This window comes from Vulpes vulpes, chromosome 2 (assembly GCF_048418805.1).
Source record: "Vulpes vulpes isolate BD-2025 chromosome 2, VulVul3, whole genome shotgun sequence".
NCBI classification, from domain to species: Eukaryota; Metazoa; Chordata; class Mammalia; order Carnivora; family Canidae; genus Vulpes; species Vulpes vulpes.
In genome coordinates, this window is record NC_132781.1 from 106,363,472 (window position 1) to 106,473,178 (window position 109,707).

General features: G+C 41.8%; 3 protein-coding genes across 14 annotated transcripts; 1 reads left to right on the forward strand and 2 right to left on the reverse strand.

Annotated features, from left to right (window-relative positions):
- Positions 1–33,201: 33,201 nt before the first annotated feature.
- On the reverse strand, positions 33,202–42,652 carry MEIG1 (meiosis/spermiogenesis associated 1). 2 transcript variants are annotated; one of them, XM_026016278.2, is made up of 4 exons: positions 42,399–42,481; positions 37,730–37,931; positions 37,229–37,395; positions 33,202–33,543 (listed from the first exon to the last, which is right to left on the reverse strand). In XM_026016278.2, the coding sequence occupies exons 3-4, from the start codon at positions 37,364–37,366 to the stop codon at positions 33,415–33,417; spliced, it is 267 nt and encodes an 88-aa protein (XP_025872063.1). In that variant the 5' UTR covers positions 37,367–37,395; positions 37,730–37,931; positions 42,399–42,481; the 3' UTR covers positions 33,202–33,414. The 2 variants fall into 2 exon arrangements, with proteins under 2 accessions (XP_025872063.1, XP_025872070.1); XM_026016285.2 differs by lacking the exon at positions 37,730–37,931 and having other exon boundaries at positions 42,399–42,652.
- A 4,771-nt stretch (positions 42,653–47,423) lies between these two features.
- DCLRE1C (DNA cross-link repair 1C) lies at positions 47,424–84,149 on the forward strand. Of its 5 annotated transcripts, XM_072749456.1 has the most exons (16): positions 47,436–47,636; positions 52,362–52,413; positions 53,569–53,653; positions 53,755–53,948; positions 54,804–54,888; positions 58,293–58,352; positions 60,281–60,336; positions 60,877–60,978; positions 62,015–62,087; positions 62,277–62,417; positions 66,174–66,275; positions 68,226–68,362; positions 68,892–68,946; positions 72,671–72,759; positions 73,443–73,537; positions 82,463–84,149. In XM_072749456.1, exons 4-16 carry the CDS (start codon positions 53,821–53,823, stop codon positions 83,383–83,385), a joined length of 2,046 nt encoding a protein of 681 aa, XP_072605557.1. In that variant the 5' UTR covers positions 47,436–47,636; positions 52,362–52,413; positions 53,569–53,653; positions 53,755–53,820; the 3' UTR covers positions 83,386–84,149. The 5 variants fall into 5 exon arrangements, with proteins under 5 accessions (XP_072605554.1, XP_072605557.1, XP_072605555.1 ...); XM_072749453.1 differs by lacking the exon at positions 53,569–53,653 and having other exon boundaries at positions 47,424–47,636; XM_072749455.1 differs by lacking the exon at positions 52,362–52,413 and having other exon boundaries at positions 47,467–47,636.
- Positions 84,150–85,569: 1,420 nt separating this feature from the next.
- On the reverse strand, positions 85,570–109,398 carry SUV39H2 (SUV39H2 histone lysine methyltransferase). Of its 7 annotated transcripts, none has more exons than XM_072749458.1 (6): positions 108,806–109,345; positions 106,482–106,627; positions 92,757–93,428; positions 90,785–90,931; positions 89,274–89,403; positions 85,570–88,504 (listed from the first exon to the last, which is right to left on the reverse strand). In XM_072749458.1, the coding sequence occupies exons 1-6, from the start codon at positions 109,248–109,250 to the stop codon at positions 88,398–88,400; spliced, it is 1,647 nt and encodes a 548-aa protein (XP_072605559.1). In that variant the 5' UTR covers positions 109,251–109,345; the 3' UTR covers positions 85,570–88,397. The 7 variants fall into 7 exon arrangements, with proteins under 7 accessions (XP_072605559.1, XP_072605560.1, XP_072605562.1 ...); XM_072749459.1 differs by having other exon boundaries at positions 109,220–109,325; XM_072749461.1 differs by lacking the exon at positions 108,806–109,345 and adding an exon at positions 108,514–108,763.
- Positions 109,399–109,707: the final 309 nt, after the last annotated feature.

Below are 109,707 nucleotides of genomic sequence, written 5' to 3' on the forward strand. Positions count from 1 at the left end.
TCCTCCCTGCAAAGGAAACAAAATTAACTCCCACAAGGAGTTGTCCCTGAGTTGAAGGAACACCTTGGTTCTAGCTTACATTTTTCTCTTAGGGATCGTGCCATCAAAGAAGCAAGATGGGCTCCATGCCACATTTGGGGAAGAAAAACATGATTGCAACTGTTCAACAAAACTTGTGATAATCCTTTGAAAGTGGATAGAACAAATATCACATAGCAGTGACCGTGAAATAGTCAAAAGAGGGGCGCCTGGGTAGCTCAGTTGGTTAAGCATCTGCCTTTGGCTTAGGTCATGATCTGGGGTCCTGGGATGGAGCCCCACGTTGGGCTCCCTGCTCAGCAAACAGCCTGCTTCTCTACCCCCCTCCCTTTCTGCTGCTCCCCCTGCTTGTGCTCTCTCTCTCTGTCAAATAAATAAAATCTTAAAAAAAAAAAAGAAATAGTCAAAAGACATTATCAGTTGAATAATAACTAATTTGTAAAGGTGTCTTTTTAATGACTTATATCATCATTAAAAAGTGCTTTAAGGGATCCCTGGGTGGCGCAGCGGTTTGGCGCCTGCCTTTGGCCCAGGGCGCGATCCTGGAGACCCGGGATCGAATCCCACATCGGGCTCCCGGTGCATGGAGCCTGTTTCTCCCTCTGCCTGTGTCTCTGCCTCTCTCTCTCTCTGTGACTATCATAAATAAAAATTTTAAAAAAAAGATTATTTAAAAAAAAAAAAAAGTGCTTTAAAACCTCCTAAATAATTCTGATGAAGATTTGATACTGACTTCCATAATATCTCAAAACTAATTCTTGTTTCTCCCTTAAAGATATAACATCTTTGATAGTATACTTATTAACAGTTCTCAAAGTATGGTCTGGGGAACCCACAGGAATTCCTGAGACCTTTTCAGGTGGTTGAAGCTATTTTCAGGAAAAGACTAAAATGTTTGCCTTTTTAACTCTCATTCACCCACATGGGCACAGTTGAGCTTGCCTTGAGGCTCCGTGGCCTGGAGCATTGTGACAGCTTGAATGCAGAAGCAGGAATGAGAACCGAGCTGCCTTCTGTTAAGACAGGCATTAGGCAGATTTGTAAAACTGTAAAACAATGCCATTCTTCTCACTATTTATTTTTTGGGAGGGAAATATAGTATTTTTTTAAAAAAAGGATTTTATTTATTCAACAGAGACAGAGAGAAAAAATATAGTCTTTTATATATAACAATTTACCGTGAGTTAAGTATCTTTATTTTTTTAAAAAGAGTTTATTTATTTATTCATGAGAGACAGAGACAGAGAGAGAAAGAGGCAGAAACACAGGCAGGGGAAGAAGGAGGCTCCATGCAGGGAGCCCAACGTGGGCCTCGATCCCGGGTCTCCAGGACCACGCCCTGACTGTGAAGGCAGATACTCAACTGCTGAGCCACCCAGGCGTCCACAGTTAAGTATCTTTAAAATGTCTTAGTTTTAATATCTGTATTGGCAATATATCACATATAAACAGAAGCTCTTGGGCAGCCCGGGTGGCTCAGTGGTTTAGCGCCGCCTTCAGCCCAGGGCCTAATCCTGGGGATCTAGGATAGAGTCCCACGTCCGGCTCCCTGCATGGAGCCTGCTTCTCTCTCTGCCTGTGTCTCTCTGCCTCTCTCTGTCTCATGAATAAATAAAAAGAATTTTTTTTAAAAAAAAGCTCTTGAGGTACTCAGTGCTTTTCAAAAGTATTAAACACTTCTGTGGCCACAAAGTTTGTGACCTGCAGAAGGCATTATATAGATGTATTTTATAGGTGATAGGTTATATTTTATAAATATCTCAGGGGAAGGAAAGGGAAACTCCGTGCCATGTTCATTGCTAATGAGGTATAAATTGCAGCCAATTTGGAAATATATATCAAGAATTTTAACAATGTGTTAAGCCTAAATTCTGGAAATTTATCCTGAGAACCTTGGAGAGAGATATACTAAATTTTCTACAAAATGTTCATTAAGGGGTTTTTATAGCAAAAAAATATAGGGGCAACTTTTAAGTCCACAAAAGGAAGTTGCCAAGTCATGAAGCAACATATTCTTAGAGCCATAAAAAAAAATAGTAAATGACAAAAAAAAAAACAAAACAAAACAGGAAAACATAAAACAGCACCCCATTATGTAAAAAATAATGTGGAATCAAAATTTTAAGATATTATCTAGGATAATGGACACTTTCTATTTTTCATTTTTTACTTGACCATATCTATAAATATTATATAACATAGTAGCCAAAATTTACTGAGTCCTTACTGTATATCAAGCAATTTATGAATCATTATCCATTTAATTCTCACCAGTAGAAACTATTACTAGTCTGACTTTACAGAGGAGAAAATGAACTCAGAAACCTAAGAAATTTGTCCAAGGTGAAAATGAGTAAGAGGCTGTCAAAAGTCTAGGGTTCATGACCTAACCTCAAAATTATACCACATAGCTTAAGAAACATAGACTATTGGGGCACCTGGGTGGCTCAGTCTGTGAAGCATCTGCCTTCAGCTCGGGTCATGATCCCGGGGTCCTTGGATGGAGCCCGCATCCGGCTCCCTGCTCAGTGGGGAGCCTGCTTCTCCCTCTCTCACTGCTGCTTCCTATCTCGTGCTTGCTCTCTCTCTCTCTCAAATAAATAAATAAATAAATAAATAAATAAATAAATAAATAAATAAACAAACAAATAAATAAAGTTTAAAAAAAGAAAAATATACTATTTATGTAATTTTTAATTTAAAAAATAGAATACAAATTGCTGTTAAGAGTCTTGGTTTCACAAGTCTTGATTTTTTTTTTAGCCTAAAAGGAAAAAAGTTATAATTGCTGTACAATTGAAACAGTTGAAAGAGTTGTGAGGGTCATAGTTGCCCAACACGCTGGGACTGTTTTCTAAAAGAAAATGCCCAGAAGAGGCCTGGATTGATACACTCCTTAAAGAAAGAATCCCGTTAACCCCACCACCTGGCATTTCCGTCGTTATGGTCCCTCTCTGCACCATTTCTTGAGTCTGACTTGCTTGTCTGTGGACATGGTCACTCACCCCCTCCTGCAAGCACTGAGAAGTGGTGTAAGCAATAAAAAAAGGTAAGCACTGGACAGGACACGAAGAACAGCATTCTGCTTGGACTTGTGATTGACGTCACTTCCCCAAATGTCTTTTCCAAGAGATTTTAAATACCTGTGGCCAAAAATAGAAATGGTTCATCCTGGAGCACCGGCAGCAGAGCATGAGCTATTTCTCCAACCAGGTGGTGGAAGGCAGGTGCAGGGGCTCGTGGAGTGGACCTCCTGTCTCAGCAAGCCCTTATGGAGTGCTGGGGGTGCGGAGAAACCCGGTTAAATCCTGCAGGCAGTGCGTGAGACCCGGTGATGCTGGGGAAGGGCTTATACTGACACGATGTGGATGATCTCAAAGAAATGAGTAAGAATGGTGAAATCCAGTCAGATAAGATACTTAGAATTTGCTGATTAAAAAAAGCAATGGCCTAGGGGCACCCGGGTGGCTCAGTGGGTTAAGCATCTGCTTTCAACTCAGGTCATGATCTCAGGGTCCTGGGATGAGTCCTGCATAGGACTCCTTGCTTAGCAGGGAGCTTGCTTCTCCCTCTGCCTCTCTCTCCTGCCCCCGCTCATGCTTTTTCTCTCTCTCAAATAAATAAAATCTTTTTTTAAAAAAAGAGGTAGCATAAAATATAGCAGACTGAATATCTGAGGATGATAGAGGCATTGCTTCTTGCTGCTGGTCACAAAAAGCCAATACACTTCATCATAAACAGAAATAAACATAAGAAGAGGGACACAAAGAGTATAAATCTAACTTTTTCAGCTGGCAAAAATGCTTTTTAAAAAACACCAAGCATGATTGGGTGTTGTACTTTGTCAAATGCTTTTTCTGTATCTACTGAAAGGATCATATGGTTCTTAACCTTTCTTTTATTAATGTAGTGTAGTGTCATGTTAATCGGTTTGTAAATATTGAACCACACTGTCAGCCCAGGAGTAAGTCCCACTTGATTGTGATGAATGATTATTTTAATATACTGTCGGATTCGGTTTGCTAGTATTTTATTTTATTTTATTTTATTTTATTTTATTTTATTTTATTTTATTTTATTTTATTTTTTAAAAATATTTTATTTATTTATTCATGAGAGACACAGAGAAAGGCAGAGACACAGGCAGAGGGGGAAGCAGGCTCCATGCAGGGAGCCCAATGCAGGACTCCATCCTGTGATTCCAGGATCACACCCTGGGCTGAAAGTGGCGCTAAACTGCTGAGCCACCCAGGCGTCCCTATTTTATTTTATTTTATTTTATTCTAAAGATTTTATTTATTTATTCATGAGAGACACACACAGAGAGAGAGGCAGAGACATAGGCAGAGGGAGAAGCAGGCTCCATGCAGGGAGTCCGATGTGGGACTCAATCCCAGGTCTCCAGGATCACACCCTGAGCTGAAGGCAGGAGCTAAACTGCTGAGCCACCCAAGGATCCCCGCTAGTATTTAATGAGAATTTTTCCATTCAGGTTCATCAGAGATACTGGCCTGAAGTTCTCTTTTTCAGTGGAGACTTTGGGTTAAAGGGAACATATCTCAACATAATAAAGGCCATATATGAAAAACCCACAGCTAATATCATCCTTAATGGGGAAGAACTGAGAGCTTTCCCCCTAAGGTCAGGAACAAGACAGGAATGTCCACTCTCACCACTTTTATTCAACACAGCACTGGCAGTCCTAGCCTCAGCAGTCAGACAACAAGAAGAAAATGCATCCAAATTTGCAAGGAAGAAGTCAAACTTTCACTATTTGCAGATGACACTCTATATAGAAAACCGAAAAGACTCCACCCAAAAACTGCTAGAACTGATAAACGAATTCAGTAGGGTCACAGGGTACAAAACCAACGTACAGAAATCTTTTGCTTTTCTACACCAATTATGAAGTAGCAGAAAGAGAATTAAGAAAACATTCCTTTTTACAATTACAAAAATAAAATACCTAGGAATGAACTTAACCAAGGAGGTGAAAGGTTTGTGGTCAGAAAACTATAGAACACTTAAGAAAGAAATTCAAGATGACACTTAAGAAATGGAAAAATATCCCATATTCAAGGAATGGAAGAACAAATGTTATTAAAGTGTCTAAACTACCCAAGGCAATCTACACATTTAGTTTAATCCCTATCAAAATAGCACCAGCATTTTTCACGAGCTAGAACAAAAAGTCCTAAAATTTGTATGGAATCACGAAAGACTCTCAATAGCCAAAGCAATCTCGAAAAGAGAAAAACAAAGCTGGAAGCATCAGGATTCCAGACCTTAAGTTATATTACAAAACTGTAGTCATCAAGACAGTATGGTATTGGCACCAAAACAGACATATAGATCAATAGAATAGAATAGAAAACTCAGAAATGAACCCACAGCTATATAGTCAATCTTCAACAAAGAAGCTAAGAATATCTAATGGAAAAAAGACAGTCTCTTCAATAAATGGTGTTGGGAAGACTGGACCACTTTCTTATACCATACCCCAAAATAAATTCAAAATTAAAGACCTAAATGTGAGACCTGAAACCATTAAAATCCTAGAGGCAGTAACTTCTGACATCAGCCATAACAACTTCTCACTAGGTATGTCTCCTGAGGCAAGGGGAAGGAAAAGCAAAAATAAACTTTTGGGACTTCATCAAAATAAAAAAACTTCTGCACAGCCAAGGGAACAATCAACAAAACTAAAAGGCAGCCTATGGAATGCAAAAAGATATTTGCAAATGACATATCAGATAAAGGATTAGTATCCACAATCTAGAAAGAACTTATAAAACTCAACACCCAAAAAACAATCCAGTTAAAAAAATGGCTAGAAGGGGTGCCTGGGTGAAGGCAGACACACTTAAGTGTCTACCTTCAGTCGAGGTCACGATCCTGGAGCCCCAGGGGTAAAAAAATAAAATGTAAAACAAAATCCCACAAAGCAGAGGAAACTTAATACAACACTCAAACATGAATTAAGTTTAATCAAATCAGAAATGCAAGAACACTGTAACTCGCAAATTTAAAATTCTGAATAAAAATAGATTAAGTGGTTAGTTGAAAAAAGAAAAGCCAAGAGAATTCTGGAAATAGATTGAATAAAAAGGGTCCCCTTTTTTCCACATCCTCACCAACACTTGTTATTTCTTGTCTTTTAGTAATAACCATTCCGACCGATATAAGGTGATATCTTATTGTGGTTCTGATTTGCATTTCCTTGATGAGTGATGCTGAGCATCTTTTCATGTGTCTTTGGAAAAATGTCAGTTTAGGTCCTCCACCCATGTTTAAATTGGATTTGTTTGCTTTTGCTTTTGCCTATTTTTTGAGATTTTTAAAATGTTCTTTGTTTTGCTTTTTTGCTACTTAGTTGGGAGTTCCTTATACAGTTTGGATATTAACCTCCATTGGATGTGTGGTTTGCAAATATTTTATCCCATTTGATAGGTTGCCTTTTCATTTTGTTGATTGTTTCCTTTGTTGGGCAGAAGCTTTTTTCTTTGAAGTTCCATTTCTTTATTTTGCTTCTGTTGTTTGTGCTTTAGGTGTCATATAAAAAAAGTCATCACCAATAACAATGTCAGAGAGCTTTTTCTCTTTTCTTTTTTTTTTTTTTCCTCTTCTAGGATATTTATGGTTGCAAGTCTTATATTTAAGTCCTTATTTTGAGTTAATTTTTGTGAGTGGTATAAAATAGGAGATCTATTTTGATTCTTTTGAATATGGATGTCCAATTTTCCCAGCACCATTTTTTTAAACTTTTAAGTTTAAAAAATTTTTTAATTTATTTAAATTCAATTTGCCAACATATAGTATAACACACAGGGCTCATCTCATCACGTGCTCTCCTTAATGCCTCAATGCCTTATGTTCTCTTGTGTAATATGTCTATTCTTATGCCAATACCATACTGTTTTGATGTTTTGATTACTATAAATAATGTCTAGGGATGTAAGGTACAGCAAGGTAAAAAGAGTTAAGAATACTTTATGTATATTTGAAAGTTGCTAAGAGAATAGATCTTAGAAAATGTCACAGAAAAAATTATAACTATGTGAGGTGATGGATAACTAAATTCATGTGGTAATCATTTTGCAACATATACATAAACCATTATGTTGTTCGCTTTAAACTTACAATGTTACATGTCAATTACATCTCAGTAAAACTATAAAATAATAAAATCAGAATAACTTCACGCACAGATTGGCAAAAAACCCATAAAAATTTGATAATATTGTCAAAAATATAGAGCAGTAAGAATTTTCATATATTGCTTTGGCAGTATAAATCTTTCCATTCCTTTGGAGAACAACTGGCAATATTCTATATAGTTGAAGACATTCACACCCTACCATCCAGAAGTTTCACTCTTAGATATATACTTTCTTGCACACGTATATAAGAAGACATATATATGACTGCTCATAGACGCATTATTAATTGTAGCAAAAACAACAAAAGATACCTAAATGCCTATAAAAAGACAAATGGACACAAAAATTGTATGATAGTCACACAATGGAATACTCTATCATAGTTAAAAATCAATGAAGTAGAGACATGTATATCCACATGATGAATCTCAGAAAAGTAAATTGAGAAAAACAAGTTTTAGAGAAATGTTTACAATATGATACACATTTATAAAATTAGAAATATGTGAAATGATACTGCATCTTGCTTAGGTCAGTATTTGAGGAGGTCAAAAGAGTAGATACTGTTGAAGAAGGAGTGCCTGCAGACCTCACTTATAATGGGAATTCCTCAAGGGAAGCAGTGGGCATGGTTAAGTTTGTGGTATTATTCTTTACACATTTGTATATATTAAATATTTAAAAATGTGTTTCAAAGGAGCAGCTTTTAATTATCTATACTGAACCATCAGCTGTTGATGAAAAAACCCATATGAGAGTACTTCCAATAATTAAAAAATATTTATACATTAATGACAGGGCTCTCTTCCAATAAATGGATTTTGTTGTTGTTGTTCTGGCGTCAGTCATAGCTGGTGAATAGAAAGAAGTGGTCTCAGAAAACGTGAGGGAGCAGAGTGGTGTAGTGTTGGGGAGGCAGCATTTCTGGGGGAGGGAAAGGCCTCTTAGAAAGGGAACGTGTCTCTTGGAAGTCTGATGGCAAAAATGAAGAAGGAAGGGGCTACAGATAAGCAACACGGTAAGAGCAAAGAGGCAGAAGAATAGACTCCCCAATTATTCAAACAAGATGCCAGTTAATTATTAAAACTGCCCAGAAGAGGGCATTCTTGAACCAAGAAACAGAGGAAGCAACTACGCGTTAGTTGTGATAGGACAATCTGTCATCGCTGGTCAGGAAAAGTCAACACACTGTCTCATAAACAGGAATAAACATAACAAACAGAACAAAGAAAGCATAAATCAAACTTTTCAGCAAATGTTATTTAAACTCACAAAGCAGGGGCGCTCGGGTGGCTCAAATCATGATCCTAGGGTCCAGGGATGGAATCCATCATTGGGCTCAACTGGGAGTACTCCCTCTGCCATTCCTACTTGTGCTCATACTCTCTCTTTCTCTCTTTCTCTGTCAAATAAATGAATAAAATCTTTTAAATAAATAGATAAGCTCACAGAGCAGAACTCACAAAACTCACAATAGTCCAACATGAATTAAGTTTAATCCAACAGATTATAGAAATGCAAGAACACAGTACCCCACCAATGTAAAATTCTGAATAGGAATAGACAGTTGCAAAAAGAGCTAGAGGAATACTGGAAAGAAATTGGATCAAAAGGCAAAATTATTTCAAAAACGACTAAAAGAAAGTTGTCTATGAGGGACCCTGGATGGCTCAGCGGTTGAGCCTCTGCCTTCAGCTTGGGGCCTGATCCGGGATCTGGTATCGATTCCTGCATCAGGCTCCCTGCAGGGAGCCTGCTTCTCCCCCTGCCTGTGTCTCTGCCTCTCTCTGTGTGTGTCTCATGAATAAATAAATAAAATCTTAAAAAAAAAAGAAAGTCGTCTATGAGATAATAAATGCAAAGTAGTTAATGGGTACAAAGGATAGAAATGCAAGAGCTAAGAAAAAGAAGATTCCTAAAGAAAGATCCCTTTCAAGAAAGCTAAACAAGATAAAACACTCCAAAAGAACTACTATTTGAAATTATTATCTTTGTAAATTTCATTGAGATAAAATAAGAAACTATTGAAAGAATCTATCATATGGCACATAATATTAGAATTTGAAGACTGAAAACAATTTAAAACCCTCTGGATCTGCAGACAAATTAACAAGTCATTTATATGGGAAAGTAAATCAGGATGGTATTAGACTTATTGATAGCAAAATACAAAGCAAGAAAACAGTGAAGTAAAATTTTCAAGCAACTGGAATATAGATACAATAATTTATTTCCTGTATCAAAGCAGTCATACAGAAGCAAGAAGTGACAAAATACTGTGATCATGAGGCTTGCCTAAGGAATATATTAATCAGGAGCAACAAACTATAGCCCACTGGTCAAACAGCTGCCACCTGTTCTTGTAAATAAAGTTTTATTGGAACACTGCCACCCTCAGTATTGTCTGCCACTGCTTGTGTGCAACTGCAGCAAAGTTGACTTGTTGCAGCAAGGACTATATGGCCCACAAAGCTGCAGGTGACCCTTCCAGGAGTTTGCCAGTTCCTGTACTAGAAGCTGAATTTCGTCCAATCAAGAGACAATTGGGGAACACTTGGAAAAAAGCCGGATAGGGAGCTTAGAATGCTTGCAATTGGGGTGCCTGGGTGGCTCAGTGGTGGAGTGTCTGCTTTTGGCCCAGGGTGTGATCCCAGGGCCCTGGCATGGAGTCCCACATTGGGCTCCCCACAGGGAGCCTGCTTCTCCCTCTGCCTATGTCTCTGCCTCTCTCAGTGTGTCTCTCATGAATAAATATTTTTTTTTTAAAAAGAATATTTGTAATTGTAGTTCTAAGACTATAAAATGGCAGGGAGGAGATGAGGGTGGAAGATCAATATCTAAATGAATGTTCTGATAAAGTAGAAATAATACTTTCTTGGTAGAAAAACACTACTGGGGGATCCCTGGGTGGCGCAGTGGTTTGGCGCTTGCCTTTGGCCTAGGGCGTGATCCTGGAGACCCGGGATCGAATCCCACATCAGGCTCCCGGTGCATGGAGCCTGCTTCTCCCTCTGCCTATGTCTCTGCCTCTCTCTCTCTCTCTCTCTCTCTCTCTCTCTCTCTGACTATCATAAATAAATAAAGAAAAAAAAAAAGAAAAACACTACTGTCATCTTTTAAGGAATGCAAGAAACTTCAGTAGAGTGTACCACAGCTATGTATATATGCATAACAGGACTCTGAAACTTTAGAGTTGAGATTGATCAGAGAAATTATTTAATGCTCTCTAACAACCTAGTGGCTAAGGCTATAGTAACAAAGAGACCTGGGGTCAACTCCTGGTGACACCCCTGTTGATGTGAGATTACATAAACAAATGCTTTAAAGTCTCCATGTCTTCTTCTGTAAAATGGAGGTAATAAGGGTGTCTTCTCTATACTTGGATTAAATGTATCAAACATACTAAGAATGGTTTTAGGCACACACTAAACAAAATGAATGTTACTTATTATTATTTGACCGTTGAAGAAACTGAAACTCATAGACATTAAGTCACTTGCTCAAGGTCATCCTGCTGGATCCTGTTAACGACAAATCAGGAATCCTATGAATCCTAAAGCTACTTCTCCACTTACCCCTTTTTTCCATATTCTCAGCATCAACAAACAAGTGAACCATGAAGCGGCAGGAAGTGGGAAACACATCTGAGAAGACTTGGGGCAGAGAGCAGAGGACAGAACCTCTTCTCCATTTGGGTGCGTAACTTGAACCTTACTCTCATCTCTTCTAATCCATATGAGTGCTTTAGCAAGTCATGGATTTACAATTTTATTTATTTATTTAGAAAGATTTTAATTTATTAGAGCAGGAGCAGGGGGAGGGGCAAAGAGAGAGGGAGAAGCAGACTCCCCACAGCTGTGGTACCTGGGAGGATTAAACATTTGTCCAATGTTCAGATTTATTCAACAGACATTTGCTGAGGGCCAGTGATCCAGGTCATGGGTCACTTTTCAACCTTATCCTTGGGTAAGAATGGTAGTGACTCTGGCCTCAAGAGAAAACCACTAGAAAATATCGCATTGATTGGAGTCCCAGGGGAGAAAAGACAGGGAAGCTGGTAGTAGAGGAAGTATTAAAGTATTCAAAAGGTAACGAGTTGGAGTTTCTCAGAACTGATGCATAACGCTGGTGCAAATTCCAAGCAGAATAAATTAAAGAGAAACCACATATAGATGCATTTTAATGAAATTGCAAAGCAGTTAAAACAAAGGACAAATATAAAGAGCAGCCAGGAAGGTGAAGAAGTGGGTGTGTACTATTGTCTTGGAAGGAACAGCACTCAGACCTAAGAAAGCTAGACCTCCTCAAGTGCCAGAAAAAAACCTGCCAGGTTAGAAACCTCAAGGCAGATTTTTTTTTTTTTTTAGTTTTGTGTTGTTTTTTAGATTTTTTAATATTTATTTAATTTTTTATTTTTTAAGTAAGTTCTCGATCCAGCATGGGGGCTTGAGCTCACGAACCCAAGATGACCAAGAGGGGGTCCTGCAGGACCTGCCAAGAGGGTCTTGGCTCCCTGCAGGATGGAAATCAAACATGAACCGAGAAGAAGTGAGAGCAGAGATTATTGAGGATACAGACAGAGCGTCTAGGAGATGCCGAAAGGAAAGGAGAGAGAAACCGATCTTTGCGCCGGGTCTGGGGTTTTTATTGACGGTTGCTGTGTGGTGCATGTGTCCCCTCAGGCATCCAGCAACTGGTCAGAATAAAGACAGGGGCCTGGTGTCCATCGTAAGTCACTTACTCCTTGGCACCTGGGGTCTTGGCATCAAGACCTCTAGCGCCAGTGTTCTGGAACATGCCTGTGATGGCTTCACTTGGACATTCCTTAGCTGTTGTCTGTTGTGCTGGAAGAGTCCACAGAAATCATTAACTCCTTGTCCCTTACGAGGAGGACAAGCATTGCATGCGTAAGATGGGGGCACAGGTCCCAGCAAGAATAAAAGCAGGAAAAAGAGAACAAAAAAACCCAACAGCAACAACAACAAAAAAACCCAAGCAACTTTTTCCCCACAGGGTCCCTTCAACTCCCCTAAGCAAAGAAGATCATGAGAATGCAGTGGCCAGAGGACAGGCAGAGAGGACAGTAGGCCCAGGGGTGGTCAAGGAGAAGAGGACGATTATGGCCAGCAGGTGTAGAGGGAAGAAGCAAGGATGTAAGTTGGAGGCAGATCATGAGTGGCTTGTCAGCCAGCATTTTTGGACTTGATCTTAAGAATGACGAGAGTTGGGGCACCCAGGTGGCTCAGCGTTTGAACATCTGCCTTCGGCCCAGGGCGTGATCCCAGGGTCCTGGGATCGAGTCCCACGTCAGGCTCCCTGCATGGAGCCTGCTTCTCCCTCTGCCTGTGTCTCTGCCTCTCTCTGTGTGCCTCTCTCTTATTTATAAATAATTATATTATTATATAATATAATTTTATATATTATAAATTAATATAAATATATTATATTTATATATTATATATAATATTATATAATATATATAATAATTATTATAATAATATATTATTATATTATTTAAATAAAATCTTAAAAAGAAAAAAAGGAATGACGAGAGTCCACTGAGAGATGTGATGACCAGAACTGCCTTTCGGAATGAGGGCCCAGCTTACGGGGTTGGGGCAGAGGAAGCTAGGAGGCTGATCTAGGAGAGACAGGATGGGGACCCGGCTTAATTGTCACATTAGCAAACACAGAGCCCCAGCTGCTCTGAGCAGTAATGTATCTGCTCTGAGCAGATTGCTCAGTATTGCTCTGAGCTTGTAATGTATCAAGTCTTCAAATTTTCAGTTATGTGGGCACAATTCACAAAAATGAGGAAAATATTACTATTACCTGCATTTTGGAGATGGAAAACATAAGGCACAGGGAAGTTAAATGTGTCTGCCAAGAAGACACATGTAGGTAGGGAGCAGACACACACAGTGTGGCTCCAGAAGCTGAGCTCTCAAGCCCTCTACTGGATCTAGAAAGGGGGGTTGGGGAGGAGGAAGCAGGATGACTCCCAGCTTTCTGGCTTGGGCAGCTGGGGATGAGGTGGTGTCTTTACTGAAATAGAAAACACAAGAGGAGGAGTGGATTTGGCGAATGGTGATGTGTTGAGTTTTGGATTGTTAAGTTTAGGGGTACCTGCGAGGCCTCCCAGGGGAGATTTCCAGCAAGTCTTTGGCCATCAGGATCTGGGTTTCAGGCGGGTGTCTGGGAGTAGTTGCGGGTGGTCTGAGTGGTGGGGTGGATGAAGCCAAGGGTGGAGTGAGGAGGGATTGCAGAGCAGAGAGCAGTGTTCTTCCCTGGGATGGAGGCAGAGTACGGGCTCAGAGGCTCCACCAGAATCATGTCTATTTTGGCCCTTCTTTCTAGAAGGAATGCCCAGGCCTATTTGTTATATTGGCACTCAATGCTGTTTTTTTTTTTTTTAATTTTTATTTATTTATTTGAGAGAGAGAGAGTGAGAGCACAAGCCAGGCAGAAGGGCAGAGGGAGGGGAAGAAGCAGACTCCCTGCTGAGCAAAGAGCCCGTGGGGCTCAATCCCAGGACCCCGAGATCATGACCAGAGCCAACGACAGATGCTTCACCAACTGAGCCACCCAGGTGCCCCCACCCCCTGTGCTATTTTAATGGGGTTATGGACCATCTCCCCTAAGCCTACCCAGGGACTCACTGAGAGTCAGTGGATCTCAGGTTCAAGGGCAGAAGGAAGTGGGCTAGGACCCAGCCCCGAGATCACTAGTATTTAAAGGGCAGGCAAGCAAAGAGACGCTGCAGAGGGGACTTGGACGTGGAGGTCAGGAAAGTAGGAGGGCGAGCAAGTGGGCCTCGAAGGAGGCAGTCCCCTCGCAGCAGCATGCACCCCACATCAAGATTTCCTGTCCCCTCAAAGGTCCTTCCAGCCTGGCTAAGAATCAAATTGACATGAGACAGATTAACAGGAGAAGATGGAAGTTAATAGGGGTACGTATGGGGAGTCCACACAGCCACGGGAGTTCCAAGCAGTCAGGCAAAACGAGGTCTACATGTCATTCCGAATAAGAAGGGGCACGGGGTCTGGCCTTCAGACGGAGGGAATGCACTACCCAGGGAGGTAGGAGGAGCCGGTGTTTGGTAGATGTTTGCTCTACCGTGCAGATGGGGCACTCAGGTATAATTTCTGTTGCTAATCCTTATTCTGGGAAAGACTCCCAGTTTCGATTCTTCTGTGTAATTAAGGGAGGAACAAAGTTTCTTGTGGGCCCACAAGGTCTCAAGTGCCTTTGGCTCAAAAGACTCCACATATCAAAGCAGCACATGCTGTCCCAAAAGCCTTCACTGGATCCCAAATGTAAACATAAGCACGGTAGGTAGGAGGGTGTTGAATGGGTGTCTCACAAGCACCTCCAAATGCACCTTGCTAGGGAGATTTTATAAACTCCAGCTTTTCTGAGATTCCTTAATCAAGGCGCTGACTATGTTTGCCAGAGCTGAGTGGTGATGCCACGGACGCCTGGGATGATGGGCCAACGCTCTCAGCACCCACACTGCCTCACTCCCTCTGCCCACCCTCCCCGAGACTTCTCTCACGCCCCCTTCTCCTGGCATCTCCCTAACACTGCTCAAATTGCCATGACTCCCATGTGCCTGCCACTGGCCCCGAGGGCTGGGGCACAGCCTCTCCTGATCATCCTGGCTGCACTCCAGGCTCCTGGCTTGTTGCTTGGGGGCACAGAAGGCAGCCCTCGGAAGTCTTGCTCTTTGCCAAAGTTGCTGCCAAGCACACAGAGCAGAGAACAGTGCTTATAACGACGAGGCCACCTACGCTGAAGGCCCCTCATAGGCAGAGCATCTGGGCCAAGGGGTAAGTAGGATGTAGGATTCCCCATACGGTCCCTTTGCCCTGCTCAGGCACACCGTGGCCTGTGGATGGCTCAGAGGGGGTGGGTTGTGTGTTGTCTAAGGGGCTCTCAGGCTATCAGTTCGGGCCCAAACGGTTACATTGACAGCTAGTAATGTGTAGCTCTCACTGTCAGATATTCCTATAGGGGCTTTGACAGGAAGTAGCAATAGCCATAATTAAGCATGAGGACAGGAACATGACTTGAGTGTACAGTTCCCAGCCTCTGGACCAGGGCTTCTTGAGAGGTTCCTCTGCCCCTGTTCCTCAGTGGGCTTGTTACAGGTAGACAGCATCGTGGTGTGCAGAAGGGGTCTGGGTTAAGCCTAGGATCTCAGCCACGGTGAAGCCTCCAGCACCCCTCACACCTTTGTGGGCCTGGATTTCTGAAAACTGTTGGGCCACAGGTCCTCTGAGGCTTGTTTTAGTTCTAACACCCTTTGATTTTGTGACTTTCCAAGTTGGAAAATGGTATACTCTGTGACTTTCTCCCCATTCCCACCACGGGGTCAGTTCTACTCTGCACTTTCTCCTGGGGTCCCCATGCAGTACGGCAAAAAGAAAGTGTGAAGTGCTTTTGATGGGAAGATGAGGTGGGACAAGGAAGGTGGTGGCGTTCTCATCATTCCCAGGATTTGGAATGTCCCAATGCCAGCAGGTCATCCTCTCCCTGGTCTGTGGCTTCCTTTTCTGGTTTGGCTTCTCCGTGTTTCTGGAAGAATCCTCCCCCACTGAATTCTCTCCTAGCTCCCACTCGACTCTAGAGGTTCAGTGAATGACCCCAGCCTGTCAACTCTTAGTGCTTCGCTTTGGAAAACTGACCACACAAACTGAGACACCCTATGATTTCAGCAACGGCTACAGTGGTGCCCAGCATGGGTTCCCAAGATGGTAGCACATTAGTCCTTCATTGAGCACACCTGCAGGACCAAGATGGCAGGGACACAGTCTCCTTCCTGCCCCTGCACACTCCACCACGGCTAATCTTGCTTCACCACCATTCAACAGACTCCTCCTTCCCTCATCACTGTATTTCCTTTTGAGGTTTCTCGGTGTCCTTTCTAGCCCATCAGAGAAGTTCTAATAGTGTTGAACTTCAGAAAGGTTGGAGTCTTCCGTTTCCTCCTAGCAGGTTCCTTGGATCCTATCGAACTTTCTCTACCTCTTTCTCTACTAGTAGTTTTACATGCTAAGATTATTGGGAGAGGCAGCCTTCCTTGGATTATGAAAGGTCTATATTCTCCTTAAGGCCAAGGGTGTCTATCTGCCTCTGATCGACTTACCTGAGCGGGAGAGGCCATTATTCATGTGTTTCTTCAACAGCCAGCAGACTCTCATCCCCAGCAGCTTTTCCTAGAGCCCTACAGAGCCCCTGTGTCTCTGTCTCTCCTTTCCTATCTATCCCTTCCCCGTCCCTTTCCCCCCATCCTTCTCTCCCCCACTTTTCTCTTTTCTTCCTCCTCCTCCTCTTCTTTCCCCTCCCTCCCTCTTTCTTTCTTTTCTTTTCTTTTAAATATTTCTCTCTTTTTTAAAAGATTTTATTTATTTATTCATGAGAGACACACAGAGAGGCAGAGTCACAGGCAGAGGGAGAAGCAGGCTCCATGCAGGGATCCTGATTCAGGACTCGATTCTGGGACTCTGGGATCACGCCCTGAGCCAAAGGTGGACGCTCAACTGCTGAGCCACCCAAGGTCCCTTTATTCCTTTATTTTAGAGAGAGAGCACACAGGGGAGTAGGGGCAGAGGGAGAGGGAGAGAGAGAATCTCAAGCAGACTCCCTGCTGAGTATAGAGCCTGATTTGGGGCTCGGTCTCAGGACCCTGAGATCATGACCTGAGCTAAAGTCAAGAGTTGTATGCTTAGCTGACAGAAGCACCCAGACCTCCCCTTCTTTCTTACTATATGCACCCTAATAATGGTAAAGAAAGGAGCAGTCATGCTAAGATGCCTAGATTTTAAATCATAAAAGGTTTTGATCTTTTCTGTCACCCATTATCTTGATGACATATGTTCAGAAATCTGAAATTGTGGACCAGAAAAGTTAGAGAACCAGTGATTTTTAGACATGATTCCTGATAAATATAAAATCCACAGTCAGTGAAATTGCTAAATGAGTTCAGTATGTTCCTGCCTTGATAAGCATCAGAATGAAGGAAGCTGTTTCTCATGAGAGAGAGGAATGTAGGGCTAGATTTGGTTCCCACTTCCCTGAATTTAAGAACAAGTTGACTTTGATGTCTTCTGAAAAGAATTTCAGAAATCACTTCCTGTGCCAGAAATAACAAGAGTGAGAAGTCCAATACTTTGGGCAGGTTAGAAAATTCTCTGTGGGATAGTTTTCGATTTGCATAGTTCTGGTCAAGAGGTCTCACATGAAGACACTTGCAAACTGCACGTTACCTGCTGGTCAATAAGGCCGTAGCTCAGACAAGCTAGGCAGTAGCCAGAAATGGGTATCCAGATGGCCCTGTTGGTGCCTTTCATTAGCGTAAACAGTTTTCATCATTGTTTTATAGATCACATGCAAAAGTGAGAGGCACTTAGGTCAACCACTGAAAATCATTCTGTAAAAGACTTACAATAGCAAAATAAATTGAGCATAACTAAAGTACCTTTTCTTTCAAAGCAGTGAGTCTAGGTAGCTATAGTTTAGGATGAACAAGAAAGGTGAGTGAGGGCTTTGAACCAAGATGCCTGGATCCAGATCCTGGCTCTCCTATTTAACCAGCTCTGTGACCTGGAGCCTGTTCCTGAATCTCTGTGCCATCCTGGGCTACTGTGAGGATTTGTGAGTCTGAGATATTAGCTATAGTCCTTTTGATCGAAAGAACACACCACGATTGAAATATATTTTGTGTGTAAACATGGATCCATAGGTGACTTTTGATTTTCCTACAGAAGGTAATTTCCTCAATGTTCTTTAATGAACATGCATTGCTTCCAAATGCAAAAAAAAAAAAAAAAAAATGTATCCAGTGTTTCCCAGTTCATTCTGGTAACAAACGACTCCTTCCTTTATATCACAGGGCTCTCCTGAAGATTTAATAGTTGAATTCTATTTTGTTAGTCGTTAGTAGAACGTATTATTCATTCATTTGTCCCTCCACCCATCCCTTCTAGAACTACAGTGCTAAGAAATGCTGAGAGAGAGAGAGACATTGTAGGTTTCTTCCTCTGTGAGTTCACAGTCTTGCCCCGGAAGGGGTTGGGCAGGCAGGATCAGAAAACAGATTCTATAACGGAGTGAGGGAAGTGCCTACACCAGAGGGCTGTGAGAACATGCCAGGGAAGGACACCTAACCCGGATCTGAGGGAGTTACAGAAGTGAGGAAGAGCTTCCTCTGAAGAGAGGCCATGGGCAGCAGAGCAAGGAGAGAGCGAGCGAGCTAACCAGGACGAGCTTTGGGGTGGTTTGTGGGGGAAGTGGCAGCCAGCCCAGGAGAAAGCTGGCTGGCGAGGGGAAGGCTGGCTGCTGTAAGAATCTGAAAGAAAAGGCTAGTCGGGTGCGGAGGCTGGCGCTTCTCAGAGAAGAGGCCCAAGGACATGGTCATGACAGGGTCATGACAAGGTCATGAAGGGCCCTGCGGGACATCGGGTGGCATTGAAACTTCATCTTTAGAATGACAGGGAACGTCAGAAGAGTTTTGTAAGCGAGTCAGAGTCAGTCTGGCACTTTAGGAGGCTCCCTGGGGCTGCCGAGGAGTGGAGGCTGGCAGTGGTGTGAGGACTGTGGTGTCTGGAAGGGAGGAGAAGCAGCCTGGCCGGGGTAGCAGCAGGGGTGGAGACTGTGGAAGGCTGGGAAGATGGCTGAGTCCAGATGGACCCTCAGACCCTCCGCTGAACGCTCCCCACAGGAAAGAGGAAACACACTCGAGGTAACACTCAAGTGGTGTATCCACTGGTCTCTGAGGAGCCACTCAGCCTAGAGCCAAAGAACGCAGCCTTGCTTTTGATTCCTTGGCACGTAAGGCAACACGAGGAGGCTTTTCTGTGACTAAACTATAGGAAGACTCTCTGGGCTGCCCAAAGATCCTTCCAGTTTGTTTTTAAGATTGTTCATGTGCCCCTGAGAGAGCTATGAGGTGATTTCATACCAGTGGCCCTGAGGGCTTCTTAGCAGGACACGGAAAGAGGCCGTAGGAGGAAGGGCGTGTGGTCTCCACACTGTTCAGCAGTAGCCTTGGGCGGGGCTGAGCTGCGTGGAAGTGCAAGACTCGGGGATGACACATGCACAGGTGGCCCGGGTGAGATGCTTGCCAGCACCATCTAAAAGCTATGGACAGGGATCCCTGGGTGGCGCAGCGGTTTAGCGCCTGCCTTTGGCCCAGGGCGCGATCCTGGAGACCTGGGATCAAGTTCCGCATCGGGCTCTCAGCATGGAGCCTGCTTCTCCCTCCTCCTGTGTCTCTGCCTCTCTCTCCCTCTCTATGTCTATCATGAATAAATAAATTAATAAATCTTTAAAAAAAATAAAAAAAAATAAAAGCTATGGACAGAGCTCCCGAACACTCTGGCTGGGGACAGAAGGAGGCAATAACACTTTCAGAAATTTGGTGGTGATCCTCTGTTCTCAAGTGCTACTATCCGCAGCTGGGAGCCCACTGGAGCCGCCTTTGACCCAGAGAGCTGTCTCTCCATCAGTCTTAGATAATATCTCTGACACCAAAAAAAAAAAAAAAAAAAGGGATCCCTGGGTGGCACAGCGGTTTAGCGCCTGCCTTTGGCCCAGGGCGCGATCCTGGAGACCTGGGATCGAATCCCACGTCGGGCTCCCGGTGCATGGAGCCTGCTTCTCCCTCTGCCTGTGTCTCTGCCTCTCTCTCTCTCTCTCTGTGACTATCATAAATAAATAAAAATTAAAAAAAAGACAACTATTTAAAAAAAAATATCTCTGACACCAAGATGGTAGGAAAAGTACCATCTTTGAATTACCTACACAGTCCTTTGTCACTAAATTTATCCGTGGCATTTCTCAATATGGCAACTGTGTCAATATCTTCATCCCTTAATTCATTCAACACACATTTCTTTTTTTTTTAAGATTTTAAAAATTTATTTATTTATGAGAAACACAGAGAGAGAGAGAGAGAGAGAGAGAGAGAAAGAGAGGGGCAGAGACACAGGCAGGCTCCATGCAGGGAGCCCCACATGGGACTCGATCCCGGATCTCCAGGATCACACCCCAGGCTGAAGATGGCACTAAACTGCTTAGCCACCGGGGCTGCCCTCAACATACATTTTCTGAGCCATGTGTCAGGCACTGTCCTAGGCACTGGACGCAAACATGAATTAGATGTTATTGTTGCTCTGCAAGGGGCCACCCAACCCAATTTGAGATTTACTTGGTGAGACCCAGGAAGTTCAATGCCTGTGACTAGTTTCTGTTCTGCTCAGATTTGTCATTTACCCAAACTTTCCAAAAGCCATTTGAAATGGTAGATTGAGTAAAACAGATTGCTCTTCCTAATGTGGGTGGTCCTAATTTCTCCAGTCTATAGAATTCATGTTTTTTCGATCCATGTTTTGACATCAAAGAACGGGCTGCTGGGCTATTATTACTCACTTCGTTGTGAGTTTGTTACCTTCTTAACTGCATTGTGGGTTCTGGGTGGGAAGGTTGTATTAGGCAGCATTCCCAGAGAAACAATCAGTGGGAGATAGGAGGAATTTGCTGTAAAGCATTGGCTCAGGTGTTTATGGAGGTTGACAGATCCCAAGATCTGCGGTCGGCAAGCTATATACCCAAGAGAACCGACTGTGTAGTTCCAGCTCAAAGATAAGAAGAGGCCCAGGTGCCTGATGGAGCAGTCAAGCAGAAGGACTTTCCCCTTACTCACAGGGCAAAGGGAGGCAGTGTCTTTTTGTCCTTTTCAGACCTTCAACTGATTGGATGAGGACCACCCACATTAGGGAGAGCAATCTGCTTTACTCAATCTACCATTTGAAATATTTGGGTTTTTAAAAAATTTTTAAACATCTATTTTTGTTAAGGAATGAGTTCAAGCCCAACATGGGGCTTGAACTCATGACCCCAGGATAAAGAGTTGCGTGATGAGCCAGCCAGGCACCATACCATTTCATCCAAAAACATCGTCACAGACACACCCAAAACAATGTTTGACCAACTAACTATCTGGGCACCTCATGGCCCAGGCAAGTTGACACATGAAATTAGCCATCACAAGGGTCTACCAGTGTTTCCTGTTGCTTTAGCAGCATCACCACCTCACATGCCAGTATCCAGTGTTGCTCTCATAAGCAGGCCTGTGCTCTGTCGTGGTGTCCTGGTAGCTGGAAATGTTCAGGAATTGGGCCAATCCCAGTCCTCAGAATGCAGTGCAGAGGAGCCGTGGGGCAATTAGAGAAGCAGTATCTTGGGAGGAAAGGATGCTTCAAGTTAAAGAACCAGACACACAGTCCAAAAAAGAGGAAGAATCTGTGTTCAATCCAGTACCACAAAACCCAGACAAGAGGGAGACAATTCAAAGCAAAAAGTGGGAGCTGGGGGATCCCTGGGTGGCGCAGTGGTTTAGTGCCACCTTCAGCCCAGGGTGTGATCCTGGAGACCCGGAATCGAGTCCCACATTGGCCTCTCAGTGTGGAGCCTGCTTCTCCCTTTGCCTGTGTCTCTGCCTGTCTCTCTCTCTCTCTGTGTCTCTCATAAATAAATAAGTAAAATCTTAAAAAAAAAAAAAAAAAGTGGGAGCTGGAATCAGGAGAAGCTCTTTGACCTGGGGAGTGTAGGAGACGTTTCACCGCCTGGCCTGAGTCAGGGTGGGAGGCCCTGAGAATGAGAAGCCTGAACCCAAGGCCTTCCTCCTCCCCTGGCTTCAAAATCTTCCCTGTGACGAAGAGGCCTGAGGATCCCCAGGGCCTGTGGGGAGGTGGCACCGATAGTGTCTGACATACTTTGGGAGGAAGGAGGAAGCTTCTCACAACTGCTCTTCTTGCTGAGAGTGTTTTGTGGGGACCGGGTCATGAAGAGGCCACAGCCCCCTTTCTGCCCTGTAGTCAGGCACTCCAGTGCAGGTTGATGGGGCTGTCTAGGGGCACCAGACAGGGCAGTGGGGGGCCTGAAGCAGTGAGGAGGATGTGTGTGGAGGGGGCCGTCAGTCCCCTCACTCGAGAAAAGTCTGTCGGGAGCCTGACCATGTTCATCTACCTAATTTTTTGATTCCAGCAGTGTGCAAAACAAAGGCCTTCACTCAGAGACCTTACATTCCGGTGGGCGGTGGGATCAGATGGTCAGCCAAAAGTGGGGTGAGGGAGCGAGAAGATGCGGCTCGTATCGTGGTCAGAGAAGGTGTCTCAGGAAAGCTGGCATTCACACAGCCGAGGCATGTGAGCATCTGGAGGGGACGCTGTAAGCCAGGAGGGAAAGCCTGGCGGGTCGGGAGACCAGCTGGAGGAGGCCGTGTGTCTGGAGCAGAGGGAGCCGGGAAGGACAGGGCCGCCAGGCCATGTGGTTCTCTTTCTGGAGAGCCCATTGCTTCGTCCTTGAATCTTTTCTCCTCTCTGCTGGCCTGTGAGCTCTCTGCAACCAGCTGCTCAGGGCACTGGGGACTTGTCAGGGATGGGGAGGGAGGGGTGGAGAAGGGCAGGGGGGAGAGGGTCTGGAGGTGGTGGTGTTGAGGGGGCCCAGCATTCCCTCCGATTGGCCTGGGGTGGGATGTATGAGAATCTGGGCAGAAAGAGGCAGCTCCCAGGCCCCAAATAAAAGCAGAGTGCAGACGGATGCCCTCAAGCAATGGCTTTCAACATTTTTTTTACTTGACACGTAGGTCAGGAAAACATTTCATATCAAGAGTCGGTCCATGCACGCATTCTTTAATACCTAAATAGTTTTTTTTTCCTAAATAGTTTTTAAAAGCTTTTTATTTATTTATTTTTATTTTTTTAATAAATTAATTTTTATTGGTGTTCAATTTACCAATATACAGAATAACACCCAGTGCTCATCCCGTCAAGTGTCCCCCTCAGTGCCCGTCACCCATTCACCCCCACCCCCCGCCCTCCTCCCCTTCCACCACCCCTAGTTCGTTTCCCAGAGTTAGGAGTCTTTATGTTCTGCCTCCCTTCCTGATATTTCCCACACATTTCTTCTCCCTCCCCTTATATTCCCTTTCACTATTACTTATATTCCCCAAATGAATGAGAACATACACTGTTTGTCCTTCTCCGATTGACTTACTTCACTCAGCATAATGCCCTCCAGTTCCATCCATGTTGAAGCAAATGGGTATTTGTCGTTTCTAATGGCTGAGGAATATTCCATTGTATACATAGGCCACATCTTCTTTATCCATTCATCTTTCGATGGACACCGAGGCTCCTTCCACAGGTTGGCTATTGTGGACATTGCTGCTAGAAACATTGGGGTGCAGGTGTCCCGGCGTTTCATTGCATCTGAATCTTTGAGGTAAATCCCCAACAGTGCAATTGCTGGGTCCTAGGGCAGGTCTATTTTTAACTCTTTGAGGAACCTCCACACAGTTTTCCAGAGTGGCTGCACCAGTTCACATTCCCACCAACAGTGTAAGAGGGTTCCCTTTTCTCCACATCCTTTCCAACATTTGTGGTTTCCTGCCTTGTTAATTTTCCCCATTCTCACTGGTGTGAGGTGGGATCTCATTGTGGTTTTGATTTGTATTTCCCTGATGGCAAGTGATGCAGAGCATTTTCTCATGTGCTTGTTGGCCATGTCCATGTCTTCCTCTGTGAGATTTCTGTTCATGTCTTTTGCCCATTTCATGATTGGATTGTTTGTTTCTTTGGTGTTGAGTTTAATAAGTTCTTTATAGATAATAAGTTCTTTTATAGATAGTTCTTTATAGCCCTTTATCTGATACGTCGTTTGCAAATATCTTCTCCCATTCTGTAGGTTGTCTTTTAGTTTTGTTGACTGTATCCTTTGCTGTTCAAAAGCTTCTTATCTTGATGAAGTCCCAATAGTTCATTTTTGCTTTTGTTTCTTTTGCCTTCCTGGATGTATCTTGCAAGAAGTTACTGTGGCCAAGTTCAAAAAGGGTGTTGCCTGTGTTCTCCTCTAGGATTTTGATGGACTCTTGTCTCACATTTAGATCTCTCATCCATTTTGAGTTTATCTTTGTGTATGGTGAAAGAGAGTGGTCCAGTTTCATTCTTCTGCATGTGGCTGTCCAATTTTCCCAGCACCATCTATTGAAGAGACTGTCTTTCTTCCAGTGAATAGTCTTTCCTCCTTTATCGAATATTAGTTGACCATAAAGTTCAGGGTCCACTTCTGGGTTCTCTATTCTGTTCCATTGATCTATGTGTCTGTTTTTGTGCTAGTACCACACTGTCTTGATGACCACAGCTTTGTAGTACAACCTGAAATCTGGCATTGTGATGCCCCCAGCTATGGTTTTCTTTTTTAAAATTCCCCTGGCTATTCGGGGTCTTTTCTGATTCCACACAAATCTTAAAATAATTTGTTCTAACTCTCTGAAGAAAGTCCATGGTATTTTGATAGGGATTGCATTAAACGTGTAAATTGTCCTGGGTAACATTGACATTCTCACAATCTTAATTCTGCCAATCCATGAGCATGGAATATTTTTCCATCTCTTTGTGTCTTCCTCAATTTCTTTCAGAAGTGTTCTATAGTTTTTAGGGTATAGATCCTTTACTTCTTTGGTTAGGTTTATTCCTAGGTATCTTATGCTTTTGGGTGCAATTGTAAATGGGATTGACTCCTTAATTTCTCTTTCTTCAGTCTCATTGTTAGTGTATAGAAATGCCATTGATTTCTGGGCATTGATTTTGTATCCTGCCACGCTACCAAATTGCTGTATGAGTTCTAGCAATCTTGGGGTGGAGGCTTTTGGATTTTCTATGTAGAGTATCATGTCATCGGCGAAGAAGGAGAGTTTGACTTCTTCTTTGCCAATTTGAATGCCTCTAATGTCTTTTTGCTGTCTGATTGCTGAGGCTAGGACTTCCAGTACTATGTTGAATAGCAGTGGTGAGAGTGGACATCCCTGTCTTGTTCCTGATCTTAGGGGAAAGGCTCCCAGTGCTTCCCCATTGAGAATGATATTTGCTGTGGGCTTTTCGTAGATGGCTTTTAAGATGTCGAGGAAAGTTCCCTCTATCCCTACACTCTGAAGGGTTTTGATCAGGAATGGATGCTGTATTTTGTCAAATGCTTTCTCTGCATCTAATGAGAGGATCATATGGTTCTTGGTTTTTTTCTTGCTGATATGATGAATCACATTGATTGTTTTACGAGTGTTGAACCAGCCTTGTGTCCCGGGGATAAATCCTACTTGGTCATGGTGAATAATTTTCTTAATGTGTTGTTGGATCCTATTGGCTAGTATCTTGTTGAGAATTTTTGCATCCATGTTCATCGGGGATATTGGTCTGTAATTCTCCTTTTTGGTGGGATCTTTGTCTGGTTTCAGAATTAAGGTGATGCTGGCCTCATAGAACGAATTTGGAAGTACTCCATCTCTTTCTATCTTTCCAAACAGCTTTAGTAGAATAGGTATGATTTCTTCTTTAAACGTTTGATAGATTCCCCTGGGAAGCCATCTGGCCCTGGACTCTTGTGCCTTGGGAGTATTTTGATGACTGCTTCAATTTCCTCCCTGGTTATTGGCCTGTTCAGGTTTTCTATTTCTTCCTGCTCCAGTTTTGGTAGTTTGTGGCTTTCCAGGAATGCGTCCATTTCTTCTAGGTTGCCTAATTTATTGGCATAGAGCTGTTCATAATATGTTTTTAAAATCGTTTGTATTTCCTTGGTGTTGGTAGTGATCTCTCCTTTCTCATTCATGATTTTATTAATTTGAGTCTTCTCTCTCTTCTTTTTAATAAGGTTGGCTAATGGTTTATCTATCTTATTAATTCTTTCAAAGAACCAACTCCTGGTTCTGTTGATCTGTTCCACAGTTCTTTTGGTCTCGATTTCATTGAGTTCTTCTTGAATTTTAATTAACTCTCTTCTTTTGCTGGGTGTGGGGTCCATTTGCTGTTTTTTCTTTAGCTCCTTTATGTGTAAGGTTAGCTTTTGTATTTGAGTTCTTTCCAGTTTTTGAATGGATGCTTGTATTGCGATGTATTTCCCCCGTAGGACTGCTTTTGCTGCATCCCAAAGATTTTGAATGGTTGTATCTTCATTCTCATTAGTTTCCATGAATCTTTTTAATTCTTCCTTAATTTCCTGATTGACCCTTTCATCTTTTAGCAGGATGGTCCTTAACCTCCACGCATTTGAGGTCCTTCCAAACTTCTTGTTGTGATTTAGTTCTAATTTCAAGGCATTATGGTCTGAGAATATGCAGGGGACGATCCCAATCTTTTGGTATCAGTTCAGACCCGATTTGTGACCCAGTATGTGGTCTATTCTGGAGAAAGTTCCATGTGCACTTGAGAAGAATGTGTATTCAGTTGAGTTTGGATGTAAAGTTCTGTAGATATCTGTGAAATCCATCTGGTCCAGTGTATCATTTAAAGCTCTCGTTTCTTTGGAGATGTTGTGCTTAGAAGACCTATCGAGGGTAGAAAGAGCTAGATTGAAGTCCCCAAGTATAAGTGTATTATTATCTAAGTATTTCTTCAGTTTGGTTATTAATTGGTTTAAATATTTGGCAGCTCCCACATTCGGGGCATATATATTGAGGATTGTTAAGTCCTCTTGTTGGATAGATCCTTTGAGTATGATATAGTGTCCCTCTTTATCTCTCACTATAGTCTTCGGGGTAAATTTTAGTTTATCTGATATTAAGGATGGCTACGCCTGCTTTCTTTTGAGGACCATTTGAATGGTAAATGGTTCTCCAACCTTTTATTTTCAGGCTGTAGGTGTCCTTCTGTCTAAAATGAGTCTCTTGTAGACAGCAAATAGATGGGTCCTGCTTTTTTATTCAGTCTGAAACCCTGTGCCTTTTGATGGGGTCATTAAGCCCATTCACGTTCAGAGTTACTATTGACAGATATGAGTTTAGTGTCATCATGGTATCTATTCAGTCCTTGTTTTTGTGGATTGTTCCACTGAACTTCTTCTTAAAGGGGAATTTTAAGAGTCCCCCTTAAAATTTCTTGCAGAGCTGGTTTGGAGGTCACATATTCCTTCAGTTCCTGCCTGTTTTGGAAGCTCTTTATCTCTCCTTCCATTTTGAATGAGAGCCTTGCTGGATAAAGTATTCTTGGTTGCATGTTCTTCTCATTTAGGACCCTGAATATATCCTGCCAGCCCTTTCTGGCCTGCCAGGTCTCTGTGGAGAGACCTGCTGTTACCCTAATACTCCTCCCCATAAAAGTCAGGGACTTTTTGTCTCTTGCTGCTTTAAGGATCTTGTCTTTATCTTTGGAATTTGCAAGCTTCACAATTAAATGTCGAGGTGTTGAACGGTTTTTATTGATGTTGGGGGGGGGGATCTCTCTATTTCCTGGATCTGAATGCCTGTTTCCCTTCCCAGATTAGGAAAGTTTTCAGCTAGGATTTGTTCAAATACATATTCTGGCCCTCTGTCCCTTTCGGCGCCCTCGGGAACCCCTATTAAACGTAGGTTTTTCTTCCTCAGGCTATTGTTTATTTCCCTTAATCTGTCTTCATGGTCTCTTAATTGTCTGTCTCTTTTTTCCTCAGTTTCCCTCTTTGCCATCAACTTGTCTTCTATGTCACTCACTCGTTCTTCCACCTCGCTAACCCTTGTCGTTAGGACTTCTAGTTTGGATTGCATCTCATTCAATTGATTTTTAATTTCTGCCTGATTGGATCTAAATTCTGCAGTCATGAAGTCTCTTGAGTCCTTTATGCTTTTTTCTAGAGCCACCAGTAGCTGTATAATAGCGCTTCTGAATTGGCTTTCTGACAGTGAATTGTAATCCAGATTTTGTAACTCTGTGGGAGAGAGGACTGTTTCTGATTCTTTCTTTTGAGGTGAGGTTTTCCTTCTAGTCATTTTGCTCAGTGCAGAGTGGCCAAAAACAAGTTGTATTGGGAAAAGGAGAAAAAGAGAGAGAGAGAAGGAAAGAAAAGAGAAAAAGAAAAAAGAGAAAGAAGAAAAAAAAGGAAAAAAGAGAAGAAAAAGAGAAAGAAAAAGATAGAAAGGTGAATAAAAAGGGGGTGGGCGAAGCAATCAGAAATCAAAAAGAAAGAAAAACAAAACAAAAAAACACGGGGGAGTATCTTCCGATTCTGTGTACTTTAAGTCCCTTGACTTCCCCTGGAACTTGTCTGTCAAGCTGGTCTTCTGGGGGAGGGGCCTGCTGTGCTGATTTTCAGGTGTTAGCACTTGAGGGAGCTGCTCTGCCCCCTGCCTGGTGCAGGGCTCAGTGGGGGGTGTTTACCCCGTGAGGCCCCGGTAGGAAGCCGCAGTGGCGGGGGCAGCTCTGGGACCCTGGAGTCAGCTCCCGCAGTAACTCCGGGGCTCTCCGTCTGCAGGGCCTGGGGGCTCCACGGCGGGGCCGCTGATCTGCTCAGCTCCGGGCAGGAGCGTCCTTGCTGTCCTGGGCCCTCCCGGCCTCTGCCTGTCCCGGGGGGAGGCCGGATCCTGGGCTGTGTCCCGGCGCCCTGTGCTCCGGGGCCTGCGCTGTTGGATTCTCGCTCCCGCCCCGCAGCCCCCTCCGCGGAGCCGCCGCCCGAGCCCCTCCGAGCTGCTCCGGGTCCGCCGTGCGCGCTGCAGCCCTTAGGGAGCTCGGCGCATCTCCCGGGGCGCAGGTGCCTGTTAGTGTCCCAGGGAGCCCGAGGGCATCCCCGCCCTCCTGGGTCCTGCTCTAACTCCTTGCGGGCGCCTTTCCCCGGGGAAGGTCGGTGCAGCTCCTGCTCCTCCGGGACGGGGCTCTCCTGTCCTGGGGACACTCGCCCCGGCCTCAGCCCGGCTCCTCGCGGGGCCCCTCCCCCTTGGAGGCCTTTTGTTTATTTCTTTCTTTTCCCCCCGTCTTCCTACCTTGATAGGAGCGGGAACTCCTCTCACTGTAGCATTCCAGCTGGTCTCTCTTTAAATCTCAGGCCGAATTCGTAGATTTTCAGGGTGATTTGAAGGTTATCTAGGTAATTTGTTGGGGACAGGTGATTTGGGGACCCTACTCTTCCGCCAACTTGCCCCTCCCCCCTAAGTTTTTTATTTAAGAGAGAGAGCACAGAGGGAGAGGGAAAAGCAGACTCTCCACTGAGCAGAGAACCTGACATGAGACTCGATCTGGAACCGTGGAATCATGACCTGAGCCAAAGGCAGATGCTTAACCAGTTGACCATTCAGGCACCCATCTACCTAATTTTCTGAAAAAGTGACAGTTGTGACTCAGCACATTGGGCCTATGAGCCACCGGCCGATGAACCATATGCCGTGGCCGCTGGTAAGAAACACCTGTCGTGCCCTGCATCACACCTATAGGGGTTCTCAGCTGGAAAGTCTGGAGCAAGGCGTAGCATCCACATTTTAAAAAGCTGCCAGATGATTCTCACGTGAAGCCTGGGATGAGACCCCTGGTGCTGATGGATGGTGACCCATGCTGTGAAAAACACTGCTGTGATGTGTCGAGATAATCTGCAACCATGAGGTGGGGAGGTTTTCCTATTCTCTGGCCCAGCATCCTACCTGGTGTGGAAGACATGGGGTGGGAAGAAAAGTCAGGCAGTTGTCCCAGCATCTGCTGGGGTCATTGGACAGAGAAATGCTGCCGAGTGTTGTATAAACAGTTTCGGTGAGGTAAACCACTCTTATCAGGAGTGGTGAGCATTCCAACTGCCCTTGCAGGCAGGCTTTTCTAAGAATTGTAGGCCCAGCCCCATGACACTAAGTCTTCTCTGCATACTCTTCCTTATCTTTGTCCTGTCACCTTTGACCACCTACATCTGCTACTGCCCTTTAGGGAGAAATACAACTTGGAGCCATATGACATCAAAATATATTCAAGTTTCCTTAGAACAGGCTTCCTGGGGAAACTCCCCAGAGAAGATGGTAGGGGGCCTCGTTCATAAAGCCTTGTACCCCCACCCCTGTATGTCCAGGTATTGCTGGAAGTAGTAGATGTTTCCAATAATAAATTTGTTGATCCTTTGGTGATCTTCATAAAAGAAGATCTTGCCATTTTGCTTTGCAGAGACTGGCCAGAGAGCCGAATGAGTCCTGTCTGCCTTAGCCAGAGGCACTAGAAGCACACAACTGGGGCAGTGTGATATTCTTGAAGATGAATTACACAACCACACAAGTGAGCAAAGCTTCTCCACAGCCATGCCTGAAAATATCTCTGTGTATGATAACAAGTATTGACTGGGATCCAGGCTCTATGATGGCAGTCAGGAGATGCTTGGACTTAGGGTCTGAATCTTAAAGCAAGAGCCAAGGGCAATGGTTTTTAACCTTGACTGCACAATAAAATCACCAGTGCAGTTTTTGGTTTTGCTTTAAAAAAAAAAAAAAAAAACCAAAACCAAAACCAAAACCAAACAAACAAAAAAAACAATGCCTGTGTCCTATCCCTAGAGACACAGTTTAACTAGAAGAGGGTGGGGCTCAGGCATCAGTATTATTTAAAGAGTGCCTCGTGATATTATAAAATGCAACCTGGTTGGAGAGTCACTGTCCAGGACAAGTACACAGCTTGTGAAAATTTGCCACCTTCTTGACAAGTGTCACCATGTGCATGCAATTCAATGGGAGCAATCTTATGGGTTTCAGAAACCCAGGCAATAGTGGTCCTTCTGCAGTGTACACTGATAGTAGGATGCTGTGACAAAGCTTGACAGCCTGGCCATATTGCTGCTTTGGTCTGTAGTCTGACTGGCCACTGTGTGCTCCTGTTAGAACACCTTTTCCTGAAGCTGAGCATCAGCGTTAAGCATGGAAGAGGATGGGCAGTTCTCTTGAAGGGGAGGCTGTTGCTATCATGGACAGAGGCCTGTTGGCCAAATCTCACCAGAAAAGCATACACCGTACAAAGAGCAGCTGGCAATGGCTGCAGACGCCTCTTAGCGGCGTCACAGTGGTCAGCAGACACAAGCATCTTACACAAGTGGCAAAAAGAGGAGCCATCAAGAAAGTGGCTGATCCATTTTCTAAGAAAGATTGGCACAGTGGGAAAGCACAAGCTATTCTCACTGTAAGAGCCATTGTGGAAACCCTAGTCACATGGACTCAAGGAACCAAATTTGCATCTGATTGTTGGTTCCAAGGGCCATATGTCTGAGAGAGTCTTGCTGCAGAAAGATGAAGCGACATTTAGAACATTTGAACTAATTAATGAGAACGTTCCAGGCAAAGTGTGCCTGGCCAACTTCCTTGAAATGGATATTATCTGTAACAAAATGTGTTCTCCGGTAAAAAATGGCAGACCATGATTGAAGTTCAGGTTGGCTCCAAGGCTATGGATGGGTATTTGCTTCATCTCTTCTATGTAGGGCTGTGTTTCCTCTTGCTGATGTAAAAATTATCACAAACCAAGGGGTATAAAACAATACTAGTTTATTTTCTTATAGTTCTGGAGGCCAGAAGTCTGCAATAGGTCTTATTTGGTAAAACCAAGACATTGGTTGTATTCCTTCTGTTCTGGAGACTCTAGAGAAGAAAATCAATTTCCTGGTTTTTTCCAGCTGCTAGAGACTTTATGCATTCATTGGCTTTTGACTCCTTTCTTGCATCCCTTAGACCTTCCATCACACCTCTTTAACTCTGACCAGCCTGCTGCCTTCTCTAAGGACCCTAGAGATTACATTGGGCCCACCCAGATATTCCAGGATAATTCCTGTCTCAAGATCTTTAATCACATCTGCAAAGTATCTTTTGCCATGTAAGGTACGGTATGTACAGTTTTTAGGGATAGGGGTGTATTTAGAGGCAACGTGGATGTCAGTGGATGTCTTTTATCAGAGTAGGTTAAAAAAAAAAAAAAAGATTCTGAAAACCTTGTATGCTCAGCCCTGAGGGATTGGCCAAATCTGGAAGAAAATGATAAAAAGCATGAGCAGAGAGGTACAGATAAATGGCTTCAAGGCAGTAAGATGCCCCCAAGCAATGTCAGGAAAGGCTTAAAAGAGGTTTGCCAATCTATTTATCCTTCCCGTGATGTGTTTGCTCAAAAAGAAAAAGAGCCGAAGAAGCACAACATTGATTTGGGGAAACTAATGGGGCTTCACAGTGCAGATAGTTCTGGAAAACGGGAGCTAGCTGAAGTTCAATGAATTGCTGGCTATGAGCCTCACATCCAAAAATCTATTAAAGGTCAGGGCTTACAAATGGTGACAAATAAAATAACCTTAGTGAAACCACAGTTAAAATAGAAAGGGTGTCTTTCATTTATTTAATCTCAAAGCAACCAACTCAGGAATTTGGGGGGTTTTCTACATCTCACAGGTTATTATTTTTTTAAGATTTTATTTATTCATGAGAGACAGAAAGAGAGAGAGGCTGAGTCATAGACAGAGGGAGAAGCAGGCTCCATGCAGGAAGCCCTATGTGGGACTCGATCCCAGGACTCCAGGATCACGCACTGAGCCAATGGCAGATGCTCAACCACTGAGCCACCCCAGGCGCCCCCATCTTACAGTTTAATTATTGCCTTGCTCTTTAGCACTCGGGCTGTTTCTGCAGTGATTCCAGTCAGCACTGGATCAGGAGTTGTGTAGATTGGGAACCCAGAAACCAACCCTGGGACAAGGCTCCATGTACAAAGAGCTGATTCAGGAGGAAAGGAACCCCTGGAGAGAGTGGGGGGAGTGGCCAGGAAGGGAGACAGCCAACAGACTATGAGATCCAGTCAGACGTGGCTGCAGATGACCGAAGCTTCATCCTGCTGGGAAACTGGGCGCCAGTGTAAAGCACACACCTCAGATGGATCTCTCAGAACCAGGCAGCTGGGTCTTTTATACACCCCCCTCCCCATCAGGCCCTGGGTCAGGGCTGCTGCCAGGGGCCAGCATTCCTTGGCATTTCCAGTCCACTCAGTAAAAGACAAGAGACTCCAGGGGCAAGAGGCAGCCCTCAGGCCATAAGAGACAGATCCAACAGTTCAAAACAATGGTCCTGGAAAGTGGTAAAGGCTGAGGGCTGGGGTAGGGGCTGTGGGTGCTAACCTAACATACCTAGCCTAACCACTGGTGTGTTTCAAACGGGGCTGTCTCGTTCTGTGCATAATGGTCACTCTACCCCAATTAAAATAGTCAGAAGAACAGGACCAAGATGGGTACGATTTTAATGCTTTTGCAATTATTTTTTTCGAACAGAACAGGATGATTGATACCAGGTTTCAAGGCTTTCATGTTTCATAACACTCAATTGAGGTCTGCATTTTGAATTAGTTTGTAAAATGACATTTACATGATGTAGAATGAAGCAATTGAATTCTTAAAAAGTAATGATAAGTAACACAAAGAACAAAGGCTAGTAAGCATAAATTTTTACTTTGTGGACTTCCTTGTCGTCACACTCTCTCTGTTTGTTGTAGTAATAGAAAGTATTGTCCCTTCTCTGGAGTTTCTTCACGTATCCTGTCTCTGGCCAACGATCTACCTGCATATCAGAAATCAGAATACAAAATTCAATCTAACAATGCTTGAGCTCTCAAGAGATTATTATACACCCCTCGAATGCATCCTAAGTTGTATCCTTATACTGCAAAACAGCTCATTTGGTGCTTCTCTCTAGATCCCAATTTCTAAATTTAAATTTTTACTCAGTTGCCGAGATAGAGGACATATTCAAAACACTCTAAACTTTATTTTTTCTCGCATTTACAAACTATTTCAAACATTACTACTTCCTAACTTCTGAAAGTAATGCCTTAGATGGAAGTTAGGCTCAGGCCTCACTCTGAAAGCACTTGGGTGGTAGTAACAAATGGAAGCACCTAGATTCAAGATACCTAAAGGTGCATATGCATTCCTCAAGTACATATCACAAGTTCATTTTGAAACCAAATTTTACAAAAGATTTTTATTTTTTAATAAATTGCTACACCCAACATGGGGGTCAAACTTACCAAGATCAAGAGTTGCATGATCCACCAATTGAGCCAGCCAGGCACCCCTTGAAATTGATTTTTTAATAGAAATTCGAGGTCATGAATTTTTTTTTTAAAGATTTTATTTATTTATTCATTCATGACAGAGAGAGGGAAAGAGGCAGAGACACAGGCAGAGGGAGAAGCAGGCTCCATGCAGGGAGCCCAACATGGGACTTGATCCCGGGTCCCCAGGATCACGCCCTGGGCCGAAGGCAGCGCTAAACCGCTGAGCCACCTGGCTGCCCTGCTATTCTTTCTCATACGTTGTATTGCTTACTTTAAATTTGGCTTGACCTAGTTTGAACATTTTTCTTTCCTTCCTCTCCAAATTCATGTTCTATTTTCTTGATCAGGTCAATATGTTTCTTCTGGATTCTGTGAGATCTACTCTATCATTGTCAAAACCTGATTATTCAGGTATCATGGTCTAGATAATTGAATGCTCTTCACCACTATCTCTATGGGCAGCTTGTCATTTCTCATATGCACCACCCATAAATCACAACTTTCCACTGGAATAGGAATACATCATGAATACAAAGCAATGCATTTTTTTTTTTCTTACAGCACATTTTCATTTTCTTATGTTCTCTTGTTTATTTAAGAATTAGTGAATGGGTAGCTCGGGTGGCTCAGTGGTTTAGCGCCGCCTTCAACCCAGGGTGTGATCCTGGAGACCTCGGATAGAGTCCCATGTTGGGCTCCCTGCATGGAACCTGCTTCTCCCTCTGCCAGTGTCTCTGCCTCTCTCTCTCTCTCTCTCTCTCTCTCTCTCTCTCTCTCTCTGTCTCTGTCTCTCATGAATAAATAAATAAAATCTTAAAAAATAAAGAATTAGTGAAAATAGGTAGCAGCATATCTGATAAACCTTGGAGGGCTGACATATACAGTATAGAAAACAATCAATGCTTCCTATCATATAGGTCAAGCTTGCCTTTCATAGCTTCCATTGCCCGCAGTAGAGAAAGAAGGGTGTTCTTAAGACACCATTATAACTCTCTTCCTCTTGGGGCCAGGAGCAGGCTCTCATTTAGTAGAGTCCTAAAAAAGCATCTCATTCGGTGAAGAAATAGATACTGTATATGGGATGAGTCTCCAAGCATCTGTATTGGTTCTGTGCTCATCAACCCCTATTCATTTTATTTTATTTTATTTTTTAAAGATTTTATTTATGTATTCATGAGAGACACACACAGAGAGAGGCAGAGACACAGGCAGAGGGAGAAGCAGGCTCCATGAAGGGAGCCCAATGTGGGACTCGATCTCAAGACTCCAGGATCATGCCCTGAGCCAAAAGCAGACGCTCAACCACTGAGCCACCCAGGCATCCCAACCCCTATTCACTTTAAATAACCTTTGTATTTTATAATTTTTCTTCCTGTCCTCTCACTTGATGACTCCCATTCAAATAAGGAAAGCTCCATTCCTTTAAGTAGAACAGAGTGGAGTGGTAAAGTCCTCAAGACCAGTTAGGGAGGTCAGCAAGCTTACATGTCCCAAAAGGAAAGAGAACTTAGTTCAAACCCTTCATACCTCTGTACACTGGTAGACACACTGATCAAGGTAAGCCTTCAGTTACTATCCTGGCCAATCTTTAAGGACCTCTACAAATGTCTCTGGGGGCATGAAGCCACTCTGGAGCATTGTCCCTCAAAGAAAGCAATTTTGTCTTCTTCTAAATTCCTGGGCTTCCTTTTTAAAGGCACACATATTTTGAGCTTGTATAAGGTTCTATTGTTTGTGTCATTATTAATCTTCTACTTCAAGATATTAAGAATAATAAAAGTTATCATTCATTAAACACTTATCCTTCATTCACTCAATAAATTATTAAGCGCTGCAATGTCAGGCACTTGAAATACATGATTTTGTTTAATTCCTGTAACTGTTTTCTAAAACAGATATTGCCATCACCATTCTACTGTTGAGCTCAGCCACGTTAAGAACCTTGTCGAGGATTGCTCAACTAATGCAGATCCTGGCTAGATTCCAAATCTGGTTCTCTTCTTGCTGGCCCACTCAATTTCTTGAGGCCAGGTCCTCCCTTATATTTTTATCTCCTAATGCACTTGGCACAGAAATTTGCACATGGTAGTGATGGAGTTGAGGGCATGCTGCCCCAGAATATGCCACTTTGGCATACTGATGGTTTAAAGTTACTTGAGAAACCAGTGCATGAAGGACTCTGATCCTTCCTCTGAAAGCAGAAAATAAATCTCCCATGTGAAAGGCACCTCTTCACATCTGTAGGTAGACAGACATCCGTATCATCAGGAACAGAGAATTCAGGACCAACAGGGGTGTGTAAATAAATTCTACTTATCTCCCTACTAATTAATACTCAAGCCTAAATTACTTTGTTAGTTCTTCACACATTTATCATTTCTTTTCTAAAAGGTATATAAATGGCTTACTTTGGTCACTTCTTGGGTCTTATATCTTTGGGGGCCCCATATTCATGAAATTAGGTGAAAATTGTTATCTGTCTTGGGTCAATTTAATTATTAGACTAGCCAAAAAAACAGAGAGAATCCAGGGGGAAATTTTCTCCTTCCTGACAGTTTATACCCAATTAGTATAAACTGAAGTGAAATGCAAGACCTTTTCAAAATTGCCAAGTCATACAGTGAATAGGCTTGCTCTTCCCTACATCACACACTCCTCTCACTTTGTGAGGCTTCCCCTTCAAGGGCGTTCTTTGTGTTCTCTTAAATCTAATTTTATCTCAATCACATTATTGGGCCTGGGGTGTAATGCATAACCAAAGTCAGGAGTTGCTCTCTAATAGTTTTCTGTCACTTACAATCTCCATAATAAACAGAATATAACCCCTTTATAATTTGTGATTTTTTAAAAAAGAAGAAACTGTAAAGACATAATAGTTATACAACAAACTGAATATCTGTTAATAGAATTACCTAAGGGGAAAAGACTCTGCTTTTGTGGTTATCATCAAAGATTTATCTGGTAGAGCATGGTTGTTCAATAAAAGCTAGAAAGTTCTTAATGTTTCCATGCTGAAGGACCACCTCTCCCTCCATTCTACCTGAAAACCACTTTGTGGGCCTGTCTCCTCATCAATAAAGGGAGAGAATTGGAGTAGAGCTTCCTTTTAGTTATTTTCTGGCTCTTTGTTTGAGTTTGGTACTTTTGACTGAATATTTTGAGTTCAGGTTTTTAGAGACATCTTACCATAGAAACTTGTTTCACTTGTTTATATTCAATTTCATCCCGATATCCTGCTTGCTGAAATCTGTACAGATTTTCTATCTCTTCTGACCATTTTTTGGCACGACTTATTGATTTTGGTTTCACGTCAGAATTAGCCATGGCTACAGAAGTCTTATTGCCAATTATTTCTGAAAGATGTTAAAACAACATTAAAAATAGCATAGTAGTGACAATTTTGAAAGTCCCTTTAAAAATGAACACAAGTGGATTTTTTTTAAATGAGAGTTGAGAATCCCATTACGTATATTAAAATTTAAACATTCAATTCCAAGATTGAGAAAGATTCAAGCTCTATGTTGAAAATAAAATAAACCCTGAAAGATGCACAGGGAACTGTTTATTTCTTAATCAAATAAAATTGCATTCAGAGCGTGATCTCCTAATTCTGGTGTTCTAGGTTTACACATTTCTGAAGTCACACTCTTATTTTTAACTACTCAGTAGATTGTCAAAATATCTCACCACCATTCCATTTGATTATATTCAAAACTGCATCCCCCACTTATTTTTTTTTCCTAAAAACGGAATGTAAGATCAGTCTTCTCACTGTCTTCTTATTCTTCTTGCTGAGGAGCAATAGTTTCCTCTTTTTCCATATCTGAACTACTTGGAGGTATCCAATCACTGTGGTCCATTCACTCAGGTGGTCACTGTGACCCTGCTCCTGTGACAGCCCAATGTGAAAAAATAGACGAACACAAAGTCCATGAAAGCCGTATGACTGTCTGATACTGGGATCATTTAATTAATTAATTTATTTATTAATTTTTAAGATTTTATTTATTTATTAATGATAGGCACAGAGAGAGAGAGAGCGGGGGGGGGGGGCAGAGACACAGGTAGAGGGAGAAGCAGGCTCCATGCAGGGAGCCTCATGTAGGACTTGATCCCAGGACCCTGGGATCACAACCTGAGCCAAAGGCAGGCACTAAAGTGCTGAGCCACTCAGGGATCCCCAGGATCATTGATTTTAAAACAATGTAAGCAGTCACCAGTAGCTTTTGAAGTTCAAAGATTCAACTCTTTGTACATGTACATGTAATTGTCTATTCACCAAACTTCTAGAGTCAGTTTTTCAAAGACCTATCTTGCAGTTGTTTTCTCTGTCATCTTATCTTGTTACTGAAATATATCAGTTAACTGAAATAAAGGGCCCAGAATTTTCACCATGATTCCTTGAATCTATTCTTCTCTTAAAATATGTTTCTATTGGCTGAAATACATTGGATTAAACCTCATAAAGTAGGTCCTATAAATGAATTCTTATTTATTGAATTTTTTTTATCACAACCACAAATTCTCATTATAGTAGTCTCTCCTTACTTGTGGTCTCACTTTCTGTGGTCAACCACAGTCTGGAAGCAGATGGATCCTCATTCTGACCTAGTGTCAGAAAGTCAGTGGTGGCCTAACGCTACATCCTAATGCCTATGTCATTCACCTCACTTCATCTCATCAGACAAGCATTTTATCTTACATTATCACAGAAAGGTGAGTACAGGAATACATATTTTGACAGGCCACATTCACATAACTTTTTCAAACATGTTGTTATAATTGTTCTATTTTATTATTGTTTACCTCTTACTGTGCCTAATTTATAAGTTAAACTTTATCATAGACATGTATGTATAGCAAAAAACATAGGATATATAGGGTTCCGCAGTTTCAGGCATCCACTGGGGAGTCTTAGAATGTATCTTCCATGGATAAGGGGAGGACTAGTATGTGTTGAAAAGACCAGGAAATACATTAAAGTACAAAAAAAGGAAAAGTCGAAATAATCCTCACATCAATTAGAAGTATCTGTCCTTAACATTGGGTGAACATCATCTTGAACATAAGATGAGTTAGAAGGACAGACTTTAAAAGTTTTATAAAATGGAGTCTTATAATAAATGCTTTCACAAGTATAACAAATTTAGCTCAGCCTGGATTTAATAGGGTAGGGAGTAGAGGGGGAGAGTAGGAAATGGAAATAAAATCGATGGAATTGCTGAATTCCAGATAAATATTTCTTCAATGTGAAAGATGTGGCCTAAAATTTCCCTCATAGTTAATAAAAATAGATTAATGGAGACTGTTAGGAGGTTAAGAGCCATTTGTTTGAACTTTATGTATCTATCAATCACACACAAGTACCAACTGGCTCTTCTATGAAAAATAAGGGAACTGGTCCTGTGCTTCCTCCTACCTCCTGTAGATTTTTGTCACATTCTGACTTAACATTCAATATTGCATTTACATTCCCTTCTGAAACCAAAATTCTCACAATTGTTTGGGCTTAGCTCCAGATTTAAATGAAATAAAATGAAATCATTTGAGTTACACAGTTCACTCTGATAAAAGTAGCAACTATCCAAATGTATTGTTTGCATTTTTTCCATCGTGCATACCAATATATATATTGACTAGACCAAAGAAAATTAAGCTATTATTAATAGTTGACTTTTAAAAACTTTTGATCCTTATTAATTTAGGTTTAGGCTCATGTTGTATTTTACTTTATTACTTTTTAAGATTTTATTTATTTGAGAGAGACAGACAGAGATAGTGAGAGAGCATGAGCAGGGAGGAGAAAGAGAAGCAGGCTCCCTGCGGAACAGGGAGCCCAACTCAGGGATGGATTCTAGAACCCTGAGATCACAACCTGAGCTGAAGGCATATGCTCAACTGACAGAGCCACCCAGGCAGGCACTCCCCTCATGTTGTAGTTTAAGGCAATATGTTGTCATGTTATTGTGTGAATGTGTGTAAATTTTGGAATACCCGACAAAACAATAAGTGAGTCATAATTCACCAAAACTTTTACCCTTCATTTCCATTCATTTTAATGCTTTGTTGCTGCACACTAAATAGAACCACCAGGGAGTTGGACACACATAGTACAGCCTGACAGGCCATTATCATCCATAACTATATATAAAACCTATTTTTTCATAGAAAAATGACACTAAGAAACATGAAAGGAAAAAAAGGTGGGAATTCACTGTATAAAGGTCCTTTCAGAATCATAGCCATGTTTGCTATGAGAATTTAGTGGCTGTATTATATTGCTTTTACAGATGAAGCACATTTCCTCAAAGTAGTGGCACAGTCATACTTTTTGTTTTACCCAAACCATTTTTGCTTTAGGCTTGGCTTTTTTTATACATAAAATACTTTAAAAAATTTTTTTTATTTATTTATGATAGTCACAGAGAGAGAGAGAGAGGGGCAGAGACACAGGCAGAGGGAGAAGCAGGCTCCATGCACCGGGAGCCCGATGTGGGATTCGATTCCGGGTCTCTAGGATTGCGCCCTGGGCCAAAGGCAGGCGCCAAACCGCTGCGCCACCCAGGGACTCCCCTGGTGGGGAATATATAAAATACTTTTATATACTCATATTCATTCAAAAAGTATTTTCCTGAATGTCATCCTTGTTATCTTTTGCCAGTTTCAAACAAAACAATCATGGCAACTATAAATATAAAAATGCTTTCATGGTGCCTGGGTGGCTCAGTCGTTTAAGCATCTGCCTTAGGCTCAGGTCATGATGGTGGGGGGGGGTCCTGGGATTGAGCGGCCTCTCCCACTGGATTCTTTGCTCAGCAAGGAGCCTGCTCCTCCTCCTTCCTCTGCCTGCCTCTCCCCTTGTTTGGGCTCTCTCTCTCTCTCTCTCTCAAATAAATAAAATCTTTTTAAAATTAAAAACAAAACAAAACAAACAAACAAAAAACCGCTTCAACAAGGGCGCCTGGGTGGCTCAGTTGGTTGTGTCTGCCTTCTGCTCAGATCATGATCTCCTGGGTCCTGGGATCCAGCCCTATATGGGGCTCCCTGCTTAGTTAGCAAGAAGTCTGCTTCACCCTCTCCCTTTGCCCCTTCCCCTGCTTTTGCTCTGTCTCTCTCAAATAAATGAGTGATGTCTTAAAAATTTTTTTTCTCGGGGATCACTGGGTGGCTCAGCGGTTTGGCGCCTGCCTTTGGCCCAGGGCGCGATCCTGGAGTCCCGGGATCGAGTCCCACGTCGGGCTCCCAGCATGGAGCCTGCTTCTCCCTCCTCCTGTGTCTCTGCCTCTCTCTCTATGTCTATCATAAATAAATAAATAAATCTTTAAAAAAATTTTTTTTCCTAAATGCTTTCAACAGATAAGTTCTACAGAAGAGTAGAACTACTGGAGGAAAAAAAATTTTTTTTCTTAGTAGAAATACATATCTTCTATACATATTAGGCATTTCAAAACTTTGTTGTTCCACAATAGCTAAAGGGAACATAAATGCATTTTCACCATAACAGGAGCCCCTGTGGTTACTGTAACTATTCTATGTAGTGGTGATGCAAATCCCACCACCCTTTATGTCTCTCTTACTGATATACTTTCTACTTCTTGAAAATAAAATGGAACTAAAATTGAGAAAGATCAACTTAATTTCTTGGTTAAATATTTCAGTAATTCTGGGAAATTCAGGGCCAATATTAATTGCGCTGGTAATATTCAGCACTTTGAAATTTAGTGCTTTACTTAGAGTAGTGGCAAAAGATAATTACTCTAAAAATATGTCTTTGTGGTCCATGGTTGAGGTGTGCAAATCCGCATCTGCGCAGTGTAAAGCCACTCCATGCTCTCTCCAGTCCCTCACACCTTTCTTCGCCAGAAATCCCCGATTTTGCACGTGAGGTAAAAGCTGCCATAGAAGGCTGAGAGAAGGGGATCCCTGGGTGGCGCAGCGGTTTGGCGCCTGCCTTTGGCCCAGGGCGCGATCCTGGAGACCCGGTATCGAATCCCACATCGGGCTCCCGGTGCATGGGGCCTGCTTCTCCCTCTGCCTGTGTCTCTGTCTCTCTCTCTGTGTGACTATCATAAATAAATGAAAATTAAAAAAAAAAAAAAAAGAAGGCTGAGAGAAGCAAAATGCTGGAGGAAGCATTTTTAAAGCTGGGGGTCATAGGACTGGTCTCCAGGAGAACTCTGAAAGGAGACCCTCGGAATACCTCAAGCCGCAGGGTGCACGGCTCGGCCTGGAAGCTACCAGAAAATCGGAGTCTGAAACTCAAGGAGTAGCAAACACAGGCCACAGCTAAGCCACACACACACACACAAAAAAACATACGCAAGCAACACCAATCTCAGAAATCATAAAGGCTCACCGGAGCGGAAGGGGCGGAGCCGAGGCTTCCGGGGCGGGGCCCGGGCGGGCGCAGGGGAGGGGGGCGGGCCGCTCGCGCCCCTCGGGGCGTGTCCACCCCCCCTCCCCCGCTCTCCCTGGGTCCTGCTCTCCGTTGTTACCCTCGTTGGCCGACCTGGGGAGGCCGAGGCACCCCGCCCGGGAGCTCGCAGAAGAGCGCGGCGGTGCTCGGGCTGCGAGAGGCCAACTGCCGCGCCGCGGCGACCCTCGCGTCTCCTAGCAACGCGTGACGCCCGGCCCCGGCCCCGCCCCCTGCGAGCGGGCCCTAGAACGCAGGTGCGAGGGTGGGCGGGGCGGTGAGCCCAGTGTGGAGTGTTGGAGTGGAAGCGGCGGTGGAGCCTCGTGGGGCGGTGAGCCCTAGGCGAGGGTAGCGAGCAGAATGTGTGATTTGCTTCCCCGGGACCAAGCGGAATTCCGTTGGTGATTTTGGTTCCTGATAGATACCTCCTGTCTGTCCCACCTCATTTTGTTGAAATGAAGTGGACCAAATCATGGGGTGGAGTTTAGAGCCTGACAATTAGTAAACCTACAGTAAACAACATCCCTAGCTTACAGGATTTTTCTCTATCATTACGTTTACGCGTGTATTTAAAATACTTACATTTAGGGGATCCCTGGGTGGCTCAGCGGTTTAGCGTTGCCTTCAGCCCAGGGCGTGATCCTGGAGTCCCGGGATCGAGTCCCACGTCGGGCTCCCTGCATGGGGCCTGCTTCTCCCTCTGCCTGTGTCTCTGCCTCTCTCTCTCATGAATAAATAAGTAAAGTCTTTAAAAATATATAATTCAGATTGTGTCACTTCTCTGCTCACAGTCTTGCAAGGGCTCCCCATCTTACAGAATAAAAACTAACAAAACCCTCCCTGAGTTGCAGACAATCTCGCTTCCCTTGCTCTGGAGCCCTGGATCACGCCACTCCTGGCTATTCCTGGCCCAGCTTCCACATTGAGGCCTGGGGTAGAGATTCTTCCCTCTGCCTGCCACGGTCTTGCTCCCTCCATTCCCATGACCCCCGGGGCTGACTTCCTCATCTTGGTCTTTGTTAATGTCTCAATTGCCCTGCTCCATCCCACTAGCTCACTCCTCCCACCATGCTCTCTATCCCCCTTCCTACCTTCTAGTGTTTCTTTTGTCCCACAGCACTTATCACCACCTATTATACTGTTTAAATCGCTTATTTCTTAATTTTATTATCTTCTGCGAGAATGTAATTTCCGTAAAGACAGTGATCTTGTTAACCAAATTTCTAGAATAGTACCTTGCGCACAGTAGGCACGAAAGCAATATATTTCGATGACTATCTTTCGCTACCAAGGCCACTACGATGCTGGGGCCATCATGTCTAAAGCATGACCTTGGATTTGGATCTGTTTTCTATCTAGTTGTCACATGACTTTGTACAAGCTACTGAACCTCAGTTTCCTTAACTGTAAAGTGAAGACAAAAAGTGTACCTATCTGATGGGGGTAGTTGTGAGGATGAAATAACAAATAAAGCATTTAGGGCAGTACCTAGCACTATATAAATGAGACATGATTTCCACTAGAATGTACACTCCATTGCCACATAGGTTTTTCTCTACTTACTTGTTGCTGTATCATTAATGTCTAGAATTGTGTGTGGCACATAGTAGATGGTCAGGGACTGTTTGTTGAGTGAATAAATGAACACGCATTATCACATTTTGGGGAATATTGGGGCAGCTTCCTATCTAGATGTCCTGCCCCAGGCTACCTGAGTGCTCTTTCAAACTTAAATCCAGTGGCTTGCAAACTTAAGCATCAATCAGAGTGCCCTGGAGAGTGTGTTAAAACAGGGGACTGCTGGACAGTTCTGATTCAGTAGGTCTGGGCTGCGGTAGGGATTTTGCATTTCTAACAGGGTCCCAAATACTGTTGGTGATGTTTTTCCAGGGCCCACACTTTGAGAAACACTGTTCTGATCTCACCTGTCACTGTCTTATTTCAAACCACCCAGCTTCTTGCTGTCACTCTGGTTAAAGTGTAAACTATTTGGGTTGGTGAATAAGCCATCATGGTCTGGTGCCTTAGCTGGGTTAGCCTTGACTTCCCCTATTAAGTCCCTATTATTTCATCCCTTTTGACTTTGGCTAAAAGGAGCTCTTTGCAGGGTGCAGACTGAAAAAAGAGCTCATTCCAGGGACTTCAGCCGTTCCTGGGCCTGGAAGTTGAACTCAAATTCACCTCTCTGCTATGTTTTGCCAATGGCCCCTTTCTCCTTGCAGAAGTGAGCTCTTCTGTTCGGTCTCTGCAATGCATTCTGAGCCCTGTGAAACTTCCTGCGTTTATTTATTTCCCTGAGCTCCTACTTCTGCCAGATAGTAAGGTCTTGTGCCAAGGCTGATTCCTTTATGTACCTCATGGTTCTAGCACGATGCCTGGCACTTAGTGGGTGCCCAGGAAATAATAATAAAAGCTAATCTTTATTGAACACTTGCCATTTTCCAGGACTTTGGGTTGACTTTAGTTTTCTTAGTTGTATAATACCATTTTTTCATCAGTCAGAGGGTTAAGGGTAGGAGGTATGAAGAAGAGATATTGGTGTTGGAGAGGTGTATGAAACTAATGGCAAAATAAACACTATGATTTTTCAAAGCCACCTTCTGTTATGGGAGTTAGCCATACAGTGTCTTCTTCACTCTTCCAGAGAAGGGATATCCTTGCCAATCTTGTTCACTTTGTCCACACTCTCCCATACACTCTCCAAACATTTTGAAAACAAACCCATTGAGCTATAATTGAAATGTAATAACTAGCACATATTTAACAGCCTATAATTTGATAAGTTTTGACATGTGCATACACCTGTGAAATCATCACCACAATCAAGATAATGAACTTGTTTCCTGGGTCCCCAACCAACTACTGATTTGCTTTTGTCACCTTAGACCAGTTTACACTTTCCATAATTTTATATAAGCGGAATCATACAATATGATCTCAGACTTCCAGCTTCCAGAATTATGAGACAACTAAATTTCTTTGTATAAGTCACCCAGTCTTGTTACAGCAGCCCTAGCACACAGATACATACTTCAGAAAACATATATTATCTCATCATATACTTTCTAGTAGACACTTTATGTCCTTTATTCTAAAGGAATATAATACAGTAAATTTGTAACACATGTTTATTTAGATTGACAACAGTTTATAAGTGAAGAAAAATATATAATTATTTCCCAACAGACTTATACCTACCTCAATAACGAATTTTTTTGGTATTTAGCATACACTTGGTAGTGGTTTTCAGTTCTGTGAGACAGAATATATCAGGGACTTAGAAGTCTGAAGAGGTTGGGGTTGCGGAAAGATTCCCAAATGCAGGATGAGGAAACAGCATAGTTGCTGTTGTTGGCTATATTTCAGTTTTCTTTACTAGCAGCCACAGGAGGAATTCTCTTGGGATTCAGTATCCAGAAAATTTGACTTCTGAAAAACCTGTTTTATTTGTGTCTGGAGGATGCATAAGGCTAGTAAGTCAATGTGACTTCCTCTAGAAGAGCCAAATGATCGGCTCATGTGTTCCAACAGTGCATGTCTGTCTGTGGGCTATGCCTACCCAGCTTCATATTTCCCGACCTGTCTTTCCCCCTTTATCTTATTTCCCTTTACTCTTTCATACTGTATCCATTGTGGAAGGAAAAGAGGATAAATAAGTGGGTAGATAAGCATATGAATATTACCTTTACCTGCCTTGCCAGGAGTTCAAAATCCTGTCAGAGGTTAACACACCAGATTCTCCAGATCCCAGGAGATATGCAGAATTTGTTGTTGATATAGACAGCTTAGCCCTCCTTTATTCTAAGACAAACCATTTTATACCAAATCAAAGGTGTTGGCAATCTGTTGTCTTCAAACGGATTGAAAATATACCTGAAGGTACATCTTGGTCATATATGTAACCACTGCAGGGTTTATTACAGTGTTATGCACAATGCAAGACCTCAAGAGTGTTTGAGTTATTTCTGATTATTAATATTGTGGTGTTTAAGGAGACTTATTGGGAAGATGTCCAATAAATACCACTTGGTGAATCTTAATACTTTAACAAACCTTTTCATAAAGTTACTTTGGTGGTTAAAAAACCCCAGCCCTTGGGCCAGGTGGCTGGCTCAGTCAGCGGAGCATGTGATTCTTGATCTCTGGGTTGTGAGTTCAATACCAATGTTGGGCGTGGAGTCTGCTTAAGAAAAAAAAAAATCCTCCACCTTTCCCCTAAAACGCTTTTTGCTTTTCACCTACCACTTTCTTTTTCTTTTATACATCCTTCCAAACTTCCACAAATATAGTTCAAAAGGGCGGTGCTGGGGGATGGGGGCAACGTGAGCAGCTAAGCCGTCCTTGGGATCTTTACGTATCGACCCTAAGTTCATGCATCTGAATTGTGATAATCAGGGATCGTTTATTTACTCAGCTTGTAGATCACAAATGGAAGCGGGGCCTGGCAGTTCCTTAACCTACCATGAGTCACGTACATTTTTTCCCCTCATACAATCCTCTTGGTTACCCCCTAAGGTAGAAACCGGGAAGAGGAGGGGAGAAGAGAAGCTGAGCTCGGCTTTCAGGCTCTCAGTAGACAAGCAGGAGGTGCAAGCGAAGGTTTGCATCGCCCTTCCTGGCGTCCTGGGGTGGAGCACCTGCTGCAGGTGTTCCGTGTCCCTTCGCCACGCGGCTCCTGCACAGAAACGGGCACTGCGCACCGGACGCCCCCCGCGGTTTCCAGGCGAGGCGTCGGGCAGGAGTCACGCCCGCCGCGCCCGAGGCCCCGCAGCCCCGCAGCCCCCGAGGCCCCGCAGCCCCGCAGCCCCCGAGGCCCCGCAGCCCCGCAGCCCGCCGCTCGCACCGCCGAGCCACGCGGGTCTCCAGCCGCGGAGTCGCCCGCCCGCTCCTCGGCCCCGCCCCTCGGCCCCGCCCCTCCGCTGCACGGCTCTTCTGATTGGACGTGGCTGCGCCCGGCCGGCCAATGGCGCGGCGGCGGCAGGTTCCCGGAAGTGGCGGCGCGGCGCGGCGCGGGGCAGACCCGAGCTTCCGCAGGCGGCGTGGGGAGCGAGCCGCGGCGGTCGGCCGGCGCTATGAGTTCCTTCAAGGGGCAGATGGCCGAGTACCCGGCCATCTCCATAGACCGCTTCGACAGGGAGAACCTGAAGGCCCGCGCCTACTTCCTGTCCCACTGCCACAAGGGTGAGTGGCCGCGGGGAAGCTGCGGGGGGCGGGGGGCGGGGGGCCGGGGCCCACACTAGCAGGTGCGCGTGTCCCGGCCTGGCTCTGCAGCCTCTTCGCCTGCGCGACGGCGCAGAACTGAACACTTGGGTTCTTCTGGTCGCTCTCCTAGCAGCGCAGGTCGGGGGCAGCGGGGACGCTCCCTTCCGCCTCCACGTCTTCGCTTCCCTGTTTCGGGGGCACCTGGGTGGCCCAGTGGTTGGGCGTCTGCCTTTGGCTCAGGCCGTGATCCCGGGGTCCTGGGGGCCTGCTTCTCCCTCTACCTACGTCTCTGCCCCTCTCTCAGTGCCTCTCATGAATAAATAAAATGCCTTTAAAAAAGGAGAAGAGGGCAGCCCAGGTCGCTCAGTGGTTTAGCGCCGCCGTCGGCCCAGGGCGTGACCCCAGGGTCCCGGGATCGAGTCCTGCGTCCGGCTCCCTGCATGGAGCCTGCTTCTCCCTCTGCCTGTGTCTCTGCCTCTCCGTCTCCGTCTCTGTCTCTCTCTCTCTGTGTCTCATGAATAAATAAATAAAATTTTAAAAAAAGAAAAAGACAGGTTTCAGGTGCAGTTAGGCTCTTACCTACCCCCCCCCCCCCCCCCCCCAGTATTTATTATCAAGCAAGTGCATGGACACTCATTCAAGCATCCTCTCTGAAAGTTCTATGAAGCGCAAGCTCCCCCTCCTTGTTGATGTTCTGCCCACATCCAATGTAAAAGTTTTGTTTAAGGCCAGGCAACCAGAAGACTAAGATTTAGCAGCTGCACACAGTTAGGGCTTAAGCCTGAGTGGCCCCCCACTGATGATAAGGGCTGGAGGGTCTCTAGGACATTATAGTCTGGGCAGCCCGGGTGGCTCAGCGGTTTAGCGCCACCTTCAGCCCAGGGTGTGATCCTGGGGACCCAGGCCTGCTTCTCCCTCTGCCTGCGTCTCTGCCTCTCTCTCTTCTCTCTCTCTCTCTCTCTCTCTCTCTGTGTCTCTCGTGAATAAAATCTTTAAAACAAAAAACATTGGGGATCCCTGGTGGCTCAGCGGTTTAGCACCTGCCTTTGGCCCAGCGTGTGATCCTGGAGACCCGGGATCTAGTCCCGCACCAGGCTCCCTGCGTGGAGCCTGCTTCTCCCTCTGCCTGTGTCCCTGCCTCTCTCTGTCTCTCTCATGAATAAATAAATAAATAAAATCTTAAAAAAAAAAATTCTAGCCCATCTCCAGAGCCAGAGGAGCCTCATGTTGCAACCGTTGTCCGTGTTTAACCTCTAGGATGCTGAAGTTACTGCTTTTAGGAAGTGCCTCTGCCTTCTTGCTCTGACCTACAAATTCTCTCTCATTAATGAGCAAAGTCTGTACTTCCTCTCGATTTGCTAACTAGCACCGTGAGCCTGTTTGAGAGTCCGTTTTATTCTTCAGAATATGGTTTTTGTTTTTGTTTTGTTTTTCATTGTGAGTCTCCTGCTGGGCAAGGATACCTCTGTTTGACCTTTTGTCTTGAGCCTCAACTCGAAATGTGCTAGCCATGACTGAAGTGTGGCTTAGGGGCTTGCCCTTCGTGTTTAGGAGTAGGGAGTTTGGAGAAAGAATCCGCCTGCAGGAATCTGAAATCATGATCATGAATTTATGCTTAAGCAAGAAACTGACTCCCTATCATTGAGCAATTTGTAACTGTTCCTCTTCTTTCATTACATGTGTGTTCACTCAAGGAAGATGTAAACTTATCAAGGCAAGAACTCAACTGCTTTCAGAAATTTCCCACATTGCTTACTGGGAGTGTTTAACCCTTTTGAGAAACAGATTTCTTTGGATGTGCTGTGGGCTGAATTGTGACCCCCCTACCCCCAATCACACTGAAGCTCTAAACTCCCTATGTGACTCTATTTGGTGATGGGGCTCTTAGGAAGTAATTACATGAGCTTATAAGGGCAAGGTCCTAATTTGTTAGGATTGGTGGCCTTGTAAAAAGAGGAATAGAGATTCCTCTCTCTCCACACACACAACCTGAAGAAGGACTGTGTGAGCATGCAGCAAGTGGCTGTCTGCAGGCCAGGAGGAGTCCCACCAGAAGCCAACCCTGGCACCTTGATCTTGGAAGTTAGCCTCCAGAACTGTGAGAAATTTCTGTTTTATAAGCCTCTCTGTCTATGATATTTTGTTACGTCAGGCTGAACAGACTAATACAGAATATCTGACAAAATCTGTGGACTCTTGGTAGAAAAAAAATTACATAAATGAGATAGAACATCTCATCCCATGGCCCACTCAGTCCTGTTTAGGAACCATCTGGAACCCAGTGCTATGCTCAGGGCAGGCTTTGCTAAACATCACAGCAAGGCCTGGAAGACAAGAGGGGACCTATGGCTTGAGGTAGCAGCCCAGGGGTGGAGAAGACCCCCTTAGAGGACAATTTACAGTGACTTAATCTGGTCTAGGGGGATCCCTGGGTGGCGCAGTGGTTTGGCGCCTGCCTTTGGCCCAGGGTGCGATCCTAGAGATGCGGGATCGAATCCCACATCAGGCTCCCGGTGCGTGGAGCCTGCTTCTCCCTCTGCCTGTGTCTCTGCCTCTCTCTCTCTCTCTCTCTCTCTCTCTCTGTGACTATCATAAATAAATAAAAATTTTAAAAAAATTAAAAAAAATACTGGTCTAGGAAAAGGAAAAAGCCCCTATAAAGGAGATGCTGGGTACAGTCCTCACAGCACCAGGTAAATTGGCTCAAGTTCTCTTGGCTGGCAGGGGAGGGGGCTGGGGTGGTCCTGGGCCATCTTGATTACAGCAGCTACAGAGTGCTATCTGCTGATTTAGTTTGGGACTTGAAGCCAAGTCCTGAATGAGCCTCTTTTTGCCATGGCACAAATTCTTTGGAAAGTCCTGCCCTGGGATACCCCCCATGGGCCCTGAAAGCCTGGACCAGGGGTGATCTGAGGAGATTGACGCTCTGAGGGGACAGGTGCAGGTCTGGTCAAGGTCTGTGGTGGGGGATGTGCCTTGTTTTCTCTGGAGTTAAGGATCACCAGAGGGAAGTTGAGGCTGTGTGTGTCCGTGTGTGTCTGTGTGTGTGCGCGCGTGTGCGTTCATGCATGTGTGTGGTGGTGGTGGTAATTAGAATAATTAGGATTGGTTTAATTCAACTCAACTGAGGAGGTGTGGCCATTGCTGTCTAGTCCTTCCCATGCTGGAGATTCAGAATGTATTAGAATTTACTGTGTTTTTAAAGGCCATCTCTGTACCTGTTCATTTGGAGGGCTGTGAAGTGGGCCTGTGTGGATGGAAATATCATACCTTCTCATGCTGGCCTAGGCCTGAACAAATTCTTAGAGTCTGTGGAAGCTAGCTCAAGTCTCCAGATGGACTGACTTAAGTGACTGGAACTGAATGGGTCACATGGAGTGGGGCATGACAGAGGGTTGGATAGAAATGAAAGAAGAACATAAAGGAAAGTGCTGGAAGTAGTTCTGAAATGAGGGTCTAGTCACTCATTCTTCTGTGGCTCCTCAGAGTGATTTAGACTCTCCTAAGATGGAGGGGATAATTGTCCTTCTATTTTTTTTATTTTATTTTATTTTATTTTATTTTATTTTATTTTATTTTATTTTATTTTATTTATTTTATTTTATTTTATTTTATTTTATTTTATTTTATTTTATTTTATTTTATTTTAATTTTTTTGATCATTGTCCTTTTAAATGATGGCCAGAGGTGGCCAGCTTTCAGTGGTTCCTGACCTGTTTTCAGATGCATCGTCACCTGCAGAAGAAAGAGCCAATAGTCCATAAGAATCTGTTCTCTTGGGGATCCCTGGGTGGCTCAGCAGTTTGGCGCCTGCCTTTGGCCCAGGGCACAATCCTGGAGTCCCGGGATCGAGTCCCACGTCAGGCTCCCGGCGTGGAGCCTGCTTCTCTCTCCTCCTGTGTCTCTGCCTCTCTCTCTCTCTCTATCATAAATAAATAAATAAATCTTAAAAAAAAAAAAAAAAAAAAAAGAATCTGTTCTCTTATAAAAGAGAACCTCTTGGGATCCCTGGGTGGCGCAGCAGTTTAGCGCCTGCCTTTGGCCCAGGGCGCGATCCTGGAGACCCGGGATCAAATCCCACATCGGGCTCCCGGTGCATGGAGCCTGCTTCTCCCTCTGTCTATGTCTCTGCCTCTCTCTCTCTCTCTCTCTCTCTGTGACTATCATAAATAAATAAAAATTAAAAAAAAAAAAGAGAGAGAACCTCTTGGGGCACCTGGGGGGGCTCAGTTGGTTCAGTGTCCGACTCTTGGTTTCAGCTCAGATTTTGATCTCAGGGTCATGGGGTCAAGCCCTGTGTTGGGCTCCCTGCTCAGTGGGGAGTCTGCTTCTCTCCTCCTCACCACCCTTGCACATGTGTGCACACACTCTCCTTCTCTCTAAAATAAATGCATTTTTAAAAAAGATTTTATTTATTTATTCATGAGAGACACACAGAGAGGCAGAGACACAGGCAGAGGGAGACGCAGGCTCCATGCATGGAGCTGGATGTGGGACTTGATCCTGGGGCTTTAGGACCACGCCATGGGCCGAAGTCAGGCTCCCAACCACTGAGCCACCCAGGTGTCCCTAAAATAAATAAATCTTTAAAAAAAATGAACCTCTCATCTGTTTTCTCATAAAAGAACAGACAATTGTTTGCTTGGCCTAAGGAATCCTCTCAAAAAAAAAAGTGCTTATGAATTTTTATTCTTTTGTTTTTAGATCACATGAAAGGATTAAGAGCTCCTGCCTTGAAAAGAAGGCTGGAATGCAGGTAATTTATTTTGCTACTTATTGGTGTGTGTGTTTTTAAGTAAACATTTTTATTGGGGTATAACTTCTACGCAGGAAAGTACATACAATGTATAAGGGTACAGTTGGATGAACTTTTACAGGTGAGCACATCTATAGAGCTTCCATGCAGATCAAGAAATAGAATAGGACCAGTGTCCCAGAGCAGAGCCCCGTCCCTCCCCCCAGTCAGTCCTCGTCTCCCAGAGGCAACCTGTACTTTAACTTGTTGTGGTTTAGCTTTGGCGGTTTGTGAACTTTGTGTACGTAGAATCATACAGTCTATTCAGTATGATTCTACTTCTCTTTCACTTAACATTATAATTGTGGGATTCCTCATGCTGTTGGGTGTAGCAATAGTGTGTTCATTTTCACGTGTATGTGTGGTTCTGTTGTGAAGAAAATCATGTTTTTGGATCTTAAAGCTAAACTGCAGTATTCTTTTCCCACAGCCGTCCTTTGCCTCAGTGTCAATTCCAAATTCTCAAGATATGTTGGATAGGGCCCTGCTCACTTCCTTTCCTTTCCTTTCCTTTCCTTTCCTTTCCTTTCCTTTCCTTTCCTTTCCTTTCCTTTCCTTTCCTTTCCTTTTCTTTTTTAAGATTTTATTTATTTGAGAGAGAAAAAGAGAATGAGCAGGGGGAGGGGCAGAGGGAGAGGGAGAAGCAGGCTCCCCACTGAGCAGGGAGCCTGATATGGGGCTCGATCCCAGGACCCTGTGAGCATGACTTGAGCTGAAGACAGATGCTTAACTGACTGTGCCACCTAGGCGCCCCAACTTTTTTTTCTTTTTAAAGATTTTATTTATTTGAGAGAGAGAAAGTTCACAGGTGGGGGTTGACTTTTTAACTTCTGAACCAATGGATGTCAGTCTTCTCTGCAAAGTGGTATCAGTAGTCCGTGTATCCTGGTAATACTAGCTGCGGTTAATCAAGTACTTATATATATGCCAGGCACTATGTATTTATCAGTTCTGCAGTTTTTCTGAGTGCCTGTGATGAGTCAGGCACTGTCTTGGATGTTGAGGATATAATAGTAACAACACAGATGAAAATCCCTGTCTTCTTGGAACCAACATCCTCATCAGAGCCTCTTGATAATTTTTTGAAAAGATACCATTATTATTTCTATTTTGCAGATGAGGAAACTGAGGAACCAGAGAGATTAAATTAGTTGCCCAAGGTCATGCAGCCAGTAAGTGGCAGGACCAGGATTTCAACCAGGTCTGTCTGATTTTCGAGCTGGGTATTAGTTATCTGTTGCGTAACAAATTACGCCAAAACTTAGTGACTTAAATCAACTAATCTTATGTTCTCTTTCTCAGTTTCTGTGGGTCAGGAACTCTGACAGGGCGCAGTGGGAGTGGCTGGTTTCTGCCTGGCCCCATGGCATGCTGGGGCTGCCATTATCTGGAGGCTCATTCACTCAGTGTTTGACACTGAGTCTGAGAAGAATCAGGCAGTTGGGGCTTTCGAGCATCTCTGTTGCTGGAAAACTCTTCAGCATGGTGATTTCAAGGTAGCTGAACTTTTTAAATGGAGACTCAGGGTTTAAAAAGTATACGTCCCAAGGGAGAGCTAGCAGATAGCCATGTTGCCAGGAGACCTGGCCTCCAAAGTCCTGTGACCTTCCTTCATCACATTCTGTTGGTGGAGGCAGTTACAAAGACAGGCTGAAGGGGAGGTTAAAACAAAACCCGAGGGATTTCCATATCCATTTTGTAAACAGAGCATGTATGGTCAGGATATATATGAGTGTGGCCATCTTTGGAAGATATGGTCCACCACAGACTATATTCTTAACCTCTAAGCTTTGCTTTTGAATTTTTAAAGTTTATCATGAAATAAATTTTTGCTCACTAAAAAATCGAATAGGTGTAGATGAAGTAAAACACAGAAGTCTTCTGTTCCCCGCCCCTTTCTGTTCTGGAGAGGCAGCTTCGTACCTAATCATGTGCAAACATTTATGTATAAAAACTAAGAGTGATGGGGGACACTCTTTTGAGGAGGTCAGAGGGCCCAGTAGTTTCTCTCATCTGTTTCTTCCCCATTGTCCCTTTGCAGTCTTTTTTTTTTTTTTTTAAGATTTTAAAGTAATCTCCCCACTGAATGTGGGGTTCAAACTTACAACCCCGAGATCCAGAGTTGCACACTCCACTGACTGAGCTGGCCAGGCGCCCCCCTCTTTGCGGTCTGATGGGACCTAGATAGTCACAGGTGGTGGCTTGTTGGGAACTGCTCTAACACTTTTTGGGCCTGCTGAGTGTCTGGATGACTTGAGATAACTGATAGATGATGAAACGTATTTTCTGGTCACCCAGATGGCTCCCCGTGGATTGTACTGACATAGCTTTTCTAAATTTCTTCCTTTCAGCTTGAAGGTTCACTTATACTGTTCACCTGTTACTAAAGAGTTGTTGTTAACCAGCCCGAGGTACAGATTTTGGGAGAAACGAATCGTAAGTTTTATTTTTTGAATGACACTAACTCTTCTTCTCAAGGGGGAATATTTTTCGAGGTCGATTAAGCAAAGCTTTTGAATTATTCAAAGCCCAGTTCCTCCTACACTACATTTATCCACATTAATTACAATATTGATGTTTAGTCTTTGTAATTCATCAGTTTAGAGGAGGCAGACATTTTATTGTTGCCGATTTGTTTTTCTTGTTCCTTAACAGTTTGATCTCAGGTCTTAGTTTTGCTGGTTTAATCTCATTCACTCTTGCTAAGTTGCTTTTTAATGCTTTATAGTGTAAAATATTTAACACCGTTGATAAATCCTTTTATTGAGGTCACAATGTAGCCTGGGAAGAATGAACACATCTTATGGGTTATGATAAAGGGATAACAACCGGAATAAAAATAGAGTGGACAACTTTGAACTTGACAGATTCAAAATTGTCCAATGGAAAGTACATAGTAAAGGGGAGAAACAAAAGAATGGTGTATGGAAAATGTAAAGATGCCAGGAAAGGTTCTGTTATAGCAGTAATTACTATATGGCTTTAATTTAACTTTTGCTCAAACTGTAATTTTTTCAGTTTAGGTTTAAAAAAAAAAGAAGAAAAGAAAGCTCCATCAGTCTTAGTCTACAAGAGGCTTAGATAAAACAGAAGGAGAAATGCAGGTTGAAATGGAAAGAATAATCCAAAAAGGGAAAAGATGTACTAAACAGTTAGAAGCCAGAAATGCCAGAGTGGCAATTTTTGTATCATACAAAATAGAATCGAAGGCAAAAAGAGATCTTTGTTTCACAGAGGATGTTATTTACTGTCAGAAGGAACAGTGGATGGGGAAGATAAGAATTTTAACGTCCAATTGACATACTGGCCTCAAACTGGATAAAACAGTAACTGATACCCGGTGCTTGATCAGAGAGAGAGGACGGCTGTGGGGGAAATACAGTTAGGGTTCACTATACAGATTAAACTTTAAGTAATTGTGGGAGCTGCCAGAGAAGTCTGAACAAGTGTCAGAGTCTGATGTTTGTCTACTGACAGCTTTCAACTCTCACATCCTCTTTCCACTAGTACCCCACATTTGGGCGGGCTAATAAAAAAAAGCCTACCCCTCCCTTGGCACTGACATGAAGTTCAAACCGCAAGCCCAGACATACCCCCTAACCACAATAAAAACCCAGGGCCACTTGCTCCTACTGTCTTCAGGCCATGAGAGCCACTTCCTCCCAGCTGGAGCACTGCTCTCCTGTCTCCGTAAAGTCCCACAGCATGAGAAATACGGGGTTTTCATAGCCTGTCAGTGTACGTGTGGCACGTTCAGCCTCGACCTCTGACAGTAACTTGGTGGGATCCATCCCCACTCCTCACAGTGACCCTACACACCAAGGGGTTAGTGTAACACGGCCCACTGTTAGGCCTGACATTGGCCGTGGATCAGCCCAGCCTGCAGTCGGGAAGTGGAGCTGAGAAATGAAGAGCAGAGAAGAGCTGGGCTGGAGTCTACAAGGACAGACTGGAGCCCCTGTCTGTCTCTCACTCCTTCCAGCCTTGGTAGGTTCTGCACTCCTTGCCCAGGCCTTCAAGAAGCCGAAGGAGGATATGCAGCACAGGTGGGATGGCTGCAGTCCTGCCCTGTGTCTGTGAGCTGAGCCAGCAGATCCACATCCATGAACTGGTGGAGTTTCTGGAGCTCTTCAGAGCATTAAGAAATGGCTGCTGGTTCACTTTGGCCGTCCGCATCTCACACAGATGTTTCTAGCGGCTAGCTCCAACCTGGAGGTGTATGCCGAAGGGACCTGTAGGACAGTTCCAGCTCGAGGAGTGGTGCAGTCCAAGGCCCCCTCACAGTCTCAGGGAGACTAGGCTGCTTGACAGGAGTAGCTGGAGTACTTCCCACACTGCTCAGAAGCTGAAAGAGGAAGGAGGCAGGAAGTAAGCACAGAGACTTGAAGGGCATGACTAATAAAGGCGAACTCATGGCAGTCCGAGGCACCCAAAGGGAAAACCAGATCTTTGGTATACACAGAACATTTACAACAATTGACCACATACTGTGTCGCAGAAGAAGCAGGAAATCCTAGTGATCTGTCCTCTGCAGTGCAGTGATGCTGGAAGTCACAAATAAAAGGAGAGCTCAGATCACCCCACACCTATTGGAACTGAGTGCATCTAATAAGCGACCATTAGGTCAAAGAGGAAATTATAAAGAAAACCATGTAATACTTAGGACTGATGGACAGTGAAGACACACCATGTCAAAATGTGTGTAACATGGCTAAATTAGCACTTGAAGGGAAGTTGCCAGAATTAAGTACATCTCTTAGGAAACAAAGACTAGAATTACATGGAAAGAGTCTTTGACTCAATAAGAAGCAGAAGGAGCAACAAATGTGAAAGAAGGAGATAATAAAGGTAAAAGGACAAGTTAGCGATGCAGAGACCAATAGCTACCGCAGAAAATAAAAGGGAAGGTTGACAAAAGTCAAAGCTCATCTTTAGAGGAGTAGAACTAGATTTCTACCAAGGTTTAAAAAAGAAGATGCATATAAAAATACAGAATTATAAAAAGGAAAAGAACTATTAATAGCAGCAGTACATTTTTTTTGAAAATGAATGATAGTATATTTGATAATTTAGGCAAAGTGGATAAATCTCTGGATAAGTAGGAAAATACCAGACTGAGGCAAGAAAAGTGGAAACCTTGAATAAGTAAACATTGAGGAAATGAAAACAATTTGCAAAGATCTCTTCTTCAGTAAAGTCCCAGGTCCAGATGGTTTTATAGGTGCATTTTGCCAGATGTTCCAAGGACAAATACTCCCCACACTAGGTGTGCTTTTGTGGGATATAGTAAAGAGGTAAGTTGCTCATTCTTCTGGCAGATTTGATATTGACGGTTTCACATATGGCTGTGTGAACATCCTGATTAAGGTAGTAGCTCACTGAATCTCACAGTCGTGAGATCGCATTTATTTATCTTCAGATTAGGCCACCACCTCTTGCACTGATCCAGGCTGTTTTCTGCAACACAGAACCTAAGCTTGGAGAACACAGAGCCACGTGTGTTACAGAGACTCAGGTTCAGAGGGAGAGGGCAGTGGGAAGATGGGGATGGGGAGGTTAAGGGAAAAAGTTGAAACAGAATGGCCGTGTCAAAGGATATGTAGGTTTAGAAGGCATTTAACCCATGTTGCCACGGCCCCTCAAGAAAGGCACTACTTTAGCTCTTTCATGTTTTCAGACTGTGGAAACGTTTGGTACCATGAATCAGAAATTGTTACACAGAGAGTTTTATAACTACATCTTAGTCCTTTTTTTGTGTTTGAGATGGCAAAGACATATAAATCCATGAAAAACTGTAGAAACACTCAGTATGGTGTACGTATGATCTCTTATTTTAATAGATATCCATTGAAATTGAAACTCCTACCCAGATACCTTTAGTCGATGAAGCGTCAGGGGAGGTAAGTAAATGTTAAATTTAATTTTATGAAAGTATTATTTAATAAGATGATTGACTTTCTCTGTGATTTTGAATGTGCATTTTACCATAAAAAAATTATAGTAATTGGGTGAGTTTGTAGGGGTAAAAATATTTGTGTTCCATTTCTTTTCTACATGCAAAGGTTTGGACGTGACTCCTGTCTTGATCCTTTTTGTATTACCTTCTTTTTTTTTTTGTATTACCTTCTAATGTTGAGCACTCCAGTTGTTATTACTCTGATGTCATTGTCAAATTTATTAAGTTTATTATAATATTCAGGATATAATATGGTGTTTAGTGCTTTGTAGCAAATTTATGTATTTGTGATTTTCTTTTTTTCCTGAATCATTTCTTAAGAAAATCCACTTAAGTGTCCAAATGGATCCAATATATTTTTTTGTCCTTAAATTTAGAAGCAGATACTTTTGTGTTGTGAATATATTTTTTTAATAATACGCAGGATTACGGACCTGCCTTTTATTTATTATTTTAACTCAAATTCTTCCTAGGGCCAGGAAGTATTTTCCTATTTTATGGTAAATCTAGGTAATATTAATTCCATGGCCTGGTTATAACCTGCTCTGTTGACACGTTGAACTCTGATGGGTGTCCACTCTCTGTGACCAGGCGGGGGCTGAATTTTCACATTTCCTCTCTGGGGACGATCAGGCGTGTGAATCAGTCCTCTTTGATTTGTTATCCAAGTGAGGACTGCAGGGCCAGTTGAGGGTGGGTTAAAAAGGAGGTGAAAGGGGTGGCCTGAAGGTTGCTCAATGCTGTCCTGGACTCAGTTAGCTAACACTAGACTCCTTTGATCACCTCACTGCCTTGCCACTTATGTTGGTGACAGGCTTTGTCAAATCTGGGCACCAGACAGCAGGCAGCTCCCATTGACCAGAGTCTTGCTGTTCCACTCTGGTCCTTTGTTCTCATGCTCTGTGGCTTCGTGTGTTGTGCCTCCAGCACTTACCCTGGGACCTTGCTCTAAAGGGGCCATTGGAATGAATGATGTTAGACTTCCAGAAGGAATTGCCACTATCAGGGAGCGAGCCAGGGTGTCCAGAGCTCTGCCTATTAGCTCTGCCCAGGACAGAATGGTGACTTGGGGCCAGGCTATGTCAGGCTTTTTATTTTTATTTTATTTTTTAGTTTAATAATAGCTTTATTGACTTATAATTCATATATCATACGGCTTACCCCATTTGAAATGTACAGTTCAGTGGCTTTTAGTATATTCACAGAGTTGTGTATTCATCACTACAGTCATTTTTCAAGTATGTTCATCACCCAGAAAAAGAAACCCTGTACCCATTAGCAGTAATTCCCTGTCTCTCCCTCCCTCAGCCCATGGCAACCACTACTCTAAGTCTATAGGATTCACCTATTCTGGACATTTCATATAAATGGAATCGAACAGTTATGTGGTCTTTTGTGACTTACTACCTTTATTTTGCATCATGGTTTCAAGATTTATCCATGTTGTGATATGATGTCAGTATTTTGTCTCTTTTTTGTGGCCCAAATAATATTCCATTGTATGGATGTACCACATTTTGTGAATTCGCTCATCAGCTGATCGACATTCAGGGTCTTTCTACTCATTAGCTAGTATGAATACTGCTGCTGTGAACATTCGTGCACCGGTTTTCGTGCATGAATGGATGTAAGTTTTCATTTCTCTCGTGTACCTTAGAGCGGAATTGCTGGGTTATACTAGTCACTATGCTTAACCATCGTTTTGTGGGCAAGGATTCTACTTGTTTCCAGAATTTGTTGCATGAGGAAATGAGAAAAGGCGTACCGTATTCTTGAGAAGTACTTGAATCTATTCTACCAAGGAGCACTTTTTTAGGCAAGGTCCTAACGATAATTTATATCATTGTTATTTTTTCTTTATTTTCTTTTTAGAAGGAAGATATTGTTGTGACTCTCTTACCAGCTGGTCACTGTCCAGGATCAGTTATGTAAGGGAGCCCATCTATTTTGCTACTTTATTATACATGTATTGTATTTGTAGAAATAAATCTTCAGGGTCTAGAAAATAATAACATGTACGGAGATTACTTCTCTAATATGTAGGTGGCAATTTCTTTCATCTTTGTTTTAAAATTGAACTTGGGGGATTGAGGTGAAATCAAGTTTGACCTGTGTGGCTATCTTTTAACAGAAGTGTTCCATGGCCATTTCTCTGTTGGCTTTGCATTTTCCCATCCCATGGATTTTTCTCTCCGTGAGTAGGAGTGATCGCACATAGTTGGGAGAGCCAACACATTTCAGGGGATGTCTGTTGCAAATGTGGAAGTATATTCTATTGTGTTATTCCCCCCAGGAAAGGTGGCAGCTGAGTGGCTGGTATAGTTTAGAGCTTATATTAAAATCCCATTAATACTATATCGTAGGTGGCTCTGTTCGTCAGGAAACATTTGCTGTGGATTTAGTGTATATTTGCTTCGTTAGGATGTTGTATGAGACTTAAAAGTCACCAAGACAAATTTCCTTCTCAGGTTTTTATTTCAGGGCAATAATGGAACAGTCTTGTACACAGGAGACTTCAGAATGGCAAAGGGAGAAGCTGCTAGAATGGAGCTTCTGCACTCTGGGGGCAGGTATTAGACTTTGTCTGTCTGGTTTTGTTTTTTGTTTTGTTTTGTTTTTTTTGAGAGCTTGCAGAAGCAGGGGGAGGGTTAGGGACAGAGGGAGAGAGAATCCCAAGCCGACTCCACAGGCAGCACAGAGCCTGACGCGGGGCTCCATCTCTAGACCCTGAGATCGTTACCTGAGCTGAAATCAAGTCAGCTGCTTAACTGACTGAGCCACCCAGGTACCCCCAGACTTCATGTAATTCTTGACTGGAGGGCTGAATCATCTAAGAAGTTTTACTGCTCCCTTCCCCCCAAGTACAAGCCTATGTTTCAGTTAGAAATTGAAGTGTATTATACTATTTGTGACAGTAAAACAAATTTTTCTCCTTGCAATGGGGTGATGGTAACATTCTTTCTGTAAATTGATGGAGGCAGTAGTTACGTGAATTGTCAAAATTCACCGAGCTGCATTTACAAAATCTTTGTATTTTATTGTGTGGAAATCATTTCCTAACAAATTTGATTTCACAAAAAAATTCCAAATGGAATGGAGCACCCTCTAAAATCACTGAGAATTTGGGGATTCCTGGGTGGCTCAGCAGTTTAGAGCCTGCCTTCGGCCCGGGGCATGATCCTGGAGTCTCGGGATTGAGTCCCAAGTCAGGCTCCCTGCATGGAGCCTGCTTCTCCCTCTGCCGGTGTCTCTGCTTCTTTCTCTCTCTGTCTCTTGTGAATAAATAAATAAAATCATAAAAACAAAATTCTTAAGGGGATCCCTAGTTGGCTTAGCAGTTTAGCACCTGCCTTTGGCCCAGGGTGTGATCCCGGGGTCCTGGGATTGAGTCCCACATCGGGCTCCCTGCATGGAGCCTGCTTCTCTCTCTGCCTGTGTCTGTGCCTCTCTCTGTGTGTCTCTCATGAATAAGTAAATAAAATCTTTAAAAAAAAAAAAATCACTGAGAATTTAAATTTCACATATATTTTATTTCACAGTAGGTGGTTAACACTAATTGTTTTTTTTTTAAACCCTAATTGTTGTTCTCGTGTTGTTTTTTTCCAGAGTGAAAGACATCCAAAGTGTGTACTTAGATACTACTTTCTGTGATCCGAAATTTTATCAAATTCCTAGTCGAGTAAGTCTCCCCAGAGAGGCAGGGTAGTAACTGGGGTGTGGCTGTATTTCTAGTGGGGGGTTTCTAGAATAACAGGTCAGGTCATAATCGTCCCATAATTAATTGGCATTAATACCTGTGACTGTTGGGAGTAGAAGGGGTGAGTGATGTTTTTAAAAGCATTAAATGCCTTTTAAACCTCTTGCCCAGGAGGAGTGTCTGAGGGGAATATCGGAGCTGGTTCGAAGCTGGATCACTCGCAGTCCCTACCATGTCGTGTGGCTGAACTGCAAAGCAGCTTACGGGTATGAGTATCTATTCACCAACCTTAGTGAAGAGTTTGGAGTCCAGGTACGGTGATGGCTCTTTCTTTTCTGTTGCTCCTTCCATCCTTCCAGGTTCTCCTTTCCTCCCCCTCCCAACCCCTCAACAACCAGCCGCAGTAGCAGAGGGAAGCAGCCAATCAAATACGGCGTGTTGGGGGCCCGGGTGGCTCAGTCAAACAAACCTCTGCCTTCTGCTCAGATCATGATCTCCTGGTCCTGGGATCGAGCCCCAGGTCAGGCTCCCTGCTCAGTGGGGAGCCTGCTTCTCCCTTTGCTTCTCCCTCTGCTGCTCCCCCTGCTTGTGTGTGTGCGTGCAGGTGCTCTCTCTCTCTTTTTCTGTCAAATAAAATCTTAAACCAAAACAAAGGCATGTGTGGCACAGGTTGGCAGCCCCTGTGGAGTGAGAGGTCATCTCTGTTTATTCACGTCCTCACAGGAGGAGCCCACTGCAGCCCCTGCGGCTGGGAAGAGCCCTTTGGCGAAATGTCCTGCAGAGCAAGTATTTTTTTAAAAACTGTGGGTGGTGAAATAAATGTAGCGATCTGAGTGTATTGCTTACAGTCAGAGTAATTGTCATTTTGTGACAGTTTACTTAGGGAATCAGACACGTACATGTAAGCGTGTGTGCAAGTGGTGCCCTGGGAAACCCATTTCTTGCCGTGGGTCCTGGTCAAGGTGTGTGAAAACCACTGTCCTTAAAAAAAAAAAAAAAAAAAAAAAAAAAAAAAGAAAACCACTGTCCTTGAGCACCGAACCCTTTGGATGGATCCATCTGCCCCCAATCAGGCTGGGAGGGTGTTCTGTTTCACCTTCCCTTCCACGTGCTTTGGTGCTGGGCTCTCAGGCTGACAGCGGAGCCTGGGGCGTGAGTGTGGCTGCGAGCATGTGGCTTCTGCTTGTCCCTGAGAGAAATGACCCTGAATAAAACAAAGTGCTGGAGCTAGTTGGACATTCAAGTTCCATTCCATTTTATGCCTTGTAACATAGATCTCCGTTCCCCCCCCCCCGCCCCTCCCCGCACTCCAGCCAACAGACTTGTGCCAAAAATTCAGTCATACACAGTGTCGTTCAGTAAAATAAAAAAGATCTAGTTTTTCTGCATTGGACATTTTATAAATTCCTCCCTCTCTTCTTTCGTAAGTCGTGACTCCTTCGGTCCTTCTTTCCTTCTGTCAAAATATATTGGTATAAAGTTGTAAATTCTCCGTTTTGAGGGTTTGCTTTCATTCTGAATTGTCGTTCCTGTAATTTGGGTGTTAAAATGGCCTTTTAAATTAAAATCAGGGGATCCCTGGGTGGCTCAGCAGTTTAGCGCCTGCCTTTGGCCCAGGGCGCGATCCTGGAGTCCCAGGATCGAGTCCCGCGTCAGGCTCCCGGCATGGGGCCTGCTTCTCCCTCTGCCTCTCTCTCTCTCCCTATGTCTATCATAAATAAATAAATAAATAAATAAATAAATAAATAAATCTTAAAAAAATTAATTAAAATCACAGTGAGGATAGGTTGTGTGCACGCGCGCGTGCACACACATACACACATGCTGATCTCTGTTCTCCATTGTTTTTTCCCTCCTGGCCTCTCTTAGTGAAATAGGAAGGTAACAGCCACTTAGCAGGTGCCAAATTTGGGTTGTAAATTTTTGCGTGTGTGAAGTGCGGGAAGGGTTGAAGCTCCTGCTCTTGCAGGCTCTGCAGGAAGAAACCGTGGGCTGAGGAGCCTGCGGATGGGGGAGAGCAGCCTTGGGGGTGTCCCGGTGACCTTGGGGGTGGCCCGGTGACCTCTGGAGAGAGCCCTCTCTTCTGCCCCTTAATCCCTCTGCAGGGGTTAGAAACAGTTTCAGATCAGGAATTTCAAAAGGGACCACAGGGAGGTGTTTGACTAAGGGACCTCAGAGATGGTCTGTGGCAACTTTTTCAGGCTTCTTTATTTTTGTTGAGGACAAAAGTTTCTGTATCTCTGTACACCTCAGAACTCACCCCTTTTCATCTCTGTACAGAGTCCAGAAAAGCAAATTTGTTGCTGCTTCTTGTTAGTCATTAGTAAATAGGGAGTGAGCGGAATAGGCCGCAGGGTAAGTAAGCAATGACACTTGTATCCTTTTCACGCGTGTCTGGTATTAATTACCACAGCGTTTGACCGTATTCCAATCTGTTGTCAGATTTCAAAATGAGACTAGTTCTTACTGTGCCACTTCATAGTCCTACCACCCACTTAGGTACACGTCACTTAAAGAAGAGAATCCTTTAAAACTGACACATGTGACGCTGGGGTGGCTCAGCAGTTTAGCGCCTGCCTTCGGCCCAGGGCGTGATCCTGGAGTCCTGGGATCGAGTCCCACATCGGGCTCCCTGCATGGAGCCTGCTTCTCCTTCTGTCTGTGTCTCTGCCTCTCTCTCTGTGTCTCTCTCATGAATAAATAAATAAAATATTTTTTAAAAAACTGACACATTGGCTTAACAATTTAAAATGTATTCACCTTAAAATTCCACAGGTGGCAAAGGTTGTTTAGTTTTTTTTCCCCCTCCATCTGCCTTCCTCCTCCTTTTACTCCTGCAAAGGGATGTGTGTTAAGGGGGGATCTGGGCCTCTGCTTCCTGCTCCAGTGGTGTTCCCTCTAAAACTGCCCTTACTTATGCGGCACGTTGGAGATGTGTCTTCCCAAGTCAGTGATTGTTGGGTGTTTGTGTGTCTGTGTGTTCACAGTATTTAGTGAACAGTATTTAGAATAAGACTTGGCAGGTCGTAGGTGCACAGTAAATAGGCATTGAATGACTCTTGATGAAGGACAGCAGAATTGACCCTCCAACAGTGTGGGTTTGAACATAGGTCCACGTATACGTGGATCTTCTTTGACAGATGTGCTATCAGGTAGTAGGTGCACAGTAAATAGGCATTGAATGACTCTTGATGAAGGACAGCAGAATTGACCCTCCAACAGTGTGAGTTTGAACATAGGTCCACGTATACATGGATCTTCTTTGACAGATGTGCTATCATATCCTATGTGGTAATGTATGGTGGCTGCACTGACGGTGAGCACAGCATGACAGAGAGTTCTAGTGTCCTCCTCCTTCTCCAATCGCTGTGCCTCCCCCTGAAACTAATGTAACACTGCGTAAGCTGTACTTCAAACCATAAAAGTACAGTGCAGTACTCAGTGCATTTTCTTTTCCTTATGATTTTCTGAATAACATTTTGTTAGCTTGCTTTATTGTAATACAGTATGTGATCCATCTATGAAATCTGTGTTAATTGGCTGTTTATGTTATGGGCAAGGCTTCTGGTCAACAATAGGCTACTAGAGTAGTTAAGTTTTGGGGGAGTAGAAAGTGATGGGGATTTTTTTTTTTTTGACTATGGGGGGTTGGGGCACCACAGTCGTTCGAGGCCAGCAGTATTAGCATGATTCAGTGAAAGCCACCAGCCGAATCCCCAGCATGTTTTGTTACCACCGATAGGCACTAATGCTGACCGGTGGGGATATGATCTTTGTCCTTTGCTGTTGACAGCCAGCAGATTACTGGTGTGGACGGAAATAGCCAAAAACTAGGGGTGTATTTTGTTTTAAAGGTTTTATTTATTTGGAGAGGGACAAGCAGACTCACTGCTGAGCAGGGAGCCCAACATGGGGCTTGATCCCAGGTGCCGCTGCCAAAAACTTAAGTTTTAAGAAAGAAGAAAGAGTTCACTAAATGGATGATTTGCCCTGCATAATTACCCTTGAACAATTTCTTTATAGGAAATACAATTCAAATAATATGCTTATATGTGCTATTTTACTCAGGTTCACGTGGACAAACTAGACATGTTTAGAAACATGCCGGACATTCTCCATCATCTCACAACAGACCGTAACACTCAGATCCATGCCTGTCGTCATCCAAAGGTAGGGAGTCCCTTGTTTTTCTCACTGTTGGCGTGACGAATGGGAAAACAGAATTGTTGGTCCAGAAAGAAGCTGTGAAATCCCATTTTCTAGGCCCTTCAGTTTACAAATGTGAAGACAGGCTGAGATACCCCAGGCCACGCAGCTAGATGTTACTATGTTCCATGAAATGCATGGTAGTCAACAGACACAGACCCTCTTGGTTGTTTAATGAAATAAATCCATACACATTTGATACATGTTTATTTGTAATAAATTATGTAATGAGTAATGTATTTTTAATGGAAATAGTAATATGTTAGAGCTTCTAACTTAAAACATTTATAAACTATTTTTCTTCTACTTATTTGAGATAAATACTTAGGTATAACTTTGCTTCAGACTTAGAAATGGTGTTATGGATTGCTGGGGCAGTTTCAAATGACCATTTTTAGTGTCTTTGCCCCTCATTTGTAATTCATTTTCGAATGCCACCGTAGAACTCTCATCACTTATTAAATGTCCTGTTATTAAATGTCAGGTATTAAATTTTGCATTTGCCCTTAACATTTTTTTCCCTTTCAATTTATATAGCCATAATCATGATCTTCAGAAGTGGGATTGCATGATCATCATATCCCTCTAAATTTTAAAATATCTGAGCATTCAGATGCTGAGTAATTTTCATTTTAGTAAACGCTGCATTTATATATTTAGATACTCACTGTGGTAATAATTTTGGCTCCATTGCCAAAAACCTAAAGTAAACTTGTTCAGCCCTAAAGTAAAGCATAGTTAAAAAAAAAAAAAAATTCTTATCTACAGCCTGGCCTATTCTACTTGAGACCACTATAGGGTAACTACAAGGTGAGAAATTATTTTGATGATTGGTAAGCTGCATATTATAACTCAAATACGAATTTATTTCATCTTTTTGTTTTCGTGCACAGAGACACGCACATACTCACTGAATTCACGGATGGAGCAAAGTCCGATAGATACAGAATAGCACCTGTTTTGTCCCTTTTCTTTCTATTTTTAAAAAAAAATGTCTTTGAGAGAGAGAGTGAGAGAGCACAAGCAGGAGGAGCAGCAGGCAGAGGGAGAAGCAGACTCCCTGCTGACCAGGGCACCCGATTCAGGGACTTGATCCTAGGACCCCAGGATCACTCCTGGAGCCAAAGGCAAAACACTCAACCGGCTGAGCCCCCAGTGCCTGACTTGTAGCCTTTGTCCTCACAAGCCCAGTAAATCTCTTAATTGGCAGATTTGTCTCTACTCTGAGTTTTCTTACATCCCACAAGTAGCTGAATTTGTAACTGTCACTTCCGTCACTTCCCACAAGGCTGCCTGCCTCAAAAACCCTCCTCTAACTGCTTGGTCTTGGTTCCCCGGCCTCAGGGGTACAGCTCGCAGAGCCCTGGCGCTCCCCTCCGCCTCGTCAGGCTTCAGAGGCCTCCCGAGACATCGGATTTGGATGGAGCGCTAATGGTTTTGCAGGACCTCTCTCCAAATGTGATGTCCTTGGGAAAACAGTTTCATTGCTTTTCAGCCCTTTAAAAGCATTTTTGTTACTTTTCCCTCAAACTGTATTTTGAAAGAGTTGGATGTGTAGCCCGTATCCATGCTTCCCTGTTGTGTAGCGGTGTCCTTTTTAGCATGTGGCGTGGGGGAGCAGGGCATCCCGAGCTACGATCAGGTGTGTGTTGCGGTCCCTGTGCCCTCTTTTATCTCTCGATGGAGATCAGGTCTCCAGCCTTTGGCTTTTCTTTCAGGACACTGATATTTTCAGAGAGTCCAGGCCAGTCGTTTTGCAGAATGTTCCTAAATTTGGGATTATCTGATTGTCTCCTTACATCTACTTTTTTGTCGTGTCTGTAAACTTAAAAACATTTGTTTTTGAGACCCTGCCTACAGACAGATTTGTTGAAAATGTTGAACTGCTTTTCCTTCTTTGCAATCTTTTTTTAGGCTGAGGAATATTTTCACTGGAATAAATTACCTTGTGGAGCTATTTCCAAAAACAGAATCCCGCTCCACACAATCAGCATTAAGCCATCCACTATGTGGTTTGGAGAAAGAACCAGAAAAACAAATGTAATTGTGAGGTAAGAAAGCAACCTCTCTTTTGAGAGAAACCTTGCTTTTGAGGTAACTTCTCTGATTTAGTTTAAATGCAATTGAGCCTAACCCAGGGAGGAGGATGCACTATAATTATGGAGAATAGCTTCTGAAATTTAAACGCTATTTAAAAAGGTTCTGCTTCCCAATCTGTCTGATGGCCAGTGTCTTTAGCTGGTATTTGCTGAGGTCTACTCCGGTTGGGTGGCTGGAGATTGAGGGCATCCTGCTTGTCAGGGAGTGGGGGGCTGATGCTGCAAGGGATAGAAGCCCTCGGTGGAGCAGAGGAGAACCATAGCGATCATCCCATTTTGGCAACACTTCTTTAATATTGGGTATTCAGAATGTCTACAAATACTTATATTTCTGGAAAGAGTTCCCTCTTGTCCAAGGAGAAACCTTTGATTGTAGGGTGATTGCATATTGGAGTAGACTAAATGAGAAGGCACGAAATGTAGAACTTAGCTTGGTTTTGTCAAAAGACCTTTTAATTTTTGTGTTTTCATTTCCCTTTAGGACTGGAGAGAGTTCATACAGAGCTTGTTTTTCTTTTCATTCTTCCTACAGTGAGGTAAGAGGATCCCACGGACTCAGACCCCTGTTGCCACCTGCTTCGGCAGCCATCGTGGTTGACAGTAGTGCCCCTGACTACCAGAGGCATCTCTCTTCTTACTGCTTAAGATTTGTTTTGGCTTTTCCTAAAGAAGTTTAGGGAAAATATATCAGTAGATGAGCCATGTTTGCTGAGTACAGAGGAAATTGGCTATTATCATCTACTTTCAGCCTAAACATTAAAAAATGTGGATGATTAAGGTTTTCTTCCCATCTTACTTCCTGCATATATTTTAACTTCCCCACTTTGGTTGTTCTGTCCAGCTGTCATTAGATGCTTGTAACTTACGTGAAGGAGTACTACAGATAAATCTCCTATGGGCGGCCCGAAGGTGCCGTCCAGATTTTTGTCCCCTTCCAAAATTTGATTGTGCGGAAAAACTATTTAAAAAATAGTCCTGAAAAAAAAAAAAAGTCCTGAATATTCAGCAGTGGGAAAGAACAAAGGCTACTGAGGTAAAGACCTTGTTTCTTTTCTTTTTTATTTTTTTAAAATATTTTTATTTATTCATTCATGACAGAGAGAGGGAGAGAGGCAGAGACACAGGCAGAGGGAGAAGCAGGCTCCATGCAGGGAGCCCGACGTGGGACTCTATCCTGGGTCTCCAGGATCACGCCCTGGGCTGAAGGTGGCGCCAAACCGCTGAGCCCCCCGGGCTGCCCAAAACCTTTTTCCTTAAGAAGGATGTAGCATATTGGGATTACTCAGTTTAAGGCTTATTAAATAGTTTTGTTAGGATTCTTTTTACTTTTTTTTTTTTTTAGCCAACATATAGATAGAACATTATTAGCTTCGTTATTAGCTTCAGATGTAGAGCTCAGTAGTTACCAGTTTTGCATTGTCAGGATCCTTTTCATGTAGGAAATTGACCTGCTAGAGTGGGAACTTGGTATGTGTACTTTATTTGCAAACTCCTCATGCATTTCCAGAGTAAATGCCAGCATCTCATAAGTGCTGAGTTTTAGTAATCTCATGTACATATCAGGAGAAAAAGGTGCATAAAATCCGACTTTGTATGACACTTTAAGTCCCATATAATTTTAGTTTGACCATTTCGGCACTTAAACATTGATTTCCCGGGTAACTATCATTTTTGTATTTGGGATACACGGATGTGGCACTCCAGCAGTGAGCCGTGAGCTGTGGATGTGTTAATGATTCGAACAATTGGATTCTTCAGAGCGCAAGTCAGCCGTAGTGTTGTAAATGACTCTTCATCATATTATCGAAATACCACAGTGGCCTATTAAATAACTGATCTTAACTTTCAGGTACAAATCGGTTATCTGAGAGCAGCTTGGAAGGGATTCATTGTGATGGCATAATTGAGCTAATGTGTTTTCCTCATTTTATCCTGAAATCTCAGATTGTTGTCAAAGCCCCCTCCTGGGGATTTGTCTTCGGTTTGGTATCTGGCTCAGGATCAGGTCCCCTTCCTTTGATCCCTTAGGGCTGGGGATTCTTTCTGTCTCAGCCACCGGGAAGGCATCTAATGAGGGAACGGGTTTGGCCTTACTTTTTCACTTAGGACTACATCTGGCGTGTTTCCCTCCTTCAGTGTAGTTAGCAGCCGGGTTGAAAAGCATAAGCCCTCCTGGGATATTATGCAGTTACCCCTCAGGAGGTCTTTCTGGTGCTTAAGCAGAGAGATGAAACAGATGACCCCCCTGCCCTGCCATCATCCCCCACACTTCCTCTGGATTAGCACTACTGATCGCACACTTGGAGAGTCACCATGAGCTCTGCTTGGTCATCTCTCAGGGTGGTGAGGAGACAGGCTTTTCTGAAAAGTATAGATCACGTTGAAATATATTTAAAAACATAAGTAGTAGATTTTTCAAAAATTATTTAGAGCATATACTCGAATGGGAGGGAGAGGCCTTCAGTTTTCCTCATGACCCTGAGACCAGGACCTGAGCTGCAACCAAGTGAGCCACCCAGGTGCCTCCCATAAATAGGAGGCTTAAATATCATTTCCTGTCAGTTTTTCTGACTACAGCTGATCCTCCTTACTCATGGATTCCTTACTTACAAAAGTCTGCTTGCTCATCAAAATTTATGACCCCCAAATTAATAGTTGCAGCGCTGCAAAGTTGTTTGCAGTCAGGCCCAGGGAGTCACCAGACACGCATATTCCTGGCTGAGGCTGAACGGGGTGGTGCTCTGCCCTCGCCACTGAGCTCCAGGGTAAACAGGTGTCCTTTTGCAGGCAGGTCAGTGCTGCATTTACACATTTCTGTGCTTTTTGTTGGGGGTTTCACTGTTCAAAACGGCCCCCAGGTGCAGTGCTGGGGAGCTGTGCATGTTCCTAAGCACAGAGGCTGGGCTGTGCCCTCATGGAAGAAATACATGTGTTTGATAAGCTTTGTTCAGGCAGGAGTTATGGTGCTGTTGGCTGTGAGTTCAGTGGTAATGAGTCAACAGTGCACGTGGAATAGGTGTCAGAAGCACATAGAAAACAAGGTGATGCGTTGGTAGGCTGACAGAAACAGTGACCAGAGGTTCACAGGAGCCTGGTCTTCCTGGTAGGAGTCCTGGTTCAGTGTTTGCCAACTCACCGTGCCCGGTGACTTCAACGAACATAACGAGGATAAGAATAGACGGTCTTCGTGAATGGTCTTAAGGCAGACATCTGATGCAAGGACATCAGCTTGTACAAGGGACAGAGGGTGCCTCTCTAGTGGGTGTCTCTTGCCTCCTGTGGCCACTTCATTTCTAAGTAAAAGTGAATGATTTCTGGTATAGGTAGACCTTTCTTTATCCCTCTTCCCTTGAAAAGCCTCAGAACAAATTATGCAAATCATATAGGTTGTGGCCAGTAAGTAATAGTTTCTGCTCTGAAAGTAAAAAAAAAACAGTTTATGGAAAATACCTGAAGAATGAATGGGTCGTCTTGCTTTTTCTCCTGTTTTAAGTAAGGTAGCCACTTTATTTTAATATGGAGTTATTGATAATTCCTGGGTTCCTACTTCTTTTGATTTGGTAAAGTTGGGTTCTAATAATTACTCAGATCTCAGTTTCCCCACTTGCAGAAGGGAATAAAAACGTTTGTGTGTTGTCATTATTATGTGTGTGATGGATAATTTCACTGAATGTTAAACATATGCCAGGCCAAACTCTTCACATGCATTATCTCATTAAGACTTTTAGCTGAAGAATCGAACGCAGACTCCAGGTAACCTGACCAAGATCACCTGTTCACCAAGATCTAACAAGTGACAAAACTGAAACTTGTCTGGGTTGTAGAGATGTTTTGAGGAATATTGACAGAGTTCCTCTTTTATAGCATTCTGAACTTTGCAGAAAATCAAGGTATTCATGAAATTTTTGCCTTCAGTTTTCCTCTAGGTTAGAATAAGCTGTTAGAACAAATCAAGCATCCTGGAAGAAGTCCATGAATCTGTGATTCCTAGTCCTTACTGTGGAACAGAATCACCTGAAGAACACTTAAATATTCAGATTTCCAGGCCCCACTGTAACTCAGTAACAAAAGGATTTTGGGGGTGGGCCTGAATGTTGATTCATTTTTCCTGGGAGGCCCCCAGGTGGTCCCCATGTGCAGCTAGCATTGAGAACCACACAAGAAATTCCTGCTGCTCTTTCTCCTGGCCTCATTTGTTGCTTCTCTGACAACCAGATTTTTCAGCATAGAGATAATTGACCTATTTTATTTTCCTTCTAGATTAAAGATTTCTTGAACTACATCTGTCCTGTGAATGTGTATCCAAATGTCATTCCAATAGGCACAACTTTGGATAAGGTTGTAGAAATGTGAGTAGTTGCTACTTGTGAAACTTCTATTGTTGAACAGATGGATACAGAGACTAGTTTTGGGCCTAAGAATTGGGGGCAAGGGTGTAAGATGGACATGGCTATAAATACGTTTCTCGCTGGGAACACGATGGCTTTATACATAACACGATATGTTATGTATAATCCTAAAGGCTGCTGGGAATCTGGCCCAAGGAACCATTTGGCAGTGAGGCCCTTCTCAAGTCTTTTTCTGTGCCCTTTTGTATTTTATCATCACCGTGCCTTAGCTTTCAGCCTGTAGAATGAGATAAGATTTGTGAGATTCTTCGAAGAGATCAGTAAGCCTCATTAATCAGGGACCAGTAAGCAGCCAGCTAGATGTATTCTCTGAAAGCCAGAAGGTGTCACTGTCTTACTTAATAGTCTTGTAGAATAGGACCTGCTTTTCTGCAGTGCAAGAGCAAATACAGGAGTTTTGCCTTCCTCCATCCTACGACTAGATAGCTGTATAACAGGTTGTATTCTGTTTACCACTTTATTACAGTGAAGTGGTTTTTTAATTATTAGACATGGCTTTTCAGTTTTTAAAAGTAGTTATTAATGATTTTTCCCATGGCTAAGTTTTTATAATCTCTGTAGATGATGATTATATTCCAGTAGCTTTCCCCACAGGAAAAATATAATTATCATATTCGTTTCAGCTTAAAGCCTTTATGCCGATCTTCCCAAAGTACTGAGCCAAAGTATAAACCACTTGGAAAATTGAAGAGAGCTAGAAAAACTCACCTAGACTCAGGTAAGAAAATGACCCTGGGCTCAGGGTTTCCACATGCAAGGCTGTTTTCCAGGCTACTCTGGCCCGGTGAAAGCTGCATTGGGCAGAGGTGGGCCTGGAACAGACTGTCACTCAGACCTGTCACCATGCTCTTCAGCCTGTAGAATCAGGAGTCCGATCTCCTTCACAAGCTTAGAACAAGCGACTGGGAGAACTGTGCCTCTATTGAATGGTAGGGCCTGTAAGGAGAGGCTGTGCTGTTAGTCTTGGCCATTTCCTTCAAGATACTAGTAAATGCTGATAATGGGAACTTTTGTCACTTTTTCATTACTCTTTTAGTTTTTTAGCAAAGAGCAGCAGTAACCTCTGAGGAAGAAATCAGAGCTTCAGACTCCAAACAAAGCTCTGCTCCTTTATAGCAGCCACATTTTGTGGTTAGGATTCTGAGTTTCTGTTGCTTTATAGTGGGGAGCCAGTTACTGTACCAGGTAGCTAATACATGACCAAAAGAGAGTAAATAATGATAGTATTTCTTGAACACCTGCTGTATATGGCAGGTATTGTGCTAGGTCCTTTACGTACGTTAGTTAAACCTCAAACCTCCAAGGGGTAGCATCCCAATTTCACTAACAAGAAAAATGAAGTTTAGAGAGTGAAGTAAATCCCCCAGGTCCAGCCAGAAGTGAGTGATGGGGTTGGGATTCTAATCCAGGCCTGTCCTTCTCTTCTCCATTTCTGCATTTCCTCTCATTTAAAATCAAATAGAAAACCATTAAGATGCAAATTCCAGGACTGATTCTAGAAAAACAGTTGTATTTTCAGATGTTACCGCTATCATGTACTGCATCTTCTAATCCTTTATATATACAAACTTAGTTGTAAGTTTAAAAAAAAAAAACTTTATTTTTTTTAAAAGATTTTATTTATGTATTCATGAAAGACACAGAGAAAGAGAGAGAGAGACAGAAGCAGAGACACAGGGAGAGGGAGCAGCATTCTCCACGCAGGGAGCCCGATGTGGGACTTGGTCCCGGATCCTGGGATCAGGACCTAAGCCGAAGGCAGCTGCCTGCTGCGCCAGCCAGGTGTCCCTAGTGTCCAGTTGATGCATGTTTACATATTCACGTACTGGAGAAGCTATCACCCTAATTAAGATAATGAAAATATCCATTACCTCCAAGTCCCCCTGTGCCACTTTGTAATTCCTCCCAACTACCCTTCTTGCTCCCTGCTGTCCTCATCCATGCCAAGGCAGCCACTGATCTGCTATCACTGTAGATTAGTTACCATTTTCTAAAGTAATCACATACAAGTATATGTCTGGCTTGTTTCACTCAGCATATTTTGAAACTTATTGATATTGTTGCATGTATCAAAGTTCATTCTTTTTTATTGATGAATAGTATTTATTGCATGGATGTACCACAATTTACTGATCCATTCACCTGTTGTACATTTGGGTTCCCAGTTTTTGGTTAGTATAAATAGAGCTGTAAACATTCATATACACATCTTTGTATGAATGTATGCTTTCATACTAGGAGTGGGTCATATGGTATCTGTGTCCTTAAAAAACTGCCATATTGTTTTAGAGTGGTTGGACCACTTTGTATTCTCGCCAGTTCTCTTGCTCTACTTTGTTGTCATTATTTGGTCTGGGTAGACTTTGTACTCTTAGGTATCCTAATGTGTATGAAATGGTATCTCATGGTTTTATTTTGCATTTTTCTAAGATCTAGTGAGGTTGAGCATCTTTGGTTATAGGCTATCCATGTATTTTCATTGGGGAAGTGTCTGTTAAATCTTTACCCATTTTATTTTTTTATAATTAATTTTTTTCTTTTAAAGATTTTATCCATTTATTCATGAGAGAGACAGAGAGAGAGAGAGAGAGGCAGAGGCACAGGCAGAGGGAGAAGCAGGCTCCATGCAGGGAGCCCGACGTGGGACTCGATCCCAGGTCTCCAGGATCAGGCCCTGGGCTGAAGGCAGGCGCTAAACCACTGAGCCACCCGGGCTGCCCCTCTTTACCCATTTTAAAAATTACTTTTTCACTTTATTATTGTTTTGAGTGTTTCTGGATATAAATTTATCAGTTACATGCTTTGCAAAACCTTCCTCCTGGTTTGTGGCTCATCTTTGCAGTCTCTTGAAGAGCAGAAATTTTAAATTTTGATGCTCAATTTATTAGTGTTTATTTGTAGCATAGCTAAGAATTCTGCCTGACTGAAGGTCACAAATTTCCTCTTGTTTTCTGATAGTTTTAGGTTTTACATTTAGGTCTATGATCCATTTTTCTAGTTTGTATGGTACAAACTAGAAGTCCAAGGTCTTTGTGTTTTGTTTTTTTTTTTTCTCCTGCATATGAACATCTAGACACTGGAACCATTTGCTGAAAAGTTATCTTTTTCCTACTGAATCGTCTTTGCACTTTTGTTGAAAAATCAATTGACAATATATGTGGGAGTCTGCTTCTGGACTTTTTATGTTCCATGATCTCTGTCTTAACATCAGTACTGCCCTGTCTTGATTATTGTACCTTTATGAATTTTGAAATGATACAAGTTCTTAAGCTTTTTTGTTACTTTTCAAAGTTGTTTTGGTTATTCCAGGTCTTTTGCATTTCCATCTGAATTTTAGAATCATCTTGCCATTTGTACAAATGTCCATGGGAGGGAGTCTGATTGGGATTTGTTAGTAAATTTGTTGATCAATCTGGGAAGAATTGAGAGATTACATTTAATCTCTATTTGGTTTATTGGCTGTAACTTTTTATTATTTTTTAAAGATTTTATTTATTTATTCATGGGAGACACAGAGAGAGAGAAGCAGGCTCCATGCAGGGAACCTGACGTGGGACTCGATCCAGGGTCTCCAGGAACAGGCCCTGGGCTGAAGGGGCAACCACCTGGGCTGCCCCTGTAACTTTTTATTTTAGTGGCTTAAGTATACATCTTTAACCTAGGAGAGTGAAAAGATATGTATTATTGTAGTAATAGCATAGCATAGTATGGTATAAGAAACTTAATGGCAGTTATTTCCCCCCCTCACAGTCTGCAATTTTACTCATATGTTTTACTTGTTATAAACCCCACAATATTTGCTTTATGCTGTCAGGTTTTTAAAGCTTTATTGCAGTGTAATTTAGATACCATAAATTTCACCCTTTTTAGGCACACACTACCAGACATGCAGACATTTGCCACTAATTTTAGAACATTTCTGTTCCTCCAAACTATGCCCATTTCAAGTCCCTCCCCACTAGCACCTCCAGTTTTAGGTAACCACTAAATATACAGGTTTGTCTCTTCTGGACATTTCATGTAAGTGGAATTGTACAACATTTGGTCTTGTGTGCCTGGCTTCCTAAGCATACTTACTCTTTTTTAGTGCCACATTTTATTTATTCACTAGTTGAGGGACATTTGAGTTGTTTCTACCTTTTATTATTTATTTATTTCTACCTTTTAGTTATAAGTTATGCTGCTTTGCATATTTGCATACAGGTCTTTGTGTGGACACAGGATTTATTTATTTGGGATAAGTAACATAGGAGTAGCATTTCTAGATGATGGTGGGGGTGGTGATGCGATCTTAGCCTGAGCTGCCGTAACAAAATACCAGACTGGGTGGCTTAATAACAGACAGGTCTCATAACTCAGGAGGCTGGAAGTCCACGAGGTGCTGGCCGTTTCATTGAGGCTTCTTCTCTTGGCTTGTAGGCAGCTGTCATATTGTGGTGCTGACAGGCCCCTTCCCGGGGCATGTGCTGGGGCTCTCTGATGTCTAAGGACACCAATCCTATTTCATCAGGGTGCCGTCCTAACTTAAATTATTTCCTTTGAGGCTCCGTTTCCAAATACAGCCACACTGGGGGTTAGATGGCTTCAGCATGTCAATTTAGGGGGAGGTACATTTATTGCATAATATACACACAGTAAACCTATGTTTTAACATTTTAACAAACTGAGAAGCTATCTTTCAAACTGAACACAATTTTATTCCCACTAGCTAAGGATTCCAATTTCCCCACATTGCAGCTCACACTTTATCTTTTTGATTATAGCTCTTCTAGTGGGTATAAAGAGGTGTCTCATTATAGTTTTGATTTGCATTTCACCATTTGAGCTTAAGTATTTATGTTCTTTGCTGAAATGTCTACTTCAATCTCTTGCCCATTTTATTTTTAAAATATTTTATTTATTCATGAGAGACACACACACACAGAGAGAGAGAGAGAGAGAGAGAGAGAGAGAGAGGCAGAGACACAGGCAGAGGGAGAAGCAGGCTCCATGCAGGGAGCCCGACGTGGGGCTCAATCCCGGACTCCAGGACCACACCCTGGGCCGAAGGCAGGCGCTAAACTGCTGAGCCACCCAGGGATCCTCTCTTGCCCATTTTACTTTTTTTTCTTGCCCATTTTAAAATTGGATTACCTTCTTGCATTATAAGAGGGGTTTAAATATAAATATAAATATATATATATATATATATATATATATATATATAATTTTATCTATTTGAGAGTGTGCAGATGAGCAGGGAGGAAGGGCAGAGGGAGGAGCAAACTCACCACTGAACAGGGAGCCCCAGTCGGGACTCCATCCCAGAACCCTGGGATCATGACCTGAGCCAAAAGCAGCAGCTTCACCAATTGAGCCACCCAGGAGCCCCTGTAAGAATTTTTAAAGGACTTCTACCCAGTGTCCATAATTAGGATTTGCAAATATTTTCTTCCAGTCTATACAGCTTGTCTTTTTATCTTACTGATGGTGTCTTTTGAAGTTTAAAATTTAAGTCCAGGGATCCCTGGGTGGTGCAGCGGTTTAGCGCCTGCCTTTGGCCCAGGGCGCGATCCTGGAGACCCAGGATCGAATCCCACGTCGGGCTCCCGGTGCATGGAGCCTGCTTCTCTCTCTGCCTGTGTCTCTGCCTCTCTCTCTCTCTCTCTCACTGTATGCCTATCATAAATAAATAAAATAAAAATTAAAAAAAATTAAAAAAGAATAAAATTTAAGTCCAATTTATCTGATTTTTGTTTTACTGCTTGTGCTTTTGGGGTCTTAATCCAAGATCATGAAGATTTTCTCCCAGGTTTCTTTTTTATCATTTCAGTTTACCTGAAATTTACTGTGTTAGGTTCTGCGATAATTTTGGATTTCTAAGAGTATTCATGCATTTTGTTCAGGCATATGGTTAAATGGCTCGGATTGTGTGATTCTTTTGTGTCTAGAACTCACTCTCCCCACTACTAACACAAGGCCCCTTTTAGTACCCCTACAGATGCCCTGTGAATTATAAGGGGTTCCACACTGGCTGTTGGGAACAGGCACTGTTCCTAGCACTGTGTGCATTCTGGTCACTTTTAGTTTTTTGAAGTGTTCCCTGGCCTCAGGTAGTTACCTCACACACAAGTGTGCACTGGCCAGGGTGCTGAACACCAGAGGGGGCCCTCGCTCTGAGCCTCTGCTCTATAGATCCAGCCACACCTCAACTACTGGATGCCCAGGGGCTCTTCCTGCTTGGAAAGGTCACAAAGTGAACTGGGGCAGTCTTAGGGCTCGGAGCCCCTTCATTTGCATCTCCTGTCTCAGGTGTCTTTGTCCTTCAGAGCCTGATAACGAAGGCTCTCAAGAAATTTGACATATTTTATCTGGTTTTAGTGGTTTCATGTGGGAAGTTCAATTTAGTCCCTGTTACTCTTGGCTGGAAGCAGAAATCTTTAACATTTTGTCCTTTTATATATATCTATATCTATATATATTTTATATATCTATATATATCTACCCAGAGGACTCTGGTTTTTTTGGTTTGTGGGCCACTAGTTCTAAGTTTTCAAATTGGTGTTTCTTTTTCCCTCATTTTTGCTTTTTTTTTTTTTGGTTAGCTTTGGTTTTGTTCCTTGTTGACTCCCTAGTGTTTTTATTATTATAGTGATTTTTATAGCTTTTATTTGTATAGGTATAGATCTTTAGCAATCTCTGGTGTCAGTCTGATGTTTTTAGATGTATTTTGTAAGCCATAGGGATGTTTGCTTTAATTCATATCATTGACCTTATAGTTCTGTCCTGTGTGTGTGCTGCAAGGTCTATGGTAATTTTGGGGTAGTTTTTAGTTTCTTTAGTCTGTTAAATGTTCTGTTGATGCAAGTCAATGTTTAACAAATGTTAACCATGCAGTGTTTAGCAAATCTTAGAGCAACTGATTTTTTTGTGCGTCAGCATTTGAAGGGCAAGTTGAGCAGTCATTCTTTTCTCAGTCAGTAAAAGCTCTTTGTACTCTGACTTTTTGTTGTTATAGCTTATTGAGAACATAGAATTCCACCACTCTATTTTGAATAGCATTTTAATGTATTTCCTTCTCCCCATGTATGTAAACATCTAGAACTCACAGGACATTAAAAATGTTTACTGTCTAGGCACCAGTAAGAACAGAACAGGGTCCTAAGTTTCTGTAGTTGTGTGAGGCTCGTTGGGACTGTGGAGAGGTGGACAGCAGGACATAAGCAGGGACCAGGGCAGTGAAAAGGAAGGAAAAATACTTGGGGACTTAGCTGTACAGAGTGTAGAGGCTGAAAAGCAGTTAACCTTTCTGTGGGGAAATTAAACTTCACTTTTAGAAATAATTTTGTGATGAACAACACTGTACCTAAGTCTGTTTCACACTTCTCATTATTGGATTAAATTGTAGAAATTATTTTGTTCAGTATGGTTATACCAAGTTACAAAGTATCTATGAATTATAATGTTTGTCCTTTTTAAAGTTGGGTTTAGATGTGCCTATCAGCCTGGGTAAATGCTATTAAGGATTTTAAAACTTATTTTCTTAGTGTTATATGCCTTTCCATTTTCATGGAGAAATTAAAAATTTTTATATTGTCATAACAGGATTTAGAATAATCTTGGTTTAGTAAAGAAACTTTCTTAGATACAGATGAATTAATGTGAAAAATGTTTTGATAGGTTTTACAGTTGAAACATACTGTGATACTAGTATAGTCACTAATCTAGAAGAATATGAAACTGCTTAACCTTAAATACAAACAACAGAAATCTTTCGTAAAATGTAACTGTGGCAAAAACAAATTTATACTCCGTGTTTTGAAAGAAAAGCCGTATCTTGGAGATGAGGAGGATTCCAAATATAGTCGCTAGACATCTTAGTCACCTTAAGTCCTTAAGAATTAGGCAGAGCGAGGAATCAAACTGATCTGGTTTTGACCTAGAGTCTCGTCACACCACTTCTCTGGACTGGTCTCCTCATTGGTAAAATGCGAGGATGATGATCTCTGGCCCATTTTTTTTTAAAGCAGCTTTTATGTATGTAAGTGTTTAGCTACATCCATGTTACCTTTTAAGTTGCCATGACGGCAGTCTCACGAGCATTTAATTTTCCTCTATTATGTAATGTTTCATTAGAGGGCAGGAAAGAATGTTTTCCCTCCAATTACATGCCTACTCAATTTACGATAATTTCATTCTCCAAGTAGGGTTTCCTCCTTTTAAGAATTTAAGGGGACTGGCTCATTATATTATATTGCTAGTGCAACATGCTTTAAAAAGAAGATCACACACACACACACACACACACACAAACAAAAAAAAAATCATACACAAAAGAAAAAAGAAAATCAGTAAATTAAATTCGTGGTTTTCATTTTGGGCCACTAAATGTGGCTTATTCAAAGTAAGCCCCATCTGGCACATTTGTTCCCCCCCAGTATCTATCACAGCCTTGTGTACTTAGCTGGCTCAGGTTGCAATCACAAATACTAGAGACTGGGTGACTTAGCAATTGACATTTATTTCTCACAGTTCTGGAGGCTGGGCTGTCCAAGGTCCAGGTACCAACAGATTTGGTTCTTGGAGAGGGTCCATTTCCTGGTTGTAGACAACCTCCTCCTCAGCACGTGCTCACCTGCCTTTCTACACACTGTCCGTGCATAAAGAAGGAAAGTGAGTCTTCCTACAAAGACACTAATCCCGTCCTAGGGGTCCCACGTCCAAATACCATGACACTAGGGCTTCAAATTTAGGAACTTTTGAGGACACAGACATTTTGGCCCATAACATCTGCAAAGTAGGTATCAAAATGTTCAAAGAAATGATAGAAAAGTGTTTTATTTAGCCAATTCACTGAGTATCCACTATTTGCCAGGCACGTACAGTTTGCAAACCTGGCTGTTGAACAAGTCACTACTAAACTATAAATCAAATTATTGGGTCCTACCTTCAGCAATTCAGTAGTCTGGAATGAGATACAGAAGGCTCTTTTTTAAAAAGGGTTTCCAGGGGTGCCTGGCTGGCTCAGTCAGAAGAATATGCAACTCTTGATCTCAGGGTCACGAGTCTGAGCCCCATGTTGGGTGTAGAGATTACTTAAATGAGTGAATAAATGGGGGGGGGGGGGGTAGTAAAAAGCTTTCCAGAAAAGGCTAATGAACAGTCAGGTTTAAGAACCACTGACTGTGGCCTATTTGGAGAACACAGATCTGTATTCTCAACTCAAAGTCCAGCATTAGTTGATGGGTTAAATTGTTCAAAATATCTAAGGGGCCTTTTAAAAAAATAATAAATTTATTTTTTATTGGTGTTCAATTTGCCAACATACAGAATAACACCCGTCAACTGCCCCCCTCAGTGCCCGTCACCCATTCACCCCCACCCCCCGCCCTCCTCCCCTTCCACCACCCCTAGATTGTTTCCCAGAGTTAGGAGTCTTCTTGTTCTGTCTCCCTTTCTGATATTTCCTAACCATTTCTTCTCCCTTCCCTTCTATTCCCTTTCACTATTAAGGGGCCTTTTTCTTAGAAGAAAAGTGAACTATTACTTGCAGTTCCACCAACTGAAATCATAGTTAATGCTACAAATTGGATTTTAAGTTAAAAGCACCAATTAGCCTCTTTGCATTCTGTGTTTCCCATATATCTCTTGTGTTTTCCCACAGAGGAGGAAGATGACCTCTTTGATGATCCTGTGCCGTTACCGTTAAGGCACAAGGCTCCATACCAGCTAACTCTCCACCCTGAGGTATTTGTAATGACTGCAACATCACAAAACCAGCCTGAACAATGGAGACAAAGCACAGGGTACCTCAAAGCAGAGAGCATGCAAACCGTTCCTCGGGCAAACTTTGTAGATTGTGAAGAATCTAACAGTGAAAGTGAAGAAGAATTACAAACCCCAGCTTCATCTCAAGAAGACTTGGGTGCTGTCACACAGCAGCAGCAAAAGGCTGATGTAGAAGTACCACAGTGGGAAATATTCTTTAAAAGAAATGATGAAATCACAGATGACAATTTGGAAAACCTCCCTTCTTCTACAGAGGCAGGGGGTTCTCAGTCACCGAAGCTTTTAAGTGACTCTGATGGGGAATCAACTCATATTTCTTCCCAGAATTCTTCTCAGTCAACACACATATCTGAACAGGGGAGTCAAGGCTGGGACAGCCAATCTGATACTGTTTTGTTATCATCCCAAGAGAGAAACAGTGGGGATATTACCTCCTTAAACAAAAGTAGCTACAGACCAAAAATCAAGGAGAATATTCCTGCTTCTCAGATGGAACAAAATGTACTTTGTCCAAGGAATACTTCCTCTGACTTGAAACACAGAGATCAAAATGTAAAGGTAGTTCCCAGCGTTGGAGAACCGACTGCCCTAAGCAGTGGGAAACACATACCTCAGGAGAAAAGGATGCTAAATCTTAGCACCAATGCAGATTCCCCGAGCTCCTCAGATTTCAAAATTCCCTCAACACCAGAGACTGAGCTACCTAAAGGAGAGCATTTGCAATATTTGTATGAGAAGCTGGCAACAGGTGAGAATATAGTCCTTGAAAAGAGAAAAAGCTCATTCTTAGATACTTAAAAATTTTAAAGCTTGCATTCTCGAGCAACCACTAAAAAAACCTACACTAAAGAGGTAATAGTCCAAATCATACCAGACATATCAGAGTGGAGTAAAAACGCTCCTGTAACCTAAAACAGGGCAGTAAAGGGGAAGCAGAGAACAAAAAATGGGACACATACGGTAGAACTAAATCCAGACCTCAATAATTACATTAAGTGAAAATGGTCAAAACGCACCATGAAAACATAGGGGAAAAACAGTCCTCCTATATATAGTGAATGATGCAGGTAGGTTAACAGTAAAGAATGGAAAAAGATCCCTAAATAGTACTTAAAAGAAAGCCGGAATGACCATATTAGCAAATTTCTAATGATAAAAGATCTAGACACAACGCTGTACGTATATGTACCTAAAAACAGTTTCCAAATACAAAGAGCTAAAACCAAGGAGAAAGACAAATTTATGCACAATTCTAGCTAGGGACTTGCCCATTCCTCTGTCAGTAACAAACAGCATACAGGAAGTGAGCAAAGATACAGAATGAATAGCACCACTGACCAACTGGATCTAACTGACGTAGAACACTCCACCCAACAACATAAGTGCCCATGGCACACTGACCACAATAGACAACCGTATCCTGCAGGTCATAAAATGCTTCAAAAATCAGCCCCTTATTTATCTCAAAAGTTGTATCACTTACAAATGCTGGTATGAATACAATGACAAAATTTAAAGCAGAAAAATTAGAAAAGAAAATAATTAAATGGCAAAAGCATTAATGTGTTCTGAGTTGTTTTCCTTCAAGTCCATCAATGGGGTATGTCATCAACACTTTGGGGTATGCTGGCATTTTATACATTACAGAAGCAAAAAGATTTCACTTACAATGAGTTTAAGTAGAGAATCTAAAACAATCTGCAGATTAAATGGAATGATATGCATTATCATGCGTATCACTGACCCCTTTTTTCTACCTCAGCAGCTACTCCCCAGCTTTTGATGAAATGTATTCCACAGACTCCAAATGACTCGGGTAGAAATACATTCACCCCATTTTACCCCTCTCTCCTAGGAGTACTATTACTAAATGCAAAGTGAATATAAAATTATTAAGGAAACCAGCAGAGATTGCAGATCATTGGTTGAGTATCAAGTCATAACTACAACAGGCCTAATAAAACCCAGAGATTTTACTTTTTATTTACAGCTCTAAAATTAGTTACACTTAATTATTAGAAATCATGTAATCAGGGCAGCCCCGGTGGCGCAGCGGTTTGGCGCCGCCTGCAGCCCAGGGCATGATCTTGGAGATCCTGGATCGAGTCCCACGTCAGGCTCTCTGCATGGAGCCTGCTTCTCCCTCTGCCTGTGTCTCTGCTACTCTCTCTCTCTCTGCATCTCTATGAATGAATAAATAAATAAAATCTTAAAAAAAAAATCACGTAATCAAATGTAACTATATATTCACTGACACTGAAGACCTCACCTTTAACAGCCTAGCTTATAACCCAAAACATGCCTGTAAACATTCTGAATTTTTTTAGCACTTTATAATCACACTATCAATTTAATATTACATACTGCCATGTTCTCATTGTTCTATAGGTGAATCTGGCATAATAAATGCCAGCTGATGGGGATCCCTGGGTGGTGCAGCGGTTTGGCGCCTGCCTTTGGCCCAGGGCGCGATCCTGGAGACCCGGGATCGAATCCCACGTCAGGCTCCCGGTGCATGGAGCCTGCTTCTCCCTCTGCCTGTGTCTCTGCCTCTCTCTCTCTCTCTGTGTGACTATCATAAATAAATAAAAATTAAAAAAAAAAAAATGCCAGCTGAATGAATATAAGGGCTAGGAGCACTAGAACAAACTTAAGAAAAAAAAAAAAACAACTTGTAGCCATCACTGAAGATTACAGTACAGAAGAACTGTAGCAAATACTTACATATGGTGCTTACTCTATGATGATGATTCATTCTTTTACACACTGGATATCAACTCCATTAATTCTCACCACCACCCTTTGAGGTAGAGAAATTATTCTCCCCATTCACAAATGAGGCTAAGGCACAGAGAGGTTAGTTCACACAGCCGGGAGGGGGTGAAGCCAGGAATGAAAATGCTGGCAACTCAAGCTCCAGAGTCCATGCTCTTAGCCACCATGCAATAATGACTCTCAAAAAGAGCACAGGAGGAAGCAGGATTAATTATAGTGACTACTTGATTTTTACTTTAAGAACTGTAAAGTATAAAAGAAAAAGTGAAAAAAAGTTTCAAAATGCCAAGATTCAGCACAGACACACCTCAGATGCTAGCCACATTTGCCTTAGGAATCCAAGAGTTACATGTTTGTTGAAACTAAAAGTATAAAACTGAGTGCATTATAGTCAGGTGTTACTGGCCCCAAGCTGGGTGATCTATGGGTGTGTTAATCTTATCTACCCAGTCTAGACCCTTTCCTTTGCTGTGCTATATAGGGCCAAGAGCACCAGACTCAGGCTTAGGGGAAGCACAAGAGCACATATAAAGAGCCTAAGACTTGCTCAAAGAATGGAAGCTTTATGTTAAATTTCCTGGTGACTAATAATGCTCAAAAAATTTTACAAGTATCTATCCATATCCATTTTATGCTATGTAAAATTCTACTCTAATATTTAAATGGATCAACCATGACTGATAAACTTCTTAAAAGGCAAATAACATTTAAGGGAATAGTAAAAAACCTCTGGTTAATTTCAAAAGAAGTAGGCAGGAATACACTGGTGTTTTTGGCCCTTTTGTAGCCTTGCTGGAAAAGACAGTAAAATATTCAGAAACAAAGCTAACCTACAATAAATAGAAAATCAAATGCCAAACTAAATTTATTTGGCTAAAGAAAAGTGAACTGTAAGAAAAATAAGTGCAGTCTAGATTTTGCACATAGAGGGAAAAGACCCTGAGATTACCAATTGTGTATCGCGATCCTTATATAGATACTGAAAACAACGGTATTAGTAAAACTCAGACTGGATTAATTTACAGTTTAAACTTGATCTAAATATTACCCTTGAATTTTGGCTATACTTATACTGAAGGAACAAATTCTGACAACTTAAGAAACTAAAGCAGCTAAATGTTGACAAAATGGTTAAAAGCTAACAGTTTCATGTAGAGGGTTTCTAGTTTACTAAGTCCAACTTTTTAATAAAGTAAGGGTAACAGGTCATTAAAATCTCAAAGATTCATTAAATTTCTAGTAATAAAGACAAAATGAAACAAATTTACTGAAAATAGCCATTTTCCCTTTGCCCTCCTGTTTTACATTTTTTTTTTTAACCACAAGTAGACAAGATTAACTGGATAGTACAACTGACTTTTTAAGAAGAATATTAAAATTATATCTTTAAACCTGTTGAAGAATTATAATTCAAAGTAAGCTTGGCCATTGGAGCATTATAAATCTGTGATGTTCTCACCACCGACACCATGTGACTAATTTCTCATAAAAAAACAACTAAGAAATGGCACTAAAAAAATTTTTTTCCTTGACACCTTCTGCAGATTTTGGTTAATACACTGAGACTCCAAACATGTAAAAAATTTACCGTATATTATAAAAGAGCAAAATCATGTGGTAGCTATAAAAATATAATGCATAAAGAAACACAGCTTCTCCCAAAAAAGAGGTTAAGAATTTAGAAGATATTGGAAGTGCTGCATTTGAGGTCCATTCAATTTTACCCACTCATTTTAGGGTCATTAAAGCATCAGGGCAATGAACTTGGGTATAATTTAATTAGGAATACTGAAAGCCAGATTTACTTGCTGCGTTTACCTTCATTCTGGACACCATGATTACAAATCCCACAATCACAGAAATGAAAACACATTTTTTCCTGATTGATGTTTTACTATGCAGGAAAACAAAACAAAAACCAAACAAGGAATATATTCCATTTCAGTCTTCATGGTTCAAGTAAAAAAAGTTCTCATAACTCAGGTACACACTTTGGCCAACCCAAGTTTTAGCTTTATCATATTTTAAAAATTCATGTATAAAAAATAAGTATCAGTTCAAAATATAGATTATTTTAAGAGACTGCAGAAAATATAAAAATAATTAAGTTTGGTGGAAATGTTAAAACTGCCTGAAATTCAGAAGATGTATCATATCAAACATTATTGTTAGGTACAACTGCACTCAGGGCTATCTTGTTTTACTATTTATGTTTAGACCAGAAGTACTCAACGTGGATCTCTTAATTTACGTTACTAAGAGGGGCCCTTAAAGTGCTCCATTTCCTCTGCCTGGCACTCCCCAAAACTCTCCTGGTCCTACTGCCCCCATCCTTCAAAGCAGCATAATGGGCAGCCATTCTAGAATTTTTGAGTTTTTGGAAATTATTCCTTTAAGGGATTAAAAATCTTTAAGAATTACTGGTTCAGATATACATGCCTCATAACAGTCTAGATTGTTTCAAAATGAAATCAAACTGTATTTAAATTTTTATATTTAATTTAGACCTTAAATTTATCATTAAAATCCAGTATCTTGATGAAAGTAGGAAAATAGTATCAGTATCACCTGTTTGTCTCAAATACAAGTACAGTGAGTAATAATGGGAATGACAACATCACAGAAATAGCACTTGTATATATTTGCCCAAATTGAATTAACTCTCTAAATTCAAGGTGTACGGCAGGTTGAATATTTGATCTTAGTGACTTACGCTACTAGTTTGCTTAAACACTGAAGGAGGCATTTTTCTCTACTCACAGTCTTTTTATGTATGCATATGCTCATCTATAAATAGTTTTCCCTTCATGTTTAGTATCTAATCACTAAATATGTATATCTCAAATTAGTCTATGTGACCCTGTGTTCTTCTCTTCAGAAGCATCAGTAATACATTTGGCCAACAGTTTGAAACATGAACTGTAATTAACATAGCATATAATCTTGACAATCTGAAAAGAGTCCCAAATACTTTTTTGAAATGTTAACATTAGAAAAAAACAAAACTACAATTGTCAGCTCTATTTCCTGAAAATTCAGTTGAGGTAACCTCTGCAAGTCACAGCTCCACACTTGCACACAGTTCTGACCCTCTTTTTGGCTGGGCTGTGGTCAACAGAATCTGAAGATATATCTCCAGAACCTGATCACATAGAAAAAGAAATACAGAAGAAAGAGTTAAGACAATTCAGAAGGAAGTTCAAATTTTCTATCAGTTTTAAGTAAATGTGAATATTCAGAGACAAATCATTATGAATTATCTTTTGAAAGGATGGTGTGAGCTAGTAAGAGATAAACACATATGCTATTAGCCCATATTAATAAGACTAGCTTGGAAATGATGGAACTTACTAGGAAAAATCCAATACATAATCACTCAATTTCACACTTTATTAAAGGCCTTAAAGCTAGGCTAAATAGCAACAAGCTGTACTTAACACTTAGAAAAAAACAGTCACAATGAAGCAAATAAAAGTACCATTAAAAAAAAAAAAAAAAGCCAAATCCGAGTAGGACTGGACTAAGTTAATGTATGATTTAAATCAGATTTTCAGCCTTTTGAATATACATCTCTTGGTAAATATTCAGGAATGTATGCCTTACAATTTTAAAATACAAGTAATACTGAGAAAAGATGTATAATAAGCTTTCGTAATGGGAATTATGAAAAAAGCAGGTGGCAATGTGGTATAGAGAAAAGAACATTACTCAGCTCAAGGTCATGCAGACCTGGATTCTAGTTTTACCTCTGTGAGATTAGTTTATGACCTTGAGTAAAATGACAAATTTAGCCTCATTTTTTTTCTCCTTTTTAATATCTGCTTGGTTCAGATCTTTTGGTTCAGGTTTTTTTGATTAGATTCTTTGTACCGAAACAACTGAACACCAATCAAACTACTTGAAAACCATACCTTTCATTTGATAATCAAAAGTGAGCTCTTCTCCAGCATTTATAGTTCTTGTGGAAAATAATGCTATTCGGGGAAGACGGGTATCAAGGTTGTCAATGAAAACATTGAACACCTGAAGATTTGGGTCACACTAAAAAGGAACATTAGAACCCATTTAAGTAAAAAAGACATGAACCTTCTCTTCTACTTGCCATATAAAATACTTAATTTCCCAGACTTGTATTTTTTAAAGTTCTATTAGGAATTACATTGTTTATTGTTTAGAGGTCTTTGAGGCATGCAAATTAAAAAATACTGTTTTCACTTACAGAAAATCTTAAACACAACACTAGCAAAAATGATAAATCCACATATATTCACCCTGCAGCTACAACAATTACTAACATTTTTACCAATCCTGTTTCATTTAGTCTCAACCTTTTAACTTTTCTGTCATGATAACATTATCATTTAGCCTGTATGTAGTTCAGTAAGGCATAAAGAAATAGAATAAGTCAGCATTATACAACTCAGATTCCATACTGTATGGGGTTTTATTGCTTTAACTTCTGTTTGGAACTAATATTTTAAGAATTCTACATTAAGTTCTGGACAATGCAGGAAGAAACATCTAGTGAATCATACTAAGAAATCAAAATAAGTGTTTACTTGTCCTTGAATAGACTATTTCCAGAGTATCTCAAATTTACCATTAAGAAAAAAAATTAAAGCAAAATAAGTAAAATTTATCTGCTGGCACTTAGTAGGTACCCAGTAACTATTCACCTCTTATTTTTAGAAATAGTTTATAGAATTTAAAATTCTACAGTTAAGGTTCTAGCTGTAGTCTAAGATCTTTTCAAACATGAATTAAAAATACTAACTTGTAATTTAGAAAAATGGCCCTAAAAACTTATTCTACAAATTCTTAAATTTTATAAACAGCTTAACATGTTTACATTTTAAGAAAATACAGCTATCTTTAGTTGCAATCCTAAAATTCAGCTGTTAACTTCTGTAAGAAACTTCTACAGTTGCATGTGATTCTTCACCTTTCCACCTCTTAATTCCTCCACTCACTTCTTCCTCCATATGAAGATAAAACCTTACAAAGTTTTGAAAAGATTAGATGAAATACATAAAATCTCTTGCAAAATGCCTGGTATTTGGTAGTCACCTCAATGAATTTTCCAAATACAGCAATAATACCACAACCTAACTGAAGAGTTCTTTGTATTAAAATGCTTTGGAGGGACGCCTGGGTGCTCAGCGGTTGAGCATCTTGCCTTCCGCTCAGGGCATGATCCCAGAGTTCCAGGATCGAATCCCAAATCGGGCTCCCTGCATGGAGCCTGCTTTTTCCTCTGTCTGTGTCACTGCCCCCACCCCCATCTCATGAATAAACAAAATTAAAAAAAAATGCTTTGGAATTATTAAAAGGGTAAGTAACTTAAATACTCCTCAACTATGGACAAATCGTTAAAAACAGTACTAAGTTGATTAGTCCTGTCTATTCTTTAAGTATCACTTACACTGTGATTAACAAAATGAGAGACATTTCCGTATCGGGCTGCATCCACTGTGAATTCATCAGATTCATAATCCAGATCAAAGAGATATGTGATTCCCTTGTTGTCATATAACTGTCCCCGTCTTTCAGCTTCTTCGCTTGTGATTACCTAAAAAGAAGAAACTATAGTATATTATATAGCTATTGTTGAATTGAACACTCACCTATAAATCTATTATTAATTTATTAATGCCTTAACAACAAAGGTTTAGAAAGTAAGAAATTGAGGTGTCTTTAAAACAAATATTCAGGGGTGCCTGGATGGTTCAGATGGTTGGGCATCCGCGTTTGGTTCAAGTCATGATCTCTAGATCCTGGGATAGAGCCCCATGTTGGGCTCCCAGCTCAGGTGGGAGTCTGCTTCTCCCTCTGCCTCTCCTCCTGCTTGTGCGCGCTCTCTCTCTTGCTCTCAAATGAGTAAATAAAAAAATGTTAAAAAAAAATAAATATTTACACAAACTACTCTACAAGAGCTGAATGGAAAGATGTGGGAAACTAAGGGCAGAAATGACTGCAAAAGAGTCAAGGCTGTTTAGACAGGCATTGGGACAACCCACAATTAACAAATTAAGACAGTATTACTTTCATTCTTATTTATTCAGATGTTCAAAAAGCTACCCAAGTATAGCTTTCTGTAGGATATAATGGAATATAAAGGGATAAATTTACAAGTAAAGATAGTCTTAAAAACCTTATTTTTCCTGTAATTAATCTGTGCAGTTATAAATGGAAATTTGTTACAAATACAGAATTTGCAGCCAACTGTATGGGAAGTAGTTTTGTAAAGTAGGCTCTTTTCATGTAATTCTGTAGCTCAAAACTCTCATGTACAGTTCTGTTCTAAGAACATAGCTTTACCAGATGCCTGAGTTAAACCAAAAACATCTAAAGTGATTGTCGGTGTCAACCAGATTTACAAATCTGATTATACAAGATCTAGTATCCCTAAGAGAGATTTACAATAATCTGCCCTTGTCTAAATACTGAAGGCTTGAAACACTTCCAATCTCAGAATTCTAGATGAATACAGATAATTATATGTGACCTAATTCCACATAACTTTAAAATGTCAGATGTGACAACCTGAGATACATAGTCACACTTTTATTTTCCAGTCAGCGTAATCCTTCACTCAGTTTGAGGAAGTGTAGCATAGGGGAAAAGTGCACTCATTTTGGAGCCTTGGTTTTGAATCCTGGCTCCTCTTCACTTCAATGTGACCTTGTGCAAGTTGAATTCTCTGTGCCTGTTTCCTCATCTATAGTAATGGAGATAATACTACCCCAGAGTTATTGAGACGATTAAGGAGTTAAAACAAAAGGTACTTAGAATAGTATGTGGTACATGCTAAATACTACTTTTTCATATATTCAAATTATATGTATAAAAATAAATTAGCTCAGTCTTTGGTAACTTAGAGAATAGTCTCTGAGCTACAAAGAATTTGGATTTTCTTGTGGATGCAATAAATGCTCTTAGGTATATTTTACATTTGTTCGGAAAACATTTGTCTACAGTATCTCTCATGTTGATACAATACTGAATTTGGCCAACTACACACTTAACCATATTTAGTCAAATGGATGGATTATAATCTAAACGTTTTTAAAGTTAGCATGTGTGTAGATCTGATTTTTTTCTTAGGACTTTTGTGTAAAATAGTTGCCATATTTTACAATTTCAATGACTATGTGTGGGTTTTTTTGTTTTTGTTTTTTTTGGAATGGGTGCTTTTGAAAGAGGACTGTTTATCATTATATCTATTTTTGTTCACATACAAGTCTGTATTTCTAATTATGCCAGTGAACCCTTCTCTCAAACCCAAAATTTTTACACACTTGCAAATAGTAATATAAAATTGTACCAATATTTGTTACTAAGGTAAAAAAAAAAAAGCATAAACCTCCCACACCCATTATTTAAGTTGAACATACCTCTCCAACATATTCCATGACAAAACTCATTCTTTTTATCTTCACAAGGGTTTTTACACCCCAGCCACAGCCATTACTAGTTCGAAAGATGCAAAGTGAATACTGGGTGCCTTTTTGTACAATCCTATTAGGACAATCGGGTCCACATTGACACCTCGAGTTGCATTCATAAATGGGGGTACCAGGTGGGATTTTAATTTGCTGGTTTTTATTATAAGCCAAAAGAACTCCAGCTTCAGCAGGACAACATTTCTCAAAGAAGCAATCTGTACATGAACAACCAAAGGTAGCTTCATTGACTAAGCTGATTCCAGGAGCTGGTTTGTATTCATTAATATAGTAGAAGTCTGAAGGTGGGCCCTCTAAGTCAACAGTATTTTCGACAAAAATCATTCCTTTATGATTCTTTCTTCTGTTGAGTTCATCTTGCCATCTCTGCAGAGCTATCCTCTGTTTAGCCTTCTTTACAATGTATTCAGCAATGGCAGGTTTCAGAGCTTTGTTATTGTCTTTTAGAGATATTGCTTTGCCTTTCTTTACCTGAGATAAATAATTATGCTTGTCATTAGAGAACTGCTGAAGTAGTAATGGGCACTTGAGATTTTGCAAAGGTTCCCAAGTATTTGTAGAATCTGGCCATCCTTTCCATTTTACAAGATAATATTCCATATCCTTAAAATATAAAAGAAAATTGCAATCAGATTATGACAGTCCTAATTACTTAAAGTAATATCTTGAAGGGTAAGGTAGCCATTATCATTCTCCTTAATAAAGTTCAGAATACACTGAGTCAGAGGTTTTCTTTATACTACATAAAATATATACAGAATTTAGTTTAGTATGTTTGAACACAGGTAAAGAATTGCACCTCGGAGATAAGAGTACTGAAATTCAATGGTATTTATCTTGATCATGGAAACAGGTAGTCTCAAAACTAACAATTTATGACCTACATTAGTACTTGACATGACCAGCACAGATGTAGGCATCCTCTAAGTAGGGAATTTTAATATTTTACATTGGATATAAGGCAAGTTCTACTTCTCAATATCATGGGGCACACAGCCCTTAGATGTTCTAGAAACTCAATGTTCAATACAAACATTCCTAGCTGCCATGTAGCTACTGAGCATCTGAAATCTGGCTAGTCCAAATTGAGATGTGCTTTAAGTACAATATACATTGAGTTCAAACAATAAACAAAAAAATAACATATTTAACATTTGAAAAATACTGATTACTGAAATATTTTGCTTTTATTGGATGAAATCTTTTTTTTTTTTTAATTTAAAATCATCTCTATGAGCAATGTGGGGCTCAAACTCACAATCCCAAGACTAAGAGTCACACACTCTACCGACTAAGCCAGCCAGGTGCCCCTGATTAAAAATATTACTGAAAGCAATCTCACTGGTTTCATTTCACTTGTTTAATGTGATTACTAGAAAATTTAAAATTACATCTATGTAGCTTATATTGTTTCTATTGGACATAACTATTCCAGAGAATTCTTACTTTAGACTCACGCATGAATGGATTAGGTAGCAGCTACCAAAGAGCAAACATTTTGATTTATCCCTTTGACTGCTGTTGTGGCCACCATGGTAACTAGAATTTTGCCTTCCTACCCCAATGAGTCAATGAGGTTCTCCTCCCTTAAAATAAGGGAATTCCATGTTAAGTTTCTCTTTAAAAACGTAGTCAAGTGTGTAATAAAATAAAAAAATTCTAAAGCCCTTCAATTTTTTCTTTGTCCTCTGGAATAACATATATCCACATTCTAAAATATAAAAGTGATTAAACTGTATTCTACAGTTTTTAGTATTTTAAATCAGATATAGATTAAAACCTTAACTGGGATACATTTGCTTTTCCCTAAAGTTTTTAACAAAGTTTTTATTATAAAGTAAGGATGTAATAGTAAAACAAGTGTGATTTTTTTCTTAGGACTTTTGTGTAAAATAGTTGCCATATTTTACAATTTCAATGACTATGTGTGGGTTTTTTTGTTTTTGTTTTTTTTGGAATGGGTGCTTTTGAAAGAGGACTGTTTATCATTATATCTATTTTTGTTCACATACAAGTCTGTATTTCTAATTATGCCAGTGAACCCTTCTCTCAAACCCAAAATTTTTACACACTTGCAAATAGTAATATAAAATTGTACCAATATTTGTTACTAAGGTAAAAAAAAAAAAGCATAAACCTCCCACACCCATTATTTAAGTTGAACATACCTCTCCAACATATTCCATGACAAAACTCATTCTTTTAATCTTCACAAGGGTTTTTACACCCAGCCACAGCCATTACTAGTTCGAAAGATGCAATTTATTAATGCCAAATAACCTGGAAGACTTAGGAAATGTTGCTGAGGCACAAATTAGGGGGAGGTACCCTGAGGCAGCTTTGCTGAAGTCACTTAGCCAGTAAGTTTTATTTTCTCTCCACCGATGAATCTCAATGTTTCAGTATAGTCTACTCAAAGCAATACTGCTTGTGAATTAAAAGAACTATTCTTTATCAAAAACAGTCAAAATATGCATTACCTATTCAAAAATATGGTTAAATTAAGGTGTGAAGATATGCACAAAAATTGTACTTTTGTGGAAATACATATTGTGATTTCAGTGGAAAAAAAGGAAAAGCTTAGTCATATATTTAAGTGTTAAACTGGCTGACTAAAGTAACAGATTTCTTCCTCCTGTCAGGTTACTACAATTTAGGATTTACATTAGTAGATATCTGGCTCAACAATAATGTGATCCACGTGGCAGTATCTAACATATCTAGTTTACTTCTTAACTAAGGAAGTTTTTAATTTTTCTGACTTGGGAATAAAGCAATTCAACTCTAGTCCTCTTTTTTTCTACAACAGTTTTTCCTATCATAACCCTGGATTATGCCAAAAGTTGTCAGCAAATAATGAAAGAAACAATAACACTGGCTTCAAATCAAATGATTAAGCTAAATTATCATTCAGCAGAACTAGTAACACCATGCCTCTGAAGTCAGCTTCCAAAGTAATATGTATTGTTTAGTTATGAGCCAGCTGCATTATTAGTGACTAAATTTTGTATGTTAATCCCATTGGTATCTACTTAATTTATGGCTAGTAAAGATGTTTATAAAACATGAGTGCGGGATCCCTGGGTGGCGCAGCGGTTTGGCGCCTGCCTTTGGCCCAGGGCGTGATCCTGGAGACCCGGGATCGAATCCCACATCGGGCTCCCGGTGCATGGAGCCTGCTTCTCCCTCTCCCCCCCCCCCCCCTGTGACTATCATAAATAAATAAAAATAAAAAAAATAAAAAAATAAAACATGAGTGCCTTTGGCAAAATAGTATCGAAATACTAGTAATATCTCTACTTGATAGACTTATTTTAGTAAATGTATTTTACTTTTAAATCCAAAACTATTCCCATTTTGAGAAGTTGATAATTTTACACAGAAAAATTAGTTTGGCTTAACAGACTTAGTTAATTCAATATGCTAAAAATCTCAAATAAAAGCCCAAAAGTTCCTAAGCCTCATAGATGTCAGTATCTTCTGATATGCAATCAACTCTTGATTACCCATAGAAATGGAGTATGATTGTAAAAATAATCCATCAATCACTCCTGTATAATTTAGAATGCATCATAAGATTTTTTTCTTAAAGACATTTCCCCCCACTATGCATGGCTTAGGTTAAAATTCATTCAAATATTTTAGTTAAGTAAATATTTTACTTATTTAAAATAAGTACATGAAAGTTCAGCCACTAGGGGGTGTGAAGAGATATAAGGTAGGGCTAACCTTTAGGAGTTAAAAAAAAAAAAAATCTCACTGGGAAAAGAGGCAATAATATGTACAGTAAGCAGCAATGCAAGGCGGTACAATTTTAAATGGCAAAACAAGACAATAAATACCTAGAATATAAAGAGGGAAATTAATATAGTCAGAAAGGAGTACAGAGAAAGCAGAACAAAGTAAACTGTGAGAAGCCCATATGGTTTGTTGGGTAGGGAACAAACAGGGCAGGCAGGATGAAAAACACCAGCAAAAGCTTGGAGCTAAGATTTGTATGAAGTATCCAGAAAACAGTGAAGAGATGGATCTGGCTAGGTATAAAGTTCAGAATATTGAAGCAAGAAATTCAACTGTAATGGCAAGGCAAGAGCAAATTTCAGCTTTGAACGCTCAACAGAGGCATTTGAACTTTTTTGTAGGCCAATGGTTTTTACAATTCTTAGAAACCACGGTGTTTCTGCGGGAAGCTTCATTACATACACATACATTTAATTCCACCTTGTTCATTAGGAACAATTTACCAGTCTTCTAATTGCCAAGCCAACGACTCTTCTTCAGTCCTCCTGATACTTCACTTAGGCTTTGATACCACCTTTTTCTCTTCACTATTGTTCCTTTTCTGCCTTCTTTGGTGAGACTACTTACTGCATCGCTGCCCATCACTTAATGCAGATACTCGGGCTCTGTTCTTGCCCCTTTTCACACCAAATGTTTATCCCTTTTGAGAATCTAAAGAAAACTATGGACCTTCCCCTAACAAAAGTCACATATGTCGTATTTTGGATAATGGAGACTGTTTGGATTCCAGAAGTTAATTCTTGCTCTCTGGGCAATCTTATCACTCTAGTGGTGTTAACATATGCTAATGACTTCCAAAACTTCATCCCTATATAACTTCAATTCCCCACCCCACATATCCAATAACTTACTGGATGTCCAATAGGTTCTTAAATCCACCTATCTCCATGGAACTTCCTAAATGGATTTTTGTTTCCCATGGTAATTTTACCATCTACCCAGTCACAGAGTCACAAACTAGGAGCTCAATCTAGATTCTTCTCAACCCATCAGGTTTCTTCAGATACTTGTTCCTGTCCATCTCTATTACCATAGCCCTAGTTACTTCAGGCCTTCAATTCTTCCTGGGATTATTACATTAACCTCCTAACTGGTTTCCCTGCCTCTAGTCTGACAATACTCCACTTTACCTTTACTAAAGTTTTCTTATAAAAATAAGAAATCCACAATACCAATCATTCTATTACTTTCTTGCTTAAAAATTTTAATGGCTCCCCCATAACCTAAAGAATGAAGTTCAAACTTCCTATTACAAAAAGATCATTCTTGGGACACCTGGGTGGCTCAGTGGTTGAGCGTCTGCCTTTGGCTCAGGGCCTAATCCCGGATTCCCAGGATGGACTTGTCCCACATCGGACTCCTTGCATGGAGCCTGCTTCTCCTCCCTCTGCCTGTGTCTGGCCTCTCGTTCTGTGTCTCTCATGAATAAATACATAAAAGCTAAAAAAAAAAAAAAAAAAAAAATACATAAAAGCTTTAAAAAATAATAAAAAGATCATTCTTGATTGTCATTCTTGATGTCTCTCTGGCACAGTCTTCCATTATGGCCCCATTCATACACCACCCTCTAGCAATACTGAACTGTGGCTGCTAGTACTTGAACATGCCAGGCCTTTTCACTCCTTTCTGCTTTGTTCACAAAGTTCTAATTACAATGACCTCTTCCATTTCCATAATGAACTTATTTTGGTCTCATCTTTTATTTGTGAAAAAAAGCTACTCATTTTTATAAGTCAGCTCAAATGTCACCTACCCTGTGAAGTCTTTCTTGCCTCTCTTATCCAAGGAGAGCTGATCACTGCCAACCCCTTGTGTTCCCACTTCCAAACTTAACCAGAGACGGAGGGGGATGAAATCTTATACTTCATAGCCCCCAAACCAAGCACAATGGCCTACTTTATCTTTGGCTTTGACTACATGTTTCTGAATGCCAAAACAAAAAACAGGACTATCAACATGCATGCAATATATAAAAAGAAAAATCACAAATAATAGTAACTTTATGGATCTTTAAAAGAAACACAAGCTGTTAAATTTAATCTGGATAGTAATTCATGTTTTTTTTCAATATTTGTTCTGTCATCTGCTGTCTACAGCCACTAAGTGGTAGCAAGCACAAAAACTTAAAGAAATATATATAGTTAATTTTTCCTCCAAGTTTTAAAAACATATTTAGTATTGGTGGTAAAACAGCCTGCATTTAATTATGAAAACACTAGTGTCTGTGGAAGGTCACTGGATTTTCAGGCCAGTAACTTACCAAGTAGCAATTCTCAGACCTGGGCTAGTGGTCCAAGATAGACACAACTGAGCAACATGACCCTGGAAAAGCCCTTTCTTGGAGTTCTGTTTTCTTCATCTCTAAAATACAGATTTTAGTCAAGTGATTTCCATGTTACCCCAGTTCTTAACAAATTATTCTAAGTGCAATCAGTCTTTTAGGAATAGTAATCTACTGTTTGATGTGGATGATTCTATCAGACGTGCCATGCACTGCAGTGGCAGTTCTAGAGACACAGAACTACCTGGAAACTTTATGAAGCCAAACTGTGGTAAGATTTCTTTCTTAATATTTGCTTACTAAGGGAGAAGCCTTACCATGTGCATGGGGGGTTCTGGTTCTTTTCAGTTTTGTCACAAGTTTTCCTGTATGAAAGTTCAACATGACAAGAACATGGTGCAGAAGAATCCTACAGCACTGACACTATTACAGTTTGTTCAAATGGACTTGAACGTGAACTCAAGACAGTAAGAGCCTTGTTGTTCTTCCAGTGAGCATTTGTGCCACTTCCCACGCTGGCTGTTTCAGAACTCTCCCACTTTGTTCAAGGGCACTATCCCGCTACCTCCCCCATTGTTTTCAGTAGCACTAGACCTCTGTTCCTAATATAGAGAGAAAAACAGGAGCTTCCTTAATTTTTACCCTTCCATGAACATATAACTAGAGAAAAAGTGGAGCAGATACAAGAGATGTACTTCCTCCATCAATTGTCCCACCTCTCCTATCTCTCAGGTTCTCCCTATTTGTTCTCACTGGCATTTAAACCTCCTTCATTTTTTAAACGCAAAATCAGACCAAACCTTCAAGATATAAATGCTGGACTATGTAAGGAATTTCAAAAAGATATGATAAATTACTAAAAGTTGAGAGATGGGAGACTAAGGTCACGGCGGGGGTGGGGTAAGATTTCTTTTCAGTATAAGAACATTCAAGTTTTCTAACCTTCAATTTTTAAAATAACAGGCATATACTACCTATTCAGATTTGTTAATAAAGTATAAAATTATAAACGCCCTTTAAACCTACATAGCCATTTCTCCCTTTCTTCAAACATAGAATTCTTCAAAGCATTGTCCACACTACTTGACTCTACCTTCTAATTTGTTCAGTTTATTCTACTTTGGCTTCTTCTACACTACTTTCTTCTACACTACTTGACTCTACCTTCTAATTTGTTCAGTTTATTCTACTTTGGCTTCTTCTTCTGAGAACAGCAAGTGTCTGGATGCACAGACACTGCTCTAAGAGCATCAATGACCCTTCCACTGTTCAATCCAATGGGTCCTTTCTGGTTCTTCTCTGATCTATTGGCCTCTTCTTTATTTTGCTGACATTATTTCTCCCTCAGGCTTCATGACTCATTTTTCCAGAGTTTCATCCCACCTTTGGCCAGTTTGTCTGTTTTTTTGATAGTTCTTTGAGTGAGAACTCCCTACCCCATTTCCCATACCACTCATCAGTCCTTGTTCTCTTCTTACATTTCTTTTGCTTGAATTACTGCAATACCCTTTACCACTTTCGAACCATTCATGGCACAATAGCCAGAATACCATCTTCAAGACATTCACCTCATTATGTCACTCCTCTGCTCAAAACTACTAGGTGTTTCCCTACTGTCCTTAAGTCCAAATTCTTTTCCTGTACTGTAGGGAACTGTACTTTCTGGTCCTCTACATCTTTCTAGCCTCCTTTCAATCCCTCTTGCTATGTTCCACTCACATTTTCTATTCCTTGAAGAAGTCAGGCTCTCTTCTGCCTCAGGACCCTTCCCTACTTCTCTTCCCATCCTTTAGGACTGAGTTGAAACACCATTTCTCACAAACGGCTGCCTAGTTTCTCCAGAAGTTACATCGTTCTGTTACATTAGTCCTTACCTAAACTGTAAGGTTTTCTACCCTCACTGAAGGATCCACTCTATGTATCAGTGGATAGAATGACCTCTGTGTCATTCAATGCTGAGATCCCTAGTGTTTAGGACATAATCCTAGAGATGGGAGATGGCAATAAAAAGCTGCTGAGTTCATTAAGGGGTGACCGTATTCACTCCCAGAACTTTGTTATATTTTCTATGTTTCCAGTTTTCACTCTTGACTTAGAGCCACATTCTCAACTATCTCTCCTGGTCATCTTATAGTTAAATGTTCTCAACCTTCTGCAAACCCAACCCGGTCCTCCTATCCTAATCCTCCTATATTGCTGAATCTTGGGGAGCAGTATTATCTTTACTGCTACAAGTCAGAAACCCATGTTTTCAAAGATGTGGATCCCTCCCCAATCCCAACCACTAAACCATATACTTGTACATTTAATAACCATAATTAAAAAAAAAAATCACCTATTTCTTTTCACCTCCTTTGCTACTTTAGTTTAAGCACTATCATTTCTTGCCCAGATTACTGCAACAGTCTTTCAGAATGTTTAAATTGTGTATCACTCCCCTCCCCGTCAATCCACCTTCCTCACTGCAGAAAGAAAATTCTGAACTAAATATCTGATTGTATCATTTTCTGAAACCTTTTAAATGATCCCCTTTTGCTGTAGAATGATGTGGAAGTTTCTTCATTCCTCTCTCATTCTTTCCCACTCCCATATTCTAGCACTCCATTCTCTTAAAACCATGAGTTACAGTGTACCTGTCTTTTTCAGGCCTCAGTGGGACCTCCCCTCTTCTGAACAGCTTTCTGTGACGTAGCCCAGTGCACCTCCCACAGATATATAATCAAGTCTGCCAGTGCACTTATTATACTATACTACAATGAATGGTTTATCTGTCAATCTTTCCAGCAGGCTGATTAATCTTTATTTTTCCCAGAGCCTAACACAGTACCTGACACACAGAAGAAATTCCTATGTTCACTGAGTGAGACTAGAGAAACATGACACGGGAGCTATTAGTCAACAGATTGCTGCTGTAATCTAAGTATGAAGCTAAAAAGGTCTAGTCTACTGGTGACTGTGTGAGGATTAGAAAAAATCACTGATGCAAAAGCCAATTAAATTAATTAACCACTAACTAAATACCCATTACGTACTTGATAGAGACTACAGTAATACATAGTCCTGGCCCTAAATGGTTGACAATTTAGCAGAGGAGGTATGAAACCAAGCTATAAAAGAGTCAAAGTTCTAGAATAACAAAAACAGTGCTTTTTAAGTCCTGACTATAAATTAATTTTAGGGACATGGGGGAGGGAAGAAGGCTCAAAAATAGTGGTAGCCTTTCAGCTAACTTTCCAGACCAAAGAGAATTCTGTCAAGGAGAGAAGGGAAACAACAGTATTCCAAAGAGGGAACTGGATGAGAACAGCAAAAGGGCACAGAGGTGCATAATATGTTTAAGGAATTAGAATATAAGCTTTATCTGTATTTAAACTATGTTCTCAATGCTTAGAAGACTGCCCAGCTCATAGCAGGTGCTCATTAAATCTTAGCTAAATGAAAGAATTTACAAGTATTTCCGTGTGCATAAAAAATAGGATATGTGACCAGTGATAAAGCTGGGAAGGTAGTTGGTTCCCAGATAATAAAGAACCTCAGCACAAAGGATCTCAGCTTAGATTGGTAGACAAGCCATTGAGAGGTCTACAGCAAGGCCCTAATGCAACCATAAGTGTGTTTTAGAAACTTCTATTGTGGCTTTGAAGAATATGGTATTGAAACAGTCTCTTATGAGCTAAGTGGAGGGGTACACACGAGAAAAGAACACAGATCTTTATATGATCTTTATCCTGCCCTAAACATGAGAGGGCAGAGAGAGAAAAGATAGAGATACGCTGGAATAATACTGGGCTATAGATTAAATAACCTGCACTGGAAATAAGAAAGGAGGGATACAAGTGGTATATTGAGGATCTAAGTGTGCAAGTAGGGGTGCTTATTCCAAAACAAGAAACCAAAAGGATTGATGAGAAGGACCAAGGGGAAACCAAGGAGCAAAAGCTATCTAAAACCTAACTACAATACTCAGAATCCTGCATAAGAATAATGGTAGCTCCTTCAATGTAAGCACAGATCCCGAGGTAACTAACTCTGTGAGAGTACAGCAAGAATGAACAGGAAAACACAAATAGAGACAGAGATAATATAATCTGACAACCTATTAGAGGATAGGTAGGAAGGAAGAATTAAAAATGTATGAACTTGGGATGCCTGGGTGGCTCAGTGGTTGAGCGTCTACCTTTGGCTCAGGGTGTGATCCCCGTCTAGGGATCGAGTCCTACATCAGGCTCCCTGTGAGGAACCTGCTTCTCCCTCTGCCTATGTCTCTGCCCCTCTCTCTCTCTCTCTCTCTCTCTCTCTCTGCGTGTCTCTCATGAGTAAATAAAATCTTAAAAAAAAAAAAAAGTATGAACTTACAAGGTTAGGTATCTGGAGGTATTATGGTTAGCTTAGATAGGGAACACCAGACCAGGAAGCAGATGTGAGGGAGGAAAGCAGGTACAGTTTTGAATATGGTGAATTTGGGAACCTGTAGTGTTCAGTTCAAAATGAATCCATAAAGAGATCAATGCCTCACAAAGACTTGGCAGTCATGAGTCAAACAGACAGAAGTAGAAACCACTGGGAAAGAGGTCATCTACAGAGCCACTTTAAATGAGTAGAGGGTCAAGGATAGAGTTGTGAAGGTTACCTACATTTCAGAGGAAGGACAGATAAGAGACAGCAAAGGCGATTCAGAAAGAGTAGGAGGAAAGTGGAAAAAGGAAGGGATATAGAGATGAATAACAGTGTCAGAAAACACTTCTACAATATCACAGATCAGTTTCTGTTGTAAGCATTTATCTTTATCAATGCATTTAATGTTAATCATAACCCTATGAGATGGGTACTATGACTATCCTCATTCTATATTTGAATAAATGGGAAGACTGAGAGGCTAAGTAATTTGCTAAAAGTCACTCAACTAATAAAGAGTAGAGACGGAGTATGAACATAGGCACTCTTCATAGACAAGAATATTTCAAAGAAGAGAGAGAGGCCAACAGTGTCAGATATTCCTAAGAAGGGAATGGAAGAGCAGCCTGGGTGGCTCAGCAGTTTAGCACCTGCCTTCAGCCTCGGGCGTGATCCTGGAATCCTGGGATCGAGTCCCACATTGGGCTCCCTGCATGGAGCCTGCTGCTCCTCCCTCTGCCTCTGCCTCTCTCTCTCTCTCTCTAAAGAATAAATAAATAAAATCTTAAAAAAAAAAAAAAAGAAGAAGGGGATAGAAGTAGGTCACTGATAGGGGCATGGATCATAATAAAGTGGGTTAAAAAGTTTCTCTCCCAGGAGAAAACTTTTACAAATGTAAAATAATACAAATGTATCTCATGAGGGACTATCTAGCAAATATAAAGAACTATTACAATTCAATAATTAAAAAACAATTTAAAAAATGAGCAAAGCCTCAGAATGAACAGTTCTCCAAAGATATACAAAAAGCACATGAAAAGATGCTCAGCATCATTAGCCATCAGAGAAATGCAAATCAAAACCTTAAGGAGGTACTACTCCATAGCCACTAGGACAGTGGTAATCAGAGTCAGGTAGCAACATGTGTTGGTAAGGAGGTAAAAAAACAGAAACACTAGTAACACTGCTAGTGGGAATGTCCCTTTGGAAAAATCTGGCAGTTCCTCCAATGGTTAAACAAAGAGAAATTGTATGACCCAGCAATTCAACTCCTAGGTATACATCCAAACATGTTCACACAAAAACCTCTGATGAACGTTCATAACATTTATAATATCCCCCAAACAGAAAAACCCAAATGTCCAAGTGACAAATAAATTAAGTAAATGTGCTATATCCCTGTAATGGAATAGTTGTCAATAAAAAGGAATGATGCAACACTGACAAACCTTGGAAACACCATGCTAAGTGAAAGAAACCAATCACAAAGAACCACATACATATTATACGATTCTATTTATGAATCCAAATAGGCAATCTAGAGAGACAAAGAGTAGATTAGTGGTTAGCTAGTGCTAGTGGGGGAAGGAGATTGGGGAGGTTTGGGGAGTGATGGCTGGGTGGTGAGGACTTTCTTCCTGGCATAATGAAAACATGCAATCATCACCACAGTCAACTTTAGAATAATTCTGAGAGCATGCTAAGAGCTCTGAATTGTACACTTTAAATTAGTGAACTGTACGGTATATGAATTACATCTTGACAAAGCTGTTTTAAAAACTTAATGGGAATGAAGTAGAAGACCGGAAATGCTTGAGTGGGGAGGCAAGGTCAAAGAAAGACTGGGGAAGCGGTGAGTAGGTTTTACTGCCTGAGACAAGTCAGTGGAAAAAGAAAGCTAAAAAATAAATAAGTAAGTAAATAAATAAAGTACCACAGATTAAACAAAGTCCTTCCAGGGATGGACAGGAAGAAAAAGGAAAAACAGTAACAGCAAAGATACAGGTAACTGGTGTAAAGGTTAAGTTGAAAGTTCATACTTGAAGGATCCTATCTGCCACTGAAGAGATCTGTGGCTGAATATGAAGGTGAAGGACAGCGTGAGAAGTCCAGAAAAGTAGTAAGTCGGAAAATGCTGACAAGAAAGGGAAAAGTAACAGATAAAAACCTCATGTAGAACTGAACGGAACGAGACTAGAAATAAGCTTTAATGGTGTCAATACGTGTGATTATAGGATAATATTGGCTAGTTTGGTGAGGCCACAGTTAATACAGAGATGGCAGATGACTGGGCTGTTTTGTGGTTGAAGGCTGTTGAAGAGTGCAGGTGAAATGCCTGAACATAAAATCCCACTGAGTGAGGAAGGCAGTTATATGAAAAGATGATGGATGTTTCAAAGGAAGAATTGGATTTAATGACTGAATCGATATGGAAGATGAAGGAGGAGGATTCCTAATTCATTTGTCTGGAAGAACTGACAAATAAATGACCAAAAAAGAATTCTTGGAGAGGTCTGGAGAGGCAGCAGGCTACAGAAAGATGAATTACTCAAAAATATATCATAAGGTTTAGAATGGAGAAGGTTCTTAGGAAAACAACCCTGTCATTTTAAAGAGAAATAGGAATCAAGTGAGGCTCAGAGAAGTTACAGGACTTTGATGAAAGCTACAAAGTATCAATCAAAGATTAGAAATGACTCTGAACTGCAGGCCATTCTATTACACCACTGAACCTCACTAATATTGGAGTTTGACATGATGCAGGACATACAAATGGTGATGCTTCCTGAGGAGATCCAATAGCACTAAAACTGGGTTTGAATTTCTAGGTTTATTTCAGGTGATAGTGGGGAAATATGATACAGGAACAAAATGAATGACAGGAGAAGCCAATAGGAGATAAAACATTTGCTCTGGTAATCCACATGGAGATAATCAAGAGTTGGATGTAGAATGATATAAGCACCTTAAAATAATATAAGAACATTTAATGCTTCAAAATCCTCTCAATGTTACTTGGCAATATAGATGATAGGACATATAAATTTATTATGGCTTAGAATTTTTAACATTAAGAAGAACTTTGCTTACTTTTAAGGTTCTTTTTATGTTACAGAAATATGAAATACTGAGTTGAAGTCTGATTAGGTCTCTTTTAAGGAGCTAGATATTTGCCTTACCTTTACTACCTTGTAGTCACACAAGTATTCCACCTCATAATTGTTTAGATTCCTTTTGGTGATTCCAATCGATTTACATGTGAGTTTTTCTTTTCTACATAATTCCTGAAGAGTATCAAGTGAAACTAGGCAAGGCACACACCAAGCTACAATAAGAAAATAGAATTCTTTACTAATGAAGTAGCTACTCAATTAAAACAAAAAGGAAAAACTTAAGACCTCTATATCCCCACCCTTCAACTGGCAAATTTACAGGACTGAAAATTCATATGACAAGAAACCATTTATGTGTCTTCAAGAAAAAATTAAGCATTAAAGAACTATTTTGGTAAATTGGTCTTCTTGGATTTTCTCATGGGTCTCTATCCTACTACGCTTAACTAGTATCAATTAATTTCTACTGAGCCACCTGAATGAAAAGTTTCATGTTTGTAAGCTTTCTTAAAATTACATATAGATGCAAAGGTCAACAAAGACAATGTTTTTACCTTTTCCATTATATTCTACATAGAATATAGCTACTGTTTTAATAAAATGTAGAGCTCTAAGACAAACTTATACATCAATTACACACCCTACTTTTCCCATTCTGGAATCCTGCATGAAATTTTAACTCCATTTATTATGTTGCCTATGCTGTACTGTATTGTTAAAGATAAATAAGCCCAGGAGTTATAATAAATAATGGAGAATTTATTTTCATAACTCATTTCCTATCTTGTTTTTAAAGCCAAGATTTACAAAACAGAGTACTTAATTTACATAATCCACATACCACACTTAAAACCAGACACACTCGTAATTAACCTTACAGGAGCCACTAACTAAATGTGCTGCCAAAGATTTTATTCTCAAAATTCTGGAAACAGTATGCTACCATATGGCATGTAAAATATGTTAACACAAACTGGTGTTTAGCGATATGTAATAAACTTGGTTTTATGGCTAGTGTTGTGGTAATAAGCACTCCAGAGAATCAAGGGTCCTCTGCCCCAGCCTTTGCTAGGGTACCCAGCGACAGGACTTTGGGGAGATTTCAATCTTTACGGATTTCAGGTTCCAGTGGGAGGAAAAAAAAAGCGAGGGTGGATGCAGAGTGCAATTAACCAAACAAAATCTATCGGTAAACTCCAGCTTTGCTTGGTAGCTCTCGCAGGTGATTGTGGTAACCTTTTGTTTTGCGGTGATTTCCAAGGAAGAGAGAACACAGCTGCTCTTACCACATCCTTCCCTCGCTCTCCCCAACTCTCACAGGGGCTTCATTGTCAGAAACCTTGAGGCACGATTTCCATCACCCCCGCTTCCCACAAAAGATTCATAATGCCAGACCAAGAAAATGAAAGGTATTTTCTCCCACCCCCCCCCCCCCCCCCCAAAAAAAAATCTTGAGAGACTGCTTACTCTGAAGTGGTGGTTTGGGGATAGGAAAGCGCTAGAACGGAGATGACCACTTCAGTGTCTTCCACTTAAAAACAAAAACTTCAGGATGTTTTGTGTAGAGTGACCCTCCTCATGGCGATCGCGTGCAAGGGAGCTTCCTCTTGGGTATCGACCCAAGGTGTGCATGTCTGTCGTCCCTACCGTTCTGATCTAGTTTATGTAACTTGACGTTCAAGACAACCTTCGACGGAAATGCTATTTTTTTTTTTTTTGAGAAGAAAAGGGAAAAAAAAAAAAAAAAGGAACACAAAAATCCGCAAACCCTTTGGTAACCATTCCAGTGATCTACAGGAATGTAGAAAAATACTTCATTTGCAAGATTAAACATTTCATTACCAATGCAAAAAAAAAAAAAACCCACCTTACGCTAGGTTCACACAAAAGCCCTCGTGGAAGGTAAGTTTGGGGATAATTGAGTTCATAATCTAGGGAGTGGTGCCAGCAAACGCCTTTAAATTCTAGAACGCCTTGAAAATTCCAGTTTTCCCGAGGGTGCGCGCGACGGACACAGACACACACACACACGCGCAACCACCTAATTCTCCGGCGTCCACAGAGATACCACGCGGGGTCCCGGGGGTATGGAAATTACCGTAAGCCAGAGGCTACGTCTCCCAACACCCGCGAACTGGGCTCTATTCTGCGACGGGGAAGCGACCGTCGCTCGCAGAGCGTCCGACCCGGGGAGTGGGCCCGCTTATTTGTTTAGCGTTGGTGCTTCAGCCTCCATCCCGGTCTCCCCTCGGGCCCCGAGGTCACACACACCACCGGGTACTTCCTGCTTCCCAGTCCAAAAGGCAGCCCGAACACGGCACGTCCCGCCCAAACCCCCACAAAGGAGCAAACCGCGCGCGCCCACAGCCCCCCCCACTTCCGGGGATTACCGGGAGCCGCGGCGGCCGCCCGAATACCTCCACACGGCGGCGACCAGGCGCGGAGCGGCCCCGGGCCCAACGGGCAGCGGGGGCTGGGCCACGGAGTCCACGGAGCCCGCGGGATCTCCGCCGAGCGGCAGGCAGCCGACCTCGCGGCAGGGCGCGAGGGCCGTGCCCGGCGGAAGCGGGGCGCAGGAGGAAACTGCGGGGAGCGGGCGGGCCGGGCCTCGAGAAGGGTCAGGGGCCGGGGGACGGGGGACGCCCACGGGGCGCCTGTGGGGCCCGAGGTGTCAGCGGGGCAAGAGGCGGCGTCTCGCCGTGTCGCGCTCTGGCGGGCCTGCGGGTCCCGGCCCCGCTTCCCGGGCCTCGGGAGTTTGCCTGGAGAACGGGGGACAGTGAGGGGAGCCGCTCTCCAGCCCTCACCTCGTCGCGCCTCGGCCCCGGCCGCCGCCATCTTAAGGAGCTTGCATTCAAACTGGCGCGGTCACACGGGATAGCTCAGCTGGCCCGACGCCCCGCCCCCGCCTCCGCCCCCGCCCCCGCCCGGCCGGCGCCGGAGTCTGGGGGCTCGGGCTGGGGGGCTGGAACCCGCGACGCGCTCTGACGTCATTGACGTCTGACGTCTCACGTCCCATCCCGACGCGCGGGAGGGCGCGGGAGCCGCGAGGCGTAGAGGCGCCGGGAACCCGGGCGCTCCTCTGGGTTAGCGGCGGGCCTCCCTGATTCGCGCGCGCACCGGGCCTTCCCACGCTTTTTCGTTGCTCCACGTCAGCGCTGCTTGTATGTTGTGCAAAATCCGTGACGCAGAGCGGAGCCATGTGGTGCGGCGTAGTTTTACCTCCCCGGTCCTGGGCCTGGGCCTCAGCTACCTGAGCCCAGCTAACCATTGTTTTCCTTCCACGCTACGCCCT

What these genes read in the sequence shown, in the direction of transcription:
- MEIG1 (XM_026016285.2), bottom strand. Translation starts at nt 37,366, where the DNA reads ATGGCTAATTCTGACGTGAAACCAAAATCAATAAGTCGTGCCAAAAAA. An exon ending in AAGTGAAACAAGTTTCTATG is followed by an intron (nt 33,544 to 37,228) that starts GTAAGATGTCTC and finishes TCTGATATGCAG; the next exon opens with GTAGATCGTTGGCCAGAGAC.
- DCLRE1C (XM_072749453.1), top strand. An exon ending in TTCAGCATGGTGATTTCAAG is followed by an intron (nt 53,949 to 54,803) that starts GTAGCTGAACTT and finishes TCTTCCTTTCAG; the next exon opens with CTTGAAGGTTCACTTATACT. An exon ending in AAAAACTCACCTAGACTCAG is followed by an intron (nt 73,538 to 82,462) that starts GTAAGAAAATGA and finishes GTTTTCCCACAG; the next exon opens with AGGAGGAAGATGACCTCTTT.
- SUV39H2 (XM_072749458.1), bottom strand. Translation starts at nt 109,250, where the DNA reads ATGGCGGCGGCCGGGGCCGAGGCGCGACGAGGTGAGGGCTGGAGAGCG. An exon ending in GTGACTACAAGGTAGTAAAG is followed by an intron (nt 93,429 to 106,481) that starts GTAAGGCAAATA and finishes TTATATTTTAAG; the next exon opens with GATATGGAATATTATCTTGT. An exon ending in CTCATTTTGTTAATCACAGT is followed by an intron (nt 89,404 to 90,784) that starts GTAAGTGATACT and finishes GTTCCTTTTTAG; the next exon opens with TGTGACCCAAATCTTCAGGT.